The sequence below is a fragment of the Martes martes genome (genome assembly GCF_963455335.1).
Source record: "Martes martes genome assembly, chromosome: 12".
Lineage (NCBI taxonomy): Eukaryota > Metazoa > Chordata > Mammalia > Carnivora > Mustelidae > Martes > Martes martes.
In genome coordinates, this window is record NC_137900.1 from 11036380 (window position 1) to 11180558 (window position 144179).

General features: G+C 48.4%; 1 protein-coding gene across 1 annotated transcript; it reads right to left on the reverse strand.

Moving 5' to 3' along the window:
- Nucleotides 1-8571: 8571 nt before the first annotated feature.
- APBA1 (amyloid beta precursor protein binding family A member 1) lies at nt 8572-70574 on the reverse strand (the record flags this gene model as incomplete). Its single annotated transcript, XM_080820269.1, has 12 exons — nt 8572-10476; nt 11230-11370; nt 13320-13439; nt 19483-19695; nt 21665-21844; nt 25848-26033; nt 26671-26757; nt 27770-27802; nt 36289-36434; nt 39856-39895; nt 44570-44665; nt 69366-70574. The coding sequence occupies 12 exons, from the start codon at nt 70572-70574 to the stop codon at nt 10405-10407; spliced, it is 2523 nt and encodes an 840-aa protein (XP_080676395.1). The 3' UTR covers nt 8572-10404.
- Between the last annotated feature and the right edge of the window lie 73605 nt (nt 70575-144179).

Sequence of the window (144179 nt, forward strand, 5' to 3'; positions counted from 1 at the left end):
CGGCCCTATGGCCCAGCAGGTGGCTGAGGACTGTCACTGAGGCGCCAGGCATCGGGCGGGCGGGGCGGGAAGGACGGCAGAGCCGGCGCCCCACGGGGACACCGGGGCCCCCTTCAGGCGGGGCTGTTGGGAGTCCTCCCCGGGGACCACCGGACTGGGCGGTCGGTCATCGGGCCTCTCGGCGGATCAGCAGGCGAACGCGCACCGCACGCGTCCGCGGCCGGGAGCCCGTGGAACCCCCGCGCCTGCTCTCCCTTGCTCTCTCCGGCCTCGCAGGTGAGCTCGCTCAGTGGCTCCGTGGCTCAGGTGAGGCCGCGGAAGCACAACGAGGACGTTAAGTACCTTAGCAAATGCCTCGGCGCGGGTGGGATCCGCGTGGGAAGGGCCCCGGAGCCCACGCGCTGGCCTACGCTCTCCGGCCGCACCGCAGGGCAGAGCGCGGGCGGTGGCTGTGCACCCCCGGGGCGGGGTGGCGGCTCTCCCCAGCCCCGCACCTTCAGTCTCTGCCCCCGCCAAGGGCTCGCCCCGAGCTGCGCCCCCAAGCCCGAGGCCGGCGCTAAGGGAGTCCGCAGGGCAGCGAGCAGCACCGGCAGAGTGGACTGTGCAAGCCCCCGGGGTCTCCTTCCGTGAAAAGTGAAAGAAATGACATAAAAGGAAATTGGAAACGGATTTTTCTGTCTGGACTGCATGGACCCCTAAGGCAATGCTAGCCCCCCTGTACGGACAGACTGTGGGCCAACTGCACTCTCCATGGCCCCTTCCAGGTGGCCGCCCACCCCTCCACCCCCAGGCTCCCTGGGGGTGACGTCTGTGTCGAGCATCCTGCTTGGGGCCCAGGGACTTGGGTACCTGCAGGCTACCCCGTTGAGTGCGTGCTCCGGCCAGCCGGCTTTGAGTGGGAATTGCCTCTTCTGGTTCCCGGACAAGCTGCCTACCACGTGCGAGGTCAGTTTCTTTATTGACCAATGGAGGTGCCGCCTGCTTTGTGAGACTGGTGTGTGCAGAGACAGGAGACAAGCGCTTAGAGAGGCTCAAGGAATGGAAGTCTCATGAGGACACTTAGGGGGCCTGGCTGTTGTTCCTCAGACCCTGGGGAGGGGGAGTGTGTGTTTGTCAGTGAAGTTACTGGGAGAAATGGAGTACGGGAGGATTTCCAGGGAAGACGTGAGGGAGGGAGATGGGTAGGAAGGTTGGTTGAGCTGTTGACGGTGAACCGCGTCAGTGCCGCAGTCGCAGACTTCGGGGAGCCGGGAGCTGGGCAGAAGCCTGCTCCGAGCCACCGCCCCCCTGCAGTCCACCCCACCGAGGGGACCCTCAGATGTTACCCAGCATGCATCCTCCCCTCGCCGAGCCAGAGCCTCCTGGTGTCGTGACAAACACCTAAGGAGACTCATTGACATGTTGACCTACTCGCTCTCAAAGGGGCCATGAGAACAGTACTTAGTTGTTAAATAAAGATTTGCAGACAAGCTCTTCACAAGTCAGCTTGCGGACAGCCCAAGCCCACTGAAGAGCTTGGCCTCGAGCGGGAGTGCTGGGAAGGGGTTAACAGCCAGCTCCGTGGGGGAAGAACGCATGCCCCCCCAAATGTATTATAAATCACTCGCATAGAGGATGTGTAGCACACGGCCTACAGATAAATAATTTGACATCAACAATCTTTAATGTAACACCATAGCCCTGTAACTGTAGTGGTAACAGTATTTCTCGAAAACTCCACCCTCACCGGTTCTACCGTTCTAGCACCAAAAGTAGTGTTACAAACCAGACCACAGATCCATGCCTGGTTACTGCCCGAGTCTGCAAACACACCACTCACACCACTGACCTACGAGGGTAGCTCCGATGTGAATGTTAGCTGATGCTTTTGTTTATGTTGATGAGTAAGGCAAAGTGGAATGACCGAGGCGTGCATCAGAATGTCCCTGTCCATCGAAGATGCTAGGAACTTCTTGGCCAAATTGGCAAATGGTTGGTTTTCCTTCTGTTACCGTGCAAGTCACTGCTTGGTGGCCACAGACATGAAACTTTCCAGTTTAATTTATATGAGCATTTTCTCTGCCACTTTCTTAACTGTCGACAATGGACAAGAGGATAGGTCAAGAGTTTGCTTCTGTCTGGCGTGTAAATGCTAACCCGCCACGGCCAACGGCGAGCTCTCGGTGTGATGTCACTGAGATCTGTTAGGGAGGGAGGGGCCCCAGCGCAGCAGCTGGTGTTTCTGTCGTATAGGTGATGGGGAAGCAGAAGAGCATGGATTTATGGTGAAAGGCAGTAAGGAATTCGTGATTGAGTTTTGATTATTTATTGCCTTTGTTTTTCAGTGAGCTCTCATCCATTTTAATAAGGGCTGATAACAAAATTCTGAGAATTGCACGGTGGGTTCTTGAGAGTGATGGCAAGCTGGCTGCAGCACACATGGCCAGAGGCACCCCAAACCCAGGGCACACCTGCCCCCCTAGAGTGTCCGGGGCGGGGGAAGTGTGAGGGCCCCCAGGGGGGAAGTCAGCTGCATGGTGTCCTCTGCAGCCCTGTGGCATCTGGAGGTCGTTAGGGTGCTTGGAGGCCACGAGACCAAAACTTCCTTATCCTTCCCTGTTCCTGGCAAGGGAGGAGCTCCAGCCAGTCTGGAGACAAGACGAGTGAGTTTGAGGGCATAGGGGCACAGTCGCTCTGTTGTCCCGCCCTCGCAGACAAGGGTCCCCTACTTTTCTTCTGGTTTTCTCTTGTGATGTGGCTGGGGCTGTGGAGGTTCCACCTCTAACCCCCGGGATGGGGGACACCCTCTACTCGTTTGCAGTCGTGTGTCTCTGGGCCTCGCTTTCCTGACAGCCAAATGGGATGCTCTGGCTGGTTGCCATGAGGACGCAGGTGTGGCCAGGGATGGGGAGGGGGCAGTTCCCAGCCATGCCCTTCACGGACCCCAGGACTGGAACAGTTTCTCCTGCACCGCAGCTCTCCATGGGAGCAATCTCATCGCGGAACTGGAAAGGTTCTCACATCTACAGACCCCGTCTTACAAAGTTCAGGAGTGGGGGCAGCCCCCAGGGGCTGTGTATTCTCAGCTGGAAGGGGCTGGAGGGGAACAAAGTTGAAGAAGTTGAGCAGGCCTTCTAGAACATTCTGTGGTCAGTCCCAGATGGAGCCTCTCCGCTCCCGTTTCCTTCTCTGTCCGTTTGGGTTTGGTCGCTCTGAATGATGTTTGACGTTTACTGTAGGGATTAGACCTTATGGGGCTGCGGGAGCCGGGGAGGAAGTCCAGTGCAGGCTGTGCCTCTGGGTTGGCAGGGCTGGCTGTTGGAAGGAAAAGTGGATGTGCATGGGGCTGTGGGCAAGAGACTGGAAACTGGGCTCAGAGTGGTACTGGGTCGGTCACCCACCACCTCCCATCTCAGGGACATGGTGACCTGCCCGAGGAGCCAACTGGACATGCCTGATCCAGGTCCCAAGAGCTATTGGAGGGGCCGCTGAATGGTCTCTGCCCGAGCCCACGGCGGGCACTGGTGGCCCAGATGTCGCGGGAGCTGCACCAGCACCCAGCTCTGAGCTGACCTTTGGGGCATTTTGGCCGATGTTTGTGTCTGCCTTCCAAAGGTCACTCAGACTTCTCTTGTGAACAGCCCTAATTTGGAACCATACAGGAAGTGAATTCTGGAAGAACAAAGTCCCAACGTAGCTAAGTCGACATGGTGGAAGGTTACCACCCCGTGCTTCTGGAGTACCAGGTGCGGTGGGATCCCCTCGTCACATTCTTCCAGGTTCCTATGCCTCCGCATGGAACATTTCCCCCAGCCATGGCACCCAGAAAACTCCTACAGCACCTTCAAAACCCCACAGAGACATGCCCTCCTCTGAGAAGAGTTCCCTAACACGCCCCCTCCAGGCCTGGTTCTCTACCCAGCACATCACGACCGCCTCTCTAGTACATGTGAGATGCCTCAAGGGCTGACTCTCTCCTCTTAAGGGGGACAAGCTGTGCCTAGTTGACCGCTGAAGAAATAGTTGCTCAGGTTGGCTAGTTAACTTGGCCAGGATTGCACAGCGAGATGATGATTCATCTAATACAGAGCTGTACTTTGAATCCCTGTCTGTGACTCTTCTAACTATAAGCCACCGTGACTAGAAAGCTGAGAAAAATGTGGCCGTTGCCGGTCAGACTGTTTAGTGGCGGGGAAGGAGAGCCGTGATGCGGTGGGGCAGGTAGCGAGACCAGCAGGAGCAGAACGTGCAGTGGGCTCCAGGGAGGGCCGCCCAGGCGGCAGTGAGGCTGTGTCCTGCCTCGTGCAGGGCTGCCCTCCACCTCCCGCCTGGCAGAAGGCATGGGGAGCCGGCAGTTAGCTCAGCTCGCAGAGGCTCCACGGGTGGCCCCCCTGAGGTCCTAGTGCTGTGCCCCCCGGAGTGTCTCCCGGCAATCCAGGCCTGGCTAGTTTGAAGGTAAGGATGCCCCCCTCCCCCCGCCCCGGCCCCCTCCGTCAGCAGCTTCCAGGGAGTGAGGCTCTAGTGGGCTCCTCTCTGTGTGGCTTCCAGCAAATCCTACTCCTTGTCTGGAAAAGAAGGGCCTGGGATGGGTGGCTAAAATTCCTTATTCCCTCACCGCCCTGGGCTCTTGCGGGTGGTTGTCTGGGTTAGGCATGTCTCACACTCTGCCACCAGATGGCGCCAAATCCCAGCTCCTGCCCAGTTGGTTCCCTATACGCAAGGGGTGGTTTTGGGAAGGGATCTCGGAGGAGGTGGTGTGAGCTGAGTGTGTGTGTATCTGTGTGTGTGTGTGCGTCTGTGTGTTTGCATGCAGCAGCAGAGTTCTTTCAACGCCCTACATCTACCACCATCACCCTGCCCTGTGGAGTTCATCTCTAGCTCTTTGCTGCCTCCCTTCCTCCCCTCTAGACCCATCTGCCTCCTAGCGCTGCCTCCAGCACTCCTGGCAAGATCTGGCCCCAGGGCCTTTGTGTGTGCTGTCCCTTCAGCTTGGAACACTCATCCCCCAGACAGCCACAGGGACCTCCCACATTCTCTCTCAGTGCGGCCTTTCCTAGTCATCCCACGGTAAAACCTCCAAACTCACCCCACGCTTTGTTTTTAATTAGAAAAACTGTGGTAAAATAGGCACAACAAAATTTTGCCATCTTAACCGCCCTCAAGTTTGAAGTTCTGTGGCATTAACAGGTGTGGTGTGACCCTGCTCGCCGTCCATCTCCAGACCTTTTCCATCTTCCCAAACTGAAATCCGATACCCGCTGAACAACAGCCCCTATTCTGCCCTCCCCCTGCCCCAGGCAGCCACCGTTCTTCTGTCTCCTTGAATCTGACTGCTCTGTCTCATGAAAGTCTACAGTACTTGTCCTTTTGGGACTGCTTTAGGTCACTTAGTTTAACGTCTTCAGGCCCCGTCTGTGTTATAGCCCATGTCACCCTTGGCTTCCTTTATGAGGCTGTGTAGTATTTCTATACGGGCTCTAGATGTCCTGTATGGATTACTCATTCGTCTGCTGATAGACACCTGCGCTGCCCCCACTCTTGTGAAGAATGCTGGGGTGAACCTGCTCTTTTCCAGGCTTTACTTTCCTGCACAGCGCGGAGCCCCACCCAGCTGTCTCGCTCTGCCCTCAGCCAGAGGTCCTGACGATTGCTTCTTGGTCGACGAGATCCCGCGAAGCTTACAGTCCTAGTGCTGCCTTTAAGGCCGCTGGCCACTTACAGCCCACCTAGCCGTTTTATCTTCCCGTTCCTTTTAAATGTCTGTAAATGCAGGGTCCCCCAAAATGCTCTTTGGGCCAACTTTAGTGTTCTGTCACTGAGTTCCTCTTTGCTATGTGTTCATCCTGTATGTGTAGGAGAGTCAGTTTCGACTTTTAAAAAGTTACACATAGACATACCAGAGGTTTTTCTTACCAGAAACTACGCATTTGTGGGATGAAATCAACTCCATCCGTTTCTAAGGCTCTGCCAGCCAAGTTGGGGCTTTGGGACCCGGGGACCACCTGAGCTGTGCAGAGACACCGCCAGCACCCCTGGGGCCGTGCAGGGGTGGGCGAAGTGGCAGACAGCGTCTGCGGACCTGGGTCTGCGGGCGTGGGAGGGTGGGCGCGCTTGCTCTCACGCGCCGGGGCGGCCCCTCCCCAGCCCTCCCGGGAGCCGTGCACCTTGTAGGGAGCCGTGCACCTTGTAAAGGCTTTGAACGCGTCTGCTGACCCTCGCCGGGTCCCCACCGGATAGATGTTCTTCTGCAGATGGGGAAGCAAGCTTGGGGCGTCGGGGGTTGAGGAACGGAGGAGTGCGGTGTAAGGGGAAATGGACTAAAACGAAGGTTGTGTGTGACAGGACGGGTAAGTGGATTTTCCCCTCTAGTTCGGCAATTGCAGGGGAGATGGAGTGGAGTGGGGATGCTGTGAGGTGTTCCCCCTCCCCCGGGCAGGGGCAGTCGCACCCACAGGGGACAGTCCAGGGGGCTCCTCCAGGGGGCTGGCTGAGAGGTACCCATGAGTAAGCCTGCCCCCCCCCACTGCTCCCCCCTTGGTGCTGGTGACGCGAGGGGACCCCCAGGACCCCCCTCCCAGCGTGCTGGGATGGCCGCACTAGCAGGCGACACAGCCAGTGTTGAGCAGGTTTCAGAAGACACCTGGGCCCTGGGCAGAAGCAGGCCCTCCATGAGGGCCACGAGGTGGCCTGCGGTGGAGGGGGTGGGGGATGGGGAAGACCCTCTGTTTCCCCTACCTGGGGCCCCCCTCACTGTCCCTTCCCCGAAATAACAGGACGCTTGGCCAGGGCCAAGAGGTGAAGTTCATATTTATTGTTGAAGCAACCCTTACAGACATCAGCGTTCCGTTAAGTAAAGGAAGAGAACACACCGACTACATCACCGCCCCCCCGAGCGGCACAGGGGCGGGCGGGCCGGGCCCGGTGACCACGCTGGTGGAGAAGTACATTCAGTGGGTGTGCGGCGCCAACGTTCCAGGCTCACGGGCGTATATACTGTATTTATATAATTTATATTTATATATAGAGATCGAGTTTTGTGTATACAAAGAACGATATTGTTACAAATACAATACTCTACTTGTCCCAAGCTTTACAGTAAGCTCTGTTGCACCCTCTTTACAGACGGTAGTACAAGTTCACACTGCAGGGGCTGCACTGGATATGTACAAGGAGTTTCCTTCCCACGGGGTCCTCACGCACGCACTGCCTTGACCGGGGGTGGGGGTGAGGGCTGAAGGATTGGGGCGTGTGTCCCCGTTGGCCAGGACCAGGGAGGGCGCAGACAGACGCGGAACTCAAACCAGCCAGCGGCCTTGTCAGCGGGAGAGTAAACATATCTGAAAGGAGGTGGCCCTTGGTTGTAAACAGTGGTAACAGCCACACCACTGGGTCGCGGGACCCAAGTGGGGCTCGTGGGTGGGTTTCCTCAGCGTGCAGATGGGGGTGTGGAGTGTGAACGGGGGACTTGGGGGCGGCGGGAGCGATGGGGGAGGTAGTAGGTTACTCTGGGACTCTCTGAGGCCAGTGGGGTTGGGCAGCGTCCGGACAGCAGACCCGTGCGTGGAGGCTCGGCGGCCAGTGCCCCAGGGTGGGCTCGGGGCCCGCTCTGGTGACGGAGTGGATGCCGGGTCTTGGTCTCTGGGTGTTTCCTCCTCTTGCGAACCCAAGGCGGATGGTGGCTCCCTGAAATGCTCCCAGGGGAGAAGGCAGAGACAGGATGCATTCTGGGTGCATCCTGGCCGGACCGGGGTGGACAGATCTGAGAAGCTGTCCCCAAAGCTGAGTCACTGGCATGTCCCAGCCAAGCAGCAGGAGTGGCTTTTTGCCCGGGCCCTGTTGGGAAGCTGCTCTGTACACAGTCTCCCCCAGGAGATGGGGGTTCTGACATTTACACTTATAACTACACACATTGGGATGCGGGAAGGGAAAGACCACCCCTTCCCACGGGGTTCCCCAGAATGGATGTGCTGACACTTCCGATCCCGCCTCCTTGGCTAACCGAAGGTGAGTGACCCCCTCCGTCCGCTGGGAGCAGGGCAAAGAAGGGGCTCGAGCCAGGCCCGCCCGTGCCGAGCTCTAGGAACACCACTATCCGGGCGTGAGGGGCCACTCCAACAGACGGAAGGGGTGTGGTGGACAGACCACCCTCCTCTAGGGAGAGCTCACCAGATGGGCTTTTCTGGCAAATACTGCCGAACGTGCCAAGAATTCTGTGCCACAGCGACAGAACAGGTGTCCGCTCTCCCCTCGCCTTTGGGTGGAGATGCTTCTTTGTAACTAAGGGGAGACCGCCCAGGGCTGTGCTCGGGAAGTCGTCCCCCCCCCACCCCCCCCCCGCCCGCCCCGCCCGTCAGGGACTGGCCTCCGCCCAGGTGTTCGGGCAGCAGGTGGACCTGAGCCCCTCCCATGATTAGCCAAGGCTCCCGATGCCTAAAATACCGCCAAGAATGCTTTGTTCCTGTTTTACCCAGTCCTTCTGCCAGGGGAAGGACGGCCGATGGCTCCTGAGACTTCCTTACACCGACAGACACCCTACCGTGTGGCCGCCGGAGGACCTGGAGCCACGATCCGCTGCTCATGGCTGTGGTGGGCCGGCCGTGGGGCCGAGCACCCTCAGAAAGTCCAGGGGTCCTGACTGTCCGTGCCGGCGCCCCTGGAGAGGGGGCAGCCCCTCGCCAGAGAACGTTCAGGAGGCGGCAGTCCCTCTGCCTCAGCGCTTATACTCTAGTCAAATCGAGGGTCAGCCACCGACGCCTTTGGAACCTTCGGCTCTCCTGACTCCCAGAAAACAGGAGGCCCAGCAATCCCAGGGGAACCGACTGCTGGGGTTGGGGGCGGGCTTTTGTTCCTTTTTTTTAAAACCCCCTTTCCTCTCTCCATTCGACACGTGAATACACCAGCTGACGCGAGCTCGCCGAATTCCTATTTCCACAGACACAACATAAATGTCCCGGTGCAGAGAACAGGGACTATATTAATATCACAAAATATATTAGTTTCTCTTCCCCCGTCTCTGCTGAGGTCAGGAACGAAACAAAACGAAAACCGGACCGACCCACACCCACCTACATGAACACAAAATGCTCTTTGGACCCAGAATAAGGGACAACTGGCTCAGAATAATATTATGAAAACACCCGCACCGAACTGAGACCCAGCCCACGGATGAGGCACCTGAAGGGGACACTCGAAGTTCTCGGACTCACGAGGCAGATGTTTCTAGCACACGCTCGGGGATTCTTAGGTATAGGGGGGAGGTCATTCCTGTCCCCTTAGTTTTGTGGTTTATTACTGTTCTGGCCTCTGACCATCCTGTGCTGCCTCAGGGGCCCTGAGCAGAGGAGAAAGCTGGTCCTGCCTTGGGCACCCCAGCTGTCTTCCTCGGGCGGGAGCAGTGGGTCGTTCCCAGACTCCCCACACGTGGGTGGAGTGGGGGGGGGACGGGGGGAGCCCACTAATGCTCTCTGAGCCCAGGCGGTGCCGGGAACCAGACCTCAGCCCCTGAGCGGGTGTGTCTCTCAGGACAGGGCTGGGCAGCCCCGTAGGCCACCCCCAACAGGGGAAGGGGCCGCCCGGAGAGGCCATGGGGGCCTTCCAGAGGCCCTGTGTGCCTCACTGGTGGTGGGAGGTGGTGAGAGGGACTGTATACGTACGTGTGCGATAGCGAGGGGGGGAGGGAGCCCCTGCCCGGGCTTATCTGATGGTGGGTAACCTCGGACGACCCAGGGAGGCCGCCCCCCGAACCGCTGAGCTTTCTGCAACGAGATGGTGCCCCAGGCAGCTCCCCTTCGACCCTTGGGTGAGAAGGCTCACGTTAAACAACACAATGATGTTGAACCTAAAACTAGCTACAGAAGAGGCATAAGGTTGGCTCAGAAATTCTGGCCAGAGATGCGGGGCGTCCCTGGTCCACAGCTGGCAGGGCAAATCCTTAAAGACGCAGCTGGTCCCTGCTGTCCCCCCATATTCCCACACACTGCTTGAAGGAGAGCCGGGAGCGGGAGCTGGAGGGCAGGCCTGGCTGCGTCCACGCCCTCCCTGCCCTGAGGAGCACTTCCTAGGAGACCCAGGCCCACTGCTCTCTGGGAGGGAGGGAGGGCTCCCAGTAAGCAGCACCCGCCCTCCTCCAGACCCACCCCCGAGGGCCCTCCAGGATGGGGCCGCGCTGGGCCGACACCGCGTGGGCCGGGGCTGCTCTCCATCCTGCAGGGGGTGCAGAAGAAACTTCCCTGGCATTAAAAAAACAAAGAAAAAAATGTGCAGGCTGGAGAGAGACCGGGCAAAGAGGTCTGCGGATTCTTCTCTTCCTGTGCAGAACCGGTGCTGGGCGTGAGGGGGACGTCTCAGTGGGCACACAGATGCAGAACGAGAAACACACCACGAGTGAGGGCAGTCCTCCATGCAAGCCACCAGGCGGCCGCGGCCTCAGATGTACACGGGCTGCTCCTGCGCCGTCAGCAGTCGGTACATGGCCGCCGGCATCGTCTTCATGTGAATCTGGGGGTGGGAAGGCACGTCGGGGGCTGTGGAGGCGTCGACCCTTGTGGCCCCGGGTGGGGGGCCAGCACCTCTAACCACAAGACCCCCCCCGCACCCCCATCCACCAACAGGGACCTGACCCCGGTGGCCTCCTGGAAGAGAGGAATCCACGGGCTTTCTGAAATGTTTGGGGCGGCAGAGAGAGAGCAATGACAACCAGGCAAGACGTGTTTTCCCAACCAATGCCACATTCTTGCTCTCATCAAGGCTGTGTTTGGGGTTTTTTGCCCCCGAGAGTGACCGTGGTTTGTCACTGTTCCCGCCCCCTCCTTCCCTTGCAGGTCGGGTAGCCCAGGAAGGGGGCCTGGGGACAGCCATCCCGACCTCAGGAGGCCCGGACCGGGTGCGGCCCCTGGAGGGGACTCTGTTGATCAGACCCCATCGAAGACTCCCATCTCCCCTGCACGTTAACTGGAAAGACAGAACTCGGGCGGCCCCTGAGGGAAGCCGCACGGATGAATCCGCGAGTCCGAAGTGGAAGGAAAGCAAATAATGCGCGAGAGACCGGCCCCCACTGGCAGGAGCTGCTCTGGGGCCCGGCTGGTCACCGGGCTACGTCTGGGCCGACACGGACGGTTCTGGCCGGCGCGCGGTGCTGGGGACCGGAACGGACACTCCCTGGAAGGCCTGGGAGGGGCTGCATGAGTGCAAGGCCAGGGGTGCCAGGGGCAACAGGGGAACCCCCCCCCCCGCCCCCGCGCTGGCTCCTACCTCTCCCACTGCATTGGAGAGGATGTGGACGATCTTCTCGTGGGGGGTGGCCACCACGCTCTGCCCGTTGATCTCAATGATCCGGTGTCCCACGCGGACGCCGCCTCGCTCCGCGATCCCCCCTCGCATGAGGCTGCAGATCTGTTGGAGCCAAAGGCCACGTTACCCTTCAGGGCAGCACCACGTGGCGGGGCGCGGCGTGGGGATGGGCCTTTCTTGGACCCTCTGCCCTCACATCCCTAAGAACCTTCTGTGGTTACTTTGGGGGCAGGTGAATCTCTTGGTTTCTTTTCACGACACACAGGACCATGCGCCTGTGCGCTCCGCGTGTCATGGGGCATCACGGCCCGCTGAGCTCTGATCGTTTGTCATCGCAGCTGGGGCCGGGGAGACAGAGCTGTGTGGGCCTGTCGCCAGCTGCTTTGAAGCTCGCGGGCCGTGGAACACGGGGGAATGTCATGTCCCAGGTTCACCCCTGGGACTTGAACATCGAGCTGGCTCGTGTTCGAAGCCTGCTTTCCGGGGTCGCAGTTACACGAGCCCAAGCGTGGCCAGCTCCCTCGTTCAAACTCACTTCTCACGGAACGGCCACCGTGGCTGGCTTCCGCCGCCACGGGGCCAGGCCCGCAGCATGCCGGAGGTGTGCTCTCTCCAGGGCCTGGGGGGCTCTGGGCTCAGCCCTGGGGGCCAGGCCATCCCCACCTCACACAAAGCCTCAGACTTTCTCCAAAAAAAACATGTTCTGAATTTACAGAGGTGACTTTTCACTTCAGATCATGCATCTTTTCAGCCCACGTAGACAAGACCTCGGCATCCCGTGACAACACGCTGTGTCTGGGTGTGTGGGTGTGTGGCCACTGTGGGCCTCGGGGTACCCTGGAGTCAAACACTGCGAAGGTGGTTCCCACACTTCAGACAAAACCAACGGACCCACTGCTGTTGTCCAACAACCCTTTGTTCGTACCTGAACGACTCCTCAAGTTATTTGAATATGAACAAAGTGAACAAAGCCAGCAGATAAAAACAGCCATCGGCCCCAGACCATGAGGAGGACCCTGGCTCCCCAGCCCAGCACGAGGCCACTGGGGTAGGAAGAACAGAGGAGGGGGCGTGTTTCCACGCCAGCTGGGAGCCTCAAGGGGATTTCTAAACCTTGAAAACATACGCAGAATAAATTTTTAATAACCTACAACTCTTAATTGCAGCTCAAGGGGGAAGGGAATAGGGTTCTTCAGTGTGGAAATACGGAGGCGGAGGGAGGGCGCATCGAAAACCTACAAGTCAGGAGGGTCACAGACCGCGGACGGGACTGTCCTCGCAGCCCAGACCTCCTGTGAGTCCAGCATGAGGCCAACAAACCAGGACCAAGGGGAGCAGTACGGAGTATGGCGTTTCAGTCTGGGACGAAGTTGTTCTGAAAAGCTCCGTGAATGGATCTACTTCGTGCCACCGAACTGCAGGCTTGAAAACGGTTTGAACGGTCCGTTTAGCGCCGTGTGTATTTTACCACAGTAAAGAAAAAAAAGGATGTATTGTTTCAAAGCAGACATCCAAGTGATGAAAATACTCTTCAGTCCTACCGCGCTATTCCAGGTTAAAAAGGCGAGGTGGAGACCAGGCGTGGGTCAGGGGCCCGGGCGCTCCCTCCGGGGCTGTGCCTGGAGTCACCGGGGAGCCCGCTCTGCCCCAGCGCTGCACACTCCGGGCTCGGGGTGGGGGCAGCGGCTCTGCAGGGGCTCACATGAGCAGCACCCCTCCTCCCCCGGGCCCGGAGGGGGAGGAAGGGCTCGGGGGCACATCCCAGACCATGTCAAGTTGGCAGCTGGGAACAGCACCCTGCCCTGTCCCCGAGAGCTGCAGGGCCTGGCTGTGGGAAGCACCTTTCCCTTCTCCTGTGGAAGGCCCAGAATTCTCTGCCCGGAGGGGATCTGCCTGCACAGGAGGCCCCGCGGCCGCCCCTACTCAGCCCTCGCCTTGCTGCACACATTCGGGGACCTGCCCGGCTCTCCGAGAATAAACACGTAAGATCCAGCACCGAGCCAGAGCCGTGTGTGTCAGGCCTCGGCAAGGGAGCCCAGAGCCGTACTTACGATTCCGTTCTGGACGCTGAAGCCCAGCTGGTAGCGCAGGTCCGGTCTCCTGATCAACACGGTGGTCACCGGGGGACACCGCACGATGTTCAGCTTCACCCGGGGCTGGTTCTTCAGACCCTGAAACGGGAACGGGGCACGGTGGAGACGGCAGCCAGGAGCGGGCAGAGGAGATCAAAGCAGATGGCACCGAAGGCCAAAGGAGCCCCAAGTGGTCTTATTTTGGGGACCCGTAAAGCAGCCCCACACACAGGCCGACAATGCCCGGGTGGGGACAACCCACGGCCCAATGAACCAACTCAGGCTCCAGAGAGGTCACGGACCCCACACCCGCGGCCAGTGCGCTCTGAGTGGGGGAGTGTGGTCGGGTGGGAGTGACCAGCCGGCCACCACTGTGTCGGCACCATGTGTGAGCACCACACCATCGCCGTCCCTCCAAACCCTTCCCGATGACGAAACCAGCCGAACTACCTGTCACTGAGCACGGCCTCCGGCCACCCACAGGGGCCATCTCCCTCGGTCTCCTCGACAAACTGCAGCTCTATGTCCATTTTACATAAGAAAAGACTGAGGCTCAGAGACCCTTGGCAACTCACACTGGCAGCGGATCCAACCCCACGTCTGTTGCGTTTCCAAACCCAAGCATGTTCACCAACACCACGATCCCCCATACAGACAGGGGGAGGCTGTGTATTGCTCACGATGAGCCAGGTTTGCTCAACAAAGACGCCGGGGAGAACATCAGGAAGACAAATTTGTGCCACCAAATCCTTTCTTCTGGCCATGCACGGGGCCCTGTTTCCAGCTGACTTTCCCACCTGGTGAGATTCCAGGGCTCCTGCCCTCTGACCCCCGCCTGCCCCCGGTGGACGGCCGCTGGTGCTCTCAGCGTGAGTGTGGACGGGGCCCAGTTTAACGTCCCACCTCTAGCCTCTCTGCCCCTCCACTTGGCGTTCTGAACCACTCGGCTTTCTGCGGGATTGGAGGCTCCGCATGGCTGCACTTGGGCTAAGGGTGACTTGGGGTATACACGCAGGCAGCCCTCACCAGCCACTCTCTGTGGTTCCGGAAACTTCTCTAGGGAATTTCTCCGGTTCACGACGTGACGATGTCACAGTGGAGCAGCTGGTGAGCTGAAGCAGCCGCTGTCCTGGTCCACGGGGGAGCCAGGCTTCCGCACACGGGGCCCACGGTCCCCACCCACGGGGCTGGGTGGGGGGGTCACAGGGCCTGTGCTCACGCTGGATTTCTGCTTTGGCAGCCGGGGGACCTCAACTCTCTGCCCCCCGCGTCCTCCACCTCAGGCTCCTTGGGGCCCCGACAAGCGTCGGTGACACGCGGAGGTCCCTTCCGGTCCTGGCGCTGACTTCATAGCTTCCCTGCTTCTCTTTTCCCTGGCGTATCTGTCGACAGCACCGCGTCTTGACTATGATGCTTAAAAACACCCATTTCTACAACGTCAAGGAGGCTTGTTTGGGGGGGTGGTGCTGAGATATGAATGAATGTACGGCTGACCCTCGAAGACGCAGGTGTCAGAAGTGCCGACCCCCTCCCCGCCGACCAGTGCAGTAAAATCTCACGTGTATAAACCGAACAGGTAACAGCCTCACCGATAACACGAATGGTTAACCCAGACTTGGTGTGTGGCTTCTACGCTGCGTTCTCACAGTAAAGTCAGCTTGAGAGAACAGACGTTATTAGGAAGGTCACAGGGAAGAGAAAATACAGGTACGGTTCTGTGCTGTCATTTCTTGAAACACACCCACGATTCTGTGCTGTTCACGGGGACACCGCGTTTCTCCCTCGAGTGCCTCCTCTTTCTCAGTCACTGACAAGTATCGGTCACCCTCAGTGTACCCAGGCAGGTGTCAGCCACTGGGGGGTGGGGAGCAGGGGGCTGTGGACACACGGGGGGCCACCGGAGCGTTGAGCCCCTGTCCCCTGCTCCCTCCAAAGTCGCACACCCAGAGGTCAGGAATCTGCGGGAAAGCAGAGGGAAGTAACGCCTAAGAAACCAGCACAGTAGTGAAAAGCGCAGCCGTGGACAAAGCCACCCGTTTTGAATGTTTCTACCTATTAACTGCTGGGGTTACGCAGGTAGGTTTTGTGAGGCCTGCGGAAACCTTCCGGGGACCCTGAAACGCCAGAGAATGACTCGATTTTCTCGATCACCTAAAAACAGAAAAAAGTTCACATCATTCTGGTGGGTTCCGTGTGTGTGTGTGAGAATTAAGAGGCCCGATTCGTCCCTCAGTGAGTGAATTTCTAGACTGGGGACATGTGCTACAGGGCTAGGCTTCAAGAGAGGGGCCGTTTGGAACACCAGACCACGCGTCTGCTGGCCGTCCCCGAGAGATGCTTCGAGGTGCAGCCTGTTAGACGTTGGATTTCTGAGCTGCCATTTTACAGGAGGTGACCATGACACAAGCGGTCATTCTGTCCCCACAGCTGACCGTCGTGGAATGGTGTAGCCGATTAAGAAACACTGTGGGAGGGGAAGGGGAGGGTGGAAAGGACGGGAGAGGGGAGAAGCCAGAACGGTTTCTATAGAAACAGGAAAGCCAGACCACGATGAGCCCGTGGAAGGAAGGGGAAGCAGTGCTCTACTTTAGGGAAGAAAAAAAGTCAGGAGGGAAGGACCATGGAGGCAAATGAACTGGCCGACTGCTTACAGGCTTTGCCTTCGGAATTATGGCAGGAGAAGTAATGGCTAGGGAAGAAAGCAATTAAAATGATTAAAATGACTCAGTGCCTATAACTCTATTCTAGAAATGCATTCTGTTTCCACGGTTTACACCCTCGTTTCTCAAGCTGCATCAGAGGACGGGTGATGTCATCACCAGTGCGGACAAAGAAGCCTGTGATGGACCTGGGGCAGCCGCCCACGTTCAGCAACGGCCCCAGGTGTCTCACGTCCAAGTTTTCGAAGCGGTGATTTACCAGGGTGAGAGGCGCTTGCTAAATTCACGGCAAGCGGCCTCAGCGCGGCACTGAAACATGTGATGCTCCCCGGTGCCCAGAGCAAGCCCCGCACATTCCCGGCACTGGTCCCGGGGAGGGGCCGTGAGAGCCGTGGCTCGGGGTGTGGGGGGAGGCGGAAGAGACCATGTTGTCTGGGGAATTTTAAACCACCATTCCCCCCGCTGGAAGTCCTCATCTGGCATCGGCTGGATTTCTAGCTGAAATCAGTGCTCACATTCTGCCCCCAGTGGGGGTGGGCTGGCCCCACGTCGGCACCAGACACAGAAGCACATCCCCGGACACCAGGGCCGCGGGCCCCTGTGCCAGCCCCGTCCTCCTCTGCGGAGGGCGCCCACGGAGGCCCGATGTCTTGCTCTGCATTTTCTGCAGTGATCTCTCTTTTCATCACCACGTGGCCTTCTAATTCTCTGATTCCACACAGACCCTTTTACAGACCTCAGAGCATGGGTTCCCGGCAGCAAAGAACGCTTCCCCTGCAGAAATGGCTTCGATGGTGGTCCCACTGGTCACTCGTGGAGCAAACTGCGTGTCCACCCCACCGGGCAGCCCAGCGGAGAGGAGGGGAGTCCCCGTGTGGTCCCGGAGCCTGGCACTGCCTTTGTGGGCTCAGCCTCCCGCATCTGGCCTGCTTCCCTGGGCCTGGATGCAGCTGAACTCTGGGGAAACCCAGGCAGGTCCTCTGCAAGCCAGGTGCCCGGGGGAGGGGCTGGCTGCTGTGGGGCGGGGGGAGGTGACCGGGGCTGCCTGGCAGGTGATACTGGCCGTCCCCGTGCCGCCTCCCGCGAGATGCCGTAGCACCCCTCCTCCCTGGCTGTCTCGACCTCAGCTGTCTCCTGGGGAAGGGGACGCAAGATCCCTCGGCTGAGAACCACTGCCCCAGGGGCCGACCAGACACTGCCGAGCAACGTCACGGGGGCTGAGTGTCCTGGCTCCATGGTGGACCCCTGCGTGACCCTGAATGATTACATCACCTCACTGTGCCTCAGTTTGCTTGTGTGTACGGCAGGCACGACAGCAGCCCCTACCCTACCGCAGGCTGCCGGAAAGGCTCCATGAGCAAACGCGAACATTCCTGGAATGACGCCAGGGGCGCAGCGCCCAGCAGCTGGTAGCTTCTCGTCTCCCCAGCAAGACCAAGCTGGTGGGCGCAGACTGCCTCTACCACTCTGGTTCCCATGGCCCCTCAGCGCTTCTCACGCATGCACCATGCTCACGAGTGCCCTGCTCGCCAGTGTGAAAGGGCATCCGTGAACCTTTGCCCGTGTGACTTAGCTGCCAAACGTACGTGCATCCCGTATCCCCACTCCGGCCCCTGCCCCCTGGCCTTGCCACAAGACCACGGCACCAGCTCAGCCTTCCCTGGTCGGGCTCCGATTTGTCTCGGCCACCTGCAAAGCCAGCCCCCTGACCATCAGTTCAAGCAGAGACCCCCGAAGGCTGCTCTCCTTTCTGTTATACACCTGCCTATTTCCTACTCCTTCTTCCAAGTCCCCCTTCGAAATCAGAAAAAACTCCTTTCTCTGCATGCTTCTAGTTCTTCACCTCTCTGTTGCCATTAGGGTCCACTGAACCCTTTTATTTTTTTAAGACTTATTTGAAAGAGGGAGAGAAAGAGCACACACATGAGCTGGGGGGCAGGGGAGAGGGAGAGGAGGAGGAAGAGGGAGGGGCAGGCTCCCCATTGAGCAGGGAGCCAATGTGGGGCTCTATTCCAGGACCCCGAGATCACAACCTGAGCCGAAGGCAGACGCCTACCCGACTGAGCCACCCAGGCACCCCAACACGGAACCTTCCAGTTATGAATTATCCTCTACGTGCAGGCTGACATTCTGGCTTCCCCATAGCTCAGCTCAGCCTAATGGAGGCCCAGTTAAACACGTCTCAATGAATACATACATTCAAATTCACCAATCTTTCTTTCTTTCTTTTTTTAAGTAACTTCTGCACCCAAAGTGAGGCTCGAACTCACGACTGCGAGATCAGAAGTCAAACCTCCCCTGACTGAGCCAGCCGGGTGCCCCTCGGTTCTTTAATCTTTAACGTACATTGAGAAGGGGTAGAAGTTATTGAAGTGTAAGATGTAGCCCAAGAGGACCCTTTTCTCCCTCTGGGTAAGATAATCTTGTGAGGAATCGGAACACATCTGTGTCATGAAAGACAAAGAGGCACCCACCCCTGCGTCCTTTGCTCTCACTTTGACTTCCACGCGCGGACCGCCCAGCCACGGATGTTGGCTTTTGTGATTTTTCCTTAGTTTGGAACAAGATGGATTCATTTTCCCTCCGTCTTTCCTACACACGCACGCAGCGGAGCTCTAGCTCCCAGGCCTTCAGGGAACCGAGGGATGAGAGCCTGTCGTGGAATCCCGGTCTGCCTGTGGGTCTCGGGGCCTGGCGGGGCCGGGGTCGACAGACATGGTAACGAAGGCGGAATGTCCCTCCTGGCCATGCCGCTGGCAAGTCCCGGTGTGTGCGACAAACTACACACGGGTGCTTGGTTTCTAAGAAGAAAATCCAATTTCTTCCTCTTAGATAACCACATTTTAGTTTCACGTGTGTAGCTATTCTCAGCCTTAGGCAAGAGTGTCCGTTTGGGCTAAACGAGAAGTAATTAGGCTCAGGTGCGAGAGGGAGCACACAGCCTGCACCGCAAGTCCCCCCTTCTCGTGACACCGGGCGCGTGTGGATGCCGTTCTGCGCAAGCTCCGAGGCAGGACATGCTCACTCGGATCACCGCCGCGGCCACTGTGAAGGAAACCGTGCTCTCAGACTTGAAGCGTTGCCATGATTTCCAACGGGGATGGCCCACGACCTCAAGTGCATCTAGCTGACTCTAAGTGACGGGGTTCCTGAGCGGCGGGAAGTTCAGTTAAGGCTGAGTCTGGCTTAGGGAAAGGGAGTGCTGTGATTGACTCGTGATGTCTGCAAGGCGCACCGTCTAGACAGTAGTATTATGTGAGCCAAATATACTGTCTTCGATGTAGGAACGAGCTCAGGGAGGAGTCTGCATTAGGAACTTGGTGGTTCAGAGGTTGAGTGTGGGCCCAGGCTTTTATTGCCCGTGTCCCCCCTCCTCTGGGCCTGACACTGAGCGTCTGCTCAGAATATGAATGACTGAAAAGCGGTGCCACGTCCTCCATCTCAGGTGTGTTACATTTGTCCCCTTTCCCACCTCCGGGTACCTTGATGATGCTCTGGCAGGTAGACAGAGGCAAGCCCACCAGGCTGGTGCCGTTTATGGACATGATCTGGTCCCCGATGTTCAGCTTCCCCGATTTCTCGGCGGGTCCTCCGTGCATCATGTTGGCTATGATCACGGTGGGCAGGATGGACCCCCAGCCAGACTCCACGATCACCACCCCTAGGATTTCTCCTTTCTGCTTCTCTATGAAGACCTGAAAGGAAAACACAAAACCGAAAACCTAAATCGACAGCCCCTGGGGGCGGCGGCACACATCAAAGCCTCCCCCGCCACTTCCCATCGTCACTAAAGGACAACGGCATCTCCCTGCCGGTTCCGACCCAGACAAGCCCTGACCTCTCTGGATTCCGCGGCATTTGGTAAGAAACGATGCCGTCTTGCAATGCCTGTTCCAGGGGAGCAAACTTGCCGTGGCCGGATGAACACAAAGGGCTCCAGGTGCCTTCTCCTGCGGTCCCCGGGGAGTGGGAGGAGAGGCTGTGTGGCTGGGGACGTCGGTGGGGGGAGCATTTATGATTTCCAGAAATAGCTTCTGGAGCCTATGCACAGGCTGCCCTATTCCATAGCACTCACCAATGCCCCCCAGCATTTAAGATTCTTGAGGTAAAAATAAACAGACATTACAGAAACATTTCTCTGCAAGGAGCAAGCTCAAGGGAAACGAGAAAAAGAAGGGGCTAAGGTTATCACAACCAGCATGGTTGGAGACACACGTAGGAAGACCGTATTTCTAGACAGACGGAATTCTGTGTGGCCCTCCTTGGCAGGGCGGAGCAGACAGGAGTCAGGTCTGATACCTGCAGCCTGCGAAGGTTTGCAGAGACACTACAAAGGGACACGACACTTTCTGAGGCCTCCGACAAAAAGTGTATGTATGTATTGATTCCTAGTCACAGCTGGAGGCTGCTGGGGCCTGACAACACCCTCCCCCCCTGCAGGCTGGTGTCCCTTCTCTCGGCTGCTGAAGCTTGCAGCTGGCCCCTTCTCTGGAGAGCTCCCCGACAGAAGATATTCCCCGTGATGGGTCACTGAACTGTGTGCTCCCCTCGAAATTCCTACGTTGGAGGCCAAACTCCCAGGACCTCAGAATATGACCTTATTTGGATACGGAGTCTTTACAGAGGCAATCACGTTAGAACGAGGTCATTGGTGTGGGCCCTAATTCGGGATGACTGCTGTCCTCACAGGAAGGGGAGGTTTGGACGCAGACACGTACACGCAGAGGGGAGACGATGTGAAGACACAAGGAGAAGACCGTTCTCTCCAAGCCAGAGTGAGGGGCCTGGACCGCCCCCGTCCCCCTCAGTCCTCAAAAGGAACTGACCCTCTGGACACCTTGACCTTAGACTTCTAGCTTCTGGAACGGTGAGACAATACATCTTTTTGCCAGGAAGCGGCCCAGTCTGCCGTGCTCTGTTCAGACGGCCCAAGCACACTGACACCCCCCGTCTGATCTTGGTGTCTGTGACTGGCACAGGGCACAAAGGCCTGCCAAACCCTTTGGCCCAAGGTGGGACAAGCCCACCCTGAGATCTGTGACCCAGAGCCCCTCTGGATCAGAATGAAGCTCGTCTCCAGCAAGGCCACGTTCCTTCTCGGGTCCTCACCACCCTGGTGCCCACACTCGCTTTTTCCCGAGTGCACTCTCCCCAAAACCCCTTGAACAGGAATCCCTGTCTCAGGCTCTGCTTCTAGGGCACGGAGGACACCTAACTACGTCAGTGAAGAAAAGAACAGGAATCGCTTTCTCATAAAGGTGCTTCTGTCTACTGGATAAAGCCCAAGCCCCCCAGCTAGATGTTCAAGGCCCCCGGTTCTGACCTGAACCCTGTGGGGGCCCCTTCGTGTCCTCTCCCACACACACCCCGTGCGCCAGTTGTGCCGTCTCATTCATGGCTCCCCAGACAATTCCCGAGCTTTCCAACCTTCATGCTTCTGTGACTTTGGCTCAGGCCCCCAAATCCTTTATGCTTCCCCAAGAACACCCAGAAGTCCAGACCAGCTCAGGGAGCTGCGTTCTCCTCCCAAGCTGCCCGTCCCTCAGCAGCGTCCTGCCAACCCCACTCCCTACCCCACCTCCTGCCCCCACACCATTCCGCCGTCCTTCCGCCCCACACTGCTGGGACTTCTGCCTGGCTGGCCGAGCTCAGAGAAGTACCTACATCTTTGCAGTTTTCTGACTTGGAGAAGTGGATCAGGTCATCGTTGTACATGTCCTGGGTGTTGAGCAGGTCACTATACTCCTTCTGGCTGAGATCTTCAGGGTTGATCCCGTTGGCCCTGAGGAATTCCTGGTACGCCACGCTGAATGCCTGCCCGATGGACTGTGCGATGAGCTGGGCCTAGACAGTAGCCAGAGAGGGAAGACAGCGGTCAACCAGGCAGCAGGACGGGGAGCCCCAGGTGTCAGTCTGGCCAGGTGGTCTACACGGGGCACGAATCCCGGCCAGAGCCCATGCTCAGAACTAGAGATGTGTTTTATTAAGGCAGTGACCACAAGGGGGCTTGTGGCATTCAGGGGACAGGAGTCAGAGATGCCGGACTTGCTGCTGTGAGCAGGACAGGCCTGCACGATGATGAGCCATCCTACACCCCAAACGATTCTCGAGTGTCCCCCGGATGCTCGTATGCATGTAACACCGGGAACAAACCATGTGTATCTGTGTCTGGGACTCGACTTCAGTTTATATAAAACACAAAGGCATGACTTGCCCAGCTCTAATGCATGTGGAACGTTCCAAGAATACAGCTGCCGTGTCCAGTGGGAGAAGACGACGACTGGCTCTGTCTGGCACTTTCCTGGAAAGAAGCATCGTGACTCTGGAAAATCATTAGCCTCAGTGCTCGTCATGGTACCTGGAATTCGCACGGCGAGGGGGTCCCACAGGGGTGGGGTCTGCGTATCTATTTTCTTACGGGCCCTCCATTCAAGATGTCACATACAAGTGTTTATGATGGTCAGTGAAACACTGTGTTCTCACATCCAAACCTGTTACCCAAGGAGGTGAAAGCCTCTGACGGCTCCACTATTCCTTCGGGCGTGGCTGGCCCCAAGCATCTACGTACCAGAGGAAGGATCGCTTTATTTTATCTGGCTTTCCTGTTATTTTCCCTCTGTGTTGCATGTACAGCAGTACTTCAGCTCGTGAACAGATTTTCAAAAGGGCAGGTTATATTATCTGCGAATTTTATCTCAGGACAGGAACAGAGCATCACAAAACATCTGTTGTACAAAGGGGGTTCAGGGCCCCCTTGAGAGCCCTGCTCGAGTCCAGCCCCACGTTTTCCGGGTGAGGAGACGGAGGCCCAGAGACACAAAGGAACCTGCTCACGGTCACACAGCTCACAGCACAGGAAAGCTGCCTCCGTGGCTCCTTTTCTGGCACTGGGCTCTGATAGCCTCTCCCCGCACCGAGTCATCCAGGCTGTGGGTTCGGCGAGCCAGCAGCCACCGGGCACGTCTCCCATGTCCGTGCTGCATGAAACGCAATCCGAGGACGGCTGCAGCAGTCTGGACATCAAGCCCATGACTGAGGGAAGAGGACAGCGACACAGGCCCTCATCCTAAGCTCTTGAGGCCATGTTTCAGAATCTAGAAATTTTTCGATTTCAGAAAGGTAAAAGCTGCATCTATCATACAGTGTCTAAAAACCCCTTTAGAACCCGGGGAAGAACCTGCCCTATAAACAACCAGTAATTTTCCTACAGCAAAACGTGCAGGACTCACGGTGAGCGGGACAAGTCCTACACACTGTCTCCTGGCAGCTCTGGGCAGGTGTATCAGCCGGCTGACGACAAAAATCCCTTTTGCTTCTCAGAGCCCCTTTTCAGCTCCATCCCGCCAAGATTTATTATTTTAGAGGGAGAGAGAGCATAACTGGGAGGGGCAGGAGGAGAGGGAGAGAGAGAATCTTAATCAGACTCCATGCTGAGTGGGGAGCCCTACCCGGGGCTCGACCCCAGGACCCTGGGATCATGATCTGAGCCAAAATCAAGAGTCGGAGGCTTAACCGACTGAGCCACCAGGTGCCCCTCTGAGAGCTCGTTAGAGCTGGAACCGGAGGTCTCGCTTATCACCTCCACTGCACAAGCAGGGGACAGAGGTTGATAGTTAAGGTGTTTGCTCCCCCGGAAGGGGGTGACATGGGGGCTGAATCCTGGGAGACAGATGCAAGAGCCCACCCTCATACCCACCTGTGGGACTGCCTCTCCGTAGAAGAACAACGAAAATCTCGAGAGCAGTGTTTTAAACACACACACACAATCCTAAAACCCTCTTCCTTTCCTTCAGGAGTTCGGCTAAAAGCTGCTAAGGAACAGGGACGTGAGAACTGGCTCCGTGGCTATGCCGAACTTTTCTCCCTCTGTGACTCTGGGGACTCCACGAGCCACGACAAGGACCCACCACCCCGTCCTGGGTAAGAGGGGGAGGGAGCGAGGCCTCGCCCCAAGCGCGAGCGGCAGGGCGGGGACCAGGGTCGGCTCGCAGGCTGCACGTCCCGGTGGATGCACGGGCCGAGCAGGCTGGGTGGGCGGCCCAGGGAGGGGGGCGCTATCCCTTCCGACGAGCTCGGCGGCCTCCCTGCCTGTTCGAGGAGGCAGGCTCCAGAGCCAGCTCTCCCAGCTCTGGAAGCAAAGCGGTAAGATCCCCAGGCCCATTCTTGTCTGACCTCTCGCTTCCCCATCCCTCCCTTTCTTCGGGAACTCTTGAAGAAAAGCAGCCCCTCCTCGGGAGCTGCAAGCCAGGCGGAGGTGGCCGAGGGTGACAGGCACCTGCAGGCCCCAGGAGGGGCCTAACTCCACCTTTTTACCCGCCTGCAGGACACAGGAGCTGTAAGCTTTGAAATCCAGCTTTCGAAACCTTCGGAGAAACTTCTAAAACCCATCGGCTCCCAGTCTGTGTGCTTGGCCTCGGGCTCGAAAGGGGCAGCAGGGAGAACGCCCGGGAGAGGCGCGTCAGGCCGTCTGCCATCTCAGTGCTCTCGTCCCCAGGGCCTGTGTTCGAGAACTGGACCAGTAAAGGATGCTGCAAAAAGCGGGAGCATCCCCACGGCCCTGCGGCCGCAGCTGTGACGGCTCTGAGTCCCCGGGGAAGAGAGCCTCTGCCTCCTGACTTCTCGCAGGAAGGCAACTTACTGCAGCGAGATGAATGCTCTCCTGGAGAGAAATCGTCTCCTGGAAGGAGTCAAGGCGACCACAGGCAATTTTTCTGGAAGGAGCGAAGGGTTCTCTGCTCACTATGAGAAAGGGAGCTTACTCCGCTGCGGCAGGAGGAAGATCACAGTCCACAGCTAGACATGGCCCTCCGGGTGGGGGGTAAGGGGGCTCTGTGGTTCCAGACCTTCCAGGCTGTGGTCCTGGACCTCGAGGGAGCGTCTAAGGCCTGCCAAGCTTGCAGAGAAGCTGGGTCCTAATGTGGTTTGATGCCTGGACGCCTCTCCAGCAGTTCCAGGGACGATGGGGCAAGAAGCCAAAAAGAAGAGGCCCTGCCTCTGTCATAAATGACTTTTCTCTGTTGACCATGTCACCTGCAGACATAGCCTTCCAGTGTGCGTGGGAGCCGGCGGCGAGGACAGTTGCGCTAGGGACATGGGCACAGACTCTGAGCTGCTCCGTGGGGCTGGGCACGTCCCCCCCGGGACAGGCCGGCCGGCCGTCTCGTACCTGTGTCAGCATTCAGCACTTTGATTCTCTGGAAAGATGGGGGCTAGGGATCCCTGGGTTTGTGACGGGAGCAGCAGCTGGTCTTCGTAAGGACTGGGAGCGGGCAGGTGGTGCTCCTGCCACTGCGGGGGGTGGGGGAGGAGGTAGGAGCAGGAATCCCAACTTTCCTGCGGTCTAGAGGGCAATCCTACACAACCAAGAACTGCCCTCATGCCCAGGTGAGATGTGCTTGGGCTCCTCACAGGACCGACCACCTGACCACATTCCTTTCTACTCTTCTTCTCTCATTCTAAGCTGTCCTCAAACTACACGAGCAGGTCCTGGCCTCAGGGCCTTTGCACTGCTCGTCTTTCTCTAGTTGATACAGGTCTCTCCTTAAATGTCACCTCCCCAGAGACGACTTTGTTGAGTACCCCATCAGACACAGCTTTTGTCCCAGCGTTATTTTTGTTTATAAAACTCCTCACCGTTAAGTTCTGTATTAAGTATATTTACCTAATTTATTTTCTGTCTCCCTATAAGCCTCATGATGATCACCTTGCCTGTTAATTCAGCCTTGTCTCCCATGTACCTGTTTTGTGCACAATTAAGGAGACCGATTCAGGTTCTGAGAAAGAGCATCTGGCCCCGGCCAGGGGCTGCCCAGGTCACCCAGAGGGACATCAGGGGAAGCAGACTTACATCCTCAGACTCGAAGACGTGGCAGACCATCTTGTACTGCCGTTTTCCGTCCTGGGACGGGTGGGAGGCCTCCACGTTCTCCTGGGAGTTGGAGCGGGGCAGCCGGCGGCGGGCCATCAGCACCACGATGTTCCCAATGTCGGCGATATAGGAGATGGTCCTCAGGGGGTGGTCCATCATCGTCTCCTGGGGGTGCAAGGGAGAGGATGCTAAGTCCAGGAGGCAACTAACGGCCCGCGTGAGAGAGTCTGCTACCCCGCAGCCTGGCCACATGTGGTCCATATTCGGGGGCCCGGGGGGCGCCCTGCAGAGACGGCGGGCAGCCTCACACGCCCCCACCCAGGCCCAGGGACAAGTCCCTCGATTAATAATACAGCCAGAGCAGGAAGTGTCTGGGGCCCGTGGGAAAAAACTTCAGTCATTTTATAACCAGTAGAATCTCTGGTGGAGAAGTTAAAAAAAAGAGGGTAGAACGATGCATGGGTGATGGCTGTAGTGTGTGTGTGTGTGTGTGTGTGATTTTAAACACAATTTCTTAAAAGGCTGATCTGTTCAAGTTCATGAATCTCCTCATCAAAACATATGAGATTATTAGCAAACAACATCCACGGTATACGTGTCCCTTTGATCTTCAAGGGACCAGTCCCAAGAGCAACACGGCGCCCCCGCACCCCCCGGCAGTGGGCACTGCAGACATAGCCTTCCAGTGTGCATGGGAGCCGGCGGCGAGGACAGTTGCGCTGGGGACACGGGCACAGACTCTGAGCTGCCCTGCGGGGCTGGGCACGTCCCCCCCGGGACAGGCAGGCCGGCCAGCTCGTACCTGTGTGTCGGCATTCAGCACTTTAATTCTCTGGGTAGAAATGAAGAGATCCACCTCGGTCATCGGCTGAGACTCACCTTCGGGAGCCTGAGAAGAGAAACGCACACCAAGGGAGAGCTTAACCCCTTCCCCGACCCCAGTGCACGGCAGCAAGGTCAGCTCACACACAAAGGCACTGAGACACTGTCACCAGAACGGCAGTGCTGACTCCAGATTTAGACCACCAAGGCTGAAGGGACCACAGAGGAGGGACTCACGGACGAGTGTTCGCATCGCCAAGTCATAGCGAAAGATGCCAAATTCCCTCTGCGTCTCCCCCTACGGAAGCAGTAACTCTCTGCCGATTTGACATTACGATCGAGAATGCCCTTTCAGCAGGGCTCGTGGGGCCCAACAAGCTGAAGAAAAAGGGCAAGTGACCCATACCCCAAGACCCTGGAGAAGTCACTTAGAGTCTGCCCCTGGCCAAGAGTTGGGGGACGACATTTGTAGCAGGTGCAAAAGGAAGTCATTTGGATGCAGTTCTGGTAAGAGGGTCTTTATGTTCATACACCACCTTAGCAACATAGAAGCAGTCCCCGCTCCTGAAGCCACCCCCTTAGGAAGGAGCCCCAAATGCCTCAACACCCCACGGGCAGCCCGTAAGCACCTAGAAGCTCCATAACCCAAAAAGCACATCTGCCTGGTTCGTTTAGGGTTTAACTCCGCACAGTGTGGTTATTAGCGAGTTTTCTTTTTTGCATCCAGCAATCTGACAAAATCCACAAGTCAAACATGACTGTAATTGAACAGACCCAAGTCCCTGCCGCATTAGTGCTCCTGAACGGTGGGAACTTCCGTGCTACCGCAGACTTCGTTTAGCATCTCCAATCTGCTCCTGTTGTTTCTCGGATATGAAATGACTAATGAGCAACAGAAAACAGCCACTTTAGGCAACTAAGTTTTGAGAAACGTTGGCTAATGGGGCGGTTCAAAAAGAAATCTGAACGAAAACTTGCTGGATGCAGAAAACAAAAACACAAAATAATAAAAAGGCAGAACATAAACAAACGAAAAGAACAGGCATAACACCAAGCTGATGAGGTTGTTTGTACTGCACCTTCTTTCTGCTTTTGGCTAATTTCTGGGCCATCTGCTTAGCATGGAACAAACAGAGACAGGAGAACAGTTAGCAAAGAATTTGCAGAGACTCAAAGTCGAAAAGGGAATCGACACACTGGGATCGAGAGGAGCATAAAGCATTTCTGTGTGAGGAGGACGGACTTTTAAAAAATCCTACTCTGCAGACGATCAGTTTCCTAACTCAAAATTAAGTAGGTGGCAGGGGCCAAAGGAAGAAGGAAATGGCATTTGATGCTTTCAAAGAACCGACTTAGTTCTGTTACTTTTCTTGTTGGCGTGTTTGGTATTTCATTGGTTTCAATCTGCATCTTAATTTCCTTCTACTTTCTTTGCATTAAGTTTGCTGATTTTCTTTTCTTGCTTCCTGAGATGAAAATTTAAATTACAGATTTTTAACCTTTTCCCCCGATATTATTTACTTAAAACTGTGACTCTCCCTCCAAGTACTGCCTTAGCTGTAACCCACAAATTTTGATATGTTGCAATTATCACTTCAAAACATCTAATTTCCAGGGACTTCTCCTTTGGACTCTGGATTATTTAGAATTGTTATTAATTTTATTACATTGGGGGATTTTCCAGTTATCTTTCTGTTATGGATTTCTGAAGTAATTCCACTGTGGTTCGAGAGCATACCCTTTAGGTATGGTTCCAAACCTTTTGAACTGTGCTGAGTCTTAGCCCTGTGGCTCAGAACACGACTGACTATGGTGAATGTCAGGCGGAATTCAAAAGATGCATTCTTGCGCCGTTGGGAACAGTGTTCTATCAACTGTCAATGAGGTCAATGATGTTGGTTCAGGGTATGACTCAAATCTAGGTATGTGGTTTTTTGTCTGCTTGTTCTAAAATTTATTGAGAGGGGTGTTAAAATCTCCAGCTAGTTCCTGTGGATTTGCCTGTGTCTCCTTTGGCTCTGCCAATCTTTGCTTTATCTATTGATTTTTTTTCTTTTTCTTCATCTTTAGTAATTCTTGCTTTAAATTTGTGTCATGTTAATATGGCCTGAGTTCCTAACTAGAATTAGGTGTAATATTCCCCTCTTTGTTCATAAGTAAAAGCTAGTATGGTTGATTAAAAAGAGAGGGAAAAAGAGAGAGAGAGAGAGAGAGAGAGAGAGAGAGGCGCTGCAGCCTGATTGTCTCAAACTGAATCCTGGCTCCGCCACCCGCTAGTTGTGTGACTTGGAGTAAGCCACTTACTGTCTCTGTGCCTCAGTTTCCTCATCTATAAAATAAGGATAAACACGGGGCTATTGTGAGCACAAAATACATATATGCAGAGCTCTTAGAACAGTGCCTGGTGCATTATGAACACTACGTTTGTGTTTGTTAAAGGATTATAATTTACCCATGTCAGAATGCAGTTTCTTGGCTGTGGTAGGGCTTGCTGGACACACACAGATCTTGTACAAATAATGGTGAGTCAATGGCCAAACCCAAAAGACTGCTGTGGCGGTGGGGGCAGGTGGACGATCGTCTGCTCTCTCACGTTCCCTGGTACTCACCTACGGAAAAGCCCTTTTGCTCCCAGCAGCACACCTCTATTTCATGAATGAGTAAATGTGTTGTCTGTTCTACCTCACTGTGGAGAGACTGGAGGAGTCAGGGATCCAAACCCACATACTCTCTGGGACAGTCAGGAAACTGGAGCAGCCCTGCTCCCACACAGGCCCCCCAGAGCTCTTACTGTGGTCATGAATCCATGGGGAAGAGTCAGCCAGGTCAGAAGGCAGCAAGTGCCAGGGGCATCCTGACTGCATGTGATGGTGGAAATGTGTCTGTGGGGCGGCCCTGGGCCGAGGCTACGCCACACCACGCGGGTTCCTGTGTGGAATCTGCGAGTCCTGCCGGGGGATGTTCTCGTCTGTATCAGCTCTACTCCTCATGATCAGTGACAGCTGTGGGGTCCTACTGTGTGTGTGTGTGTGTGTGTGTGTGTGTGTGTGTGTGTGTGTTTTCTACCACCTCCCCTGAAATCACTAGCCAGGAATATAAGAATCTCTAATATTTTTGATACCAGAACCTAACAGCTGTTGATCAAAATTCTTCACTCTAAGCAGCAGAGATCGGAAAGGTCTTCTCAAAGGAAACTAAGTCCGCTACAACGGAATGACGAAATTCTGTGCGCGTGTGTGTGAGTGTTTACTGGAATGGGTGACGAGGCAAGAATCAAAAGGGCAGACTGAGTTTCATGAGGGCATTCTAAAGTAACTTTTAGGGAGTTAAAGGTATTTATGCACTTAAAGTAATACCATCTTTCCACCACGGGGTATTCAGGTGCCCTGAAACAAATCCTAATGTTTTCAAATTAACACGTGACCTTGGGAGGGGGTCGGATCCGGAATGAGAAGTTGCAGGAGCAGAGAAGCCCAGGAGAAACGTAGGGCCAGCACGGGCCATAAGGCAAGGAACGGCACCATCCATTTAATACCCTCGTGTTTTCACGAGACTGAGTACGGCTTGCCCCCCAAGGACGCTGCGGTGCAAAGGACACAGACTGTGGCATGGTGGTTGTCTATCCACTCACTCTGCAATGCGTCCTCAGGGTTTTCGGTTAATCCTCTCTAGGTTAGTCACGCTAGGGAACCTCCTGATGATTCTAGCTTTCCTTTCCCCAGCTGACATTCACCGGGCCCTTGCTCTGAGCCAGGATCCTTCTAAGTCATTCACGTGTATGGCAATGAAAAAGCTTACGGTAACGCTGTGAGGTAGGCACTGCAGTATTCTCCTCTTGCAGAAGTGGAAACTGAGGCACAGAGAGACTAATTAACTTGCTCAAGGTCACACAGCTGTTAAGAGGCAGAATAGAGATTCAAACCCTAGAAGTCTCACTCCAAACCACTAGTTGTCCAACTGAGGCAAGTTTCACATCTATGAACTTCTCACTTTGTAAACAGGGTTAATAATACCTACCTCCCAGGATCCCCCACTCCCTCCATTTTGAGGAGTAAACGAGCTCGTGGAGTTCACGTGAGTTCACGGGAAGAACCTGCTGTAAGTGTTAATAGCCTCTACACTAATCACAGACTTCTTCGAGTCAGCTGGGAAATCGTGTGGCTTACACAGAGCTTCAATGATAGAAATTTTAATTCTACAATTAAGTCCTGATTTTTGGCATTTCAAGAAAGCCTTCCCATAAAAGAAGAGAAAAATCTGATCTTTTGGGAAAAGCTAGTAACGACAAATATGAGCATGTCTGATAATGAATGCTCCTTACACAAATGCATAGACCGAAAAACATCCAACGCCATTTGTGAGCTAATCACACGAGCTTCACAAATGTGGGAAGAATGGAGACACAGACGCCACACTCCGGCGTGGACACGAAGCAGTTTCCGGGGCTCAGGTAGGGCTCGGCAGGAGAGCCCGTCTTCCGGCCGAAGAGCAGAAAATGCAGCAGGCATGAGGGTGGGATGGAGCATGGGGACGTAGCGGAGAGAAAGGAAGACAAGGGACCTAGCCTCCCTGGCCTCGGGTCTGGTTCTCTGGGGAGGGTCACGGCATGGTTCCCACGCTGTAGGTGGCGGGGGCGGGGGAGGGGTGGGGGGCGTCTCTACCCATAGTGCCATAGATGCTGCCACCAGGCAGGGCAGAGGTTTCTCCCAAAACATGTTCCGGAGAATCTGACCACAAGAGTCTAGTGGGTATCACACAGTGATAGTGCATTCCATTTTCAAATAACGATGCGGCTTTCCGGTTACACCAAGTGAATTAGCTCTTAGTACAGGACTTCTCAAAATCTTTAATAGGAAAACACAGATGGCAAATATTGAAAAAAGAGATAAATTTTGCAGTGTCTCCTGAGCTAATGTGCCAACAGAACCTTATGGGTGGGGAGCGCTCAGCTTGACTGGGATGCCTCAGGGCAGTGGGAGAAAAGATACCCCGTCAGGCTGGGGTGGTCTACCCTTCCCCAAATTGTAGGGCACGGGAGAACCTCCTGGAGGGCTTATGAGAACACAGATTCCTGGGCCCTTCTCCCACCGTGAGTGTCTGACTGGGGTGGGCCTGAGAACCCGCATTTCCAGCGAGTTGCCTGGCGGCGCTGATGCCGTCCGGGAAGGGCTCCCATTTTGAGATCTACCGCTTGAATGCACTCCTTGTTGGATGGGGGTTTCCCAAAAGGATATTATTTCTTCTCAAAAATAGCGAACAACAAAGGCAGAAAGAGTACATTAGGGAGGGTCCAGAGATGAAAAAAAAAAAAAAACTTAAGAAAAATGGTAGATGTCTTCTGATGCTGCTGTTGAATTTAGATCCACCTTACTTATTATATCTTGGTAGATGGAAAAAACCTTTAATTTCAGCCTCAGCCTGCCTCTGTTATTGCTACTTAAACACTCCTCTTGGTTCCCTTCTGGACTGCACCTTTCTCAAGGTCAAGGACTGGGTCTTGGGTGGTTTTTCTCTCTTGAGATGCCTATCACGAGCGTCTGTAGAGGAACACTTTGCTTCCTGAGCCAAATTCCTTTATTTTCTTCTCAAATAGAAAATTTCTGGCCAAACCACAACTCCAGATCCTCTCCCTAGCTGGCAAATAAATCCATACATCTTTTAAACTAAGAAAATATTCATTCTTCAAACTCCCAAGTGTAAATCCAAGAAGCACCCCAACCGAACAACGGAAGAGAAATTTAAAGACGGTTCTGAAAGCCAAGCTTCAGGTTTGGTGTTTGCTGAGACACAAAGCAGCACAAACAGCCCTGTCCACGCAGGACCCGGGGCGAGGACGGGCTCGGCCGTCAGCCGCATCCACCGGGTCAAACCAACCACGTGGGCAGAGGTAACAAAGGGGTAATCAGGGGAGGAGGAGGAGTCGGAACCAGGAGGAGGACACCCTCTGTCTTGTTCAGATGACACAGCACCAAGGCGGAAGTTACTAATCGGTTTAGGTCCAGGATATGGCCAAAGGGATTTCCGAGTAAATCCATAAAGCTTTTCTTCTTTCCTTCCTTCCTGGACAGACACTGTCAAATCTGTAGTTCCCTTCCTCTCGGTATCTTTAGAGAGGTGGCCTAGAATAACTCCTTTCTGAAAGGTCAACCTCTTTGGGGAAAAGCGTGGCACCAACTCCCTTAGAGAAAAGGGTCTCCCTGGCAGGTGCGGGAACCACGGCGCATGCGCCTGGGAGGGAGCCCAGCCCGCCTGATCTGGATAGACGTTCCGCCCCCACCCCCCGGCGCCCTCTGCCGGACGTGAAATGCCGGTGCACATCCCGACAGCAACTTTCTAGGGTAACCGTGGGTCTGAGCACAGACTCCGCCTAGAACTCGAAAAAGCATCAGGCTGGGTGTGAAGCCAAGCAATCTGACGGGCACTTCAATGGATGGAAAAGGAACCGGAGGCAGGAGATGTTTGAGGGCAGGCAGCGGTTCCTTCAGAAGCATGGGAGCATGTTGTGAAATGATACTTATCAATGAAATGCAACCACTGAACTTTACCACTCTATAATGAACTCCTCACACTACCCTAATGTGCTGTAAAAATAAATCTATGTTCTCCAGATGCCTACTGTGCTCGTGGCAGGTCTACAATGCATTTACCATCAGACAGCCTCATCCTGCTTGTTCTGATCACCACCACCATCTAATTCTTTGCGACAGACCCGCTGTGGAACTTCCAGATACCCATTCCCTGAAGCTTCCCAGTGAACGTTCTGGGGTTTCTCGTCAGGGGAGCTGGGCTTCAGGAAGGGACCTCACTGCGGAATGCAGAAGCTGTAATTCACAGCACGCTTGGGCCGGGGTGGGTCCTGCACTCCCGCTGGTCCTGGGGACGCGAGCAGAACCACGGGCCTGTGTTCGGGGGTGAAGCTGCTTCATGGTGTTGCTCCGCATCCGTTTTGTTTGGTCAAGCAGCCTGCAGTGACCTTGCATGCACACTAGCCCCTCACGCAAGTCCATACCCTGGATAACAGCCCCGAGTCTCAGGCAAATGTAAGCTCTTGATATAAATTCCCGACGGCCCTTGTAATAAATAGTCTCCCTCACCTCCAGGGCCTCCCGCATGTGCATCCCTTAGACAAGACCCCCATGGAACTTACCAAACCCTGCTCTTCTAGGTAGGAACTGGCCAAGTCAAACCCAGGAACCGCAAAGTATTCCACTCACAGACTCTCATAAAGGCATGTGCCCCCAGCTCGGTCTCACCCTCTGCCTGCACTCACTTGGCGTGGCCCCCCAGCCTGCGGTCCCCTTGAGGCATGCTGGCTCCTCCCTTGAGGACCTGTGAGTAATAAATGTCTCCATTTCCATTTCCCTTGTGCTCTTTGGTTCAACCATCTGGCATGTCAGGGCTCTGCTGAACAAATATTAACTTCACAAAATCCTAACGGGCTCTGTTTGGGAACTGAACTGTGGGATATTAGGAGTCAGAATGACGTCCCAACAGACTTTGGCTTTAAAAGTTCTCGCCTGAAAAGTATAGTTCCTGAAAAGTCACTGGCTCTCTCGTACGATCTGGGTGTTCCTGTTTTGAATGCTGTGCCTGGGACATCCTTGATTCCGGAACACTTTGGGGAGACCTAGAGGTATTCCTGTCACTCTTCAGGATAAGGGGAGACAGAAGGAATTAGGCCAAGCCTGGATGGGCAGCTCAACGGGAACCTGATGCTCCTTCCACCAGTAACACTGATGAGTCCAAAAGATCCAGAAGGTACAAAGGTCATATGATACGCTGGCATGGGGTCACCCTGCTGGGGGCCACACCTCTCTGTGGGCAGGGATGGGACTTCCCTCGAGAGAAGTGGACCTTCCCACTGTCAATCATGCCGGCAGAAGCTAATTCTGGGAGAAGACATGGCCACCTCAGCCGCGTGCCCTGGGGCGGCAGGGTCTCTGAGGCATAGGTGAGGTTCAGAGACCCTGGATAAAGTGGTAGAGTGGGTCTCAGACACCTGGAAGAAGTGGGCGGGCCCCTGTGGGCAGTCGTGACATTGGCTGGCGTGGCCTGTCACTGTGGCACAGCTGGGAGCTGCTCTCTGGTTTAGACATCCTAATTCCTGAAACGCCAGCCGCAGCAGCATCGGGTGTAGACGCGTGGGCTTGCTATACTATGGCGAGCTCGGGGAGAACCGGTGCTGAGCTCAGGAGAGACGCGCCTCTTCCAAGTTGGCCAAGGGAGTAAGAGAAGCCAGCGACTCGTGCCCTCGAAGCCGTGGACGGCAGTTCGATGAGGACACAGGGACAGGGGACCTGCATCTCGACCGGGCAGCAGGGGCCTGGGTCATCGCAGTGAGGGCCTCTCGCCTACATTCCCAGTCCGTGAATAACACAGGAGTCAGCCTGGGCAGACAGGCCAGAAACCCCGCCTTGAGCCCTACACGACCTCTGTGCTTCCTCGCCCCTGGTCCCGCCAGTGAGCCCACGGGGGCCCCGGCTCTCCTGGACACCAACCCCCTCACCCCCTTCCCTCCTGCTGGAGTCCATCCTGCACAGTCGCTGGCTTGGCTCACTTCTGCTGGTGCCGCAGAGCCGAGGGGAAGGAGCTCACCTTCTAACTGGCCATTTCCCCTCCTTCCCAAGACCGTGGACAGCCTTGCACACTTAAGTGCTCAAGAAATACTTCCCCCGGATGAAGGACCCTAAGTTCCTGTCTTGCCCTCGTGCTTCTTCCTCTCTCCGCAAGGCCACACAAACACCAGGAGGCGACAGGGAGTGTGTGCACAAGACCATACGGAAAAGGGACTGGCTCTCTGAGGACCAATGGGATTTTGACCAGCTGAAGCCGGAAACGACCAAATCTGGTGAGTCCTAATCCGTTCCAAGTCGCCTGAAATACCTGGTTCTGGGTTTTTCAGGGCTGCTATCCCTGGGGCTCCGGTGGCATTTTAAGGGCGCAGGATGCGTCCCCAGAGCCCTGCGTCTATCCAGGATTCCAGGTGGTCCCGGCATCGTGCTGATTCTAGAGCCCTGCGCGTCCACGTGGGGATGCCAGTCCTGGCGGCTCAGCCTAGCAGGGAATGGTTTAGACCAGACAGAAGGAGTTCCCCGATCAAACAGGCCTGCTCCTCAGATTCCAACAGGTGATGACCGGCTCAAACTAGTTTCAACTGGGGTAGCCCGGCACGGACTCATTCTGGTTACATTTGATCCAGTGGTTCGTGGTGCCAGAAGCAAACCAGTTCAGTCCGGCTTGAGCAGGATCAGCAGGAGACCCCATTGGAGCCACGGGCTCCTGCGACGGTTCAAGTCACTGATCACCAGGTCTGCGGAAATCTGGGAATAAGTTCTCACCCGGGAGATGAAATGCTCAAAACGACAACCTTCCTCACCACACCAGCTTTCCGAAGGTTATGTTCCTAGGTGCGTTTTAAGCCTGGCCGCTAGGATCGCCCCAAATATCCAGCATTGATACCTAAGGGCTCCAGCACACGTGTTTTCTGTTTAGCGCGTTAGCAGGTGCACCGTCCCCACCCACACACTGGCTGCACGAGGTGTGGGGAGACCCGTGGGCACGGCTCAGGCCCCAGCGCCCGAGCCTCGCAGCCCCTCACCTTGATCCTGCTCACGGCTTCCTGGGCCTGCATCATGCGGACGTTCTTGGAGGGCGTCTTGTCCGACAGCAGCTGGGTGGAGCCAAGGTAATTGGCAGCAAAAATGATCCCATCGATCAAGTCCTCCGGGTCACAGGGTCCGGGAACTGGAACACACAGAGCCATGGTGGTGAGCGAGGCCGCCCTGGGTCCGTGCCCCTACCAGAGCCCCCCCCCAACCGCGCGGCACCCCCTCACCCCACTGCGCGGTGGCAGCCCCGGCGGCCCCACACCAGACGCCCTGCGGAGTCCGTGGCGTCCCCCTGCATCTGCCTTCGCTCACCCCTCGTTCTCAAAGGGAAAGAGCAATTTCCTCTTAATCCACGTCGCCCCGGCCACTGACTGTGAGAAGGGATGCGTTTATTTAAATATGAAACGTAAAGTCAGTGAGAAAGGGTGTTGTTTCTCCCGTTAGACTGTGAACCCTTTGGGGACAAAGACCACGTCATGTTCCTCTTTGGTTCTCGTGTCTCATCCGTGTCTGTCACCCAGTGGGTATCAAATAAATGGGTGCCAGACACGTGGCTAGGGGAGCAAGGGGGGCTGCTTTGTTAGAAAACCTCCTTTAATAACAGTTCCTTCAGCTGCCACCGTCCCCCTCTCTCTCTTCCCACTGTAGCCATAAGGGGGAAAACAAACTGTATAAATCAGGAAAACGGGTATTTGCTTCAGAATGTCCAGATTCCTAAATGACCTCTGACCCCGATTCTGGGAGACAGAGGACAATTACCCCAGAGCCAGAGTCTCCTGCTGCCGACCTTGCTGACTCAAAGGCTCTCGCGGTCCCAGCTTGCCTCCATGTACAGACCAATTCCAAGGAAAGTTAGATTTTCTGTTCTCAACTGACGGGCCTTTGAAGTTAAACCTTAGTTTAAAAATATTTAAAATGGGGGCATCTGATCCTAACTGTAGCCATCTGTAAACATTACTTGAAATTAAAACATGTCTGGGACTAATACATAACTTTATAACAGATGCACCAAGAAAGGTTTTTAATTCTACAATGGAAACATATTTATTTACTTTGGCTTGAATGCTGTATTTGGGGAGATTAAAAATATACGTTTTAACCTACTGTTCAAACTTCAGGCTCTTAAATTAGATAACTGGAAATGGAAACAATTTGCTTTTTCCTTTCGGAAAGCTAATCTGAAATGATTTTTATTTTTATCCCCCAACATCGAGCTCATCTGGAGCTTACCCAGCTGCTTCCCGTGATAAGCTACGATTATCAGGGTACAATCTTAAAATAATCTGATCATTTCTCTAAAGCCAAGGCAGTGGTTGAAACAAAGAAATTGACGGTGTTTTAGGAAAGGTCTTCACAAAGTATCTGTGTAGTAAATAAGTAAGGAAACTTGTTATTTGTCTTTTTCTAGATCTTTCTGAGAAAGGCTTCTGGACAGAGAGCCAACCTGCCTCCACCGTGGGCCAGTAATTCCCCTTCTCAACAGTCACACGCTTCCTGCCCTGAAACTTCCCTAGATGTCAGAAGGATTCAGGGTGTTTCCAACAGACGGTTTTAGTTGTAGAGCAGGGAAGCGTTTCTAGCCAAAATAACACACGGACAGGTTCGCACCCACATTTCAGTTCGTAAAAAGTAAAAGATCATCTGTCAGTCTCCTACCATAAATTCCCGTGATGGGTTTAAGTGTGATTTAAACATAATCATTTTTGCCTAACCAGGCATTGAGAAAAAAGATCTCATCTGGGATGGTAACTTCTAAAAACCTTCCATTTATTTTGTGGAAATAATGAGTGTTCAAAGAAAAAGAAGAATTAATGACATACTTCTCTATGGGACTTCCAGTATTGTCTATTCGTCTCTGAGCTGGCTCTATTCCCTGAAATGGTCCCTCTTCGACTATATTAAGTGTGGATCTGCAGATAGGTATAAGAGCAATCCCAGGAATATTTAAAGGACTGTATAAATGTCAACCAGCCAAGAGACAGAAATATTGGACCTAAATGCACTGTAATCTGAGATACGATCTTAGGACATTTATCTTCCAGAGAAACTGATCATAATCAAACATCACTGCCACCAGATCACATCTGGGGGGTAAAAAGCCCTAAGTCCATAACTTCATATTGGGGTATTCTTTAAAAAGTCAAAAAATTTAACATTATAATGGCCCTAAGTCGAAGAACTGCAGGTTTCATTTTGGCCTCTTAGAATGTGTGTTTCCTCTCAGGGGGCCTCTGTGTTACTTTGTGGGTGAACAAGCATACACATGTCATCGTCACACTCACGGGAATGCTGAGCCTGGCGGAACGACTACGAAGAATGGAGTTTCCAAACTCCCAGAAACTCCCCAAGGAGTACTTGTGGAATTCTGGAGCCTTGCAAAAATGGCACAGATAACGTACAGGTCACTCAAGAAAGAGACCTGAGTAACTGAACGAAAGCCATGAGCCTGACCTAAGCTTCAGGAGTGCGGGGTCAGGAAGGTGTGTGAATCCTGGTGACCCACTCTCAGGAGGTAGGGCACATGGACGGTTCACACCCAGGATCCAAGGGCCAGACAGAACCTCGTAGTGGTTTCTGCACATTCGCTCATCTCCAGAAAATCCTCTTTCAAGGAAATGACTATCTACCCTACTGGAAAAACCATTTGCCATTGTCCCTGGCAGACGATCAGTAGTACCTCTAGCTAAAGGGGGCCTTTCTGTGGGTGAGGAATACGTACCCCATTTGTGTGGTCCAATCTCAACCTGGGGTACCTTGCTTGGGTCAAGTTCTGGCCCAACTAGGGAGAATTTTATTTCCCTTGAGGTCTTTGCTTCCTGACTGGGTGCCCTTGAGCAGTGAATAACCTGCACAACCATACATGGCCATCCTGCACATTTTTGTTTACCAGGAGAGTCTGATGTTGTGGTATCAGACTGCCAGCTCACAGCCTGGCTCTGATCCTTCATAACTGTGCCATCTTGGGAAAGTTACCCACCTAGCACCTGGAGTAAGAATGCTTCAGCTCTCTCCTGCATAACACAGGGGTAGTAAGCCCACTTCATGAGACAGATGTGAAGAGTCAATCAGTTATTATGTGGAAAGTGTGTATCTTGCACAGAGTGAAAGCTTGATAAACACTGTGCTTAACTCATCCAAGCAAGAGATAGGAATGACTGGGAAGGTCTTTTTTTTTCCCCTCTAAATTCAGAGGACCAAAATGTCTCCCTTAAAGTTCATTCCTACTCGAATGGTCCTAGGTGGATATTAAGAGGTATCCTGGAATGGAGATAAAGAGTCTTGGGTTCAGATGTCATATGACTGTCTCTAAGCTGGGAACAGCCCTCAGCCTCCCCGCAAATTCATGGACACAGTCAGCAAAGTTGGGGGAGGATCTTTGACAGGCTCGAGGCTACTATTCTTTCAGTCTAAGATCCTAAGACTGTGAAGACTATGAGTGAATGACTTTGTGGCCTTTCTTCCCCACTAGGGTCTCACAGCCCAGTGCTTCAAATATCCAAAATGTTAGGAGATTCATGCATGATTCAATATTCAATTACCTCCTTTTCAGCTCTTACCTTCAACGTAGGTGGGGAATGAAGCCAAGCTTTTTCTTGACTGTAATCAAGACAAAGAGGTTTCAAAAAGGGCAAACCGTGATGAAAAATGCATTAACACAACTTTATCCATGCAACATGAAAAATAAATAAATCACCAATGATAGATGTTAGCCAGATGTCAACCATATCTGGGTACAGGAAGAAAAGTGCGAATAATCATATACATTTCTTACTAAAAGTTACCCAAAGCCCAGAACATCTATTCCTAATTTAGGTAATCTGAAAACCTTACATTCCACAATCAGAGAGATGTCCAACAGCTTAAAAAAAATATCCCACAGACCAAAACCCACAATCAATACAAAATAATACAAAGGGCTCAGTTTTTATTAAGAATCTGGGTTTCTAAGTGAAAACCTGCTGGATTCATAAAAGCACCAACGTGATTATATGTTGAAATCAAGGATTCCCCTGGAGAATTTTATTTCCCCTGAGGTCTTTGCTTCAGCAATCTCTCATTGTGCTAAAAATGTTTGCTAGAGCTTTCCACTCCTCCTTTCACCGCTTACTGGTTTAAAAATTCCATTATGTGGGTAATTATTATGTGTTACCTTCAAATAAGAACACAATAAACACAGGAGTGAACTGGAAAACCCGAAATTTCTTATACAAAGTAAGACCTCACAGCAAGGGTCAGTCTTCCAACAGCACCATCGGAAGCGGTTGTGATCAGCTGAGGCCTTCTAGAACCTGACCGGATGGTGGTTTAAAGGCTCTCAGAGGAGCAACACTTACCATTTGGTTCCTTCCATAAGTGAACGGCCTAAAGGTAACTATGAGAGGCCCAAGAGTAGGAAATTCATTCCTCTTTATCCAGTCACAGACTCTGTGGTGGATACGTCTGGGGCAGGGTGATGTGAGCATTGCAGGGGGGTGGAGAGCTAATGACAAAGACAAGAGTCCTGCACATGAGCAAGAAGGAAGGTTTGCACGGCCAAGGGTTACCCTCAGGAAGCCCAAAGATTTCCATTGCTAAGAATCTAGCAGGTACTGGGCATCTAGGTGACTCAGTCAGCTAAGCGGCTGCCTTCAGCTCGGGTCACAATCCCAGGGTCCTGAGATCGAGCCCTGTATCAGGCTCCCTGCTCTGCGGGGAGCCTGCTTCCCCTTCTCCCTCTGCCTGCCGCTCCCCTAACCCCACGTGTGCGCTCTCTCTCTAATCAATGAATAAATAAATCTTAAAAAGAATCTAGCAGGCACTAAGTCATCACTTAGATATGTCCCTTCTAGGAAAAGGGGATCTAGTACAGCACAGCCGCTCAACACGTTGACCTGGGTTGATGGTGAACTCGGGGATGCCTGGTGGCTGGAAGGGTTAGGGCCCAACAGAGGGCTGGGACACCACGGGAACGGCTCCATCTCGTAGTACGGTGTACAGTGTCTTCACGTGGGAGATGGGACAGCAAAGGGAGACCAACCACTTACTACTCGCACAACATTCTAAACACAGTAGCGTTAACCATTACTTGTGGAAAAAAAAAAAAAAACCACCAAAAAACCAAAACAAAAAACCAGAGGCAAAGACACCCAGGTTTAAGAATCTCACTGAATTCAGGACAATGACAAGAATTTGACACTCATCCCACAAGATACCAGGATGTGCCTGCCTGGGTCCGTCGCACCAAGGATGGTGGGTTTCTTAATCCAGAAGGGATTACCTTTAAGGAAACCAAAGAGACAAGTCCACTGGGAAGGAAAGACCATTGCCTGCTAATGCGTTTATGGAAAAATGCACACCCAGCTAAGCTCTGTGCACAGGAGGAAAGACAACTCCCATTTCCATAGCGCTTTCCATTCGTTTTACTTTCCAAATGAGAAGACAGGCCCAGGTGAGTGCCAGTAGCAGGACTAATTCTGGTTAAACACAAACAAACAAAAATCCCTAAGTTCATGGTATGCAGGTGGAAGTTAGTTTCCTCATAAAGGCCGAAGACTTTAAAATTATTATTCCCTACACACGCACTGGCCTTGCCCTCAGCGGCGAGGGGTCTGGGGGTAGTGAGGGTTTCCTTTATTTTGTCAAAATGGGTTAGCCTCCGGGTACATCCAAGAAACTAATTCAGATTTTCTTGGGCTAGTAGGGCACTTTTCTGAATGCTAATCACAAGGACAGTCCCCAGATTTTAGCTGAAGCTACAAAATCATTACTTCAGTCTATAGTTCTAAAAGCTGCTGTTTTGGGCACCTGAGTGGCTCAGTTGGTTAAGCGAGTGCCTTCGGCTCAGATCATGGTCCCGGAGTCCCGGGACTGAGTCCCCTATCAGGCTTCCCCTGCTCTGTGGGGAGCCTGCTTCTCCCTCTCCCTCTGCCTGCCTCTCCCCCTGCTTGTGCTCTCTGTCAAATAAACAAACAAAATCTTTTAAAAAAAAATCTGCAGTTTTATTTAGAGCCACAATGGAGGGCATTTGGTACATTTACTTATTCTCTATTCATAAGCTCATGACTGGCTTTCTTTAGTCTCTGCGGTAGTAAGTTTTTTAAAAAAAAGAGTTTTGAGAAATGAAAGAATCTCTAATTATTGCACACAAAGAGGATTCTCATCATAATTTCTAAGGATATGCAGAAACGTGTGCCAAGTCCTGTAGGAATGGAGAAACTAACAAATTTGCCCGGCTTATTATATCTGATGAATAATCAAATGCTGAATATTCGGGTGTCTGATTAGCCCTTTGTTTTCTCACACGTGGACAGAGACGAACATCCGTTGATCCTTAATGTTCAAGAATTAATAAAGCCACATTCAAGAGGATGAAAAGCCAGAATCTTTGGGATTTTCCGGGAGGTCACACTGATCTGTGTGCAGAGCCTGGAGGTCTGACTGTTGGAATAAAGACGTACAAGTTAGCTTGTCTAACTTGTGGCCTGGGGCGCTTTTCACCTGGGGTCAAGAGCCTGGCCCCATAGGAGATCTGGTTTCGAATCCTGGCCTGACCACCTGTGGGCCCTGGACCTCAGGTAAGTTCCTGAAGCTCTAGGCTTTCTCAACGAACAATGAGGACGGTGATTCCCACTTTACAGAATTATTGTAAGGATTAAATGAGATACTACCTGTGATTTGCTTGGACAGATGCCTGAATGCTATAAATGCTCAAGAAATGGTAACTCTCACTGCTGTTATTATCACTGTGGCCGTGACCCCTTTCTTCTTGCTTTTGGTCCTCACCGATCCCTGTACTATGAATAAAAGCGTACGGCAAAGCTGTGGGATCTGGGATCAGCAGAAACAGTGACCCTGCTCCTGTTCCCGTGACCTGGGGTCTGAGGACAAGACCAGAGGAGGACAAAGTATTTAAATTCTAATGTTGGTGTCATTTCAGAGAAGGTCTCCCTTATGTTTGTTTGCTTTAAAAGGAACAGATTATTAAAAATTATACTTCTCCCTGCATGAATAGTTAATGGCAAATGGATGTATATTCAGTGATAGTTTAAGGGTATATTTTAATGGAGACTCCCTTTAGAAGTGATCTGCCACTCAGGGTTAAATGGAGATGGCTTTCTTCTGTTGCATTTAGCACAATATTATTCACAAAAGGAAGGAAAATGAGGCAATCATTCGTTTTATGGCGCACCTCTTTCGTGTCTACTCTCAGCAATGATTAGGCCGTGTCTGTATTTAGGGTGCGCTGAACCCACGTGTGGACTCTGGCGCAGGCCGCGATTTGCCTGACCCTGGTTCGTAACTAGGTAGGGGTGGCATTTGGCTGGGGGTAAAGGGACAACAGTGTGGAAAAGGCAGGGGTTCCCTTGTGGGAAGAGCACCTGTCCTTTCATAGCCCCAGGAACCTCTGTGGGAACAGTAGCATTTTCTCACTTCGGCATTCTCCGCAGGGGCTCCGGCTGGCCTCCATTGGCAGGGTGACCGTATGACTCACTGTCCAACAGGGGGACGCTTTAGAGCTGGACGGTCTAGTCATCTTTAGCCACATGTGACTATTTGATTAAAATGGAATAAAATGCAAAATTCAGTTCCACAGTCCCACGAGCCACACCTCAAGAGCTTGCTAGGCACCTGGGGCTGGTGACGGCCATACAGGACAGCGCAGAAGCAGATGGTTTCCGTCACTGGAGCATGTTCTCTGGGACAGCGCTGCTTTAGAAATGCATGTTTCCTGGGTTCAATGCTTGCACAACAGGTGTGAATGGGAACCACCCCAGGTAAACCAGGACAAGCCGTCATCCTGGTGTCATGAAACTTATTCCACGTGTGCCTGAAGTAAATGGGTATTTAAGAAACCAGCCCACACGGCAACCTCGTTTCAGAGGCTCGTGATGCCATGAGGAAGGGTGCTGCTCTGGAGTTCTTAATATTCCATTTCCAGCATGGTCCAGGAGAACGTTCCAGAAAGACTGGAAATGTTCTGTCATCTCCCCTGTCCGATACAACAGCCACTCATTACGTGTGGCTACTGAGCCCCTGAACAGTGGCTACTGTGCCTGAGGAGGTGACTTTCACTTATTAGTCAAAGCAGACAGCTGTGGCCAGTGGCTATCAGACTGGACGGTGCGGCTTCCGTCACTAAGAGGAGAGGTAAGGATTTCTCTCCCTGGTGGTGGTGGTGGTGGCGGCGGGGATGGCGTTTGGGGGATTTGTGTGGGAAGTGAAGAAAACTGACACCAGAAGAAGAAGAAAACAACACAGGCTGGCGGCTTCTGAAACAAAATGGCTCCCTACCTCTTTATTCGAGGAGGCCTCCGCGGGGTCGCTGGGGTGGAGGGGTGTGCTCGAGGACTCTGCACCCAGCGGGGAGGAACTGCCAGGAGACGGAGACTGGAACACAGCAAGGAAAGGACACAGTGAGTGTCTGGGGACTCGTGTACACCCGCGGGGGCAGGGTCGAGAGGAGAAAGCCCAATGCAAGGGCACAAACACTTCTACGGGGAGAAAACTTCCTTGCCAGAGGAGCCACCTACAGTACCTAAAAGGCCTGGGTTTTCAGCGCTTTCTCTTAAATTCCTGCCATGTTTTCAAAGGAATCCTTGAAAGCTCAGCCATTACTTTTCCTCCTCAGGCCAAGTGTTTAAACAGAGCAAACGCTGCCTACGGAACTTCAAGCCCTGAATGAATACAGCTAATGGGGAGACACAAAGGTCTAAGGTTTTTAAAATTCCTTTCACAGACAAAGACTGCGGGTACTCGTTGTCGTAATAAAATCACCTGCCCAAGATTACCTGGAAATGGCAACGTAAAAACGAAAACAGGGATTTTCGGAGGCGGCTGGGACTGGTGACCAGAAACCATACCACCTGTATTTCTCTCGTCCTGATTGCAAGCATTTTTTTCTCATTTAATCCACAGGTCATGGAAAATTCAGAGAAACGTCAGCACCCAAACAATGGCTTGACCTTGGCTGCTCTTGAAACCGGTCAAAAAGTCCTTCATTAAATGCTCTGTTTGGAAATAGGGGTTAGAAGAACAGATGCGGAGCATATGGTCCCCACTGGGCGTGTCACTGCCTCGGGTGGTGGCCCAGGCAGGCCTTGCTGGAAGGGAAAAGGAAGCCCCAGGCCGGGGCCCGACACACTCACGGAATGAGTGGCCAAAGCAAGCAAACGGGCACAAGAATGGGCCTGAGACGGGCACTGGAAACCCTCCCCAGCCGAGACCCAGACATTTTTGCATGCCCCTGCAATCCTGAGAGATGAAGGGCGTCTTCAGGAGAGCCACAGGGATGCTTCAGGATTCTGTAGCGATGGTCCTCTGAGAGCAAGCATGCACGGCTTGTGAGATCTGACGGAAAGGCCTAAAACAGAACCTGCGTAAGCTTCTGTTCTCTGAGCAAGTGTGGCGATGTGGGGGGAGCTCCGTCCTGGACAAAGGAAGTCGGGCTACACCCGGGGCGGCTGAATCTGTTTCTCATGTCTTGCAACTGGTCCCCGTGGGGAGGCTGAGGTAGAAACTTCAGCCGAGTACCTCCACGTGCAAAGGTAGAATGTTCCATGAAATCAGTCGTGCTGAGTTGGAGCGAGGGCATGCTCACAGACAATGGGGCCTCAATGAGCATTATGGGAAATTCTAAAAAAAATACATCTTTTTCAGAAAAGTCTGAATTATGGGAAAATGCAGGGGGCACCAAAGGAACTGAACGATGGGGATGTGGTCAAAGGCCACTTTCTCCACACTGAGACGCTGCTATCCCTGTCAGGCCTGGGTTTGTTTTCCATGAGCCCCTCTACCTGATTCTGGGCAGGGAGGTGAGGACCAATGGGTCTCTTAATTGCTCGTGTGTGGACATCGGCCCCTCCAGCGTCAAGCCAAGAGGATGGGGGCGGGTAAGAGTGGACATAAGGACCCCAAGCCCCACAGCTCCTGGATGGAAAACAGCTCTGCATGCCTTTAAAAAAAAAAAAAAATCACACACAGAATTTTTCATTTGGCCCCCGAGAGAGTGGAAGGGTACTGGCTGTGTTAGCTCTGTTTGTTCTACTCAAACACAGGCAAGAGAAGTCCCATGACATTTCAGCGCCTTTACATTTCCCCAGTTTTTCAAATTTGAAGAGCTTCCTTAGATAGTGACATCCCTCCGTTTTCCCCCAAGTCATTTTCTCTGTTGCAAAGATGTTAAGGGTTTGGTCCCTGGGAAGCTAGGACGGCTGGTTTTTCTTTAACTGCTTAGTTTCGGGGCACCTGCTTAGTTTCGGGGCAATCCACCTGGCTCAGTGGATTAAACCTCTGTCTTCCGCTCAGGTCATGATCTCAGGGTCCTGGGATTGAGCCCCGCATCTCGCTCTCTGCTCAGTGGGGAGCCTGCTCCCCCACCCCCCGCCCCGTCTCTGCCTGCCTCTCTGCCTACTTGTGATCTCTGTCTGTCAAATAAATAAATAAAATCTTTTTAAAAACCACAAAACAAATTTAAAAAAATTAAAAAATTAATTGCCTGGTTTGAGGACTGTGTAACACCTTCATTAAAAAAAAGGGAGGGGGGAAACTTTCTTAAGTTCCCAGCATTTCCTATTTCCTTATCTAACCGTTTGCTGTTGCAAATCTAAATTCTAAAAATGGATTCTCTGCAACACTGCAAACATCGGGTCGTCTCAGGATGATGCGGACGGCAGGTTATCCAGACGGCAGGCTGTGACGTGGAAGGGGCAGGTCAGACTTCACAGTGAGGCTAAGTGACAAGTGCCCGGTGCCTGCCAGGGAGCCCCGGAGAGGAGGGACCCACAGTGCCCTGCACCAGGGACCACGTCCCCTCAATGCTCCATGCTCTAGCCTTCTGCATGCAAATGAGCTCATTCACTTTCCCTTTCACTTGCACGTGCAGTTAACGACCTCCTTCTAGAGAGTTCTCCCATACTCTTGCCCACCTTCAGTGCTGAATCTGAAATCACGAGTCTTGCTGAAGTATTCTCGGACTCTATTCACTGCCCTATTCTCCCCGATGGCTTGTGTCAGGTTTTGTAATTATCTGCTTATGTGTGGGTCTCCCATGCCCCTGAACTCTTTGGCAGGGATCTTGTCTTAATCATTTTGGAATCCAAGTGCCTAACCGTAGGTCTCATAAACAGCGGGTCCTCAGCAAACCTTTGTTGAGGAAATGATTTCAGAGTCATTTCCAGCTTTACCGTATTTTCCAACCTGCAGAAAGCCGGTCAACCATGGATCGGTTTCATTCTTGTTTAGTGGTCAATGGTAAGCCCTTTTCTGATAGCCTTCTCGTGCTCTTACGTGTGGAATGCTAAATCTGCATTCTGAATGAGAAAAAAGGGGTATTTGCCTGCGAAGATCTGACCTGGGTTCCAGCAAAGCTCTTCGGAAGCTCAAAGCTGTACCCATATGAGATAGGACCCTGGCTGTGGGAGCCCAGCCCTCCCCACAAAGTCGAGGTGGGCAAACAGTCCCCAAGGTCTCTAACCAAAGGTATTAGCATCGATTCATCTACAATGTCTGCTTTAAAAGCCCTTTGCCCCCTCCTCCACCTTCTGCACTGCCATATGCCACTCAAAAAGAGGAGGGAAAACCAGAAATCCGAGAATACCTCCTCCTTTCAGAGAATGTACTAGAGGCAAAGTTTAACTAAAAAAATATGATACACAAAGGAAGTCATTACCACGTATTTCTCCAGCTGAAGTCTCACACCTGCTGGGTCACTGGCTGCGTATTCAATTTCAAGGAAATGAGACTAAGGATAGGAAGCAAGTGTGGGCTTGGGCATTCACTCCGTGCCACACGGGGCATCTAGTGGGGACAGCTACAATGTCCAAAGACAACTCAGCAACTCCCTGTCCTGGTTAATCACAGGACAGCTTCTTGAGTTGCTTGTCCTCTGCAGACTGTGTTCTAGCACATTCTCCACCAGCACGGTCTCGGTTTTACTGCCCGAGCTCCGGGGCTCCACAGAGCAGGGCTCTCAGCTGTAAGACTTCAGTCCATCAACGCCAGGACGGGAGAAGACAGTCCCATTGTTGGGCCGGAGATGGCCTCGGGAGGCAAAGCATCCAGAGGGAAAGCCAATCTCTCATTTTATTTCTGATCGAACCTGCTCTAGGGGCCAACGCTGTACTAAGGGTGGTAGAGGTGAAACAAATAGCTCAAGGAACTTTTCGGCCATCCTTGCAGGGAAGAGGATAAATAGCTATCATCCATTTACTCCTTCAACGGACATGTCCGTGCCTACCTCTGCTCTGCATATTGGCCCAAGATACAAGGAGGAATGAGATGGGGTCCTGTCCTACATGCCTTTCCAGGTGATGGGCGTAGGCAGGGCTGGGATGGAGGGCTGTGGCAGGTGGCAGGATCAGTCACCCATATGTAGGATGTAGGATGCAAAGCTGGGAGGGAGCAATTTGGCTGGAGGGGAGAAAGGGGCGTATCAGCTTTATGGGCAGATGAGTCAATATGTTACGGTGAATCCCCAGTGCTTTCTGGGGAAGGTGATACTTCCGCTGAATCCTGAAAACTGCAGTATTCGTGGCACAGGACGGGATGAGGAGAGGGAGGAAGGTTCTGGAAACAGAGAGCTGCGGCAGCAGAGCTCTGCAGGAAAGCAGGGGTTGAGCTGAAGGGCAGGGACAGGTCATCTGATGACAAGCAGCCACGTCTACTCTCTGCCCAGCAGCTGGGGTTTTCCTGGTGGGTCACCGGCCTGTTGTCCCCAGTGCAGAAGCTCAGTCTGGACACTTAGTGACTATTTCCTCAGCTGAACTAAAGATCTAAAGGATGGAGAGAATGAGTTGTCACTTTCCTCTCCTCCCGTCCCTCCATCTGCCCTGCCACCTGCATGAAGGGATGACATCCTGGGAAAGTCGATGGGACGACAACGAGAACACCCCGCATCAAAGGCAAAGGGGTCACTGGCTCTTTCCAAATGGGTGGTGCTCTCTTCGTAAAGGCCTAAGGACGGAGTGCAAAGCAGTGACTGGGAGAGACATAGAGAGATCTTGAAAGACTTCTGGAGACATTTGAGTCAAAAGACAGAAAAATATGAGTTCCACCAAGACTGTCATTCGTTCATTTCACATGGAAATTCTGACAGCATCCAAGGAGGCCCAGACCCCTGCCTGTGCCCAAGGAGCCCCTGGCTTAGCAGGGTGGACAGACAAATACACACAAGGTGGCGTCTGGAAGCAGGGGCCACCGAGTCCTTGAGAACAGAAGTCACAATGACACAAAAGCAGTCACTACTGAGCAGACTACTCACAATGCTGGTGTCCACCTAACAGTCCCCCACCTCCAACCTGAGCATCTCCCCAGCCCACGTCACTGTCAGCTGTTCTCTGTTGACGGTTGGGACCGTCTGGGGTCGCAAGGCCCAGAGCAAAACAAAACAGAAAACCAGAAACTTGCAAACGCACTGCAGAGTACAAGTGCAAATATTGCAGAAATAAAGAGAAAGCAGGATTTTAGAAAGTCGAAGTTGGCCCAGTTGGAGGACTGCTCACACCCGCCACGGGTACCTGAAGAGTTGGTTACACCAGTTCACAGATGAAGCAGACGACAAAACAAAGAATGACGACACTAGAGGTGCTTCAAAGGAGCGTGGCTGGAATATCAAATCATTAAGAGAGGCCCTTGCGAAAACCCCATCAGCCCTCGTGTGTTTTTGCAGAAACTGTCCTCTTTCTGATTGGAAGGGGCCCCTCTGGTCATGCTGCAGAAGCCACAGTGTGACCTGAAGAAGGCTATGCTAGTGTATGACTCGAGTGTTCTTTCTCAAAAAACTTACAAGTTCTCAAATCAATACTCCTTTTTTGTTTTAAGAATTCACATACAGGGCGCCTGGGTGGCTCAGTGGATTAAGCCTCTGCCTTCGGCTCAAGTCATGATCCCAGGGTCCTGGGATCGAGCCCCGTGTCGGGCTCCCTGCTCTGTGAGGAGCCTACTTCTCCCTCTGCCTGTTGCTCCCGTTGCTTGTGCGCTCTCTCTCTCAAATAAATAAATAACTTTTTTTTTAAAGAATTCACATGTAAGTGAAATTATAACCTGCATGTTATTAGTCAATAAACAAAACTACTAAGCTTATGTTTGTAATTTTTAATACTGTTTTGCAAGATAAGGTTCTAACCAAATCCCCTCCTTCCTCCCCTTTCTGGTCCTCATCTTAAGTGGATTAATTTATTTATTTTTTTTAAAAAAGATTTTATTTATTTATTTGTCAGAGAGACAGAGAATACAGGCAGGCAGAGTGGCAGGCAGAGGCAGAGGACGCAGGGATCATGACCCGAGCTGAAGGCAGCCGCCCAACCGACTGAGCCACCCAGGCATCCCAGTGGATTAATTTTAGAAGGTTTACTTCTGCAGGATTCCTTCGAACAACCCTGCCTGCATGATTACAGTGGGACACAACAGGTGCCCTGAGAGGCATGAGCAGGATCCTAGGAACAGCAGGGAGGAGAGGCGACCTGCGGAGGCTGGGCGGGGAGGCCTCCAGGCTAGTGAACACAGATGCCATTCCTGCCCCAGTACTGGGGACTCGGGAGACCCTGGAGAAAAGCTTGTTGGTTGGCGGACATAAAAACTCACTCAGCTCCTAAGATACAGGATCTGGTCTTCAAATCCACCATGATCTGGCTTTCTAGTACTAGGGTCCATTTCCAAAAGTGCCATGTGGTTTCAGGGAATACAAGCTCCATTGCTCCTTTGAAAAGGGCTGGGGTATTTTAAGTTTAGAGTGTGGCCGGACAAGTAAAGCTCTCAAGGTGACAGTGAGCTGCTGCAGCCCTCCAGCCCCGGCATCTGGACGACCAGCGTCTCAGTTCTGCTCTCCCGCTCCCAGCTCTGACTCTGGCCAGTTACTCATCATCTCGGATCCTCCCGAGAATTGAGGACAACAGTCACCACCCACCACCGGGGCTGGCGTGGGGACCGATTGGGGACGACGCACATGGGGCGTCAACTCAGCGCCTGGGTACGCACAAAGCCTCCCACCAGCATTTCACGAGAGTCTTTGAAGATTCCAACAGCAACAACGATTTCAGGCCACTGGGGAGAGTTCACAAGGACAACACGTACCCACGGGGATGGCTTCCTCATCTCATCTTCCTGCTTCTTTCCTTACTAAAATTTTACTCAGGGATACAATTAAAAAGCACACAGAAGACTCTCTAAAACCTTGCTATAAAGACTCTAAATTAATTTATAAGCCCCAAGACTCTTAGTGGTGTATTGGTAAGAAGAGCTCATTCCTGGCCACGGCCGGGGCTATGTACGACGACCGTGCGCGTTTCTGGCATGCCCGCTGTCTCCCATCCGAGAATGGGAGAGTATTTTGAAATATGAGGACTGAGAGTGATGCTACTCTGGTGATGAGGTTACAAAACAGAATCAGGTGCATAGGCAAGCGTGAATTTGCAACACAGCCTGTGCACAACCACCACACACCAAGATCCTCTACTGTGACGACCTCGATGAAAGGCTCTGGCCGGCTCTGGCTATGACCTTGACAAGTCCCAGCACGTGCTGATCCTTTCCTCCAAGGAAACTCAGTGACAAAAGTTTCACAATGAAGGGTAGGAGAAAATAATCCTTTAAGAATGACACGGTTTTACCACATCTATCTGGGACTGAATTATTTAGTAATTAACCGTGTCCCCCTCAAATTCACACATCAAACTCTAGTCTCCAGGAGGACAGTATGAGGAGATGGGGCCTGTGGGAGGTAATTACGTCGGAGGGTAGAGCTCTCCTGACGTGATTAGTGCCCTTTCAAGAAGAGACACAAGAGAGCCTGCTGCTTCTCTCTGTTCTCCACCGTGTGAGAATGAGGCAAGAAGAGTGCCATCTGCAAACCGGGAGGGGGTTGGGTCTACACCAGGAGCTGGCGGTGCTGGCACCCCGCTTTCAGACTTCCCAGGTTCCAGAACTGTGAGGAGTACATTTCTGTTGTGTAAGCCCCCCACCCTATGGTATCCTTCTTATGCTGCAACCCAAACTAAGATAATCAGACACTTTTTCACTAAGTACCTACTGACTCTCATTTTTTTTTGTATTGAAATGACTCTCATTTTTTAAAAAGATTTTATTTATTTATTAGAGAGAGAGAGAGTGCAAGAGAGCATAAGCAGGGGGAGCTACAGAGGGAGAGGGAGAAGCAGGTTCCCTGCTGAGCAGAGAACCCGATATGGGGCTCGATCTGCGGACCTTGGGATCATGACCCGAGCCGAAGGCAGACGCTTAAATGACTGAGCCACCCAGGCCCATGACTCTCATTTTAAAATACATTGTAACAAGCTCTGAGCAAGTTACTCCTCAATTAAAAAACTGTAGTGGTTCCTGCTTACGTTTAAAATAAATCCTAGGGACGCCCGGGTGGCTCAGCATGTTAAATGTCCAATTCTTGATTTCAGTTCAGGTCACGATCTCAGGATCATGGGATTGAGCCCTACATCAGCCCCTGCGCCCAGTGTGGAGTCTGCTTGAGATTCTCTCTCTCTCCTCTCCTTCTGCCCCTTTCCTGTTCATGAGTGCTCTTTTCCTCTCTCTATATAAACAAGCAAAATCTTTAAAAAAAAAAAAAAAAGAGAGAGAGAGAGGTAGTGAGAGAGAGCATGAGCAGGGAGGAGAGGAAGAAGCAGGCTCCCCACTGAGCAGGGAGCCTGATGCAGGGCTCGATCCCAGGACCCTGGGATCATGACCTGAGCCGAAGACAGAGGCTTAACCGACTGAGCCACCCAGGCGCTCCAAGCAAGTAAAATTAGAAGAAGAAGAAGAAGAAGACAACGACGACGACGATGATGACGATGACGACGGAAGAAGGAAGACAGAAGATGGAAGAGAAGACAGAGAAGACGACGACGAAAAAGAAGAAGAAATAATTCTAGACTCTGTACCTAAGCGCTCCAAGGTTTGGCCTAACTTCTTAGCTATTTTCCCCTCCCAGTTCTCCTCTACCATCAAGCCAAACTGAGCTGTTTTCTGCCTCTTGTATCTAACCTGAGCATTTCTGGGCAAAACCTTTGTTCATGCCCTCGTCTGAAGCCCACATGTCCACCAGTCTCCAAAGGCTCATTTCCAGTGTTACTTCTTTCGTGGAATCTTTCCTAGTCTCTGGGGTGAGCGGAAGCCCTCTCCCATGAGACTTGCTTGGGTTCTATTGGTGCCGTTCTTCTGTACATCATTTCCTCCTTTAGGTTTTATTAAAATATAAATACTATAGGATAGTTTGATTGCAATTCTTTGTTTTTTAAAAGATTTTGGGACAGAGAGAGAGAACATGCATGGGTCTACATGATCTGGGGATCTGGGAGGAGGGGCAGACTTTCCGCTGAGCAGAGAGCCTGATGTGGGACTCGATCCCAGAACCCCAAGATCATGACCTGAGCCGAAGGCAACCGCTTAACCCACTGAGCCATCAGGTGCCCCTACCATACTCCAATAAGCACTATGAAGGCAGGATGTGTGATTCATGAACTTTTTCTTCTTCAAGTGCTTAATACAGGTTCTCCATAAAATATACAACAGGGGTTTAATAAATGTGTTGAGCATATGGAAGGATACATGGACATCATCAGTCTTTTGTACCCAAAGAGAAAGGGAAAAAAAGTATGTTTATACACAGAGTCAGTTCTAAACCCCTGGAGCATTGCCCAGACGTGCTCACGTGGATTTCGGTCCCCACGTGCAGATCACGGACTCCTGGTCATGGTCTGACTCCCTCCCGGTCAGACATCACTTGCTCATCATGCATCCTCATGCGATCAGAACAGTAATGTGGACCCAGCGAGAACAAGGGATCTCAGAGGTGGCATTTCATACAGACTGTCACCAAACACTTGGTCATTCAATGCCTTATGAGCCCGAACATTCTGGTTCTATACCGAATTTCAAAGGTGTGGTTACCTGCGATGGGCTACGGTACCTACTCTGTTCCTTCTGGCAAAACTTCTGTTTCGGGACCCGTGTGGGACCCGTGTGGGACTTCTCTCGTTCCAGCATCCCTGAAGAGCTTTTCCACTATGCATCTTGGGTTTATCCAGCTTTAGCCCCTTTTCTCAAATAAATGCACACTGTTTTCCTTACTAAGTCGTTTTAAATTAACCCTATTCCATGTTAGAGTGATAAAAAAAGAGACAAATATGTGATTAAGTTTTTCTTGCTGCAAGATATATTTGTGCTTCTGAAAATTGAAACGGGTTAAGAAATCCGTAATTACTCACTCTCAATTCAAACTATATTATCAATGCACATTTCTGTTTCCTTAATGTGGTGAAGTAGGAAAGTTAGTATAGACATTGTAGGAACATAATTATGTCATTAAAATGATAATAGCCTGGGCCTAATGAAGTGTTTTATATACACATTTATAATGGATTCAATGAATACCAACCGAACATTTTGAGATAACTGTTGGTTCAAATATTCTAACCATTTTCCCTCTCTGTCTTCCCCCTGAGGAAGGGGGGGTCCTCCCAACCCCGAGTCCCCATGTTGCCACCGCAGTGATGGCACGACCTGGACCAGCTCGAGCCCCAGACAGCCTTGCACTGGGGCAGTCTCTTCACACAGAGGGGCTCTCACTGTCCACAAATAATTCACTTTCGGACCATCCAAAGGGCCCTAAGCTCTGAAGCCACGAGCTCAGATGATTAGGAAAAAAGCTAAGTTAACTATTAACCAGTCATTGTTGTCAGCGGAGCTCACTTACCAGCTGATAAAGCTGATCTGGAAACACAGGTTATCTCTTAACCCTTGAAAGGGCCTCCCTGTGTTTGAAAGGCAGGACACTGTGTAATGGAGAAATGCAGGAGTCTGTGTCTCATCTCCCCACCGGGGGTCCTGCACTACCTCTCCCAGATGTCCAGACCTGAGTTCCATAAGAGGAAAAAACCACAGTCCCTTTTAGTTTCTGTAAGAGATGCAGCTAAGAGCACACGGTCTGCTCTAACGATTCATTACCTACTAAGAATGATCCCAGTGCCACTCACAGAAGGCCTACTGTGTGCCGGCCCCGGACAGGGTGCGCGGTGCCCATTCCCTCACCTAGCAAAGCCATTCCTGATGTGCAAGGCACCAAGCTCACTCATTGTCATCAGCATGTTGGAAGCAAGAGACACAACACGGAGAACGGAACTGGAAACTAAGGAGCCCCGACACCACGACGCTGATGGAGAGAAAGCGAAGAGCCCAGCGTCCTTCTACCTGATTGAGTGGCCTCCTCTCTCTTGAGCTTCCAAGCAACAGGCAATCCCGGCTACGTTTGCTCCCACCCTGGGTAATGCCCACTCTCCCCACATCCCTCCTGCTCCATTCCCACATTCCTAGGAGGGAGGAATGTGCCGAAGATTTACAGGCTGACAGCCCCGGGAGAGGAAGACCGGGAGCGAAGGGGCAGAGGCCATTCTGAAGCCCTCGGAGCCACCTACCTCTTCTTCGTGACACTCAAACTGGTACATCCAAAAATTCTCCATCTTTCCGGGGGCTGCTTGGGGAGCAGGACCAGCCCTGGTGCATCCACCTGTGAGCTGAGGCTAACTGCTGACCTCAGGGCCAGGCTGGTGGATTGTTTCCAGTGGCATCCGATGCCCTGAGTCAATAATGCAACTTGTAACAGGAGAGAGGACCACCTCCCGGGGTGTTCGAGTCATCTGCGTTAACCCCTTGGTGTCTGAAGGGCCCCGGCAGTCGTGCGTCACTGGTCGAGTCCCATCACCTGACGTTTGGGAGAAGGGGCCGGCCTACCCCTTCTGGCAGCGACGCCTACTATTTCTGGGGAACATAAACTCGGTTCTGAAGTGCAACCAGAAACTTTCACACGCTCTAAACTCTGCTGCGTTTATAGAACCTGTGAAAAAGCATCCAGCTCATGTGCAAAGAAGGGGTGGAGGCTGGGGAAAGGGGGTGTCTCCCAGCCTGTGTCAGAACGCCCCTGGGCCCGGGCTGCGAGTTTAGGGAACACGGTGGCCACGCAGAGCCCGTGCTTCTGGGGGTCGGGACCCTGGGAGCGGACCCTCGCCACTCTTTGGGGTTGCCGAGTGCCTCCAATGTCCTTGCACTGCGCTCTGAGTAATGGGGAGATGGCAGGTGAGTCATACAAACACAAAAATGAAATCTGTCCCCAGAGCCATCGTGGTTTGACCCAAACCAACACGTGATCCCAAACTGGGCTCAGGGGCTGGAACATAACCATGGGCCCTCGGCAGAGGAGAGGAAGGTCGGCCTGCCCCTCCTATCATCTGGGTCAGTGTGATGCACTTCCTGTCGCTGTGGGTCCCCCTTCAAGGGAGCCCCCTGCAAAACGGTGAGCGGGGGAGCAGACGGTCTGGCTGGCTCTCCAATAATTCCTTCTTCCTATTAAGTATTTAGAAGATAGAAATTCTCTACATATTGAGTCTCAAGTCCAGACTGAACTCTCCCTACCTTCGGACTCTCCCCAACTTATGGGAGAAGCCATTTTTCCCACTGTCACTCTTTTTCTTTTAATTTTTTAATTTTTTTATTAACATATAATGTATTATTAGCCCCAGGGGTCCCACCGTCACTCTTAAAAATGGCTTTGGTTTGGAGTCATGAACCCCGAGGTCAGGCGGCAGCCCTCAGAGTCTTCCCTGCTGCTGTGGGACGCTTAGAATACGTTCGGTTATTAACCAGAGAACCACACATGAGACTTAACATCAGATAAACCACGGAGGCATCCGCTAGGCCTTCTGGAAAGTTACAGAAGGCGTCTACACCTAGTGTCCTGTTGGCACAACAGAATTCAGAATTCTTCCCTTCCCTTCCGTGTTCAATCAGCACCGGAGACCTGCTTAATTATTCACCACTGCCTTCTCCATTCCTCGTCAATAATGGATGACACCTGCCATGGAGACCAGCCACAGCACAGTGGGGGCTGAGATGGGCGCACAAAGCATCGGATCCACACTCCACCCCTGAGCGAGAAGTCCAGGCGCCCGATGACAGCCGGCCTCCGGGGCCGTTCTCTCCCGCGTGGGTCTCTTAGCCAGCGAGACCTTTCAGTTCTGTGCCTCTCAGCCTCCCCTGCGTCGCGGCCTATAGAAAAATGATAGATCCGTACGACACACTGGGTCAGCTGGAGAGGACCCAGAGCCCCGCATGATGCTGCTGGGCGGGAAGGCAACATGCCCGATGGCCCTGGGTCACCCCCAACCCAAAATCCACGGGGAGCATCAGGACCCTGGATGAAAGCTCTGCCCTGACTTATGAAGGAGTCTTTATAACAAGCTCTTCTGACCCTGGCAGACCCTCGGGACCACAGTGACAGTCCTCTGCTTATGAAGAACCCACTTGGGCATGCTCGTTCCTTCCGGACGATCCGTCCCGCACACCCAGGCCTCTTCACACCACGTCGGCTTCACACTCGGCCAGTCCCTTCAGGATCGCTCGATCTGCCTATTCTCAGCCAGACAACAAAACAGAGATGGCCGAGGAGGTGGGAAGGGCTGACCAGGTCAGTTGGGGACAGACCAGCCAGCAACTGCTGCGTCTTCAGGCTTGAAGCTCACCAGCCCTTCGCTGGCCCAGGACGGACCCACAATGTGGTGGGCTGGCTTCTCCGAGAGACCCGGGAGCCCTGCCTTCTGGTGTTCAGACCCTGTGTAATCCCCTCCCTGGACAGGGAGCACTGGCTAGGGCCTTAGTCCAAGCGATAAAATGCAGCAAAGGTGACAGGCTGTCCCTCTGTGACTGTCTTACAAAAGCCTGTGACAAACACCTTTGCCGTCAGCCTCAGTGGCCTTCTGACCTTGCCCGCTTCATCACACAAGCAGCCCGTAGCAGAGCACCCACGCGGCAGAGATCCCGGACGCCTCGGGCCAGCGGTCAGCTGGGAACGGGGCCTTGGTCCCCCAGCCCACGAGGACCTGAAGCCTGCCAACAAGCGAATGACCTTGGGAACAGCTCTCTCCCCAGTACAGGCTGGAGGTTACCACAGGCCACTAACCGTTGACTGCAGCGTCTGAGAGACCCCACGGCCAAGGCCCAGCCAAGCCACGCCAGCGTCCTGACCACAGACACTGGAGATCATCACCGTGGCTCGTTTTCTGCCACTGCTTTGGGGCAGTTTGTCCGTCAGCAGTGGATGGCTGAGACACTCCACGGGCCTTCAGAGGAAAGCCCCAGGAGCAGAGGAGGCTTGGAGGCCCGGCTGAGGGCTCAGCAGAGGACGAGCCCCGAGTAGATCCCACACTCCACACGGACAGGGTCTGTCTGTTCCAGGCAGAGCGTGTGTTTCAGTTGCTGCTAGGCCCCTGGCGTCTTGTTCAGCACCTGACCCCTAGGAGGAACTTAAAAATATTTACTAAACGAGCAGATGAGAAATCATGAGTCAGAGTGTCAGTCTGCGACGGGGGCCAGCGCCCGCAGCTCATTCTGGTTTGCTAACAAAATGCAGAATAGCGTCGGTTTGCGGCCAGGCCCGATTTCTTATTCACAGACGATGTCCTGTATGTAGCTGGTGCTTAATGAAACCCGGAATTGTGAGCAAGGGAACAGCTGTAACAACTCAACCCAATCATTTTGTGGCCCGGTGCGTGGAAGACGATTGGGAACACGTTTATTCCTTTGACGTCACCCACTGAAAGTTTCCTCTTGCTCTCTGAGGCCTGCTCGGGGAACCATGCTGGGGCCCCTTTTTGCTCTCACGTCAGCAGATCCTGCATTCGAAGGTTATATTTCTGGATGAGTCTCTGGGATGTGGACCTGGAAGGTCTGCCAGCCCCCCTTTTTTTGAACACATAAAAGAACAAAGTTGGCTTTAGCGGCCAACACTGGGATGAATCCTTTCCACGGCAGGCCAGGAGGACGCTCTGAGATAAGGAGGCTTCGAGTCTAGTGCTTTCTAGGACACAAATGGGGACAGAATTGAGGGAACTCGTCAGCACAATGTTCCCCCATCCCTCCCCATCACTTCTCCCTTCCCCGCACACCAAGACGACACTGCTTCCAGCCAGGGATTTATCTGCTTGGGGGAGACCAGGCCCCCACAGAACATATGTTCATCCTAAAGTCTGTCCACCTGACTTGAGATCCCATTTCAACTCCACCCCTTGTTATTTAGATCCGGAAAAATTACTGCTGGCCAGAACTCCCCGAGAAGGTGAGGACAGGCAGAAGGAAACCTTAGTTCCAAATACACCTTACAAGGAACCCTTCAGGAATACAGACTCCTTCAGCAACGGACCAGTTCTTTCGCTTGCCCTTGTTAAGCTTGACAAGACAACCACAAGGTCAACAGGATAAGAAGCCGCTAACAAGTCTTAATGAATTAGCATGTGCACTTGACCTTGGTCAATAGTTTCTTAGCAACAGTTAAAGAAAAAAAAAAATCCATGAAGGCTGATGCTGATTTCAAGGCGGGGGGGGGGTGGGGGGGAGTGAGAGAGAGAGGACAGGGAGGATGTGAGGCCAGAGCGTCTCTCCACCCTCACTACAGCATCTTTCTGAGAATTAAAGAAAAAAAAGGCACAAAAGTGCACATGATCAGGACAGCTGTTAACGTCGAGACTCCACATCCCAGGATTTGGGCATTATTTCCTTCTTGGCAGGAGAGTGGCTGGTTTCTAAGGAGTGTTAGTGCTCAACTGTCTTCCCGTCTCAAAATGCTTTCTCTGATCCGTCTCTGGAATGGGGGTCGCCAGTAAAAGGCAAATGTTATCCGAAGGGGGTGGCGGATGTTGCCATTATTGTTAAGCAGCAGTCCAGTGAACTGGAGAAACAAGGGGGACAGCACTGCACCGTGGGGGGAAGCGGAGACCTTGGATCACCGGGAGGGCTCTTGTAGGGATTAGCATGGCAGGAAAGCAAAGGGGTGGGCCATCCCAGACATGGTGAAGGAGAAGGGCTGCTGCGGCCGGCTCCCTCCAGCTCACAGTCTGCCAAAGGCCAGTCCTAAATGCTTAGTGAGCTCTGATCTAGGACGGCAGCAAAGGCACCGTACTTGGGACCTCACTTCACATTTCTGCAGAGGACTCCATGTCTGCAAAACCACGTTCTCTCGAGGTCCCTCTGCAGAATCAATTGAGTTCACTGTGCTGATGAGGAGGAAAGCAAATGACCAACTCAAGGTCGCCGCAGCAGGTCAAAGATTTACACATAACAAACACTTCCAGGGGATTCCGCATGTGTGTGACGTGCTCCGATACCAGAGGGTATGACACGGTGCCTTCAGTGGCTGATGGTGATTGAGAGAGGCAACAGGCCAACGCCAGCAAGACAAGGGGGAAATAAGACAGTAAAGAATTCCATGTTAAAATGTACTCTGCACTCTGTCTGGTTACCAGTTTCGACCGGGCCTCCTAAGTACTGATGCCAAGACCCAACCTCCAGAGATTTTCATCAGAATCTTGGGACTCATCTGTGTAGAGAGTGGGGCCTCGGTTCTACTGAACGGGACTGTGATCTGGGCAGAAGCGAGAGCCTGTGTGGTAAGGGATGTGGCATGGGGACAAGCTTGGGTAAAGAGAAGTAGATCTGGAATTTGTAAATGCAAGGCCAGCGGGTAAAGTGAGCCCGGGCGATGGGGGATGGGAATCCTTACTCGCCAAAGGAGTCATCTGTCTCAGTCCAGCGGGGTCTGTCTGGTCAGGCCTGGAATTTACACTAAGGAATTACTTCATGGGGGGAACCTCTCTGTCTTTGCCCAAGATGAAGAGAATTAGATGTCTAGGCTGGTTTGCCCCCTAAAGCTCTGTGACATTTGTCAATGACTGTGAAAGGCGGGCTGAGGCTCCTGGGTCACATGACCCAGACATATTCACCTATTTTGTCTGGGAAACTGAGGCCCAAATGTCCAGCCCGGCTCCGAGTCTCTTTGGATCCATTTCTAGCCTTGTTTGGTTTTTGGTGTCCCACTGGCAGGGTCTGATCAGCTCAAGTCGTCAACAAGGCACGCCCAGCAGGCAGCCAAGTGCCTGTTTTTCTGACATCCTCTCGATGGCTACGATCAAGAAAGCGGCCAGTGAAAATTGTGTTCCACAGAAAGTGGGTTGAGAGACTCCATTCCGTATTAAGAACATGTAGCCAGTTACCCCTGTAATGGGAGCAGGTCTCATTTCAAAGACGATCACGTCTATAGATAAACCACATTTCATAATTCCCCACGACTACATGAGCCCGGGGTTTAATTGGGTTACAACAGAATTCAATTATCTACGATGTATCTGTTCCTCTCCTGCACCTTTCCGTCCTCCCCTCTGCAGCCCCAACCTGCTTATCAGAAAATATCGAGAGTGCTCAGCTGGGGGAGCCGACAATTTTTCTAAAGACTCCTGGGAAGTTTCCTGAGCCTCAATTTATTAAGCGATCATGTCGGACACATGGACCGCAGCCCTGTGTGCTGCATTTCTATCTGGGAAGTGACAACCAATTTCCCTCTGGCTAAGTCATTCTTTTCCTTCCTCGGTGCTTTTCCCTATTTTAGCGGCAGCTTCACATATGCCCGGACGAGTAAGACAATCCATTAAGAAGTTGAGGAAGATTCCTCCCGGGAGTGGTGTCAGGTGAAGAGAAAAAGATTGGAGCCTGGGGGTTAAGAAAAAAAAAAATCAATCCTCCCATCACTTACTTTCATTCCACGGAGCACAAGGTCCAATCGGAGACCTTGCCTTCTGCTGTGCGGATCACGGGACAAGTTTGCCTCTGTGATTCCAACACAGCTCTGGTCGGAGGTCAGTGGGAGACACCCCCTCAGCCCTGCAAACAAGGCCTCCCTGGGTCCACTCTAAAAGGGAGTTAAATAATCAAAGATAATGCTTCAAATCCAGGGGGAGAGAGCAAAAGCACACACTCTTCTATCTCCTTTTTTTTTTCACAATTGAAATGAATTATTTGCTCTCCAAAAGGGATTTCAAGGTCAACGCAATGTTGTAATAGTAAGATCATTATTACACCTTCCCAAAAAATTACCCTGATCAGATCCGGACCCTCCCTGGTCATGGAAAAATGACTCCCCTTTTTGTTACTGACAACTAAGTACTAGTATTTAGAGCATCACTCCCCATTGGCCGGGAAAGGATAAATTGCGGCTGACCCTACGTTTCAGGATGGGCCATGGGACGCACTCTGGGAAAGGAAGGCATCTTGAACACATTTCATTTTTAAGATAGAAACCATTACCCGTGGGGCGCCTGGGTGACTCAGTCGGTTAAGCAACCAACTCTTGATTTCAGCTCAGGTCATGATCTTGGGGTCCTGAGTTCAAGCCCCGCGTCCAGGTCTGTGCTCAGTGTCCAGCGTCCACTCAGGATTCCCTCTCTCCCTCACCTCCTGCTCCTGCCCCACTCCAATAAATAAGTTAATAAAATCTTAAAAAAAAAAAAAACCCAAACCCATTAACCTCTCTAAGCATACAAACCCGAGGAGTCAGCCCGGCCAGCGAGCATCCTTCCCCCTGTGGGTTAGTACGCCTGCTGCCCTCCTTTCCATACACCTTCGGTGGCTTCCAGACCCTAAGCCCAGTGCCAAGACCACAGATCGGGAGCTCTTCAAGTTTTTCATCGTCGGATGCAAATCCACATACCAATTAGAGTTCTTCAACCTTAAATCAGACAGCCTCCGCCTTGACCTACTTTTTCCTTCTTTACTCTTCTGTGTGTGACGTAAGCCAAACAGAAGTGTGCATGCTTAGTACACACACGAGCACAGCACAGAGGTACAATGAGAACCTCACAACACACATCTTCCCATGCGAGCCGGTCATTTTCTATAGATCATGCACATAATACCCAGAGGTGTTACCTTCTCTTTCTTAAAGAAAACAGACAGTAAGAATGAGTGGATGATCTCTGAGCGATACCAATCTCTTCTAGTTTTAAGTTAAGGCAAAGAAACACATGAATACTGTCAGAAAAGTCAAGCTTTTGGCAAAAACTCAAGTTCGTCTCCCTCCTCCTCCCTCCATGGTCTCGTGGCCAAGTCTTTTAGCGTCCCTTCTGGTATTTACTTCCACATTCATAAGCCGTGTGTTCCCGCGGCCTCACCTTGGCTTTTCAAGTTTAGCTATTATTTCTTAGCGTCTCTAAAAGACCAGGGTTCAGGGGCGCCTGGGTGGCACACTCGGTGAAGCGGCCGACTCTTGGTTTTGGCTCAGATCGTGACCTCAGGTCCGTGAGATCAAGCCCTGCGCGAGGCTCCTTGTGAGATCAGCTTGGGGCCAGCTTGAGATTATCTCCCCCTCCCCCTCCCCTTCGCACACTTCCTCTCTCTCTAAATCTTTTAAAATTCTAAGAAAATTAAATAAAATAAAGACTAGGATTTACCTCTTTTATATTATACCTTCCCTTATCCTTTCAATACCGTATTTTTTGGTTCATCGGTGTTCAGGTGTTTGCATTCTGAGGACGGCGCCTGTGCTCCTCCCTGCTGAGTCGCAGGCCTCGTATGACCGCATTTCCTGCCCAGGCAACGATTGTTTGAGTGAGGCAAATAACTGTACTGTTTCTCTATTTGCTTAGTTTTCTGTGCCCTGATCAATAATTTATGCCGAACTCTGCTAAAACAATCGAAGATTCCTCTCGGTACAAATATACGAGGAAATCTCTCACTTCCAACCTGTCTGGAAACCGTCCAGGCTCTGGTCCACACTGGACGGGCGGATGCCCTGTCCCTCCACACTGCTGTCACCTGGGATCGCCTTCCCCACCACTCTCGGGGTGTCTCTCTCTCCTGTGGGGGATCCCCTATTTCCCAGAGGAAATCTTCTTTCCCGATTTATGCTCCCATTTTGGGGGAGCAATCCTCTAGCAGCTCCCTGAGAAAAGGTGCACGGGAGGGACGTTCCTGGGACCCCGTGTATCTGAAAACATCTTGATTCCACCTTCGCCCTCAACTGGAAACCAGACGTCCCAGTTTCCACTGCAGTTCTTGACAAGACCAACACCGCCGGGATTCCTGATCATGTGTGACCCGTTTCTACCTCTCGGCAAGCCTGCAGGCTCCTCTCTTCCTCCCGTCTGTACTAAAATTTCTGGGGGCCTTTTTTACTTCATGGTTCCAGGCACCCAGGGGAATTCTGCACCAGGTAATTCTCCTGTCTTTTGGTGCCAGGAAACAGTCTTTCACAATTTTTCCATTTTATCTGCGTTCCTACTTCCTTTTCATCCTTTTGCCTTCGCTGTTCTCCTTTCTTAAAGATTCCCTCAACTCATTTCCTTCCTGCTGAAAGATTAAAAACACTTTCAAGTTGTGCTGTCACATTTTCTAGTTAAAAAATTGGGGGGGGGGAGATGTGTGGCCAATTTGATGGCTCCCTTGTCTTCTCCTCTCTGAGGATACGAAGTGTTTCACTGCTTCCTCGTGCTCGGAGCACTGCCTTTGTTTCCTCAGGTTCCTCTTTCCCTCGTTCTGTGTCTTCGCTGTTCATGTTAGGGAGGTTCTTCAGGTGTGTGGGGATCCTTGGGGGTCCACTCATACCGGACAGGGGGGTCCCCAAAAAGCCCCGTGGAAGCTTCACGGGAGGCAGGAACCTTCACTGCGGAGGGATCAGGGGGAGCCCCAGCTTGGGTCTGGAAGCCCCTAGACGTGAGCAACTGTACGTATCTGCTCTTGGGTCTGTTTCCTCGGAGAGGACTCCCCCGACCTCCCACATGGAGCCCGGGGGAAGGGAGCAGGTTTCCCAAGCTTGACAGTTAAGAATTCTGTGGTATTCTCGGAGCCTCACTGGGGTGTGGGACCCTGTTCCATAAGGTGTCTCACTCCCGTTTTCAGCTGTGGCTAGTGTCCCCTCCCTTACAGCCAATCTCCTACCTTCTGTGGGGCTGAGGGGAAGAGGTAACGCAGGGCCCGGGCTGGTGAAGGAATCCAGTGTCTCTGGTGACAGACTTTCAAACCACCTTCTGTTTTTTTGCAGCCAGACTCCCTCTGGCTGAGGTATGTGGTATCTCAGGTTCCTGAGCCTTTCTCCGGGAGTCCATGGCGCACCACCCCACAGACACGCGGCACACCAACACAAACCTCATCAGCGTTATTAGTCAGAATCGACCAGGCCGGACTGTGGTAACAACCACTCCAAATCCCCACGGCTGAAAACAACAGAAGTAGATCCCCCTCTCATGCTTCATGTCCCCATCAGAGAGCCCTGCTCATCAAGGTCCCTTGGGACCTGTGCGGATAGAGGCTCGGCGGTCTCATGACGCCGCCATCTTAGCACGGGTCTTCAGGGGGAGAAGCCTGCTCTGAGGTGTCCCCGCCCAGCAGCAGCATCACATGTCGTCACTCCCATTTCAGGGGCCATGCCTAGCTTCCAGGGGATGGGGGAGGGCAATCCCGTCCTCCCCATGCTTGAAGGAAGAGGCCAACTGGCCATGCTGGGAAGCACCCCTCTCTGCGGCAGCCAGTCCCCACACTGGTGTTCCAAACTGTGCTGTTCTCTTCAGCTGTTCTCTCCTGCTGTCTCTCAGTGCTGTGGCTTCACACGCTTTTATTATTTTATTGTTATTTCAGGGTAGTTTTAAGGGAGAACAGAGACAAACACCATTTCAAGGTGCACAACACAGTGCTCAAAAAAGCCAAAACCCTCCAACCGCCACCGTGAACTTGCTCCTGCCTCCCTTCTGGGATCCCACCAGGCCCCTGTTCTCCACTCAGAAAGGCTCTCTGTTGCCTAAAGAGAGTGTGGTAGGCTATGAAACTTTTCAGAACTAGTCACTCCTTAATGGTATTTTTCCAGGAGGGGGTTGGGAGGTAGTTTTCAGATACGTTCGGAATAGAGAAATGTTGAGAAGGAGCAAAGCCTTGACAGGTTGTTACCGTTTTCAAAAACCAGTCATTTTCGATCGGTGCTGAGCCTCTAGCGTATGCCCGAGTTCTGGCTAACGAGCAGTCCTCCCTTCACATTCGCCCAGAAACAAATGCCAGTTTTCTCCCAGGGAAGAGCAAAATGCTGGAGTTCTGAGGAAATGAGGAGGGGCCTTAAAAGCAGGTGTAGCAATCAGCAGTTATCACTGGCTAGTGGTAGCGCAGGTGTTCTTTAATCTCCTTCTACACGCTCACTGTAGCTTCTCACTGTGCCATTTTTGTTGTTGTTCTTGAGTGGGTTTTTCTTTTCTTTTTTTTTTTTTTCCTTTTGAGAAGGAGAGAGAAAACTTGAGCGGGGCAGGGAGGGGCGGAGGGATAGGATCTTAAGCAGACCCCATGCTAAGCTTGGAGCCTGATGTGGGGCTCGAACTCACCACCCTGAGGTCGACACCTGAGCTGAAATCAAGAGGTGAATGCTTAACCAACTGAGCCATCATGTGCTCACACCATCTGAAAATGCATTCCAAGGCTACTCGTCCAGGACCATGACCAAGGAAAGACAGTCCACCTTGCTAAACCCAGACCTGTGCTAATAAAAGATGTAGTCAAGTCTCAAATCCAAACTGTCCTGATGATATAATTTTTTCCCCCTGTGAATCGGTGGCTCTTAGCTTTTATATGCTGAAGACTCACAGGGAGAATTGACAAAACAAACAAAAAAGGATCCCTGGGCCCCACCTTGGGCATTCTAATTTGGAAAGGAGAGGCAGTCATTTGTATTTTTAACAGGAACCTTCCAGGCAAACTTCGGACCACACATCAGCCCCGCTTTTTCATTTTCTACACCATCACACACAGAAAGAGCGCTCGAGGAAATATTTTTTGATGCGGAGATGGAAATCAGCGAACGTACAGACGCCCACTTCCCCCTCACAATACCATCCAGGAGGTAGCAAATGAAGGTCTTTACTATTGAACACGGCAGGACCGAAGAAATATAACTCACAAACTCAAACAGCTTCCAAAGGACGGGTGGGATTTTTTAAAGCACAGGTTTTGGGTTTTGCTTTGTAGTAACTCTTCATAACCGAGGAAGCCCTCCTCAGTCATCTCTCAGCATCAAGCTGAACTTCCGCCAGCAGGAATTCCTGAAGCATCCCCCGATGTCCTGTCCTCAATTCTACCTTTCGAGTGAAACATCGCACAAGAGGCTTAAGTTGGTCCCCTCGTTCAAATGAATCAAAGCAGCCCCCAGCCCTAAGACAGGTTGTGCCAGGGGCTCGTCACGAGGCTGCAGGAACAGGGTGAAGTCCGTCATGACAACGAGCTGGAGCACGGAAGAAAGCTGGGGGTGGGGTGAGAGGAAGCCAGCATCTGGACCTATGGCTCCTGCAACTTTTTCTCTGACGGCTTTCCAGGTTTCTAAAAGGCTGTGGAACCCGGCCTCTTGCCAGCTCCTTACTTTTGAAAATCTGCTCAATTTCCACTACATTTGCAAAATGCTGCAATATTTCCCTCCTTGCCAGGAGGAACCTGGAGGCAGCTGGAGGTCAGGAAGGAGTGGACACGTGAGCGCACCTGTCTTTACCTGTTCATATATGAATCCTGGACACGAGAGGAGAGACACAGAGCGTCGCTGCCCTCCCTGTCCCAGTGCTGCCTCCTTGCTGGGGACAGAGCCTTTCTCCACTTTCTCCACTGGTTTTCCACCTCTCCTTAAGGGAGCCAGCGATTTAATTAGCTACTGGCAAATGTTGACTGTTACTTAAAGTGGAGGTGAATGATACCTCCGACCTGCATGGCCTTTCACGGATAAGCAGGATGAACAAAGAACTTCCAATAATGGCTTCTCCCTCCAAAAGACATACTGAGACATAATCTGGTGCATTCACAGAAAGCAGAATTAAATGACATCGAACGGACCCTCCTAACCCTTCTTTTAGTCCAAACTCCCATTATAAATGAAAGTGCTTAAAAATTATTCAAGAGAATGGAGAAGCGAGAATGCGGAAAGAGAGTCCTGAGTGCCAGGTAGTGGGGGTGAAGGGGAGTCATCTTGATTTATTCCGAATGGACGGTGACACCCCAGCTTGCCATGTTATCACATTTCTTTAGGTATTCCAAAAATGGAAAATCAACTGTTGGCAGAGGCAGCGATAGCTCTCTGTACCTTTTCTCAAGGAAGCACAAGGCAGTTGTAAACCCCACGTGGGTATTTTGGGGAGAAATGTGCCGCGGGCCCACCAGATGTGAACCCTGAGCGCGTACTGAAAGCCACGGTGAGACCCAGGGTGGGTAAAAACCTCAGCACCCCTGGCAGGGAAAAGCTCAGAAGGATTTCCTTGATATCCTCCAAGGATACCACATGGAGGCTCCAGTCCATCAAAGGGCTGCTTTAAGGCAGGGGTTCCCAAACTGTGGTCCTGTGGCCAGCAGCATCAGCACCACCTGGGAACCTGTTAGCTGACGGTGTTGAACTTCACCTGAGCCCTGTGATTCCATTAACCCTCGAAGGTTAAGGAAACCTCCCCCTACCCTTCTGTGTTCCGGCAATGGCTTCCTGCCAAGACCATCCCCTCCCCAGAGGTCTGACGGAAGACTCACAGGTGTCGCCTTGTTTACTTACGACAAGTCCAGACACAGACCCTCCAAATTCACCTTCTTTGCCTGATGATGATTAACCGAAATGCGCAGGAGTCAGAACAAAGTGTCTGCTAACGCATCTTCACCAGAACTTTTCTCCCTCCTCCAGGTCCTTGAACTTTCAGCCAGCCTACACCCCCTCCCGGACCGGCCTCTGGAGAACCGGCTGGCCTCAGGTTAAAACACACCTTCTTCTGCAAGGCATTCCAGCCATCACTTGCCCACACCTCCCTCTTTCTAGTCCTGTTTACTCCTCCCTAGAAGAGAGACCTTTTTTGTCCAGCCTCAGACTCTATAATCAGAGGTTCTCCTATTGCCAAAGGGCCCAACCCCTGTTACAAGAGTACCTTTCCCCCCTTTGCAAAAAGTTCCCGAGGAAGTCTCTCCATGCACAATTCCGACTTGGTTTTTCTTTGACGTTATGAATTACCAATTCTCAGGCCCCACCCCAGACCTTCTAAGTAGGAAACCGCTCTGGGCACAGTTTGAGACGCAGTGAATTACGGCCAACCCTCTAAGGGGCTGATAAACGCATTCCACCCCTGAACTCCATCCCACCCGTGTTCCACTCAGGAGCTGTCTCCGAGGCTCGCGGTGGACACGTTCTTAGCGTCCCCACAGACCATGATCTCATGGAGTCATTTCGCAGTGGCGAGCAAGGCCACACGTGGAGCTAGAGCCCGAACCCGCGCCTACTTACGTCTCCATCCACCGGCCTCTGGTCGTCACAGTCCCTCGTGGGGCTAATGTCCTGGCGCATGACCCAGATGGGCTCTTTGGGCTCGTCGGGGGTGTAAGGCGAACGGATGGTCCTGGTTTTCACCTCCTCGATGGCCTCTTTGATGTCCTTGATGGCCAGCGAGATGGCATCCCTTTTCTCCTTGCTGTACCGCTGCCCCGCCTCGCCTGGCGCGGGGCCCACCGCCCGCTGCTGCCCCGCCGGCGCCTGCTGCCCGGGGCTGTCGGGGCGGCCGCCGCCGGGGGTGGGGGCGCGCTCCAGGTCCTGCTCGGCCTCGGGCATGTCCTCGGCCGCCTTGTCGAGGCTCTGCGAGCTCATGCTCTGCTTGACCTCGGCCACGATCTGGTCGATGTCCTCCTCCTGCTCGTAGCTGTCCATGCGCGGGTAGGGCGCGAACTCGGCCTCCTTCTCCGGGCTGTCGGACTCGCCGTCCGAGCGCTCGTCGTAGTGGTGCAGCCGCGCGCCCAGGGCCTCCTGGCGGTACGCGGCGGCCTCGTCGCGCTCCTGCTCGTACAGCCGCAGCCCGTCGCGCGCCTCCAGCTCGGGCGCGTCCCCGATCTCCTCGTACACGTGCTCCTGCAGGCCCCCGTAGTCGGCGTAGGGCTCGGCGTACGGCTCGTCCTCGCCGCGGTGGAACAGCCGGTGCGTGTACACGTAGCCCGAGTACGCCGCGTTCATCGCCTCCTCGTGCTCCAGCGAGTGGAAGTGCAGGTGGTTGGGCAGGGCGCGGCGGTGCGTGGCCTCGGCGTGCTCGGCCTCCGCCTGCTCCGTGTACTCCTCGGCCTCGGGCCGGTACTGCACGGCGTAGGCGCTCTCGTCCTCGGGGTCCTGCGCGCGCTCCGCGTCGTAGCCGTCGCGGGCCGCGGCGATCACGTCGCCCTCGGCCGTGTCCGTGTGGTTGTGGAAGCCGCTCTCCGTGCTGGCCGAGCGCGCCAGGCTCTCCCCGCGCTCCTCCTCCTCCGGCTGCCCGGGCTGGGCGCGGAGGTCCTCGACGGGGCGCCCGCGCCCGGGACGCCCCGCATAGCGCTGCTGCTGCGGCGGGGGCGGCGGCTGCTGCTGCTCCTCCTCCACCTCGGGGTGCTCCAGGTCAGCCTCCACCGACTCGTTCACCTCCCCGCCTGCCGCCTCGTCGGTCACCTCCGCCTCGGCGGAGCCCTCCAAGTGGTTCATGGTGGGCGTCGGGCCGGCTGGGAGCGAGGCTGGGCCGGCTCAGTGCGCTCTCATTTTGCTCCACCCGTCTGGGAAGACAAGAAGGGGAGGGGCTGTTAATGGGCTTCAGACGGTCGTTCTCGCTGAGCACCCGGAGAACCCATAGAAAACAGCTGCTATCGATCCCTCCTGAATCCGGGTCACTTAAACCAGGATTGCGAATTTAAACGCAGTCTGACAGCACGTCGTGCATTTTCTTCGCTGCATGTATCGTAATTTGTAATTACATATCTACTTGTCTAATTGCTTACTGGCTTTCTCCAAACCCACCCCTCAGACGGAGAGCCTCGCCAGCGTTTTGTTCTCTCCTCACCACGCTTACGATTCAGGTTCCGTTTCTGATGCTCATGAATAAAGAGTACTACTAAATTGAATGGGCTAATTGACACATTTTCCATCTGCTAAGGGATAAATCTCTCCAAATTAAACTAGGAGCCTCGATACTTTAGAAACCGTTCTCTAAATAAATTTCAAGGGGGAAAAAAAAAACAACCTCGCCATGTTTTGAGCTCCTGCTGTCAATATAAACACGCAGCCGTTGGGAGGCCGGCTACCCACCATCAGAGGGTTCTTGGCTTTCGTGACTGGCTCTGTCACCTTGGACAAGTGGCTTAATTTTCTGGACCTCCACGATGAGATCAGACTCACTGACTAAGGGTTGTTACCCAGGGAAAAAGACTCTATGCGAAATGCTGACTTTTCATGGTGACTGTTCAAGAGGAAAGACATGAGAGGTGGCGTTTCCCAGACTTGTGTGAGGAGGAAACCCTTTCCCAGAGGCCAGTGTTTTGACAAACCCACTTAAAGAACCACTGACTAGTGTACTTCCCCATACACCCTGGACCTAAAATTCTCTGATTCTATGAATTATCATTTATAGCTGGTACTAGATATATGGAAATCATGGCTACTTTCTTAAAAATATGGGTATGTCTCTTGACCCACTTCCAGAGAAACTTGTAGCTAGAGATGGACTTGGTTTCAACCTCTCTCAGTGGTTATCACAAAATAGCTTTATAGCGTAATGTGTCTGGTGTATGGGAATAAATACAGAGGAGGTAGAGAACAACAAAAATGGGCAGGATTCCCATGATTTCGAGAAACCTGTGGGAAATGGATTCAACTACAAGTGTAGGCTTTTCTCAGTGTTCTTCTGGAGAGCCCACATTACAACTGAACAAAATGGATGGGAAGTGAACTCTTTACTAGCAGAAAATTCCAAGAAGATCAGGGACATGTGATTGACTCTCTACTATTGCAATGGACTAGACTATACTCAGCTCCCCACAGCAGAGCAATTTCCTTCAAGCACTAGGACAATCCCAGAAGTAAAGGAGGGCATTTTGGAGCTCCAAATTCACCTTCGAGCAGAAATATCATCTTTCTCCCATTCTTTGGTGGACCCACCTTCCTCCCCCCCACTGCTGGCTGGCACACACTGGAAGAAAGTTATGGCTTACTAGAGTTGAACAATCCTAATTGCTCTCCTCCTTGTCAAGAGTTCCATTTCATACAAGTGAGACCCAGTCTCCTTTGCAAAATTGTGGCCTCCCCTCATTAACCCTTGAGAACAGTGACTCGGAGGAGGCATAAGGAAGTTTTCCAAAAGCAAGTGTGAGGTCCCATTCAGACTTTGACGGATGGTTAATGCTTTGAACAGAAGAGGCAAGTATTGGTGCTGAGGTCCCCCTGGCTAAGTGGCCTCCAGGGGACCATGGAAACTACAGAACAAATATTCAATTCAATACAGCACATGGACAAGCACAGTCTACCCACATTTCATTTATGAGGCCTCTTTGGAAAAGAAAACAAATTAAAAACAACAAACTAAATGTATACATCTCAGTCAAATCAAGTGGTCACAGAGAGGGATACTGAACAGTTAGCCATATAATAATAAGCATCCAAAGCCCATGTGGATGGCCAACAATTCATGGTAACCATGTCCAGAATTGACCAAAACCCTGTGTACAATGAAAATAGATTTTTATTGATGAAAGTCTACTGATACACATATTAAAAAGAAGTTTTAGTTTAGGGGCACCTGGGTGGCTCAGTCAGTTGAGCAACTGACTCCTAAAGTTTCAGTTCAGATCATGATCTCAGGGTTGTGAGATCGAGTCCTGGGTCAGGCTCAGGGTCAGACTTAAGAGTCTCTCTCTGCTCCTCCCCCCAACTCCCATGCACATGGGCACACACACTCTCTCTCTCTCAAAAAAGTTTTAGTTTATTCTGGGTTAAAATTGCTGTTTGACCAGCAAACAGAGCCCTCTTCTAGGGCACTTACTGATTCAAAGGAAATGGGATATCCGTGCATGTCCATACACTAGATCATGGTAAAGAAAGTTACAAGAAGCCCATTTTTTAAAAAGATTTTATTTATTTATTTGACACAGAGAGGTCACAAGTAGGCAGAGAGGCAGGCAGAGAGAGAAGGAAGCAGGCTCCCTGCTGAGCAGAGAGCCTGATGTGGGGCTCGATCCCAGGACCCTGGGATCATGACCTGAGCCGAAGGCAGAGGCTCAACCCACTGAGCCACCCAGGCTCCCCAAGAAGCCCATTCTTTGGGGGGAAAGTAATGTTGCTCAGTATTATGGAGATTTCTGTTCACTAATTGCATCCTCCTCATACCCCCCCATCCCCAAGTCTCAGGGGAATATTTATTCATGGATTATTTCTATTTCACTCACTATCAGGGTTTCAAGACTATAGTTTGGGTCATGGTATTGGCAACATGCTAGTTAATAACATGTTGATTTGAGGGATTTCCGTAAGAACAAGGCAACTGGCAGCTTCTGAGGACTGAGCTAATGGTGCGGATCAGGTCCACTGGTAGTCCACGAGATGAATGTTCCCCAGACCCTGGCAACTTTGGGAGTAGTATTTATTAAAAAAAAAAATTACAAAGCTAGGTTATTGTGGAAATCGTAGGTTACTGTGCAAAAAAAAAAGTATGTACAACTTATTTGAAAAGTGATTGGCAAGATGAATTAAAATCTTTAAAAGGTAACATATTTACCTCAGTAGTTCTGCTTATAGAAATCTAAAGGGAAGAACTCAAATGTGGACAAAGACAATTCTCAAGGTGTTTGCTTAAAAGGCAAAGATTATAAACATGAAATGCTAAGCGCTGACATTAAGTCCCAGTATGTACAACGTGCTAAGCATCTTAGCATCATCTTCCAAGCCAGAAAGACGTGGGGGTTTTCTTGCTGGGTCGCTCCACCCGGAATTCGGGGTTCGCACAACACGGAAACTCAACCCGCCACAGTCAAACGGCCATGCCTCCTCCCTCACTCCCACTCCAGCTCCCAAACCTGGCCCCCTCCTGTATCCCTATGTGGGTGAAGGGCGCCCCCAGTCGCCCCAGCTCAGATCTAGGAATCATTACTGACTCATCTCTTTTCCTCACCTCCTTGCCCAAATTGACAACCGAATCCATTGTCTTAATACCTCCTGTGTCCCCCTCGCCGCCACTGCCTTGTCTCGGTCTCTGTCTTGCCTACACAACTGCTTCCCTGACTCATGTCTCAGCCCCTCCAGTCCGTTCTTCCCACTGCTAGCTGGATGATCTTTCCAAAATACAAATCCGAAGCCCAGACCTGATTTCTCCAACTCTTCCAGGGTTCCCCTGTCATGCTGAGCTAACTATACCAGGCAGGGCCAAGCATCTTCTACAAGAAGACAAGTTAAATCCCCATGCTGGCCTATGAAGACAGTACTCTTCTACTGTCTTCCTAGAGAGAATTATCAGCTCCTTGAAAGCTGAGGAAATGGGGGCACGGTGGGGCTGGGTGACTGCCCTGAGTCTCATGAGCAATGGAACGGGTGAAACTGGCACCTGACTCCCGTGGTCCAGCTCTAGCTCTGGGTTCTTGAATCCTACTCCCTGCAAACCAAGCCCAAGAGCCGATCACTCTGCCAGCCCCTCTGCCACACCTCACCTACCCCCCATGTTCTAACACCCCCAGCGCTGACCCGAGCTGCCTTACCTGTTCTCAGCCCATTTTTCACCTACATTTGGTGACTCTTGTCTTCCCCAGGGCAAGTTCACACTTGAAGACTCTCTATTATGTGCCGGTCTCCAGGCAATGTTCTAGGCACTGGGGCGGAGGGGTGACCAAGGAAGATGGGCTTCTCTGATTCATGAACCCTCCATTCTGGTGCATGAGGTGGGGGGGCAGAGGAGGGAGGTGAAGAGATAGGAGAGGGGACCAGACAGTGACTACGTAAATTAACAAATGGGAGAGCCCCACATAGTGAAATGTCTTAGGAAGAAAATAGGACGGTCAAGGTAGAGCAAAGTGACCACGGAGAGAGGGTTATGCACACAGTGGCCAGAGAAGGTGATGTGTGAGCTGGGGCCTGAATGATAAGGAAAGGGGCAGCTGCCTAAAAATCCGAGGGCAGGGCCATGAGGGAAGAAGGCACTTGCTGGGTTCAAGGGCAGAAGCAATGTTTGTGAGCGAGACAGGCACGGTGTGGAGGAAGATGAGGATGGGGAGATGGAAAGCATTGGCAAGGCCGGGCCTGGTACATCATGGTAAAGAGTTTGGATTTTATCTCAAGGGCACTGGCATGCTACCGAGTGGTTTTAATCAGGGGAGTTACAAGGCTTAATTAACTCCTCACTTTGTCCCCATTACATCTTGTCTATCATATCTATCTATCTATCTATCTAATTTATATATATTATATATGGATAATTTATATTATAGCACCTGTCACACAAAGCAACGGTTCTTTATAAATGTGGAATCCTCAGGAAAAGAGAACTTGTCATTTATCTTTGATTCCCCAGTGCCAAGGACAGAGGTTGCAGAGTTGGTTGTCAATGAATTTTTAGTAATTAAAGAGAAAAAAAAATCTACCCCCTTCCCAAATATTTAGGGCCTCGTGGCCGTTGGCATGCTCAGGCTTTAGAGAACTCCTTTCTTCTTTCCATCACTGCCCTTATCCGTCTATGCACTTGCTCCACCTTCTTCTAATGAGTCAAGTGTCCAAAGAACTCTAATGATTCAATCTTTTACGATGTTGGCGTTTATTGATCCATTTGGCATTTATTAGACATGTACCAGATACTGTGCAAAGGGAAAGGGCATGCAGAAGTATCAAAAGCATAGTCCCAGCCTTCAAGGGCAGACAGCTCTAATAATTACAACACCTGCTGCTACACGCAAAGCAGAAATAGGTTGAAGCCGCGGAAGGAGCCTAGAGTTAAAACAACCACTGCAACCGCATCCCCTCTGTGGGTCACGCGAGTGCTGCTGTTCTTCAAGGGTCTAGATTTCATGAGCCTCTAAGCGTCCTGGGAACTATGGGAAGAACTTGGGAGAAGAGTCCCTCCAGCCAATCAATGGTCTTGATTAGGACCCATGTGTCTCCGGAGGCCGGGGCAAAAGGATGAGGAGTGGCTGGTTGAAGAAAATCCTTCCCCTCCTGCAAAAGCGTCCTGTGATCTGGAAGACAGGCAGGACAGTCTCCCCGCCCCCCCGCCCTTGCAGGAGTTCCTATACACCACCAAGAGGGGGGGCGGTGTGGTGTCCGGGCTGCAGGAGTGAGGGAACCAGCTGGAAAAGGTTAACAAAGGGAAGGAACTCGGCGGCAGTGCCCCATTTATAAAGAGAGCATCTCACAATTCAGCAGCAGAACAGTTCAGTACTCATAATGACAGCTGAGGCTCCTGTTGGTTTGGGATTAATGGAAGGGGAAGCTGTAAATTACTTTGGCGGATCTGTCCTTAAGTAGTCAGATAAATTCCAACAGACTGTCCCTTTTAACACTTGCAGGAGTAGTTTTAGAAAACAGGTCTGATGAAGACGACATGCAAGTGAAAAAGAACAAAAGGGAGTCCTATCAGGTTGTTAACGTGGACGGTTTTGGGGGGAGTGAGGCTGGTATAGGGAAAATAGGAAGGCGGAGGGCGCAGAAGTGAGAACAGAGTACGACTGACTGCGCTGGCCATCCGCTCCCCTGAATAAACTAGAAAGAACGATAGAATTCCATATATATGTTTTTATATATTTTTTAAATGTAAAGATTTTATTTATTTATTTGGCTGACAAGGGATCACAAGTAGGCAGAGAGGCAGGCGGGGGGGGGCGGGTAGCAGGCTCCCCGCTGAGCAGAGAGCCCGATGCGGGGCTCGATCCCAGGACCCCGAGATCATGACCTGAGCCGAAGGCAGAGGCTTAACCCACCGAGCCACCCAGGCGCCCCCATGTTTTTATATTTTTTGTGTATATTTAAGAAGTCCATTTACCTCCCATGGACTGAAGGAGTGTTGTTCCTTGTCTCCTGCCAGAATTGCAAAGAAAATCCTATTTCTTTGGACTGTGCCGTCCTAGTTCACCCGGACACATACATTTCCAGTCCACATGACGTCTGCCGCCAAGTTACCGGAGGGGCCGCCAGTGACCCTGAGGTTGTGGTGATGTATTAATTTCCAAAGCAGCAAACAGTTCTGGTTGCCAAACAGGATTGTGCGCTCAATGCTGCATACACATTCGTCTCACACACACACACACACACACACACACACACACACCCCGTCCACACAGCCTGCAAGATGAGTGGTTCTCGTTAAAGAAAAAAACGGAAAAATGGTCACAGAGTACAAATACGCAGGTGTTCTTGCCCATCATCTCTACTCTCTCTGTTTTCTTTCTGTGAGTGAGATCAACTGTGGAACATCAACTAGGGAGACCAAAAGACATCAAGAGCCCCAGGTAAATCATCAGCTTTCTAAACTCAATGCATCTATTTACAGGGGTAACAGAAGACAGAAATTAAAAAAAAAAAAATAGAGTCCATTAAAGCTTATTCTCCTATGAGTCATTTGAAAATTAAATTTAATGATACTGGGCACGAAGATGGATACAGAACATATATTTTTCCTTCCAAAAATCATTTCCAGTTTAAATAGGCTCGCAAAGTCAGGAAAAGCCTCCTTACACACAGAACATCTTACTTCAGTGAAAGATTATTTTGTTTTCTTTGTTATCCTTGTGCGAAGCTTGGCTTGACAGATAGCGCTGGTAATGATTTCAGAATGATTGAGTCCTTGAACCCCAGGAGTGTTGCTGAATGGCCAGATGTCAACCAGAGGTCTGTGTCCTTGACCCTGTCCTACTTCGAGGAGGACATGTGGGCTGGACATCTGCAGTTTCCCTTGCAGGTGACCCCTCCAAATGACTTCCCAGGATGGCCCCCTTCCTTCCCTTCCCTTCAGGCTTATGCATTGTAGGGGTGGTGGGGTCCCTCTTCTCAGCTCTCTGCCTCTCTGCATATTATCTAATTTGAGTGCCTATCTATTTCCTGTTGGGACCCTAATTGGTACCAAAAGTGTGATAACCATGTTGGCAGATGATAAGAAATAATCATTTAAAGATAGATGTAAAATGATAAATAGTACAGCTATAGTAAACATCATGAAGGTGGCACCCTAATGAGAAATTCTATCCTAGGCTCTGCTGTGTCTTCTCAGCCCCACAGCCCTCCTTCTCCAAAGGCCGCGTGGGCTCAGGATATTGACATGGTAAATCCACACAGGAAGCATAATGGGCACAAAAGCAGGCCCATCTGGGTCTCAGACTCGACATCTCTCCTCTCCCAAGGACAGAGGCCACTTGACCTTCTCCTACTGCCCCAGTCTGCCACTTGCAGGCTCGGCTTGCTCCTAGTCTCTAGTCAATCCTAATTTTAGATCTAGCTTTGCCTCTCACTCAAGAATTAAGATCTGGCCGCGGATCTTCCATCCAGTGATTGGATTTCTTCCCCTATACACAGACTGCCCTAATGTTGGCAGTGGATACCCCATTTTCTGGGTCAAGAATGCCAATGGCTTTTTGGGATAGCCCCTCGTGGATTGTGGCCTTATGCCCTAGAGATGATGGAATGCTTGCCGGACTCAACTTTCATCACACAGGGAGCTGAACTTGCCTTCCAGCACCTGCCCAACACATGTGGTCCCGGTCCTTGGGAGGCTGTGCACTTACAAGTTTCAAGGCCACTGCCTTTGCTCAAAATATTTTGGTGACTCCGTTATTGGAACAGCTTTCAAAGTTAATTTCTGGGATTTGAAACTACCAGCAAATTGTCCCCAATATTCTAGTCTAATATTAAGTCATATTTGATTTTTGCCAACGACGGGTTACCCCTCACCTTATTTACAAGAGTTGGCTAGGAATGGTGCCTGATATTCTTCCAATATTTAAGTTATCTCTAAAGGATCATCTCATCAACTATCCACTTAATGAGCTATTACAGTGTTAAGGGGACAGGCGTGGGGGGACGGTCTGCCTCAATGCCTCACAGTTGCATCACTTACTAGGGATGCATCACGACTTTCTTTGACTTCGGATAACTTACAGGAAATGCCTCAGTTTGATCATTTCTAAAAAGGGGGTAGTAACAGTGCCTACATCACGTCACGGGGTTATTGGATGATACAAGTTAATATATATATAAAACACAATAGTGTCTGTCTGATACATTGTAAGTACTACTTGATATACATCAGTGCATTTTCTGCACACACCATAATATTAAAAATATTTTAATATAATTATTATATAACATATAATAATTATAATATAATAATAATACCACGGTATTTAACAGATCAATACATAGTTTTTAAAAAGCAAAAAAAAAAAAAGATGAGAACAACTAATGTTACTATAAACACCTTGAGCACATGGTACATTTCTTATTACTCTTTCCCAAGTAAGTCCATGTAGGGATGGGAAAGAAGCATTTGGGCTACTTTTAATAATCTTGAAATAAAACTGAGCACAAATAAATCCACCAAATAGTCATCATAAACCCTATACTATGAGTGTAGGCCAATATACGTGGTGCCTTGCGTACTATGGCCCTAACCCTCCTAGCAGTCCCAGTGGGAATTACTATCTCCAGGTGCTAATTTTGAGACAGAAGCTTAGACATCCTAAGCAACTTGTCCAAGGTCAGTCAGAGCTGAAAGGTTGCAGGTAGATTTGTCTGGATTTCACCGTCCATGTTTTTCTTACTACATTTCACTGAGCCTATAAAGTGATGTGATTGATTTTTTTTTAAACAAACATCTAAATTGGTATAATCCCTTTTAGAATAGTCACCTTGGCAGACTCCATACTTACGTGTTCCAAGGGCACTCGCTGCCTTTGCTCAAAACACTTCGGCCAGTCCTATATTGGAATTGATTTCAAAGTTGATTCACGGGTTTTGAAGCTACCAGCAAATCGTTTTCAATATTCTACAGTCGTATTTAGTTATATTTGATTTACGACCTCAAGGGTATCCTCCAGATTTATCATCCACCTTATTTACAAGATTTGGCTGTGGATGCTGTTTGATGTTCTCCAAGTATCAAATCTATCCCTAAAGGCTGAATATGTGCAACAGCCAAGATTCTTAAAAAAGACTCTGGTTCAAGCTCCGAAGTCAATTCCAAAAGAGGGCTTTAAAAATTGTTTGGCCAATGGCCACATCTTTCTCATAAGCTTTTACCTTTGCAGATAAGCAGAGGGACAGAGGCCATTTGAATGAAAACATTCTTGTGTGATTATTGCAAAATCAGATTCATTACTTTCATCTACCTTGAAATCTGTATAATTGTAGCTAACACTAACTGGGCAGGAAAATTAATTCATCTACTTGGATTAATTCAGTCATGCCAACCCCAAAGCTCTGATCATAACCCAGCTTTCGATTAAAGAGAAAATTCAGACTTTGTGCAGACTTCTTCATTGTCTAGCTCTTCATCTAGCATTTTAACAATCGAATTATACATTTATCATTCTTACTTCAATAAAACACATGAAATAAGCTTAAGGCAATCATGGAAACTCAGAGTGGAAGTTAGCAAGTTTTGTAGAAAACTCAAGAAACATTCTCTGGAAATCAAAGCCGATTAAAAGTCTATTGGAATTTTCGTGAAATGCACCTGATGCAAAACTCAAAAATACCTGCACAATCCATGTGTTTTTTTTTTTCTCTTACATTCTCCTTTTTAATGTCCCTTTACAACTTCCTTTCTTTACTCCCCACTACATTTATTACTTCTGTTGCTACATTACGCTTAGTTCAGGGGTATTAAATCACCAGTTACAACGCAATCCGGATCATTGTGCTGGTCTTTCTGTTATCATACAAAAAGCCATGCGCACTCAGCACGATGGTGTTAAAGATAGTGAATCTCTAAAATCAGTTCAGCTATGTTAGTCTTCAGAGGCTCATTACTTCGTACTGCAAAAGGACATGGAAACAAGGGAATATCAGACTGAGGCTGAACTGAACGGTAATTCATTAAAATGGAGTCTTTCCTTTGAGACCACATCACCTCAAATTTACTGCTACTGTTACTTTTACAATTATTTGGCTCATTAGAAAGTCAGTTAACTTGCTACTCTCTATTCCCTCAAGTTTTCTGTGGTTTCCTCTAGCATTTTCCTTCCCCAAATTCACGCCAGAACATCAGCCAAGACCCAAATTCTGAAGCTTCGGATTCAATTGTTGTTTCAAGCTTCTTTTTTAATTCGCAGGTTACAAAAGCAGCCAGGGCTGCGCTGACAATCATCTTCAAACTTTTTTTTTCCAGCTATACTTTAAATCTGATATGCCAGGGTTATCCTAGATGATTAAAAAACAGTGAATCCAGAAAAAGGTTTGCTCTCTGACACTGGAGCTTCACAATTCCCAAAACACAAAATCCATTAAGCAACTATTAGGTCGCAACACTGGTAATGACTTGAATTTGGATTTGATGAGCCAGAAATTCCACATTGGTTCAAAGCCTCCCGTGACGACCAACTCTCTCAATCAGTCATGTTAGCAAAAAGTGAACAGGGAAAGAGCCATAACATGGGAAAAGAAGAAAGCTACTTTCTCTTCAGAATGATTCATGGATCGCCTGGAGACTCTACTGAGTTCGCTGGACATATTGACTAGAATGTGACAAGTAGGGCGCTGGCATGCTATACTCTTCTTCTCATCAACTGATTTCATTTAGGCCCCAAGGACAGACCGATGAAATTCAAATATGGTTTCCCTGCACCCAGAGCCTTCTGGTTACCTTGAGGGAAGATATGAGCTTCTCCAAAGGAAATTATTTTAAATTTGCTTTATTAAAATATGGTGTTGGGGTACCTGGACAGCTCAGTCGGTTAAGCATCTGCCTCTTGATCTCATGGTCATGAGATCAAGTCCTGAGGTCAGGTTCCGTGCTGAGCATGAAGCCTGCTTAAGATTCTCTCTCTCCCTCTGCCCATTTCCCGCCCGCCCCCCCACCATGGGCACACGCTCTTTCTAAAACAAAAATATTTTTAAATGGTGTTGATTTTACTGAAGATTTCATAAAGAAGATGGACGTGAAGGGTTATATCTCATACCACACCCCTTACCGTCCCCTCAAAAGCTAACTGGTGACTTTTCCCAAAACCTCCTTTTCAGTCATCAGCCTCAGGGGTTCCCTCTCTCATGAACCTTCCCCTGTAGTCCTGAGACTTCATGATTCTTGTCCCTTCCTTCTGGATCATCACAGTCCAGTAGAAATATAATGTCAACCGCACATGTAATTTAAAAACATCTACAGTCACATTGAAAAAGGTAAAGAAAGTAAAATTAACTTTAATAATATATTTTACTTTACCTATCATACCAGAAATATTATCATTTCAACATATGATCAATATATACAATTATTACCAAGACAATCTACTTTTTTTTTCCTACTAAGTCATCAAATCCAATGTGAATTTTTTTTTTAAGATTTTATTTATTTATTTGACAGACAGAGATCACAAGTAGGCAGAGAGGCAGGCAGAGAGAGAGGAGGAAGCAGGCTCCCTGCTGAGCAGAGAGCCCGATGTGGGGCTCGATCCCAGGACCCTGGGATCATGACCTGAGCCAAAGGCAGAGGCTTTAACCCACTGAGCCACCCAGGCGCCCCCCCAATGTGAATTTTACACTCACAGCAATCTCAATTAGGAGTAGCCACATTTCAATAACCACATGTGGCTGGTGGCTACCATCTTGGATAGTATAATTCTACATCGAACTTCTGGGCTTCCCAAACTCTCTCCTCTTCTTTTGCAGAACAATTTAGCCATGTTCAAGCTCTTCCCAAAGTACATAGAGTCACCCTCCTCCATCACCAAGGCCAACAAACAAAGACCCTCCTGCTATCAGAGTTTTCCCTCCAAACAATAGGAGTGTGAATAACAAATAAATGAATGTGTGGAAAGCTTGGTTGTTGCTGTGACCCAGAACCAAGTTCTATACTGCCTGGTCATTGATGTTGCAAGGATACTGGTCCCATTTTCCTCTCTTCCAATCTTCACTGCTGTCCTTTAATCTGACATCTCCGTGGCCCCACATCCAGTGTGGCTGTACCTGCTCCTCTCCCCTCTCTATACCTCTCACCCTTGCCCTCCCTCTCCCCTCTGTCCCCCTAACAGAGAGCTCTCAGGCTCATGGCCACACTAACCCACATCTCCTGCTGTTCAGCATGTGGGACCCCTGCTTGCAGAGAACCGAAGTTGCTCAAAGATTCCTCAAACAGGGGGTGCCTGGGTGGCTCAGTGGGTTAAAGCCTCTGCCTTCAGCTCAGGTCATGATCCCAGGGTCCTGGGATTGAGCCCCACATCGGGCTCTCTGCTCAGCAGGGAGCCTACTTCCTCCTCTCTCTCTGCCTGCCTCTCTGCCTACTTGTGATCTCTGTCTGTCAAATAAATCAATAAAATCTTCCAAAAAAAAAAAAAAAGATTCCTCAAACAGGCAATGAAGTTCTGGAGAAGGCAGGCAAAGTAAGAACAAAGAGAACCCTTTTCTCTCACCAGGAGGGGGCCGGGTGGAAAAGGGAAAGAGAGCCCCAGGGACTGGGGAATTGAGTCTGAGGCAGCAGAGCCCACTGGTGAGGAACACACATTGAATGAGATGGCCTAGGTTCAAATTCAGTTCCAGCACTCGCCAGCTATATGACCTTCGACAAGTCACTTACCCTTACTCTGCCTCAGCTTCCCCTTCTCTACACAGGGATAACAGTAGCACCTACCTCATAAGGTCACTGGAGAATTATATGAGTTAAGGTAGCGCAAACAACAGAGTAAAATACGTACTTGTCAATTCACAGGATGTTCAACACCAGGAATGAACCGTAATGGCAACTACGGACTTTGGATGGCAATGTGTGTTGATGGAGTTTCACTGGTTGTAATAACTGAACCCCTCTGGGGCGGAGTATGGACCACTGGGGAGATGATGTAATGGGGCAGAAGAAATCTCTGTTCTTTTCACTAAATTTTGCCATGAACCTAAAACTGCTCTAAAATATACCTGAAGGGGCGCCTGGGTGGTTCAGTGGGTTAAAGCCTCTGCCTTTGGCTTGGGTCGTGATCTCAGGGTTCTGGGATCGAGCCCCACATCGGGCTCTCTGCTCAGCGGGTAGCCTGCCCCGCCCCCCCCTGCCTGTCTGCCTACTTGTGATCTCTATCTGTCAAATAAATAAATAAAATCTTTAAACAAAAAATAAAGTATACCTGAAAAATATATTCCATTGTTTATAAATACATATATATGCTTTATATGTTATATGTAATATGTATCACACAAGTAAAAAGCATAGATATATAAATATATATAAAATAAACATATATAACATATAAATAATGAAAATACATATAAATAATCTATTATATATGAATATATATATAAATATATATATATTTCATGACTTAAAGTCAACTAACCCATGACCCCTCCTCACAGAAGCTTAAGGGACATGTGGGTTGGCCACATCTCTGCCATTGTCCCATCACTGTCCTGATTCTGAGACCTGATGAGTGCGGACGTGAGTGGCAGGCCCCTGACGGGCACGGGGAGTCTCCTCCTGGCCAACTGGCTCCAAGGTCACCCTGCCATGTGTGTGTCCAGAGTATTCCTGGAGCCTCCATCCAAGCCGGGAGTGCACCCCGCTCTGGCTCACCAAGGGCTTGCCCAGACTGGGGAACGCTGGGCTCACCCCTGCTGCGGACACTTCCCAGCACTCTGCCCTCTGCCGCTCAGCCCCGCTCCTGCCACTTGTGCCGCAGTGAGCGGAGCCCTGGAGCGGTTCTGCTTGGCATCACAGCAGCCTGCTTCAGCTCACAACACGGAATCTCTGACCCCGTGCTCCTCCCAGGCGCTCAGCAACCACTCCGGGGAGCACACCCGCAGGCAGGCCGGCTGTTTACGGCCCTTGACTGGCGATCATCAATTCCCCCCACTCTTCCTCATCTATAAAGTGGGTCAACGAAGGGTGATTCGAAAGCATCTCTCAAAATTACCCCTCTGGGGACTTTGCCTATCACACGCGTGCACAAGGGTGTGGAATGACTTAATCACAATTCTCCCGAAACTGCTAAAGCACAGTTTGTGTTCGTAAAAGACCGGAAACAACTAAAACGCCCATCATGAGAAAGCTGGTAAAAGAAATTATAGAGAGCATTCTATCGAACACAAAGAGGACGATCTTTAGGCACAGATGGTGGAAAGAACTTCCTGATGTAGGAAAGCCAGGTCTGAACAGCGTACGATGAATGTCATCATGTCATCATATATGTAGAGGAGGAGGGGAAAGAATGCATATGTATAAAAATCTCTGAAATGACAAAAATGACAAAAACTAAAAATGACAAAAAACTAATAACAAAACTAATATATATTTTTCTGCTTTTTTTTTGTCTGCATTTTTTTAAAGGTTTATTTATTTATTTGGGAGAGAGAGAGAGAGAACAGAGGGAGAGGGAGAAGCAGACTCCCTGCTGAGCAGAGAGCCCAACATGGGGCTCGTTCCCAGAACCTCAAGATCATGACTTGAACTGAAGGCAGATGCTTAACGGGGACTGAGCCACCCAGGCATCCTGCCTCTTTGTACTTTTTGATGTTTGGACCACGAATCTATTTTTAAAAGACCCTACCTAGGTGATGGAAATAACATTCTTTCTACCTTACAGGGATGGTGACAGCTTTCTGAATGTAAGGACTGGGAAATCTGATCACCCTTCCTCGTTGGGGAGCAGTTCGAGGTAGGGCTGATGTGCTGACTTCCTGCAAAAGCGTTCTCTTCTGTTACTGACGTAAACTTCTCACCGTGCACCAGGTTTCTTGCTGCCATGCTAGGACTCGGCCTCTATTTTATCTTGAGCCTCACTGTGGTGAGTGATGTCTTTGTGGGTAGATCACAGGGGTGGGCATGGTAAAGGGACCATTCAGCGTTGTTCTACTTACATGGGGACTTCTAGAGCAGGTCCTTGACATCTGCATTCTAGAAACTCCACATTACTAGCTCATGGATGAACAGAATTACAGAGTAGCCGAAGTTAGAACTGACAGAGTTGGCAAAGCCCAAGTCCCTTATTTTACAGATCAGGAGACCAAGGAGTAGAGAGGCCATGTGGCTCCTTCAGGGTCACGTGTGTTAGCTAGCACTGGAGAAAAGCACATTGCCCAGTTTTTCTTCCCAGGTTATCCAGTTATAAAAGACAGATCGACTAAATGAAAGAAAATAATTTCAAAAAGATGCTTGGCTAAATGTTGTCAGAGAAAGGGAAAAGAATTAAAAATATTCCAACAACCCAAAGATCTGTTCAACACACCATCCTTTCTACCTACAGGACACTTGACTTTCAGTGTCCAGAATCCCCCTGTCCTTTCTGAGAAAGCAAGGGGGGGTACATGCCATTTCTACATGCCCTTTTGAATATACAGTGTGGCAGAAATGGTTTGTTGCCCATCAAAAATTCAAGCTCACTCTCCATTGTGTAGAACTGTCACCAAGAACTACATTTATAAGCCTTCCGTACATCTGGTTGGGGCCATGACTAGTTCTCTCTCCAAGAGAAGGAAGGTGGAAGTGAGGAGCACCTTTCTGGGACACCTCATTGGAGAAGTGAGCTTGCCTTTTTCATGCACTCCTTCTTCATCCACTGGTTAAAAGCAGAAGAGTCTGAGACCTGTGGGATATCAGAATCTCAAGAAGGGAGTGGCCTGGAGTCCTGAATCGAGCACATGCAGGAAAACTGCCCATTGCCCAGAAATAACCTGCCTTGGACTGCCACTGTTAGTAAAATAACTTTCAATGTGTTGCTACAATAAAATTTTGGAATTTGCTTATGTTATTCTCATCAATCAGTGCACAAGGCTATTTCAGTGGGGCCTCAAAACAAGTCACTAAATCTCAACTTTAAAAAAGAATCACTGAGTGAATGCCTCGGTGGCTCAGTCCTTTAAGCGTCTGTCTTTGGTTCAGGTCATGATCTCAAGGTCCTGGGATCGAGCCCCACATTGGGCTCCCTGCTCAGCAGCGAGTCTGCTTCTCCCTCTCCTTCTGTGATCTCTCTCGCTCTCCCTCTCTCTCAAATAAATAAAAATCTGGAAAAAAAAAAAAGGGAATTACTGAGTAATGGGAGAAAAAGATACTATTTCTGTTTTTAGTTCTGTGGGTTACCTCTAGAACTCTCCCTAATATGTCACAATTTACTGACTTAATTTAGGTGATATCTATTGATGTTCTATCAAGAAAGATGATGAAAGGGGACAATTTGGTTTACTTAATCTTTTTCCTTCCATTTCCAACATTTAATAGTTGTATTTTTATTGATCATATTTGTAATTTTAAATATTAGCCTCTTTAAAGAAGATCTTTTAAGAGTAGTTTTAGCTCTACAATAAAATTAAGAAGGAGGTACTGAGATTTCCCCAAAACTCCCTGCAACCCCCCGCCCCCCCCCCCACACACATGAGAGCCTCCCTCCTCATCTGTATCACTCACCAGAATGGTAAAGATTTTGTATTTTGCCTTGAAGTGCTTTAACCTGGCTCTTATACTCCACTGATCACTGGGCATAGAATTCTACACTCATAATATATTTTTTTTCTCATATTATGAAGTCATCATGCTTTGCATTCTAGTCTGTTCACGGGATCTTGTTAAAATGCAGATTCTGGGGGCACCTGGGTGGCACCGTTGGTTCAGTATCTGACTCTTGGTTTCAGCTCGGTTTGATCTCAGGGTCTTGAAATGGAGCCCTGCATTAGGCTCCTGGCTCAGTGGGGATTTGGCTGGGATTCTTTTTCTCCCTCTCCTTCTGCACCCCCCCTTAAATAAATCTTTAAAAAATGCAGATTCTGATTCATGGGTCTCAGCGGGGTTTGAGATTCTGCATTTCTAATAAACCCTCAGCTGCTGCTGGTCTGAGGACCCTGCTGGGTAGTGAGTTCCCAGCATTCAGTGGGGCTGATGAGCAGTCTGGTTAGCCTAACTGATACCCTTTGTCCCTTTTTCCTCTCCGGCATCTTTCAACATATTGTTCTTATTCTTAGTGTTTAGAAGTTTTTGGAAGATGAGGTTTTACGTTTTCTCTTAATCACTGTCCTCTGCACTTAATATGCCATTTTAATCAGAAGATCTGTGTCTCTCCGAAGCTTTGGGGAATGGTCTATTATTTTCTTGATAATGTCTTCCCTCGTCCCCTGCCATTTTCTCTGGTTTTACTTTCTGAGACTCCTATTGGTCAGATGTTGGAGTTTTTTGTTTTTCCAGCTTTACTGAGATATAATTGACATATAACAATGTGTAAGCTTAAGGTACATGATGTGTTGACTTGTTACACTTACATATTGTAAAATTATTCGGACCATAGTACCTCCATCACATCACATAATTACCATTTCTTTTTTGTGGTGAGAACATTTCAGATCCACTCCGTTGGTAACTTCCAAGCATATAATGTAGCATTATGAACTACAATTGCTGTATTATACATTAGATTCTCAGAACCTACTTATTAACTGGAAGTTTATTCCCTCTGAACAACACCTCCCCTGACCTCCTACTCCCTAGCATCTGGTAACCACCATCTTATTCTGTTTCTGAGTTCACGTTTTTTTGGATTTGATTTTTAGATTCCACCTCTAAGTGATATCACACAGTGTTTGTCTTTCTCTGACTTATTTTACTTATCATAAAGCTCCCACGGTCCAGCCACGTTGCCACAAATGGCAGGATTTCCTTCTTTCTCATGGCCCAGTGATATTCCCCCGTGTGTGTGTGTGTGTGTGTGTGTGTGTGTGTGTGTGTCACTGTTTTGATCCATTCATCCCCTGACAGACATGAGGTTGGCTACTGTGAATGACGCTGCATTGAACATGGAGGTGTGGGGCTTTCTCTCAGAGAGCCTGTTTTCATGTCCTTTGGATAAATACCCAGAAGAGGAATTTTTGAATCATATAGTATTTCTATTTTTAATTTTTGGAGGAAGCTCCGTATTATTGTGGCTCTGCTAGGACTCTTGGGTTGGTCCTCTACTTCTCATCTTCCCTCTGTTTCCATTTCTTTCTCTTTTCCCCCTTCGTTCTATTAATCATCCTCACCTTATTTTTCCCCAGGTCCTTCCACTGACTTTTTGGACAGCCTGTCTTTAATCTCTAAGAGCTCTTTCCTTTCATATTATCTGATTTTTTATCTGATTTTCTTTATATTATCTGCTTTAATATTTTAAAATGGATATTAAGAGCCCTTGGGTCTCTCTGAGTATACTAATGAGAGCTGCTGTGCATTTGTTTGTTTGAAGTTTCTTGGATTATCTTTGCTTCCTCTGTGGTCAGTTCTGTTTCTTTTGGCTCTTCTCCTTCATGCGGCTCCTCTCGCCCTTCCCCCCGACCTTCCCCAACCTTTGGTCATTCCTATGTTTTCATATACAAGAATAAAGGATTAGGAGGATGGTGTGAGTTTTTCTTGATGTCACTGAAGATTGTTTCCCCTGATCCACTCTGCTTAATAACGTCAACATATACAGGGGCGCCTGGGTGGCTCAGTCGGTTAAGCGTCTGCCTTCAGCTCAGATCATGATCTCATGGTCCTGGGATCGAGCCCTGAATCTGGCTCCCTGCAAACAGGGAGTCTGCTTCTCTCTCTGTCCCTCCCCCTGCTCATGCTCTCTCTCAAATAAATAAATAAATAAAATCTAAGAAAAATGATTTCAACTTCTACACAGTCTGTATAACTCTTTTCTTACTGATGATCATTAGGTTATTTCCATATTTTTTCTACACAGTATTTTAATAAACATCCTCATAGATATGTGTCCATATGGACTGATAGTTACTTCTATGAAATAAATTCCCAAAAGTAGACTGCTGGTTGAAAATAATACACATTATAAAACATCTTTATATTATGCAAAATTTTAAACACATGGAAAGCTAGAGAGAATAGCATAATTATTCTCTTAATTTGATTCAGAGGCTGTAAAAATTTGCAGACATGATAAACGCCAGTCTTGATGCACCCATACCCTACCCACTTGTACCTTCTTGGATTATGTTAAAGCCAATGCCAGACACCCAATCATCCAAACTAATACTTGCTCAAATTTTAATAGATATAGTCAGGTATCTTCCCTATTCTTAGTAATTCCCTTTCAACTCCAAGGAATTTCTATTTTTCCACAGGCAGCCATGGACTGATTCCTTCCTTCCTTCCTTCCTCTCTCTCTCTCTCTCTCTTTCTTTTTCAGGTAAAGAGGGCAGGCAGGAAACAATGAACATGTCCCCCTTCCCTTCCCAACTTTTGAAGCAACAGAGATACGTACAGAAGTCACACAAATGGAGATTTTAAAATATCATCTGACAAGCTGGACTAGATGATCTGCCTCTATATTTTTAGCCAAATTGTCCAATGCTTTACCTCTGCCTTAGATATACGGACCCCTCCTAGTCACTAGAACACTGTAAACCACAGGCGTCCCTCACAGTGTCAAACCTAGCTGGGGAAACCCACCATATGGCTAGGAGCACAGCGGGATGAATTCTCACTGCAGGCAGGCAGAGCGGGAAAAGAGGACCAGGACGGCACAAATCCAACACACTCAGGTTCCTTCCCCAAGTTCATGCAACAGTTCTTTCAGATCGGAGGCAATCAAGGGCAAGGAGAGGGTCCACAAGGAGTTATTCCACGAAGAATCATGACACAGGGAAATGGAACTCCCCCAAAAGATGGTACTAAAATATTTACTAACATATTTCGTTTTTGCCAGTCTCATAGGTGATGTTTTAATTGGAGTCTCTCTGACAACTAATGAGGTGGCCTCTTTTTCATAAGCTTATCGGCCGCGCATTTTCTTTTCGGTGAACTCCCTGTTTTTCTATCAAATCTTTTTCTTACACGTAGGAGGTTTTTTAAAATAATATTTTGACTGTCACACTGTTGCAAATATTTTCTCCCAGTGTATCATTTGTCTTTTGATTGGATTTATCGTTTCTCTTTGCATACAGAAACTTCAGGATGTTATTTAGGGGTGCCACCTAGCAAAGCTTGAGGACAGCTTTGCGCTGGTGAAATGCAACAGAATCTTGGGCATTCTCGGTTTATTGCAAATACTGTAAAAGCCCATCGAGAAGGGATGAAGCCTTTTGTTATTATTATTAACGCAGTGAAAAGGTGTGCTATGGTAGCTTTTGCCTTTTTTCCTTGGTTGACAACGGTAATTTCATTAAAATCTACTAGCAGTCCCCCCAGCTATGCGTATGTCATCTGTCCACTTACAGGGGCAGAAAATGGAAAAATCAATTTAAACAGTTTGGGGAGCAAATGAGGTCACTTCAGAATGATTCTAATCTACTGCACTAATTGCACCTGAAGTGCCCGCACACACTTCTCCCAATTTAAAATTCCAATTAGGGGCTGACATCTTTAAAATACCTTGGTGATACACCCCGGAGGAGGTGGGAAATCAGTGCTGATTTTCCCCGTCTCAGTAGGTGAAAGGATTTGCTCATATCCCAGTCTGTGAGTTTAAGGGTAAGGAAGGTGCTTAGGGCCTCCCTGATTCAACCCCCCAACTGTTTAAGAGAGGAGACAAACCCATATAGCCGCTGCACCCTCTCTGGAGGCCACCCCCAACTTCCGGTGCCACCTGCTGGTCTGGGTCAGGACTCTCTGTTATTCATTTCTGGAGTCCTCCCACCGAGCACTGTGCCTGCCACCTAGTAGGACCTCAGGGCTGTGTGTTACATGATGAGTTTCTCCAGGCGACAGAGCTGACGTTTAGATATAAAAACCTGTATATAAGTTTAGGACTCTTTCTCTTGCTGATTTCTCTGGACTTCAGCGTAAGAAAGCTCCCACCGAATTAGAACCCTGGCTCTGCAGCTCGCACACAAGACGTGCTCCCATGAACGAGGTGGTTAACCCTTCGGAGCCTGCCCCCTTGGCTTGTCCTTTCTCTTCTTCCATTCTGTCTTAAGCCCAGTCCAGCTGGGCTCTCATCCCTAACCCTCCACTCAATCAGCTTTTGTCTGGGTCACCAGCAAAATTCAGCAGTCATTTGGTATAGCTCATCCAACCCTCCTTTTTCAGTGCTTTTCTCTCCCGCCTTCAAGACACCACGTTCTTCTGGTCCCTCCTCAGCTACTCCTTCCACATCTCCTTGGATGGCTCCCCTGGCTGGTACCCCCAGGCTCCCCCCGGCCCCCGCCCCCGTTCCCGGGGGAGCTCAGTCCCCGGACCCTTCTTGTCACTGTCCACACTATCCCCTCAGGATCTCTGACTCACAGCTTTAAAACCATCCACATTAGGACAGTTCTCAAATTTGTATTTCCATCTCAGACCACTCCCCTGGGCCCCTCCCGACACTCCGCCTCCTGGACCCCTCCCCATGGATAGCTGACAGGCATCTTGAAATTATGTCTAAAAACAGATTTCTGATTTCTCCTTCTAAACCTGTTCCTTCCAGTCTTCCTGACTGCCTTTCTTTCAGCTACTGAGGCAAATCCTTGGTGTCATGCCTGAATCCTTTTCTCCCAGCTGGTATCACATCTGTGAGGAACCCTTGTCCCTTCTACCTTCAGAACAAATCAGGAACCAAACACGTACTTTTCACTCTCTGCACTCCAGCTGGCGTCTTTCGTTTACTAATCTGCATCGAAGGCTCCTCTGTCACTTGTCAGGGCTCGATAGCCCTTTATTTCTTTTTTAGTGCTGAATCATACTGCGTGGTCTGGATGGACCGGTGTATTTATTCATTTACCTACTGAAGGATGTCTTGGTTGCTTCCAAGCTTTGGCAATTATGAATAAAGCTGCTGTAAACATCCATGCTCCTGTTTTTGTGTCGACCTAAGCTCTTAACTCCTTTTGGTAAATAACAAAAAGATCACAGTTGCTGGGTCATATGTATGGGAAGAATATGCTTAGTTTTGTTAAGAAATGGCTAAGCTGCCTTCCAAGAACGTTTACGTAATTTCAATTTTGCTTAGTGCTTCCTTTTATTCTCAGGAGTGTCTAAGTTTGGGTGCTGAACTGAATGGTCACTCTACTGAAGACAGCTAATCTCTCCTGAATTACAGAAAAACCATTTCACTCCAGCATTTCTGTAGTCCCCTTTCTTTGAACCAAACCGAAAGCAATCACAAATAGCAATAGATCTCCTGGGGACTACCGGGGAGGAGAGAGAAGGGGCAAGCGGAGGGGCTCTCATCTTCCCTGCGGGGGAAATCAGCCCAGCGAGGTGAAGAAGCTTCCCCAGGCCCCCTCCAGCCAGCTGCGGTACCTGCCACACCCTCTCTAGACCAAACTCTTCTTTTATTGTCCAATCAGCCAGGGTCCCTTAGTTTCTAAGAACGGCACTCGGGGGCATCTACAATGGAAATGTGTCACTCCTGGGAAGGGCAGTGGCCGGTAACCGGAGGGAGGTCCCTGACAGCTCTCCCAGCCCGGGCAGCTGGTGGTGCTGGAATTCTCCTCCCTTGGTCTGTCCTCCAGGGCCTGCACCATGCCCGGGGGCCCGACTGCTGTGTGGGTTCTCCACTTATGGGCAGAGCCAAGAGGTCCAGAAACCATAAGAAAGAGAATTATGGGGCCGAAGAAGTCATACCCTGCTGCCGGTCCAGACCGCCCCACTGATTCGGCCATTAGGCTTCTGGAAATAGCACTGGCCAGACCCCGCAGCTGGGCCAACACAGACAGGCTGCAATCAAAAGCATCCCGATGCCATTTCTGTGCGGGGGACTCTCCTAGGCACGTCCATGTTACCGCGTCCTCATCCCAACTCTACAAATTAGTTGTTACTCGTCTTCAGGACGAGTAGGTGGGCACTAACGAATAGACAGGTCGAGTTAACTACCCCAGGGTCACGAAGCAGGTGAGTGGAAGGGCTGGGATTGAAATTTGCAGAGTCTGGTTTGTTCCAGGGTCTGGCCTTAATGACGAAGACATGGCATGTCTTCGGTGAGCCCGCCAGGCCTGAATTTCCCTCGGTTACCATAACGGGTTAATGGAATTTCTCTGTCACCATCTCTTCCACTGGAGGGAGTATTTTTACAAACTGTAAAAGCGCACTAACTTGGATCCAAATAATTTGACATAAATTGCAGGCCTCTCCAACTCAATTTCCTTCTCTACAAAACAGAGGTGGATACAATACTGATATTTGTTGCAAGAATAATACCAGAAGATGTTTCTAAAGTGTAGAGTCCTTGTATCAGGGAACTGCCGCGGAGATACGAGCTTCCACTACTATTATTTTATTGTTACTGTTCTTTTAAGGCTAAAATGGAACATTCTCCTTGCAATATCTTTGAAGAGAATTTGTAAAATGGTACAAACAGTAGTTTTAGTATTTAAGGTACCTTTAAGGGATATTTTAAAACGCCGTAAAAGCATTTGCTCACATGTCAGCAATCACCATGCAAATTACAAGTCATGCTTAAATATTCCTTATGGCACATTTACAAAGGATCTTTTCACATCAAGCCTTTGTTGGCCAAGCTCCTGTGACCGCACAGAATTGAAAGTAATGCAGTCAGTTAATTGAAATATTCTCTATCATTCAGAAAAGGATTTTTTAACCGATTTATTATATTTATGTCTATAACATTCTTCTATGCAGTAAGGTTAAAGTAAATTTGTGTGTAGACAAATCAAAAAAAAAAAAGAGGAGACTAATAAAATCAAATGCATGTGTAGAGTTTCCTGTTGAACATTCCAGCCAACACTCCCAACTACTGGCCAACATTCCCAGCCCCAGCCTCCACTATAATTAGCAACCCTCAGGGCACCTTTTATAATGTACATGGATAGGGAGTTCTCTGTAAATTTGCATTCATAAGGACATTTTTCAGTGTCCTGAATCTTACCATTTTGACTCAGATGTGAAATTATTTTCAGGGCTAACAGAAACAGAATTTGAAAACAGGATATTTAAATCAATTAATGTACCAATGAATGACCTTCAATAGAGGAGCTGTTAAATGACAGAGAAGAGCTCCATCAAAGTCATTACCTCTTCAGGGAAAAGGAAGGTGTTCCAAAAGCTACCTCTTGGCTCTGGCCGGTGGGTTCTTTATTCCTCTTCAGTTAATGACATTTCCTAAGTATTATCATCTTTGAAATGATACAAGGTAAGTTTCCTCCTAAAAGTTCATGATTTGGATGGAGAACTCTCCAGTCCTTCAGACGGAGGAAGCAAAGGTGGTGTTTGTCTTTGGGGCTCTCATTTGTCCTTTATGGCCTAGGTTCCATTCATTATCATGAAAATCAGCATTTTGCCTTTCAGGTTAACCCGGGAGACTTAGAAAATCTGAACTGCCCCTGACGGAAAGCTCACTCCAGCAGCAGAGCAGGATCTTGCTCAAGGGTCAGTCTCCTTGAGGGCCGTGAAATCATTACCAAGCGCAGGTTGTGGGTTGTCTTTGCTTTCAACAGTTCTGTTCCTCTAGGAATTGTTCCCACCCAGGGACTCTGGAGAAGGGAGACGCAGGCTGCCGTGTTTAATTTGAGGAGACCAGGAGGGCTGGAGGGAGTCAGAGAACCCAGAGAATGATGCCCCCCCAGTGGACTCCAAGGTCATAGTCCCATTCCCAGGACCTGGCTGTCCTCATCCTGAGAGGTCTCACAGTGGGTATGACCAACTCCTCCCTAATCAGAATGTGCTTAGGTGGGTTGCCCATTCCTGGGGGGAGGAAAGCCTTGTGAAGCATAATCTTTTAGTGTTTCCATGTTAAAAACACATCAGAGGCAAAGAAAAACATTTTGGACTTATATCATAAATCAGTGGTTCTTTAAATATGACACGAGGGCATAAACCATAAGGAGCAGGAAAGAGCAAATGGCTTCAAGTCCAAAACTAAAAATCAGGACTCAGGATCTGTAAGGAGGCGCCTTGCTTTCCTGAACCGCAAACAAAAGCCATGCAGTGTCCAAACCACCTGCCTCACTGCGTTATTCTGGTAATAAAAAGAGGTAATGTTTGTGAAATAGCTATTGTGTTAATAAAAGTGTTAGACATATACTTACAACCACGTCTGTTTTGAATTCATTTGATAGCTAACTTTCTCATTTAAAGAAGTTATTTTTCATAGTTCATCTCCCATTGGTAGAAGACACTCTTGTGATAGTTTCTAGGCTAAGAATCAATTGTTAGAGCACAGAAATTAAAGGAATTAAATTCAGCCACCCCTACCAGAAGAGCCCCCTACTGGCTCCCCTCTCCCAACTCCACTACTGGCATACTTTTCTCTCATATAAAAGAAACCCACAAGTGGTCAGTCCAGGGCCGGTATAAGGGTCATACACGAACTACATTGTTTGGGACTTGGCTCTTTCCAGCTTCTCAGGCTGCCATCTTTATGCCTTGATTCTCATCCTCATACTTTCAAGATGCTAGTCAGAGGGTCTGCCACCATGTCTGTAATTTGGGCAGGCAGATGGGGGAGGGCATGGGCAAGGTGGGGTATGTACCAGCTGAGTCAGTTCCTTTTAGAGAGTTTTCCTGAAATTCCTATCCAGTAATTTCTATTGATTTTTTGGGGGGGGGGGCTGGGCACCAAGTAAAATAAGGGTTCTCTTAGTAATTAAGATGGGAAGAATATTGAATTGGTCTCTGTTATGCCAGGAATCGCAAATTGGGAACACTAGAATGTTAATCAATTTTATTCATTCTCAATTTCTAAGATAATTTTAAGCTGGACATCTTAGCAACATCCTAAGGGAAACAGAGCTCCAGAGTCTTGGCCAGGGTCACAGTTGCGGGGCTGGAGCAGATCCAAGCTTTCCCCATCCCTGGTTTAGTGCTTTCCTCGGCAGGTTGCCCCGTGGCTTGGTGTCAAATGCAACCACCGTGTGAGGTTCCCACCAGCCGAGAGCTGCAATCAGGGATGTGGTTGGCAGAATAATGGTCCCCAAAGATGTCCATGCCCTAATCTCCGGAACTCTTGCAGATGCTACCTTCTGTGATGAAGGGACTTTACAGATGTGATCAAGGGGATGGAACCTGAGATGAGAAGCTTATCTTGGATTATGGAGGTGGGCTCGATCTAATCACACGAGTTCTTAAAAGCAGAGCACCTTTCCCAGCTGGGTCACAGAGATGAGACCGAAGAAGGAGGAGACGTGGAGCACGAGAAGGACTTGACCCTCCTCCCTGTTGCTGACTTTGAAGTTGGTGAAGAGGGGTGGATACAAGCCGAGGGACGCAAGTGGCCTCTAGAAGCCAGAATGGCCAGCCTGGAAAGTGGGACCTCAGCCTGACAACCCCAATAACGGCAGATTTCGGCCACAACCTGAATAAGCAAAGACACAGATCCTCCCGGGAGGGAGCGGAGCCCTGTGGACACCTGGATCTCAGCTTCAAGGCACCCGCATCTGCCTCTGATTTACTGAACTGTAAGATAATACAATTTATTGTTTTAAGTCACTAAATCTGTGATAATGTTACAGCAGCAATAGGAAATAAACACAAGTGGGTGGACAGAGGCTGCAAGCTCTTTTGTACTATTTTTTGTATTTTTTAAGAGAGACTTTATTTTTTTGACAGAGAGAGCAAGAGAGCACAAAGAGGGGAGCAGGAGAGGGTGAAGAAGGCTCCCCGCTGAGCAGAGAGCCCGACACGGGGCTCGATCCCAGCACCCTGGGATCATGACCTGAGCCGAAGGCAGAGGCTTAACCGACTGAGCCACCCAGGTGCCCCTATTTTTCGTATTTTTAAGTAAGCTCAAAAAATGAAATGTCTCCTTACCTGCACAGGAACAATGTCTGACAAATCAGCAGGTGGAAACTCTTAAAAGGTGAACGGTGGTTGGGATGCCTGAGATCCCAGGCATTGGAAAAGCCATGTCATAACAGTAACATGGACATATGACTCAATGTTTCCTTAACCTCTGAAGTTCATGGGTGGGATGGGGGCTGCGCGTTGGCTGGCAAATTAAATGTGGGTATGAGATGGAGTGGTGGGGACCGTGGCACGAATGGGGTCACCCACGCCAGGTCCAAAGATCTTCAGATGCTACTGGAGTTAGAACACAGCGCAAGGAGCAAGATTTCCGTTTAAGGGGCCCCATTCAGTCCCTGCCTCGCCCTCAGTTTCTGCTAAGGCTACCGGAGGGAGCAGAAAGCAGTAAGAACACAAGGGAAGAAAGGAGTAAAATGAGTGAGTCGATGGAATGAGGGAAGAAAAAGGGAGAAGGAAGGGATGGCGTTAGAAAGAAAACCTGAAGACAAAGCACAAGGTCATACGCCACCAGGTGCCACCAGCCTTTGGCCATCGGTGCCCTCAGAGCCAGCCATGCCCACGATGCTCCAGGTAGAGCATTGGCAGCTCCCCTCCTCCCCAAAGCCATCTGGTTCTTCTCTTTGAGGCAAACAAGGTCATTTGCCTTCAGATCTCATCCAGAGTAGAAGGAGCTGACATCTCCTTTTTTTTTTTTTTTTTTTTTTTTTTTTTTTACAGCAGCTGCTGAAGCAGCAGGACGGCTGGAGGCCTGGAATGCCCGGGGAGCTGGTAAGCAGACCTCTCCCTGGGTGAGCCCAGAGGCGGACAGGGCTTGTCCTCACAGTGGGCAAGGGGAAGGAGCACACAGAGAAGTCACAGGGACAAAACTTGATGTCGGCAGAAGCCAGGTGGGTCACGCGCGTGAAGCCAGGCGGGTGGGCGGAGAAGCAAACTCCAACAGTCCCAGAGCAGAGTGGGGACCAAGGCTGAGCACACTCACGGGCGGGCCCCGGAGCCTTGCAACCTCACCTTTACAGCAAAGTGCAGGTAAGATTAGCGGGAGTGCACGGTCGGGTTCGAGGGAAGCAAGGCCCATGTCCTTGCTGTCACTGTCCAAACACCCAGTGCGGCGCCTGGGACACAGCAGGTGCTTAGGATAGGGTTTGCGCAAAGAAATACTACGTCAAGGGTAGTCGGGACCCATAATGGGTCTGCGTGAGACTTTTGTCCTCCCGTATCCTGTCATTCCCTCATCTAAGAGTGTCTGCAACCCGTAACTATTTCATTTTCTGCCACCTTGATCCAGTGAGTCATCAGCTTCATGACGTGTCAGCAGTCATGACACAGCCTACAGATTTTTAATTCCTGGGTTCTCTCACAACTTCTCATCCATCCTTCAGTGCTCTGGGCCTCACTGGCCCCAAAGTGACCTCTCGTGGTAAAAGAGGGTAACTGCACAGCTAAGTCCCTTTTAAATCAAGACCGTTCAATTCACACCAATTCCTTCCGTAGTCATAAAGTAAGGAAGGAGAGAAAGTCAGACTAGAGGACTTTTGAAATAAAGCTGTAATTAAAAAAAAAAAAAAGAAGAATTCTATGGAAGTCTTCCAGATGTCAACATGGAGAAGAAGCTTATATTAGGACACAGAGGATACAATTTTCTAATTTTTTTTTATAACTTGCTTCCCAGGATTGCAGCAAAAATTGGAACTGAGTTTTCCATCATATATGAGGTTTCAGAGTCGAAATATCTGGCATCAGTTTGGGAATCTGCCACTCATAAGGTCTATGAACTTAAGGCCTATCACTTATAAGTCTCTGAGACTCAGTCTCCATGTCTGAAAAATGGGAATATTCATAGTTATGCCTGCCGAGCTGACTTGGTGGTTATGAGGCCCTAATGAGTGAGGCATGCACAGTGTTTTCTCTCTTGTAATATGCAGTTCATGATATGCTCTCATCATCCATCTTTAAATGGCCTGAGGATTTATTTAGCCACTTACTTATTTTTAAATGTCATAAGCTGTACCTGTAACCATAAAGTGTTACACTGATATTAATTTCTCAGGGATTAAGGAAAAAAAAATAAACTCTGTGACCAATGATGGCGCTTTTGTCCACCAGCCACCTGTCAATAACATTCCAAAATGGGTCAGACTGATTTCCGCTTCTTCCTTTCCTTTTGAGCAGTCTCTGAAATTTTGCTCTTCCTCTTCATCTGCTTTATTTTACTTTTATCTTTCTGTAACCAGCCTGTTCCCATATTGTCTTATAAATGGCCTTCAATTACTGTATGACTGTAGGTTCTTATTGGGAATTCACGTGCATGGTAGAGGGTCAGTCAGACGACCTTTAAGTCATTTGCCGTGCAAATTATGTAATGAGGTCCTGTTATATATGTGGCATTGTGCTAAGCACCAGGAATATTAAGTGAATAAGACAGACAAGATCCTTGCCCTTGTGGAACTTATGCTGGAGATTCATCGAATGTATGCTGTGAATTCTGAGAAGCGTTGTAAAGGGAACAACCAAGGATGAAGATACAGGGGATGGGAGGGTAAGCATGCAGTTAGTAACCTGAAGGAAAAGCATCCCAGGGACGCCTGGGTGGCTCAGTTGGTTAAGCAGCTGCCTTCGGCTCGGGTCATGATCCCAGTGTCCTGGGATCGAGTCCCACATCGGGCTCCTTGCTTGGCAGGGAGCCTGCTTCTCCCTCTGCCTCCGTCTGCCAGTGCTAACTCTCTCTCTCTCTGACAAATAAATAAATAATAATCTTTAAAAAAAAAAAAAGCATCCCAGAGTGAGCAGCATGTTCAAAGGTCCTGAGGTAGGAGCAAGGGCGTGCATTATACTGCACTTCACCATGGATAAATAATGTATTGGCCATCCCACAGATGTGTAGGTATACTCCATCGCTGTGTGTACATATTCATGCATAAATATATACAACATGGATATTACAGATACATATATAAATATAATATGTACACGAATATCTTAAAACTTCATTAAGAGTAATGTTAAATCCTTAGCTATGAGAGGAACTACTGTCAACACATAACATTCAGATAATGTTCATCAAACATGTGTTTTCGTGAAAAGAAAAACGTATAGAAAAATAAAAGATATCTTATGGATCTGAAACCAGCTATTAGGCCTTGGTGACAGATTTCAGGGGCCGAGGTCACACCTCCTCATAGTGTTGTTACGCACTGTGACTCCCAGCAGACTGTGGGGCTTTTAAATTTAACATTAATATTTTTTCCCTGCACCTGTTAAACTATTCGGCTACATGAAGGTCTAGGTGAGCTTTTTTTAGTCCTGGAACAAATATCTTAATACTCTGTATTATGAGGTTTTGAAGGCAGGAAGAAACCTTCTGAAAGGTTCTGTGAAATCTTTATTAGTGCAAAACCTATGTGCCATGAAATGGAAAATCATTTTTTTCCTTTTAATCTTGACTGTTCAGACAGATGCAGTCTTGCTCTTTTTCCACTCCCTTTCCTTCTGTAAACTTTCCATGTCTACTCTGTGTGAGGTACGGTGTTTGTGGTTAAGGCAGAGAGACACGGGGGAGCGCGTGGCAGGGGAGACGGGAATCGGGCTGAGAAGCTGACGTGGCATCCCTCGCGGAGTCTTTAAGGAATCACATCTTTGACTGCAGATACGGAGCTGGGGGTGGGGATTCCTGCGGGAAACGTGGGAACGTGTCTAGAGGGATGAGCAAAAAACATCTCGAAAGATTTTGAATACTATAAGAGAAGAGGCTGTTTACAAATTTTTCAACCATCATGAAGGCTTTGAAAGAAAAAACAGCGAATAGTAGAGTCAGTATGCACCTTCTAGTCGATCTTCATGAGCTGGGCGTTTGTTATATTAAGGCTATGCCTACCTAGGTTCCCCCCACTTGCTTGATTTATTATTTAAGACCCCTGCAGGTGCAGGTGCTGGGGACTAGGGGAAGCTTTGCGGGCCAATTCTCTTTTTATTTTTATTTTTTTTTTAAAGTAATCTCTACAACCAACGTGGGGCTCAAACTCACAACCCCAAGATCAGGAATCTCATGCTCTACTGACGGAGCCGGTCAGGTGCACTGGTCAGCTCAGGGCTAATCATAGAAAAAGCATACCACAGAGCAAGCGAAGAGTAATCAACTAATGGCTCATTCTTTATGCAGAAAATGAAGATGTCCTGCGTGCAAATCAATTTACATTGAGTCAAAAGACACACTCACATTTAACTCTGAGTAATTTACCTTCCTGATGCTCTTACAGAGGAGTTGAACAAACCCGAGACGGGAGATGAATTTACAACATAAAATTTCTTTTTCTCTGGACTGAAATAGCGATGCATTCCAAGAGGCAGTTAAAGTCAATGGCGCTTCTTAATTCTGAGTTTCAGAGCTACAACTTTACTTCAAAAAGTTGGGATCCCATTTATTTGACTACTGGGAGCTACTCTGACAAGTTTTTTTTTTTTTTTAATTTATTTATTTGACGGACAGAGATCACAAGTAGGCAGAGAGGCAGACAGAGAGAGAGGGGGAAGCAGGCTCCCCGCCGAGCAGAGAGCCCGATGTGGGGCTCGATCCCAGGACCCTAGGATCATGACCCGAGCCGAAGGCAGAGGTCTTAACCCACTGAGCCACCCAGGTGCCCCTGACAAGTTTTATTTTGTTTAAAAATCAGAGTTCAAAGGTAAATTCATTTTTATAGAAATAGAACCTATAAAAGTGGAAACCCTAGAAAGACTGAAATTTTAAGAGTTAATCTCTTTATGCCCTTACCTTCCTCACTTCCCTCAAACAAAATGGTGCCCTATCTTGGACACGCGTTTGGAAATGGAGGTATAACTTACCTACTGTATGTGCACGGATCTTAAGGGTACAGCTTGATGAGTGAATGAGTGTATGAGTGTGTGTGTGTGCGTGCACACGTGCATACCTTGTATCTATAGGATTTGGACAATTATCATGCTAGAAAATTCCTTTTTGCCCCTTCCCAGTCAGTAGCCCCAGGGATAACTGCTATTCTGACTTCTATCATCATAGCTTAGATTTGCCTCTTCTTGAACTTCTCCAAAGTGAAGTCATCTAATATATACTCTCTTGTCTCTGGCTTCTTTGGCTCGACATAATGTTTTTGAAATCTACCTATGTTGTTGCATCTGTCAATAATTCGGATTTTTTTCTTTTATAACTTGGAATTTTTAACTGTTGAGTAGTAGTCCGTGACACGAACATACTACAGAGTGTTCCTCTTTTCCTTGCTGATGGAACTTTGGGTGGTTTCTGGTGTGGACACTGTTTTCGACAGATCTTGATGCAGTTTAAGACTGGGCCAGAGGGGCCCAAGAGATGAACTGAGAATTCTGAGTTATGAGACCAGAATTTTTTTTTTTTCAGATTGTTCTGGTACTTTACATTACAAGTTCCTGGCAGAAATAGAATCTATCTTTCTCACACCCTATAAAGTGTCTGAATCAGAATTATTAAGCATCCAGTTAAAACTATCTGGTTCAGCATGGTGCTAATGAATACAAAAGTGTGGACTGAACCTTCTGTGAGCTTGTGGGTTTTTCTGGCAACAAGAGTTCTATTCCTAGGTCTCAGAAAAGTGCTTGCCCGTGCGTGCTATGGGGCACACACAAGTTAGTGGAAAGGGTCTGTGTGCACCACCTTGAAAAACGTGACCCAAAGTGTACTATGGTCAATTTGGGTCAATCAGAGTAAACAACAAGTATTGGAGAGGATGTGGAGAAAGAGGAACCCTCTTATGCTGTTGGTGGGAATGCAAGTTGGTGCAGCCACTTTGGAAAACAGTGTGGAGGTTCCTTAACAAATTAAAAATAGAGCTACTTTATGACCCTGCAATTGCACTACTGGGTATTTACCCCCAAAGATATAGATGTAGTGAAAAGAAGGGCCATCTGTACCCCAATGTTCATAGCAGCAATGGCCATGGTCGCCAAACTGTGGAAAGAACTAAGATGCCCTTCAACAGATGAATGGATAAGGAAGATGTGGTCCATATACACTATGGAGTATTATGCCTCCACCAGAAAGGATGAATACCCAACTTTTGTTTCAACATGGACAGGATTGGATAAGATCATGCTGAGTGAAATAAGTCAAGCAGAGAGAGTCAATTACCATATGGTTTCACTTACTTGTGGAGCATAAGGAATAACACGGAGGACAGGGGGAGATGGAGAGGAGAAGGGTGTTGGGGGAAATCAGAGAGGGAGACAAACCATGAGAGACTGTGGACTCTGAGAAACAAACTGAGGGTTTTAGAGGGGAGGGAGGTAGGGGGATGGGTAAGCCCGGTGGTGGGTATTAAGGAGGGCACGTATTGCATGGAGCACTGGGTGTGGTCCATAAACAATGAATTTTGGAACACTGAAAAGAAATAAAATAAAATAAAATAAAATGAAAAAAAATTAGGGTCAATCAATAAGTCATTTGAAAAGCAACTTACTTAAATACCTACTTAGACAAAGTTAATAGGATTTTAAGGAAGTATTAACACTAATTAAGACATAGTGATTCTTATATATCGTATACACTATCTTTAATTATTACAGCTCTACTGAGTGAGTGTTGTTATGCCCACATTTTGAGTGAAGAAACAAACTCAGGGGCATTAAGTAAATTAAGGTCATGGGCTTAGTATTCAGCAGAGCCAGAACTTGACCGCACAGTGTCCCATTCCAAAGGCCACTTATCCTCCTTCCCCGAAGACATTTTTATACAATTAGTAGGCACCATACATTGCATACTTAACAAAGGTAGATAGAGGTACAACTGGCTCACTTGTGATCCAGCCATGGTTCTGACAAGGAGGAATTTAATCTTCTGATATCTTTGTGCCAAAATATCAGCCCCTGGTGCACCTGGCTGGCTCTGTCAGTAAAGCCCAAGACTCCGGATCTTGGGGTTGTGAGTTCGAGCCCCACGTCTGTTGTGGAGATTATGTAAAAAAAATAAAATAAAAATAAAATAAAATAAAAAAAAGAGAGAATTGGCCCCCAAAACTTTCCCCAGCCCCCAGAACTTGCAGGGGCCTTAAATAATATACAACAAAGACTTATATCTGCTGTGCTTATAAGAAGAGATTTCATCAGTCCTTTGGTGGCACACCAGTCCAAACATTTCATTGTTTCTAATTTTCTTCTACCTTGAAAATAAAATTATTTTGATTGTGAGATTTTGCTACCGCCTCTCAAATAAGGCACACCATTTAAAAATAGCAAAGAATGGCAGATATTTTTAGGTTAAAACACACACACACGGAGACATGTCACATTCCAAAGAGGAGATTTCCTGTGAGCGCTTGCTCTATTCATTTTGATTCAGTCGTAAGACCACCAGTGGAAAGAGCGACTCTCCTCGCAAGGCAGTTTCTCAAGAGTCCGCCGCAGACATCAACAGGCGAGAGGACAGAGAATTCAGACAAGAGGGCTGAGAACGATGGCCATCTTGCGTGTGTCCCGAGAAGACGCCATCCCCATAACGGAACAGCCAAGACAAAGGGAGATGAGGCCCCACGGACAAGAACATTTCAACCTCAGAGGTTCATTTTGCCTGGAGACAACCCAGGTTTCTTAAAAAGAGTTAGAGGATGATTTAAGCACAGCAAAAAGTTTTGATATTTGCACACCCATTTTCCAGTGCACCGAAGGAACAGCGCTACCCTATAAGGTGTTTATCTGGATTTTAAACACTCCTTAGATTGTGTGGAGTGAGAGGCAGGGAGGGGACAGCCACCCTGGTGCAGAGACGGGGCTGGATACCGCACACCCTTCAACCTCCCTCACGCCCTGTTCGTGTGACGTGTGGAGGCTAGAGTTTCTCCACGTGTCACTTGAGCTTGCCATAATCATCTCTTCTGGGTTCTATAAAATCTTCAAAAATATACCTTTAATTCATGAAAGTATTATATCTTATAGTCAAACAGTAATTCATTCACTCAGCAGCATTTTAAAAATGGATCATCTCCATGGATATGGGAGAGCAGAGAGACAGGAATCTTTCCCCAGTATTGGCCTACTTGGGAGTAGAGTTGGATCAACAATGTGGCAAACATCTTGGGCCTATATCTCGAAATTCATCAATTCAACAAGATAACGTCAAAGTCTTCCAGGCCTTTTTATAAGAAAAATGCTTAGAAATAACAGAAGTAACTTACTCAAGTAGAATCTCAAAGATGAGAAATGAGGCTTCATGGTTGTTTTGACATTTCTATGATTACTACTGAGCTGAACAGTTTTTTTTAAAGGCCTACTGGCCATCTGGATTTTTTTTCTTTAGTGAATTGTTCGTGTGCTCACTTATCGACTGTGGCCTTTGTGTCATAAAAATTATATATAATATATATTGTATATATATATATGTTTATAATGGAATGGGGATAGTATCCATTTAACTATCAAATCTGATGACTCAGGTGCCTGTTGGTTTTAACCTAATCCTAAAGGAGGAATCCAAAATGAGGAAGCAGTTAAGTAGGAGAGCAAAAAAAGAGAAAAAACCAAACCAAACTGCTTTCATATTTATAGCTCAATATGAATGGCTACTTGAGCCTCAATCAGAAAAGCAATTAGATAATTCTCCAACTAGAAACTCACATGCAGTGAATGGAGTCTTTCACAGGAACCTTTAAAGCACAGCCACGACACAGAGAGAATTCGGAGAACTCTGTCGCTATCACATTGACGCCTCCCGCCACTTCATACCGAGTAGAAAATATTGAACCCGTTTAAACATATCTGGATCTGCACGAAACCAGGTTTCCTTTGTTCAGCAAGAAGAAGCCAAAGCATTTTACACCTTTGTTCAGTTCACATGCGAAAGGCTGAAATCTTTGGGGTCAATATGGGAAACCAGAGACATGCCGGACGTGGACCCCAAGACGGGAAGCTTGTGGGCACAGCTACGCTGGACAGCCTGTCACACTTCACGCAAACGCGGCCAATGACAACTTCCACTGTGGCAGGAATTCTGACCCCCAGGGTGAGTGTGTGGCCAGGTACAGCTGTAGATCACTCTTTGCAAAGGGACTCAGAGTTAGCACTTTCAGAAAAATACAAATCTGAGCGATATTTTAGTCCTTAGAGATAGGGAAGATTCCTGCCCTCCACAGTGCTTTAGCTTTTCAATTACACTGTAAAATTAACCGTGGTGGGTTGTTTTCTTCCTCTTTTATCAACCAAAAACACTCATGAGATACAGAATTTAGTGATCAGCTCTTAACTTAAAAAAAAAAAGTTAAGAAAGATTTTAGGAGACAGACTGATAGCCAGTGTGCAAAGGCAGAGCTCGGAGGGAAATTAGCAAACATTCAGCCACGATGATCTCAAGGGCAGGGATTCATGATAAAAAATGGAATCATTTCAAGCTTGAAGGAGGTCTCCTGTGGGACACTGCACAGATAGCTTCAGGGATCACTGCATTTCATCAGCCTGAAAATGGAGCTGTCTGTAGAATTTCCAGGTCAGCAAAAAATACGGGGGAGCTACTAAAATCCAACGAAATGAGAGGCTGCCACGAATCATTTATTGAGGGTTAAGAATGCTGTAGATTAACAAATTAGGAGGACACACACCAAATCTGGAATATTATCACCACGATGCTAAAAAATGTTACTTTTAGACCATGGAAAAGAAGGTGATGTCTGAGTGGAGTCCTGTAGGGTTCCTGGTAAATCCTGTGTTTGCCGAATTGACAAAGAGAATCTATGTCCAAGTATCCTCAGGTTCACATAGTTCTTCCCATCATGAAAAGACGCACTTACTGAATGTGCTCAATACATAAAGGCTTATGTACTGCATCCAAGAAGAAAGTTATTTGATCAATTCCTTAACATCTTCAGAGAAAGACTTCATACAAGAGTTTCACCTCGCCTAGGGGTGAAACCTGGGGGACCAGGGACAATGAATAACCCCTGATTCATCACAGAATCCTTAAACCTAATTTAAGACAATGGCCTTTCCTCTTCTCCCTCTACCTTGCAATGCCCTGATGCCTCCTATCAGAAGTGTCTACAACTCCAAAGATAACTGATTGGGTTGGGGGCGCAGGGGTTCCTATCCACTGACAACACCTTTCCTATCTTTGAAAACAGCTGAGCTGTCCTAGGATCAGAGGGCAAGCAACGAGACAGAAAGATAGCAGGAGATGCTGGATGGGCTTGGGTCATTTCATAACAGTGCAATCACTTAGAAAGGCGTTTCAAACTGGAGGCTATAGGCTGCAGAGTATTTTTCTTTTATTTTATCGGCTTTTCCTTCAGGAGGCATATTCCCTCCTGTTTGCTATAAGCCTAGATGTTCCCAGTTGTCTTAGACTTTGTCTGGTTTATTCCTTACTGATTCTACTGATTTCTTTCTTTTCTTTTCTTTTTTTTTAGATTTTATTTATTTATTTGAGAGAGAGAGCATGAGAGTGGGAAGGGTCAGCGGGAGAAGCAGACTCCCTGCTGAGTGGGGAGCCTGATGGGGGATTCGATCCTGGGACTCCAGGATCATGGCCTGAGCCGAAGGCAGTTGCTTGACCAACTGAGCCACCCAGGTGCCCCTTTACTGATCCTTCTTTCGTGGCCTGATGCATGTTCAATTTTGTAAACCATGTATGTTGTGCTTGGAGTGTATATTGCCTAACCTTTGATCAGGGGTCTCTCTATAGTCAAGGGATTGAGTTCATTAATAATGCTTTTCAACATTTCCACATCTTTGGTTCTTTTTTGCCTGTTGAAGGTATCATTTTCTGAGGAATGTGTGTTAAACCCCCCATTGTAAGTACGAATTTGTCTGTTTTCTCCTTGTCATTCTGTCAGATTTTGCTTTATTTGCCTGGAGGGTCCAGGCTCAGCATTTTTATATCTTTCTGATGAATAATTGCAAAAAAAACTTTGTGCCTTGAAGTCTGCTTTGCATGGCATTTATGTAGTTATATAGGCTCTTATTTTTATAAAATATCTTTCTAGTTTCTCATTTTCTATCCTTTTGGCTTTGTGTCATTTGGTTTAGGAGTCGATCACGTAAATAGTAAGGTAAAATCTCTGTCTTCCAACATGTCAAAAGTTACATCTGTTAATAAATTACATTTATATTATAATTGCTAATAAACCTATACCTATTGCTTCCATTATTTTTTTTTTCCTATTTACCAAATCTTGTTCTTTGCTTCTGGTTTTCTCCTTTCCCTATATTAGAGTAAATAACATCTTAATTCTTACTTTCCAATCAATCAAAATGACAGATATTCTGTTGCTATTGTTTTTGTGACTACCTTAAATTTTTAACATTGATTCAGAGTTAATCAACATTCCTACCCTCCTCCAGAAAAACAAGGAAGGATCTTTTTTTTTTTTTAGGATTTTATTTGTTTATTTGACAGACAGAGATCACGGGTAGGCAGAGAGGTAGGCAGAGAGAGAGAGAGAGAGAGAGAGAGAGGAGGAAGCAGGCTCCCTGCTGAGCAGAGAGCCCGAGGGGGTCTCGATCCCAGGACCCTGAGATCATGACTTGAGCCGAAGGCAGAGGCTTTAACCCACTGAGCCACCCAGAGGCCCCAGGAAGGATCTTTGAATACTTTCGTTCCACTTACCATCTACCACACACACTGGTTGTTACCTAGTGTTTTAATTCCATCTTGGGTTTAAACCCCACACCCCAAAGACCTTATTATTGTTGTTAGTCAATGTTGTTTAAATGAAACCTCTTATTTACCACTTTCTTTTGTCACTGTTCATTATTCCAACCCACTCTGATCCTCCGGGTGCCATCTCATTCTTACAGAAATAAATCTTCAGCCATTCTTTAGGGAGTGTTTATAAAAAGCAAACGTAAAAAGTCTTTATTATGTCTTCCCACTTTCAAAAAATATGCTCTTTTTTGGGCAGTGGGTGGAGTCAAAATATACGCAGGGAGGTGTGTGGCGTGCATGTAAAGGGCTTAGCTCAGTGAATTTTTGTATCTATACCCAAGCGAATACCACCCAGATCAAAGATGTGGGATGTTTTCATCATACGGGAGGGCTCTGTCCGTCCCTTCTCTGTCAGTAGTCACCACTGCCATTCAGACATTTCTCCCTACTGATTAAGTCAGCCTCGTTCTTGAATTTCCCATCAGTGGAGTCATAGAGCAGTCACTCTTTGTGCCCGGCTTCTTTCACTCAACGTAATATTTGGGCGATTACTGCTCTATACGGGGCAGCTTTTCCTGTCCTGTGGATTCCATGTCATTATCACTCTTAAATGATGGTTTGCAGGTACAGAATTCCAGGTTGATAGTTATTTTCCCAGCTTTGTGAAGATGTTATTTCAATGTTTTTTCCGTCTTTACTGTTGCCAAAAAACCAAGTATACCGCCTGCTGAACTGTTTTTCCTTTGATGGCAACTGGTCCTTTTTCTCAGTTATTTACTTACCCCTCCCCCCCACCTTCTGGTTATGTTTAAAATGCTCCTTTCATCTTTGGTGTTCTAAAATGTCCATATGTTATGTCAAGAGGAGAATGTGGTTTTGGTCATGCTGCAAGAACGTACAGAGGTCAGAGGGCTTCGTCAGGGTCACGGCTGAGTGCAATCCAGGTACAAGCCATCTCGCCAGACTTTGGCCTCGCTGGGGTAGATCCAGACCCCACATGGGACATGGAATGCATTTGGCAGGTGGGATTTTTCAAGTCCCCTTCTTGAAAAAAGGGCAACCCTTGAAGAGCTCAGTCTGGTTCAGGGCTGAAGTTTTTGCTCCCGGCGAGCACCAGGTTGGTTCCATCTGCTGACCTTGCCTGCGTGGGAGTTAACATGAGGGTCTGTTTGTAGACCCTGATCCCAGGCGCCTTATCTGGCTTCTTTGAGCTTCTGCTTCCTTTCTTGAACCTGGTGAGTCCCTTTCTTCCTTTCTTTTGATATTAATGGTTATGTTTAAAAAGTGTATTTTAACCAACTTTCCTACTTACTTGTGGCTAAAGGAGACTATCTGAACTCTGTCTATGATGATCCCGGAATACGAATCTCACTCACCAATTTGTCAGTTATCTGGTTGGCCTTTGCGGGCTTGAGAGGAGCAAAGTGCAAGGATGCTGAAGCGAAGCCAGCCTGCTTTTGAATCATTGCTGTAACTAGTGATGAGCTGTTTGGTACTGGGTAGGTTAATAACATTTCCTAAGCCTCAGTTTCCTTAACTCCAAAAAAGATGATAAAAATTCTTACCACAGGGGTGCCTGAGCAGCTCAGTCGGTTAAGCGTCTGTCTTTGGCTCAGGTCATGATCTCAGGGGTCCTGGGATCGAGCCCTGCGTGGGGGCTCCCTGCTCAGTGGGGAGTCTGCTTCTCCCCCTCCCTCTGCCCCTTCCCCCACTCATGCTCTTTCTCTCTCTCTCAAATAAATAAATGAAATCTTTATAAAAATTAAAAAAAAAATTCTTACCACAGAGGGCTGTAGGGAGGACAAGATATGCTAACGTATGTAAAGCACGTGGCCCAGGACCTTAGGACACACTTCATCAATAACTATTTACATTATGAAACACTGCATAATATTATTACCTTTATTAATTTGCATCCCTAGGAATCAAGTTTATGCACAAGTTGATGCAACGAAGAATCAGAAAGGCATCTTTCATGAAAAAGAAGTAAACGGAATCAGAACCACGTTACTGTAAGCTCCGTATACGTGCCGTCGGTCGTGCTGCTCCTTGTAAACAGTGCCCTACAAAACCCTGCGTGCTCATATTTTATACATTCTGAGCTGAACTTTCCAAAGTGTTGAGAAAATCCCTGCGAGCCAGAAAGAGAACATTGAGACAGAGGACACTGGCAGGCACTTTGCTTCCCCCAGAATGTAAATCAATGTGCTTGCTTTCCTCATTGAGGAAGGTGTTACGATCGAGAGACGGACCAAACCGGATTCTTAGCCCTGTGGTTGGTTTAGACCGCAGTGCCAAAGCCTTTAGCTCATGGTGGACCTGTAATAAATGGTTCATTGACAGGGTCAGAGGATCACTCTTTGAATAGCATGGCTCTGGGGACACCTTAGCACAACGATGAAAGTGATGTTGCTATTATACAGGAAAGATAGTACCCTTTCCTCAGGAAATGATGCTCAGGGCTTAAGGAAGTAGAAAGCTTAGATGGAACTAATTATGCTACCTCATCAAGGAAAGATCATTGCTGGTTTATAATGAATGAGTCATCGTCTGTTACAGAGTCTAGAGGTTTGCTGGAGTCTGGACTAGAGCTGCTTTTGGGTTCTAGTTGGATCTGTCAACTTACCATTTGGGGGTCCAGGGATCTTTTAAGGTTAATTATGATTAGCACAATATTCATTTCTATTATTTCCCCTCTAACATTTTTTTTTGGTAGGAGGTGATAGTTCTTTCTCAATTAGTGTTTTCATTATTAAAAATTTAAAAAAGCAGCAGTTGGACTGACCTGAACTTCCAAAGTAGATCTAATAATACTTTCCATGTATATTCAGAAGGAATTGGATTGCTACGGTAAGGTCAAATCAAACATTAATTTCAATTCAGAAGAAATTTTTTCAATCCCTGCAGTGGGACAGCAAGAAAATTAAACCTTACTGTGTAAATATTACTGACACTTTCAAAATATCCCAGATTTTGTGGATTCTCTTTTGAATTTCAGCCAACTAAATGTTAGTCAAAACTTTTCAAGATTGAGTTAAGGACTACATAAACCAAACCAAACCAAAAGACCCAAACAAAACATTGGGTGTCCTTGGTCTACTGCAAAGAGAATACCCTAGACCTGCCTAAATAGAAAATTTTAATTCTGGGCTTAAAACTATGATGATTTTTTAAAACACTGAATTAAAAAGAATGAAGTTAAAAATGATCTGATAAAACAGTGTTGGTAGACTTGAACACCACACAAAACAATTACTATAAAATTCACTATCTACGTCACTTCCCAAAAGGTGTGGTTTACAGAATTTACACGGCTATTTTGGAAATAACAGTTTTCTAAATCTTGCACAGAATTTAAAGTCACCTCACTGTCCTTAAAAGCCTCCAGTGAATGTTTGCTCTGGGCGTCAGCAGGGCCCATGGTCTGGGCCGATCTGCTTGTAAAGAACAATTTCCACACACAAGTCTCCAGTCTATCTTATTCTAGAAACGTAAAGTCACCCAAATTTGGCAGGATTCTTAAAATCTGAATTACATTCTCTGCATTTGTGGTTACATGGCAGTCCTAATAAATTTATCCAGCTTGTCATTTTTTTCAGTTAAATATGACTTGTTTCCCCCATCCACTCAAAATGGACTTGGAAATGAAAAAGATTTTGTTATTAAATTTCTCCTCCGCAATCACCAGCAGAGGAGATACCATCAAAAACACCTCTTGTGAAATGATTACAAGTGAAAAGCTATTGCAGTATTAACAGAATTTTCATTAAGATCCAATTTAAGGTCTATGCTCTATTTTCTGAAATATAAAGCATTCTTAAATTCAAAAGCAGAAAAGGGTATCTGAGTTACAGGAGCTGTGTGGCTACAAAATGAGGCACCCAAACAACCCACCTTATCAACCCATCTTAATAGAGAATGTATTGGCTCATATCATTTCAAGTTTACTGTTTACTTGGTTTTGATTGAGAAAAATTATTAGACTTGTCTGTCCACCCATCCATCAAGATACAGATCACTCTGCAGACACCAAATGCTTCTAGATGAACTGAGTTGGATCCTGTGGTTCTAGACCCTCAGATGGACAGCTTTCTCCAAGAAATACAAACTACCCACTTGGAAAACAGACACCATAGCCTCTCCTCAAGGCCAGTTCTCAGGAAGGTGTGTAGGGTAGCATTCACGTGACAGCAAGCCACTGCTTTCCCGTGGTGGGGTTCCATTCCCCGTGACATTTTCCTCATCGAGTGCGCATAAAAGGCACTGCCCCAAACTCTGAATTCCAGACCCTCCTTCCAAGCATCCTTCCCTGATGTCTGTACTTCTGATCTCCACCTCTTGGTGTCAGGGGCACAGGTCTCCAAACAAACAATACAACTCATACCCAAATGCAGCTCATCCCAGAGGCAATTTGTCTCTGTGGCAACACTCTGAAACCCGTGACAACTGTAATGGCTTTAATACCTAATGACAATTTCCTTTCAAGAGCTTTATGAATATTAATACCCTGATCAAAGAGCAATATTTAAAAACAAGGAGGGTGTCTTCAGTTTCGACCGACTGCAGCGTCTCTGGGCTGCAAAAGGCCCATCATTTTTACAGGTTACAGGTGTGCCTGTCAATGAGGCGGGCTTGACCTGGCTTCCGCTGCTGGGGTCAGAGATCACAAAATGATTGTTACTATTTTTACGCTCCTCTTCAACTGACAAACATGAAACTCGTGGTTTTAGTCTGTCAGCTTTTAAATAAATACAAGCAGGTAACTACCATGTGCTCAGAACTGGGCTAGTGTTTTTGGAAGTCAAGAAGTAGGAGACATCATCATACCTGTCTTTAAGGAGCTCATACTCCAAGTGGGAAAAGATTACTGACGTAATCAACTAATTAGAAGTCAATATAAAATACTTTATTTCTACCCCGTGTCAAGGACTCTGCTAGTCCCAAGGGTATAAAAAGATCAAGATCCTTACCTCAGTCCCCGTCTGGAAGCCATGCGCCAGCACGCAAGTACAACAAAGTAATAGTAACAAAACAACAATGGTGAATACGATTCCACGAGGACTTACTGCATGGCAGTGTGCGTGGCGTCGGGTGGACTGTCACATGAGTCCACACAGACGTCAGCAGGATTAGAAAGGGCCCGTGAAGTCAATTCTCATTCTGAGTAATCAGAATAAATGCTACTACCACAATCCCATGTTACCAAGAACGATCAATTCTGCTTTTGCCAAGTATGATTGATTCGATGTTTGTTTCCTCCTGGCCACGCCTCTGGTTTAAGGAAATGTCAGTGCTCTATAACATTTAGTAACCTTTCTGAAGCCACATGAAGTAGTTCCTTTCCGCCCAGCTTCACTGAGATATAACTGACATATGATACTGTATAAGTTTAAAGTGTACAAAGCACTGATTTAGTATGTGTGTGTTTTGTGAAATGATTTCCACCATAAGGTTAACACATCCTCACCTCCCAAAGTTACAACTTGTGTGTCTATGTGTGTATGGGGGGGGGGCGGTGAGAACTTTAAAGATCAACTCTCTTGACCACTTCCAAATATTGTTAGCTGTCGTCACGCCTTCACAACTTACTCATCTTATAACTGAAAATTTGTACCTTTGACTACCTTCCCCCATTCCTCTCACGGCCCCCTCCTCCCTGAAACACAGTTGGTGTGACTTCAGTGGAAAGGCCACGGGTCAAGTCTGAAAGAAAAAAAGGCGCATCTTCTTTCATTGCTCCTCATGGCACAGCCATAAAGCCAAGAGAAGAAAACATTCTAAAATATTCCTTCTAATCCTCAAGTAAGAAACAGAAAACAAGATCAATTATTCACCCACAAAAGCCAATTGAAATGTGAAGGTGATTGGAAACCCTTTGTCAGGCAGAGACCTGGGCTCATTTATCACCAGGGAGGCCCCCATTACGAGGACAACTCCCCCCGCCCCCAGTTAGCAGGGGTGCCTCGAATGCACACTGGTACTCAGTGTCCCAGTGCCCGCAGCTGATGCCACTGTGAGGCCGAGAAGGGTCTGAGGTTTCAGTGGGAGTTTCTGGTGGGAGTCCTTAGCTGGTCCTGATTAGGGGTGTTCCTCCGTTACCGCTCTCTGCTCACCGTCCCCCAGCAACCCATCCATTCCCATGACCTCAATTATCCGCACATTAATTCTCCGAAGGACGGATCCCTTCTTCACACTTCCCCGTCGGGCTTCGTGTCAGAAGGTTTACTTTCTCCTGGATATCTCCCCGCAGCTGTCTGCCCTGCCTGAAGACCACCCGAGGGTCGTCCTTTCCCATCACCGTGCTTCCTCCCTAGTTCATCGGTCACTCAGCACACGGTTCCCGCACATTTCCAAAGCGGTTCATCTTTCCCCGAAGGCTCCTGCTCCCGTCTCCTACACTATTCAGACCCACCACTCTACCCCAAACCCACAACATCTGTTCTCATCTACACTACAGGTGACCTCCTGCCCCTCTTTGCTTCCTTCCAGAACAGTCTCCACCACGCAGCCGGACTGCCTTCCTAAAATGCAACTCTACTCGTGGCCCTCCTTCCTTTGAAAGGCTTGTTTTCCCCATAGCTCTCTGGGGAACGACCCAAGCCCTGACTGTGGCCTCAAGGCCCGCAGGCTCAGACCCCACTGACCCATCCAGCTTCATCTCTCCCCATCATGCTCCCGTCCCCATGCTGGGCACTTATCAGGACTCTCCCTCACCCTCCCGCCTGACCAGCTGCTTACTGCCCATCTCTCAGAACCGAGTCTAAAATCCTTTCTGCCAAGGTTGCTCCCGTACCTCCCCCACACCGGGCTAGGTCTTCTGTTACATATCCCACAGCAACATAGACGCTCACTTTTACAGCACACGCTAGGAGGGTCATTAACAACGTCCTCATCTGGAAACTCTCCTCGTCTGCCCTCGTCCTGGGTCTGCAGCCCTCCACCACGCGGACCACGATGCCAGTCCAGTGTGCTGTCACTGGCCAGTGGCACAGTGGTCTCCACACCACGCTTCATGCTTCTTAAAGGCATGTACTTTGTCTTTTATCCGCCACTCGCCAGAATCTAGGGCAGTGCTAAATGCTGGAGATAAATGCTGGAGATAAATGCCGAATGAACAAAGGGGGAGGAAAACGCTCTGAAAGCGACTCCACGGTACAGAAACCAGATCCGGACGCATCCCTGCTCGGAGCTTCCCATCTCACTTAGAATAAAACTCAAAGTTCTTTTTACCACCAGCGAAGTTTTGCATGATTTTGCCCCTGCGACCTACCTGAGTTCGTGTCCCACACTGTTGATTTTGCTTCTGAAACTCGCCGCACTCATTTTCACATCAGGGCCTTTGCACCTGCTGTTCACTCCACCTGAACATCTTCCCGACATCCCTGCTGCTGGCTCCCCAGCTCCTTACACACCCCTGCTCAGCCGTCCGGTCACAGAGAGACAGGCTCGCCTCACCCATCAGCCTGCAACCCTCCTGCCGTGCTTTTTATTTCTTCTCGGTGCGTTATCAACTGATGTTAGGTATTTGCTGTTTGTTTACTGTCTGCCTTGCCCCATGTGAGTGTCAGGTTGGAGAAACCTAAAACTTTATCCATGTTGTTCTACCTGTATTTCCAGATGTCGGAACGATGCCTGGCACTCAGTAGGTGTGCAAGAAATATTTGCTGAATGAATGACGAACGACGAAATGCTCAAAATTAAGTGGCTTAGGTACTTCAGGATTGTTTCTCTTGTTTTACAATGATTATTTATAATACTACTAAAAAGCATAGATTCTAGTGTGGACTTATTCATTCATTTGGCAAGTATGTCCTGGATTCTGCATATAGCAGGAGAGCACAGAGGAGGAAACTATCGCAGTGGGCTCCTGGAAGACGGACAGACACCTGCCAGATGCAGAAGGGTGTTCCCCACAGAGAAAATCACACCTGCAGAGGGGAAGACCAGGGATAGGAAACCTTCTTCCAACACCAAGGAAATTCCCGCCAGTCCCACGGGCACCCAACACGTAGTCATTCACTTATTTCAAACTGTTAATCTTTGAGTTTTCAATATTTCTCATTAACCCTGAACCTCGGGTTTGGTCCACAGCCTCCGGCGTCTGTCTGACGAACACAGAGATTCCTAACAGGTAGGCCTGTCAGAATGAGCTGTGGGGCTTTTTCAAATGACACCAAGGTCCCGGACATCCTGGGTGGGGACTCCCCCACTGCTGACGCTCCACCTTCAGCTTCTCCTCCATCCCATGATCCCGTGTTCTGGAGAAAGTGCTGCCTCCCTCAGCTGGGAGGAGGCAGGAGAAGTAATAGAGAAACATTGGGCTTGTATGGAGAATCCTGGGAAGGGCTGGCCTGTCCCAGCTGTGCCTCCCTCTCCTTTTCAGACTTCATCTTCATCAGAAAACCCATCCCCCATCCCCCGAAAGATTTAGACCTTCTGCCAAAAATGCTTACCCACCACACTAAGTAAGAGAACGACATGCCAGGACTGCCCCACTCTCCCCGTGGGGTGGGCGACCCAGCTGTCCAGGTGGGAGGTGACGGGGAAATGTTTTCTACTTACAGGAGAGCAGTGGGAGTCACTGGGATTCCCTGGGAATGTTGCACATGCCCTAAGTGAAAGTTCTCATTTCTCAAAGCCTCTGATCGGAGTCAGCCTGTGATAACACTTCCACAAAAGGAGAAAACAGGAAAAAAGCTCATGGAAGGTCCTAGGTATGGGGAGAATCACTCCCTCATTTAAAAACTTAAATTTGGGGACAAATAATCTAGGCACGTTGCATTTTGGAGCTTTAATGGGTTATTCAGAGTTGAAAAAACAATTATATCTTCCTTTGAATTAATATAAAAACACAATCAGAATACATGCATTAGATCACATGTAGCTAGGAGACAAAGGACCGGCCTTCCCCAACCATGTTTCTGATCACATCTACAAGAATTTTAAGTATATTCTCCTTTCCTCCAGCCGCTCTCATTTTCCACCCACTGTGGAAGAGATCATAGCAAACATGTACAAGTCACTTATCTCAATGGTTCATGATGCAGTCCTAGGGGTTCCTGGTAAGCCGATTCACCAATCCCTCAGAAGGTAAGAAAGTACAGCGGTCAGGAGTGAGCTCCCCCACCCTAGAGCTGCGTGTGTGCAATGTCGTACACCTGTTCCCTCCCAGACGCCTACATGATCAAATTATCGTAAAGGCTAAAAGAAACACCATGGGTACGGGGTTTAGGAAAGAGTCTGGCATGTAGTAAGGGATGCAAAACCTACCTCTGTCACTTCTAGCTAAGCAAGGGGCGGGTAGTCATGAGGCAGGGTCTGAGGACCAGACTTTGCAGGAAGGTTCTATCTCTAATCTGACATAGCCCCAAAAGCTAGGTATGGAAGAAGCTGCTGAAAGCCAAAAGAGGGAAACAGGGAGGAGCAGATATTGAACCACTGTCTTCCAAAAGTAGCACTTAGCTACGTCCTGCGGTGCTTTTCCCCAGAAAGGGAAAGCTAACTTGGTCAACTTTCCTTGGAGCCTCGGTTTTTCATTCAGGTGTGGCGCCTGTGTCCATGCACGTGTGTGCACGTGCGCGCGCGCGCGCGCACGCGCACACACACACACACACACACACACCCCACGACCACCACTATACCACAGCACACCTCTAAACTGGAGAAATATCTCTAAAAGAAGTGATTTTCATATAAGAAATAAAAGCCAAGCAGAATAGGCCAGGCATAAAGGCTATATGAAGGAGATTATAGGAAAGTGTTACCTCTGTATGTTTCTATGTATTATAGTGTGTGTGTGTGTGTGTGTGTCTGTGTGTGTGTGTGTGTCTGTGTGTGTGCAAGCGTGTGTGTCTGGCTCCTAACTGGGAATGATTTTGTCCTCCTCCCTCTCCCGATTCTGTGTGTCAGTATCTGGGGACATTGTTGATGATCACAAGTGTGTGTTGGGCTCTTACTGGCCTCTGGGGGGTAGAGTTCATGGGTGTCACTGAATATCCCATAATGCCCAGGACAGCCTTCCACACACAGAGTGATGATCCAGCCCAAACTGCCAACAGTGCCGAGGCAGAGAAACCCTGGAAAAACATTTGTCTTTACATAGATTCCTATGATTCCTGAGGTTGATTGAAGCAATACTAAAAATTTCTACGAACATGAAGAAACAGAGAGCTTTCTCTGTAAGACTTAAAATAAAAATAAAACCCTGCTGTAGAGGTGAATGCTAGGCTTAAAAGGGAGAAAAACAACAATTATACTGTTTTCTTCTGGGATAATATGGAATCAAAGTGGCCAAGACACCTACCAGAGCCTTTTTCTTTTTTTCTTTCCAGGCAGGTAAGAGCAGCCTGAACCAAGCTTCAGAAATGATTAAATCAAATTGCCAGACAAGCAATCTTCACGTGCGTGAGTCTCCCTCACTGAATTCCTGTTCCCTCGGAGGGTTGGTCAGACTTGAGGGAGAGGTTCCAGGGTATTCTAAGCTGGGGATTCAGAAAATATTAATAAGCATTCTGAGAAGCTTGAGAAGGCCCCGAGGTCATCGCCTCTCCTTCTAGCAAGAAGGGGGCGGGGCAGGCGTCCCTTGGACCCAGTGGGAGCCTGCCCAGGCTTTAGGACATAAGGCTCCTAAGTGCACTTTAATAAGAGAACCTCGTGCTATGAAATGGAAGCACGCACGCTAGTATGAATGTACTGCGAGCCTACCATGTGCCAGGCGGTAAGGAAACAGTGAGACCCAGCCCCTGATGGCTTGGGATGGAGAGATGCACAATGAATGAACGACAGGTCATGCCACAACGGCCCAGAGAAAATGAAGAGGAGTCATTATTTAGGGCAGTTAGAGGAAGGTATCCTGGGAAAAGGGCCTATTTTCTCGGGCTCTGAAGGAGGAATGTCCCCCAGATGTAGTGTTGGGGTGGGAGGAAGCGTGTGGCCATGCAAAGACCCTGCGGGCATCCAATGGCATTCAGGGGGCTCAGCACACTGTCATTCTGGAGCCGAGTGCACGGCTGTGAGGGGAGGAGACCAGCTGGGGACTGCTGCGGGGAGCAGGGGCTAGGATCTGGCAAATAATAAGGGTTTGATGGTATCACGTGAAGCTTCCTCAGGGTCATATAGGATTATATTTAAGACAGTGTATAATTTCATAATCTATCCTATCTAGGATTCAAAGTGACTTCCTGAAGATATTATAGTTCCTCTAAGCAGCTCTGTTTTCCTGACATCTAGGGCTTTTCAAACATATATGACAGAAGGGTTCCCTAAAAGGGGGCTAAGTAAATTCTTTTGGAGTAGGAAAAAAAAAAAATCTGCTTTGTGCCAGTTTTGTAGCTCTTTCAAGGAACTTTTGGATCTGTTTTGCTAGAGCAACCCTCCCCCAACCTTTCTCCATCACCCCTTACCCAACGAACGAATTACGTCCTAGCCGGCACAAGCAGGCTTTCATATTTCTCTCCCCACATCATGATGGAGATGCCACAGACAAACCTTTAGCAGACTATAAGTTAAATGACACTCTACTCTCAGAGCCATGAATCACCAAAGCCTCTCTGATTAGAATCTCAATTTTCTCTCTTGGCTTGTTTGCGACTGTTCTAAAGAAAAAAGCATCACTTAATAAATCAACACAAAACAATATCAGCCTCATAAAACAAGTCCCTCCTGGTTTTTATGACTTTTTACAATGACAAAACAATTCTCCAGCTCTCCAGCAGGATGGTGGGCGCTATGAGATGGCATCGCTGATGGCTAGATTTCCCTCTTTCTCGGTCACTGCATTTTCTCCAAACTCAAACTCATGATTGGATGTCAAACAGGAGCACAACTGGGTCGTCACTGGTAATTCTGTCAGTTGTAAAATGATGAAACAATTTTCATCATTGAATGAATTAACGCCAACGGTTGAAAATTTTTAAAGAGCAAAGTCATGGAAATCACCACATTAGAGAAAACCTGTCCCTAACCCTGGCATTATTAATGTGTTTCTTATGCCAATTTTATAAAGCTGTAACCACAAAGTCTGTACAATTTTGTGTTGTCTTTTATTCATTTAAATGCTTGTCTATAAAATGGATTATACTGGCATTACAATGTACGTTTTCTGAGAAGAAGTAATGGCATGCAAGGGAAAATGCGTTTAGTATAATGTCAAGTAATAAATAGAAGATAAAAAACTATATAATTTACAAGCCTAATTTTTGTGTGTATACATACACATACACATGGAAAGAACTATACCAAAATATTAATGCTAGTTATTTGTGGATGGTAGGATTACTTTAATCATCTTTCTGAAATTGTCCAAATTTCTACAATGAACCTTTTTCATTTTACATTGGAAAAAAGTTCTATTACATTACAAATTTCCCATGCTTCTAGTTTCCATAACTATCATCTTAATGCTTGCACAATATGCCATTTAATGGACATAACTTTTTTTATTGAATTCTCTTTTGGGGGTAGGTGGAGACCTTTTCCCATTTTTGGCTATTATAACTCATGCATGGCTCCACGTCCAAACTGCTTTACGTGGAAAATGAGGAAAATGATCATACCTCTGTCCCCTGCTCCAGGTCAGGGCAAAGCTGGGAGCAGAGGCATTGGAGCTGGACATTTCTGGTCAGAAGGCTGCCCAGTCTCTTTCTAGCATGGTCACAGGATGACACAAAATGGGATGATGGATACTGAGCTCCTGGACACCGGACACGAGGAGACATACTGATGTTTGACCATCTCTCCCCTCCCACTCCTTCTCCAGCCACCTGAGCTCCAGCTGGAATGCATCCTTCCCAGCTCCCAACTACCAGCCCCCAGCATCCACTGTCATTCTAGAAAGCCCCTTCACTAGGTCTTCACTAGGGCCAACTCCCGTCCACCGGTTCAAGTGTCTATGTTCTTGTGATCTTTCAGGACCCCTTGTCTGGGTTAGTTTCCCCTCTTTGGGAAGGAGGCCCAGAGCCCATAGGAAGTGCCCCATTCTGAGCATTTGCTGCATTGTGTTTGCCTGTTTACTCCTCTCTTTCTTCCACTGGACCAAAAGCTCATCAAGGTCAGAGCTGTCATATCCATCCTAAGCATTCAGCACAGGGTTTGACACATAGTAGACACTCAAGAAGGTGGTTGCCTGAATGTTTTTTTGCCACGTCATTCATCTTCAAAAATGCGATTTTATAAACCAGATGATTCACAGACCTGTACCCCTGGGGATAAAAATACATTATATGTTTATTAAAATAAAAAATTAAAAAAAAATGCGATTTTAGCAGTAACCCAGTATTTTGTTATGTTAAATGTTCTATGTATAATCTATTGATTCTTTATTATAGTCCCCTTTTGGTTAGGGAGAGGGAGAGGTACTATAAATAATTTATAGGGAACATCCTAGTACATCAATCTTATTTTTTTAAAGAAAATAAAATTTAAAGCGTAGAACTGTTTACTTTGAACATCTTAAGACTTTGATCGCCAAAGTGAAGGGCTTTGCGTCTTGAAATCCCACGCTCCACTCTACATGTTGATGGGTGTCGTCTCCACAAATCAGCTCAATTGCTCAGATTAATGTCTGCCCTGAAAAATGCATTCTTGCTGAAGAATTTTGGTGTTTCTGGTGATTTCCAAGATGCCGAGCTGGGGCTCTGATGCCACACACATTACACCTGGAGAGCCACCTCTGCCACGAGGTCAGGGGAAAGGGAAGAACCCCTCAGTGTTCTATAGCTTTGGCCCAGAGAGGCCAGACAGGTGACTGTGAATCTGGAGTCCCCACAACTCCATGCAATGGCTCGGAAACACCACCGAGTGTTGCGTTTATGTCCAGTGACATTTCCTTTCCCCCGATCCCACTTACGACTCTTTCAAAACTTATTAGGTAATATGAAATTGGTGACATTCAAACTTTTTCTCCTACAAAAAATCAGCAATGTCTGTTTTGCTTATATACTTCTGTATGTGCTTATATACTTATTTGTGTATTCCCAAGTAAATGTATTATTGATAAAACAAAAATCTCCCCCCACCAAATGTCTTTAAAAAGGGACTTTTCCATGCAGATGGAGAACTTCAAAATGTGGTTCATTCCCTGGACCTGTCTGAGGGTCATCTGGGGCCACTGCTACTTATTGAACGGGCACAGGGATCTGGAGTTTAAAAGCTCCCAGAAAAATTCCCCACCCGCCTTTACTGAGATAGAATTGATATATAACGTTGTTTTAGTTAAAAGGCGTACAATGGGATGAATTGATACATGCACCTAGTGGGAAATGTTTACCACAATAAGGTTAGTTAACACACCCATCACCTAATTACAATTTCTGCTTGCTGTTATTATGAGGAGAACATTGGAACTCCATTCTCACAACAACTTTCAAGCAGACAACACAGTAGTGTAAACTATCGTCACCATGTTATACATTAGATCCTCGGAACTTACTCACAACTGGACATTTATACCCTTTGACCTACATTTCCCCATTTCCCCCAGTCCTCAGCCTTGAGCAACCACCATTCTACTCTCTATTTATATGGGTTCAACTTTTTTTATGATCTCACATATAAGGGAGATTATACAGTATTTTTCTTTTTTGATCTGAAAAATCAAAATTTTTTTTACTTTGCTTAGCATAATGTCTTCAAGGTCCACCCATGTCACAAATGGCAGGATTTCCCTCTTTTTAATGGTTGAATAATATTCCAATGTCTATATGTGTGTGTGTGTGTGTGTGTGTGTGTGTGTGTGTGCACTATATATATACGTTGTATATAGACATGTAGTTTTTTTTTGATCCATTCATCCATCAATGGACATTTAGGTTGTTTCCATGTCTTGGTTATTGTGACTAATTCTGGAATGAACATGAGGGTGTGGATATCTTTTCAAGACAGCGACTTCCTTTCCTTCAGATATATATCCAGAAGTGGGAATGCTGGACAATACAGTAGTTATACTTCCAATTTTTTGAGGAATATCCATACTGTTTCCACAATGGCTTCACCAATATACACTCACCAACAGTGCACAAGGGTTCTCTCTTTTCCACAACCCTGCCAGCCCTTAATTTCTCTTTCTTTCTCTCTCTCTTTTACATAATAGCCCTTCTAACAAGGGTAAGGTGAAATCTCATTGTGATTTTGATTTGCACTTCCCTGATGATCAGTCACTCAAAATGGTGTTGGACACCATTTCATATACCTGTTGGCCAATGTGTATGTCTTTCTTAAAAAATGTTTATTCAAGTCCTTTGCCCATTTTTAAATTGGTATTTTTTGTTTTCTGCTACTGAGTTGTAGAAAAATTCCAAGCTGGTTAATGTTTGTAAATCATTACAAAGCTGTAATATAGAGATTGTCTCCCCAACTTAAATTTTTCCTTTCTTTCAATTTGGTCAGGAGACTAGAACCAGAATAAGAAAAAAAATTTTTTTTAAAGCCTTTAACTATGTAGATAATCTGTCACAAAACAAATCAATGTAATGATCTCTTATTGAAACTCTGGCAAAAGAAATCCTATGAAGTCCTAGGGAACTGAAGTTTAAACAGTGTAAAGGTCATGATTAATTCTCAATATTTGATGTACTGGTTTTACTCCTATTTTAGGTAACTGTGAAAAATATTTTTAAGAACTTCACAAATAATTTTACTTGAGTGAGAAATAAACCCAGTCAGTCTGAAGAAAATATCAAATGATTATTAGTAGACTATGGCACACAGACATGGCGGCAGCTACGAAGGCAGCTTGGGACTGAGTGATGGTTGGGAAGCCCTGGGCTGGACCAACTCCACATTAAAACACCCAAGTGGTTTTCCAGTGAGGGCCCACTCCAGCACAGCCCACACACAATATGAAGAGGTTCCCTCAAGACTGTCATGAAATGAAAGACCAAGGGAAAAGGCTTTGGAAAGGAGATTGTAGGGTTTACAATTCAGGACCACAAGGACGAGGCGGCTAAGGAGTCATGCTCAGCTTATGAGTGAAGAAACCATACCAGGAAAATGTCACTCAAATAAAATGAAAGAAACAATGATCATTGTTGTGAAAACCTAGTATCACTTCCCATAAATGGAATCGACCATGAAAATACCTGACTAGTAACTAAAGAATGCTCATCTTTTAGTCACTTACAATGATCTAGCTAACCACAGTAGAGGAAACTTTGATTTAAGCTCTTTATATTTCAGATGAGAAAAATAAGGTCCTAGAGGGGAGAAGAGAGCTGCCTGAGATCACACAGTTGGAATCCACGTCTCTGGACTTCTCCACCATGACACCCCCAGTAAGGCAGCAACCTAGGCATTCAGCAGAACTGGCCTGGTGCGAGGAATCCTTCTGTCCCATGTGACTCTGCAAGCACTCTCTTCTGTACCTTGCAGCTGATCTAAAGTGAAGTGCCTCAGGTTTGCAGTCTGAAGGTAACTGTTAAAGGAGTCTAGAGGCAAATTAGAAAACACTGATTGCATTCTGTTCCTCTAGAGTGAGAAATTAAATCAACCAAGCAAAATCAGAGCATCCCAGCTGCAGCGTCAGGGGAGCCCCTGGCAAAGCCCAACACAGCATGAGAAGCAAGGAGCCAGGCCCATACACCAGGAACACAGAATCCAACCACCACAGCTTTTCCTAGATCTTTGCAGACCCTACGGCTTCAAACCCAAGGACACCTGGCCGCATGGTGGTTTTCTTTGTGGGAATGTGCTGATTATGTGTGGAAGCCTGGGGTATCTAGTGTCAAGATTTTTTAATCATCTTTTGAGGCTTGATTCGCAGACCATCCCTTGCCTGAGGTTCTTGGAGTCTTCTCACTTTTATTGATTTCTCCTTTCTTTAAATTTCACGCAGAAGTTCTGGATAGAAGGGGCCATGAGGTGTTGAGAGTAAGCCCATTGATTGTACTTAGTTTATATGTTTTAAATTTTTAAAAGTCACAAAGTTACTAAAAATGATTTTATTAAAAATTTTTTCATTTAAGTTTATTAAAATGATAAAAATCATTTTACTATTCACACTTTACAAAGATTGAGAAATCAATTGTCTGCAACTGGGAATATTATTATGCAGAAGAGAGACCAACCAAGGAAACATGGCAGATTTTATGAGAGCAGGGAGCCCCCCACCCCCCTGGCCATGACTGGGACCTCCTCTGTTCTTTCCCTGCCCAGGCTTCAGAGCCCAGCTCAGCAATGCACTCTGTCCACTGTCAGAGGATGTCTGTATGTTAACAAATGCAGTTTTATCAGAACGTCACAAGAATAATACTGCTCCATGAGCACAGAGTCTGTGTCTTTGTGTCTATCAGTATACGCAGCACCTGCCACCATGTTAACACATATTAGGCACTAAATGGTTGTTCAATGGATGGGTGGAAGGAAGGAAAGAAAGAAGGAGGGATGGATGAACTGAGGCATCAATGAATCAATGAGAAAACTGGGGGTGTCAAAAACTGTTTTATAGAAAGCCATTCTTTCAATGGGCAAAAGAGGATTAGGGAACAGAGTTCCAGAAATAGCTGAGTTCTAGTTCCTACAGACATTTCAATGAGATTTTTGTAGATAAAAAGGTACAGCTAGGGGCACCTGGGTGGCTCAGTTGGTTAAGTATCTGACTCTGGATTTTTGGCTCAGGTCATGATCTCAGGGTCATGGGACTGAGCACCTCATCAGGCTCTGTGCTCAGCAGGGAGTCTACTTAAGATTCTCTCTCTCTCTCTCTGTCTGCCCCTACCCCTGCTCATGGTCTCTTTCTCTCAAGTAAATAAATCTTAAAAAGAGAGAGAGAGAGAGAGAGAGAGAGAGAGACAGTAAAAAAAAAAAAAAAAGAAAGAATCCCAAACATCGCCAAGAAAATTCAGTGTTTGTTAATGCGAAGCTTGATATGGTGCCCCCCGCCCTCCCATCTATCATGCAGGGACCAGTGTGAGCAGAGCACAAGCTATGTAGTACGGAGAGCACCACCGGGTTGCACCCAGAGCAGTAGTGTTGTAGGGATGGTACTAATTCCTGGGCAGGTCTGGATCGTCACTGACAGAGGACACGTGAGGGACACCATGTTCCCCAGATTACAGGCTCCCGTGTAAGCAGTTTGCTTCGTGGTGCCTCCAACCACAGAGGAATATCTACCTTTTTGTTTCATTCCCATTTTGCCAATGTAATTCCTCAATCAGAGTATAAACAGGGGCTGTATTTTATATTCATCTACCTAATGGTGAAATCACTTTTCGTCCTCACAATATAGTGATGCTGGTGTTAGCTCTGTGTTGCTGCTGCCATTGTACTGTTTTGAGAAATCAATTTGGCCAAGGTTACACAGCTAGTCAGGGAAGAGAGGGAGGCCAAAGCTGGCAGTCCGACTTTGAAACCGATGTTCCTCAATGTCCTATCAAACCTATCACGGTATTCAAAGAAAAGTTGTTGATCTCAATTAAATATATCATCACTGTGAGAAGATGCAAAGGGAGAGGTAGCTGAGGGGGTGGGGGAGGAGGAAGGGAAGGAGAGAAAACAGAGAAAAGCCAGTTTGGTAGTAGATCTAGTTTGATTCTTCCTGGTTCTATCCCATTTCTCAAAAGCTAATTAGCCACAGTGTGGTTTTTACTGTGTGCATCCCGGACTGTATCAGGCAGCCTCTGACCCAGAGCTGGGGCGATCTGCAGCCCCAGACGGACTTTTCCCCCACTTCCTTAAAAAAAAAACATAACCACATCTGCTTGTGGGTGTCATTCTCAAAACGCAAGCCCTAATTTAACAGAGGATCTTTACTCTTTACTGGGCAGTGAACACAGCTAAGCATCCGTGAGGAGGCGGGAAGTCATGGTCTCTGTCTTTGAAGAAATCATTTGAAAATACCTGGATGGCACATGCATGTGAGACAAACCCCACTGATCAACTATAGCTGCCAAGTGCCCTTTCCTGAGGATTTTCTTTAGTAATTTAAAAAAATATTTTATTTATTTATTTGAGAGAGAGAGAGCGAGCAAGCATGTGCACGCATAAGCAAGAGGATAGGCAGGCAGAGGGAGAAGGTGAAGCAGGCTCTCTGTCAGCAGGGAGCCTGACGCCGGGCTCGATCCCAGGACCCTGGGATCATGACCTGAGCTGAAGGCAGAGGCTTCACCGACTGAGCCACCCTGACGCCCTTTACGGAGCATCTGAGCCTGAATCCAGGCTGAATGGATGAATGTTCTTGTCAATTAGAAATGTCTGCCAAGGGCATATACTGGGGAAGTTTCTAGCACAATGCCTAGCACTGAGTGTATGCGCAACAAATATTATTTTGCTTTGAGTGAAGTCCTAGAAACCTTCATTCTAACCAGAGCACCAGAGGACAACCTTTTCTTCCCTGGGCCCGACCTCAGGACAGAGAACGGGTATGGAGGAAAGAAGACAGACTTTGCATGAAGTGCAAAGGAGGCTCCACTCAACCCTACTGGTCTGCAGTGACGAGTCCTACTGGTAGTGATTTGTATCCTATTATGCTAGCAAAGCCCTGGATTCCTCTCCGCAGCGGGATGACATTGGATAGGGCCCTTGGTGAAGTTTGACTACGGCACAAGGTATTTTTTTGCCCTAGAAAACCTGCTGGCAGGCCTCTTCTGAAAAACCAAGAGCAGAAATGCTTTTCACTCCACCGAATGGTATTGCACGTGACGCACAGTAGTGGCGATGACAGAATCCTGAGGCTACATGAGGTACCTCCAGTTCCCACTACATCCACTCCACGGATCCCTGGCTGTGTCGCCTGGGCAGCCTTATGGGTCTTATTCCCAAACAGTTAAGTAAAACGAAGACCCATTAGGAGCTGACGAGTTGTCCCTCCGTTGAATAGCTCAATTGCTTGTCAAGATGCCGGATGGATATCCTGACCTGGATCCCTCTCCGACATGCTTCTCTGAGCCTCTGAGAGCTTATATAACTGATAGTCACCCGCGTCCCGAGCAGCAGGTGACGGGGATCAAAGATGGCCCCAGTCAACGGCGCCACTGAATGCCCCCCGCACGGCATCATTTCCGGGCACCTTTTTTCTGACATTGTAATTTCCTGGGACATCTGACCTGAATCAAATTCCGGCTCGCCAGAGGCCACATAAATGGTATCAGTCAAAGGAAGAGTGTCAAAATGCATTTTTCCCGTCGCCCTGCTCTGCAATTTCCTCACCTCAGGATTATACGTGTGCATGGCCAGAGCTATTATTTCTGCTGCGAGTAAAAATAAGACCAGCCAGTAAGATTCACTGAGAAAACATCCTTGACATTTACCTTAGTGCGTCCAGAAGCTTGGCTCACCACACGTCTCTGGGAAGGAAAGAAACAGAGTCCTGACTCCTTCCAAGAGGTTACACGATGCAAGGGGCCAAGTTATTCTGTTGGGCCAAGAGACTGTCTTCAGGTGTGTGTGGTGGGGAGGGACCCGCCCACATGAAACTCCCACACTTCAAGGACTGTCTTGTTTTTGCCTTGTGAAATCTGGTTTTAGGACAAAAGGTAGACTAGTTCCTGACACAGGGTAGGCACCCGGTAAATATTTAATGAACAGAGGAAGGCGACTCCTCCTTGCGGGCCATCCCCTAGGGAATAAGTAGTCCCCAGAGAGAGGACCCTGGGGGGCAGCAGACATGAAGGCAAACCCCACTTCTTCCTTCCTGGTTGCACGATCTGATCCCATCACCTCAACCACTGAGCCTCAGTTTCCTTGAGGGTAATCTGAAGGTGAAGGCAAGGGCCTGGCTTCTCTCTCAGAAATGTTGTGAGGGCGTTGAATGTGACCTGCACAACTGGGGTCTGCAGCCCAGTACGGGCCAGGCAGTTGGTAACAGGAGTCTCGGCTTGAGGACCAATGTATTAAGTGTCTTCATGAGGACACAGTAGCTTTTTGCAAACAGATAAAATGTGCCGTGGCTCTATGTGACTCTTAGGAAAGGCCGAGGGCCCTTCCGTTAGTGATGTTCAAGTCATTCACTTAAGAGGGAGAGGAGAGGCTACATTTTTCACCAACAGATACACCTAAGTGCCCACGGGCATCTAAGCCTAGCACCCAACAGATCAAGGAGAGCCACAATTTGTCTTCTGATGTAAAGGGTCAGATACAAAGAAAGATAAACCATCCATGGAAGGCCCTTTAATAGCTAAGCTCCCCCTTTTAGATACTGCAGAGGTCCAAACAAAAAAGTCTTTTTGTTGGGTGGGGGATTAGTTTTGGTAAGAACATTTAACATGACATTTACCCTCAATCAATGTTCCCGTGTACAACACAGAAGTGAAAACAGGCACTTTCCAACCTGCTTGCAGGACATTCACACAGCTCTACCACTGGTAGGACCCATCCCTCTCCACGCTTGCCAATCACGCAACAGGACGGTGATGGATCCGCCCGTCGAACTGAACTGCAGACTTAGAGATAAAGGAATATGTAAACTGGGTATTTCTGCAGATTTTAGGCAGGCTGCCTGTCACTCTCTTCTCTGGCTTATGTTGCTTCTCTCTCTCTCTCTCTCTCTCTCTCTATATATATATATATATATATATATATATATAGTGAATGAATGAGTGAAGCAAACGAATGAACACACATACAATCAGCCCCTATAGAAATCTTGGGTGTTAATGGTTTTGACAACTCAAATTTATTTTAAATCTATTACTGTGCTACAAAATTACCCTTCATCAATCAGACACCGTTCTTAAGAATTCTATCTTAAGCTCCTATATCTCAAGTAATTATACTAAAATGGTGTTATTAGAGTTAGCTCGAGAAAATTATCCAGCAAATGAATGAGATTTAAAAGAAAAAAAATCATCTTAAAAGAGATTTCTAATTACATAGTTTAAAAAAATTACCAGGGTTTCCATCCTGACTATGCCCTGCATTTCATAAAAACTTTAGATAGCGGTAGATCCCCCCCTCCTCTCACCCAGTGAGCGCTGGGATGTGCAGTGTTGTAGAATCATTGGGAGCACGGGCTCTGGGGGTGGCTAGCCAGCTGGGGGACCCTAGGCAAGCTCATGCCTCTCCAGGTTTCCACGTCTTCATCTTCCCAATGTGGATAATACTACATAATTGGAAGGGATGTGGGGAGGATTCAGGGCGTCATCTACTCACAGTGCCCAGCACACGGTGAACGCTGAGTAAATGTCAGCCATTTCCTTCCCACTTGTAAAATGCTTTTCTGTCAGGTCAGTGGAAGAATGGCAAAGATTTGCTTTCTCTCCAGGAGTGAGTCATACTCCCTTCCCATGTATTTGCTAATTAAATTTCATTTAATGTCACTGGCCTTTCTCTCCCAACTTCTGCCAGTGAAAGAAAATATTGGCCAACCCCAGATAAAAACGAAGGTATATAGAAAGCATATATCTCCATGCTTGTCATCTCTACGATATCATGAGCTCCTCGAGGGTGGTGGTGGATGAAAATGGCTCACATCTGGTGAGAGCTTGCCACGTGGAAGATACTGTTTTAAGTACTTAGCATGTATTAATTCATTTGATCCTCACAAGAAGCCTAGGAGGCAGTCAGCATGTCTTATTTACCCTCTGTTCACTCAATAAATGAAGACTTGTGTCATGTTTACTGATGAGCCCTTCCAGGTATCTTATAGGCTATACAGTCTAGTGGTTAAGAACACTCCTGGCTCCTCTGCTGATGGGCAGTGTGACTTTAGGCTAGTCACTAACCTCTGTGTAGCCCAATTTCTCCATATATAAGATGGAGGTAGTAATCAACAACTTCATCACCATCATCACCATCACCATCATCGTCATCATCATCATCATCATCATCATTATCATCACTACAACACATGCAACTATTACAAAAATGAGCTGATACACGTAAATGGTTTAGAATAGTGCCAGGCACACAGGACATATTTAGTGAATTTTAGCAAATGGGATCCATGATCCATGGGTCCATTTTAAAGAGGAAATAATATCCTTCCTATGAAGTCATTGGTTAGAGAAACAAACAAGCGAAGCTCATTTTCTTTGTCTCTTGTAGGAAAGCAAGAAGAAAGGATCAAAGTTTCAATTGACATAAAAACCTGAATTACTCTTGGGGTATCCAGGAAAACAAGGGAATGGTCATTTATTGTCCAGGATGAACTGGTCATCATTTGCCTATGATACTGAATCCTCTGATAACTCGTTTAAATCTGTGCATTATCTTATTTGGATATAACGTGTCTATAGACAGAATTGAACTATCCAAGCCCATTAGAATGGAATGTTCTCTTGCTTATTCACTTATTGACATTTGTTCACTCATTGAACCTCTACCCTGGGTTCACATGTTGAGCCTCTACCCTGTGACTGACACTGATCTAGTCACTGGGGATCCAGTAGAAAACAAAGTCCCTGTCCTCGGGCACTTTTGTATGGTGTCAGCAAATAGATAAGTACATAATAACATGTGAGCTAGTAATAACACCATTTCTAACTGGTATGTTTGCATTTGCAAAAGTATCTGCTCCTTAAAATACTAAAAAAAGAAGGAAAGATTTAAAGACTAAAATAGTTGTTGGACCATAATCATCTGGTAGGTCAGCTAACTCAGCTACTTGAGCCCAAACCTGTCAGGGCCCTGTGACTGAACACAGAGGGGTTGGAGAGAAGAGCCTGGGACACAAGGGAAGGGGTGTGTACCCTTCCTCCATCCCTACCAGGGCAACAGGCTGCCCTAGGCTGAAGTACCCTGGAGAGAAGAGGAACACTTCTAGTCCTGGCTGTGGTTCCAAGGCTGATGCCACCTCCATGGGTCCCAATGATGTCATCTGACCCCAGCCGTAGGCTCAGCCTAGCCAGGTCCCCAAAACAGTTCTGACTGGTGGGTGGTAGGATTTCTGGAGCACTAGTCTGACATCTGACATCTGTTCAGTGTCCAGATACCCTTGACTATTTCTGACCTGTACTCAATGCTCTGACAAGCAGGCTTCCTCCCTATTCACCAGACGTGGCTCCCAACCAATGGCCCACCTCTGGTGACAGGATTCCCAGTTTAATCCCTGTCCTGAGGCCCGTTCTGGTCACCTGCTGAGCACTCGAATACTACTCGGACTGGGGACTATGTGCCTTCCTCCTGCTCATCTCATATGGTCTTAAGCAGCTCTGCAGTTTGCCATGCTACCTGCAGGAAACCTCTTCCAGCATTTCCAAATTGGGCCTGTTTCTGGATTTGTCCACCCATGTATATGACTCTCTTGTAGCTTCAAAATGGAACCCTACCACAATGGCTGACTGTCTGGCTCGTGAAATTTGCTCTATTGTCATGGGGTTTTTGAACCTTTTTTGTGGTTGCTCAACAGGAGTTCTGCTGGGGCAAGCATTTGGAACCATCACTCAACACCCCACCCACATATAGCCACTAAAAAGAGAGAGAGAACTATACTTCTAGGGTTTGGTCATTACTATAGTTAATACTGAGTACTGAACAGTTGCACCCAGATAGACACCGAGTGTGTTCTTACCCCTACCTACGGAGAATCAGCCCAGAATCAGATCAGATCAGAAACTTATCAAAGTTTCTACTTATATTCAGATATTTATCTGATTATTTAATGTCTATCTCCTCCACTTGACTGCAAACCCCCGGAGGACAGGGTTTGTGTCTGCTTTGCTCACACAGTATCTGCTGAACTTAATGGAGGGCTGGCACATCAACAGAACTTGGTCTCTGGTTGACTGACACAAGGGTCTTCCTTGATCCAGCCCATACCTGAGCTACTATCATGGTACACTGGGCAGAAGATCTTAAAGTCAATCTCTTGGCTAAACATTCTTCTTTATCTTCTTCTTCTAGCCACAACTTGATGATCTCATGAGTGCATTGCTTCCTCTTTAAGGTGTTTGAAATGGTGGCTGTCCCTTTTTACCACAGCAAGACCAGGAGGAGCAGTTGGCATCTTCCTTACTTGACGCTGCCTCCACACATTGTCTCCTTGTTCCCTAAAACCCCTTCAGCTTTGAATCTCACCTGATCACGCTATAAATCACCCACTATTGTTTCATTGATTCAACAATCTCTGTGACCCTCGGCTTCATTTCTTGGGTTCTGGGTCCCTCTCTGGCATCATAATCCTAGATGATTTCAGTGCACGCCATGACATCCTAGTAACAGCATGACTACAAGTTCCTCCTCTCTGATGGTCTTGTTCCTACCTTAGTTCAGCTCCTCAGTCTTCTTTCAAACTTACCATGAGTATAACTGCAATTTCTGTGACCTCAACAGAGATGGGGTGATTTAAGGTGAGTCCCTGTTGCCCATTACAACTCACATCTAAAAATACTTATTTCTTAACTGGAATGAAGCCACTCAGGTTTATACTTCATCAACAAAAAATGTAGGCTAAAGTAAGACAAATCAAAGCATCAAGAACTTCTGTGTACTTTTCGCAAATAATTGTGGCTGTACAATATGCTTCTGATATAGGCCATTGCTGCCGGAGGTATCTAGAAAGAAAAACCTTTTTTCAAAAAAGATTTTTGGCCCACTGATCCTTAGATTAACTAATTTGGGGAATCTTTAGAATTGTACTGTGTTGATTAATAAATTCTATAAGCTGTTGTAGTGGATATGTGCCATTTTTCCACTGGCATCCTTTCATCCCACATCTCATAAGAGTTCTCTCGGTATCTTACCTCACCCCCAATCTTGATCCCCTATGGGTCAGCTGCCCCTCTCCCCATCCCCTAAATCCTGGGATGGAGAACACACATTGCTCTAAGGTCACATTCCCTCAGTCAAAACAATTAGTTATTAGTTATGGGAAGTTATTAGTTATTAGTTAGTTATTAGTTATTAGTTATGGGAAGGTGACCCAATGAGACTTCTGAGGCTTCCAGGAAAAACTCTCACTATTTACTACTGTAGGTGGCAAGATGTGGAGCTTCTGCGTCCATCTTACTTCAGTGAGAGAGCGCCTCTCTGAGCATGTGGCCAAACTGGAAGGGAATCCAGAGATGGAGAATCCAGAGATGGAGAAGGTCAAAAAGACAACAGTGTCATTGAGTATCTAGATGAAACTGCACACTTGGATTCTCAGCTATGTAAGCTGTGGCAATGAATGACGTGTCCCCATGTTGCTTCCTTTTCCTGGGCACACCAGAAAAGTACACTTCTCAGCCTCCCCTTATAGGCAGGTTGGTCTATTAGATTGAACTCTGGCTAAAGGAATATGCAAGGAAGTGATGTAAGCCACTTTCAAGCTCTTGCCTAAAAACATCCTATGAGATACTCTGCTGCTTTTTTCCTCTTCTATAGCACCCATGAGATGTTCCAGAAGATACAAAATAGAGTGCTGTGGGGAGTACTGGGTGGGGACTTAGGCAGCAGACAATGTCAGGGAAGACTCTGAGGGAAAGACATTTGAGCAGAGACCTATTTTGCCAAGCAAGCAAGCAAGCAATGAAGCTACCAAAGAGAGAAGAGGGAGAAAGAACATCCTAGCAGATCAAATACCTAGTGCTCAAGCTCTGAGGGGAAAAAAGGGTGTGGCACATTGGAGGACTAGAAAGGTCACAGTAGGAGAATGAAAGGCTCCAGCAGTCTAAGTGTAATAGGCAGGGGCCAGTAGTTGAGGTAAGAGATGATGGTGCCTTGGACCAGAGTGGAGGCAATGAAGATGGAAAAGAAGTAGGTAAACTCTGTATTTTTTAGAAGTGGTATAGACAGAAGTTGCCAGGTGGTCAGAAAGTAAGGAAGAAAAAAAGGGAGCAAATCAATGTCTCGTAAGTCTTCGGTTTGAGCAACTGGTTAGATGGTGATGCTATTTAATTGGATGATGAGACAAGAAAAGTAACCATTTTTGGACATGTTAGGTTAGATGTTCCTGTTGAAGATCTATGCATAGATACCCGTGTGGACATCAGATCTTAGACTCCTCTACACCACAATGATAATGATACACCACTACTATTTACTGAGTATGTACTATTTTTTTTTGAAGATTTTATTTATTTATTTATTTGACAGAGAGAGAGAGAGACAGAGACAGTGAGAGAGGGAAAACAAGCAGGGGGAGGGGAAGAGGGTGAAGTAGGCTTCCTGCTGAGTAGGGAGCCCGATGTGGGGCTTGATCCTGGGATCCTGGGATCATGACCTGAGCGGAAGGCAGACACTTAACGACGGAGCCAACCAGGCGCCCCCTGAGTATGTATTATATAGCAGGCATCATGTGACATACTTCACATCGATTATCCCATGTAATCTCACCACATCCCTCCCTGTAAGCTAGCACCCCCATTTTGCAGAGAAGGAAATGGAAAGCCAGATTTGGTAAGGCAACTTGCCAATAATAATAATAAACAAAAAAATAGTAGAGTTCTACATTACATGGCACGAGACCATCAGAGAGTGTTTTGTGTCTCCTGAACTAAAATATAAGGTGCTTGAGAGGAGAAGTGCATCTTGTTCTTATGTCCTCAAAACACACAGCACAGTGCTTTGTACCTAGAAGATGCTGAGTCAATGCTTGTTGCTTGATTTCATCACTCATGAGAAAAGACAAAATGGTGGGAAGCGAGACCCAAACATAGAAGGCTTTCTACCATACTCTTTGCTCTTCTCTTTCACCTCCTTATTCCATAGTTCCATTTAACAAGGAGTTGCTGACGCCCTAGTTCACCTTTCTCTTTCACAAGGATGAAGAACACTCTTCAGAGGGGTATGTACAGTACGTCATGAACAGAGTAGGAGCACAGAGTCACCAGAAACAAGGGGTGGGTGGTCTTGGCACACAGCTTTCTGTCAGTAGCTCATTTACCTCATGCGCTTCAGTCAGGCCTTCCAGGTCTGGGGGGCAGTCTTTAGTATGTTAAGCCACAAACTCATCCTGTGGTCCATCAAAAACTCAAGTCGCTTCCAAACAAGAGCTGAAATCATGAGTAGAAAGACTTGAGATCCTGACGGAATCAGATTCAAGCAGTTCACACTGGGATTGGCTTTCCTATTTTTCTCTGGCCAAACATTTTAGGTCAATCTTCCACTAGATGAAATAGGAAAAGAATAATTCAAAGTATCTGCCACAACCTCCCCCCTGAATTTTAAGAGAAATGAGGTTACTAGATTCAAGGAGACCATACCACTTCTCAACGGAGGGTCATGAGGAAGTGGTTTGGCAGGATACCAGTGGCAAGACTCACGTTGCTCCCTGATGGGCCTCTCCCCTTTCTTCCTAGGACTCACCCCTGCTAGTCCTTGAAGCCTCCACTCCAATCGCACCCCCTCCAGGGCTCCTGGGAGGGTGCCATGATCTTTGCTAGGTTTCTATGCCTGAGCTCATTCCTGCCTTACTTTAAAAAAAAAAAAAAATGATGAGCCGTGCTACCAATCTCTCTCTCCTCCAACCCAGACGATGAGTTCCTCATGGAAGGGAACCCCATCTTACCCATTTTAGAAATTTTTAGAAATGCTGAGCTGAGTGGGGGATGGACTGGTGTTGTGTGGCCGGAGGAACAGGAAGCCATGACACAGGAGACTTTGGTGCTGCTCCTGACTCCCTGCGAGCCAGAGAGTAAGCTCCTCACTCTCTCTGGGTCTGTTTGTTCATCATCCAAAATAATGGGGCTGGACCAGCTCGGCTCTGAGGGCCTTACAGCTCTGGCCCCGAGCGATCTGAGCTCACAGATGGGAAAGCAACTGAGGATAATGCATTCACGCAGACTGGCTCCGCAAGGCCTCCCTCATTAATCCCAATTCTCCAGTCTGACAAAATCCCTCCCCAAACGATCTCAAAAGGATGCTGCGCACAATGAAGGAGAAATAATCACCCTCAATTTCCAGACAGAGAATCATGTTCTAATGTCTATTAATTGTGTCAGTCTTTTTCCAGCCAAGTGCATGTGCCCTGCTTCTCCTGGCTTCTCCCCACCCCACCCCCCACCGCCTCACCTCTCCAAGGTGGAGGTGGGCAGGGGACACACCTAGATACCTGATGAAAGTGAGGTCCTTCAGCCGGCTATGCCCTACAGACAGCTAAACAGCACAGGGAATATTCGGCGTATTGTAATCTCCGGATCGGGCTCCAAACTCAACATTCAGACCAAAGTCCTAAGCACTGGGAACTTGCGGCAGGAAGTGTTGTGCTGAGAGCAAACCTAGACCCATGAAGACGCTCTCCCATCACTGCCGCGACTTCAGGAGGCCCTGCATGAAGGTCCCAGACTGTGAGACGAGCTAACAACTGCATGTGATCCAAGGCAGGGTCCAGAAGGACGGAAGGCACTGCCTGGTAGGCTCCCTCTTTCTAAATGCTTTCAAAATAGAGCTTCGGAGTTCAATCTCAATGTTTCCCGTAACTGTACTTCCCCCCTCCCTCCACAAGCCTTTCTTCTTTCCTCCTCTTTGTTCTAGGTCTTTTTTGTACTTTGCTCCTGTGGATTCCTGAATCCAGAGTTCATATAAAAATCTTCCAGCGGAAGAACATTTTATGCTTTCAGAAGTAGATGTCCCCCCAATATTCTTAAGTATCTTAATATATCAGATGTCCGATCTCTTCAATTAAGTGCACACCTCAAAACAGAGGACCACGCCTGCCACTTCTTTTGAACACCCAATACGCAAGCCATCAACCAGACGCGCCAGGACCAACAAGCCAGGTCCTCCATCCATGCTCATGTTCCCTAACCGTCCTTGATGGGATAGGTGTCCTCACCTTACTTGATCGGTGCTGAAATCAATTTTACAGAATGCATTATGACTGGGTTGTATTTTCTTGCTTGTATTGTATAATTCCCTCCTTCCTGTCTTCCTCCCTCCCTCCCTCTCCCTCTCTCCCTCCCTAGATATGTTCATCATTTTCAATAATTAGCAATTTACCTAAATTACCTCCATTAGCATGCTGAACAGGAAATTGAAGTCACTCCACATCCTACTGTTACAGTATTTTATGATGTCTTCCTTCATTCTTATGGACCCACAAAGCTTACGTTCTGTGGGTCCAAAGAAAAGTGGTTTCTTAGATAAGCTTTTCTTCATACTGTTAAGACTAAAATAGTCAAACCTGAAAACCAAACCATAAATATGAGTGCACTCCAGTCCTGGAGGCTGAGGCTTTTTACACACATAGGGATGGTATGTCCTTTTACTCTATTAAATGAGGTAAAGTGAGAAAGGCATTTGCAACCAAGAAGTGTGATAATATGCCACATAAGAAATGCAGTCACTCAAATACTGCAGAGTACTTATCACTGTCAGAAGACCTTAGCCTTTGGCACAGCAGTGTCCATTCCTCATGATATCATAGTATTTTCCAAAGGTAAAGTATTTAAAATACAAAGCCAAGAGTCTGCATTTCCATTATTTCCATTAAAAAGTTACCCACTGAGAGTCAAGTAACAGACTGTATTTCTTTCTTCTTATTGTAATATTTGGAAGCTGATATAAATACACTTGATCTTATCTTTGTCTAGTCATTTGTAATCACTGGGAGGCATGACATTTTTTCTTTTAGAACCAGTTTTTAAGACAGCAACCGCACTCCCATGCACGTAAGATACGAGGTTGCTTTGGGAGGAAAAAAAAAATTCAGCGTGTGATATCTCGCTTGCACAGATCCCGCCCAATTTAACTGAAAAAATAGTCATGGAATTATAACCGTATGAATGATCTGACAACCAACCACAAGGGGCCAGGAGAACCATGAAGGAGACCCAGAGAGAGTGAGCAGCCGAGGTTCATGTGCAAGCGGAGAACAGATGTACTACGCACGTCAGGAGATTACAGGAGGTTAACGGCACAAGCACAGGCCTGAAGCACAAGCATTATTTTCATGCACCGGTTTAGAGAACAATGGAGCAGAAAACAAAGGTCTGACCATTTGCTGAAAGGAAATTACAAATGAGGTCAATTCTTTCACACTCCTATTGGCTCCAATGAAAGCCACAGTAGATAAGAGGGTTAGGCTTTTTAAAAAAAATCACAACGAAACCAAAAAACATATTAAGCAAATAAACAAAATACAGAATTACTTTTCTAAAAGGAAGGCTTTTGTTTCGTCAGCTCTTTTCCTCCCCCAAGGACTCATGACTTAGGAAAAGAAATTTGTTCGGTGAAGCTCTCTTAAATGACTCTCTTGACCTTGATTACCCCACTCTTATTTAACTGTCTGTAATAATTTCCAAGTTGGACCGAATGTGGTTTTATTGCATTTGCACAGTAATAGAGGTGTTGGACCCCCCAGGTGTCAGAGTCTGCAGATTCCAAAGCGGAGATGATTCTTATTTCCGTTGAGAAAGCCTTGCCTTCTCCTCTCACTGACGTATCACAGCCTTGAGTTGGGCCACAGGATCTGGGTCTTCTCCTCGAAGCTTCTGCCCACCCTTGCCCCTTGACAACAGCCTCTGGGATGATCTATGCCATAGCGTGGCTGCAGCTATGGACAATGGTATTGCTTCTCGATCTTTAATGCGCCTAAAACTATCTGTGCAGGCACTGGGGGTGGGGTTGTCTTTAAAATGCGGGATCTGACCCAGCAGGTTTGGGTGGGGTCCCAGAGTCTACATGTCTCCCCAGCTCTGGGTGCTGCTGCTACTGACCCACATACCACACTTGGAGTCACGAGGAACCGGGGGTATAATCAAGGTCTCAGGCTCCCATCTCTGGTGAGCCAATAGGTCTAACTGGCCCTTGGGCCATCAGCCCTCCTTATCTATCCAAATTACTATTTCCCCTGAGAGAGAAGACCAGGAGAAGGGTGAACGAAGGGCTTCGAGAAGAATCAGAGTGGGTGAAGGGAAGAGGAATGACCTAGAACTATTTAGATTAGGTCCTAGAGGAGGGTGGTTGTGGTGACTATAGGGCAGTTGTGCATAATATGATATGATTATACGATTATGCTATGATTAGGAATGATAATGATCTATAATAATAACATGTCTAGGGATTCCTGGTGAACACAAAAAACACTAATGGAGAGGTTCATCCAACTGATGGCCCAAGGAGTTCTGAAATGCTTTCCACCTACCATTTTCAGAATTTTTCTGATGACCAGGTATTGCCCCCAACAACTGTGGAGTACCTCCTGGTGTGGAAAAAGTGGTTAGGAGTGCTGTGTTGGAGTCTGGTAAGAGGCCAGAAGCACGCTTTGCTGTCCCTAGTAAGGCAAGTCACCTCTCTGGACATAAATTTCCTCACCTGTCAAATGGGATATTAACAACTACAATGTAATTGTAAGACTTAATTGAGAAATGTGGTATGAAGTACTTAATACTCAATTCATGAAAATAATGAGAAGTATTATTAATGGCAAAATATATGTTCTCCAACCACAGATTGTTACAGTTCACTCTTGAGGTGATGGTCTGAACAACAAGGAGATGGAAAATGGAGACTCAAATCACCTTTGTACTAAAGCTCCCCGTGAGCGCCCAGGTCCTGTCTATCATGTTGCCTTTCTGCCTGAGGTCTAACACGAAACACCAAACAGGCAGTAAGTCAAAGGAATACTTCTTTAATATTTAATTTTTTTAAGGATTTCATTTATTTATTTATGAGAGTCAAAGAGAGAGAGAGAGAGGTAGAGGCAGAGAGAGAAGCAGGCTCCCCGCTGAGCAGAGCCTGATGCAGGACTCGATCCCAGAACTCTGGGATCATGACCTGAACCGAAGGCAGAGGCTTAACCACCCAGGCACCCCTAATATTTAATACTTGTAACACATATTTAAATAAACATTTGCAGGAAGTATTTAAATAATTAAATATTGACTATTTTAAATCTCCTTTTTCTCTTCTACTTTGGTTTCCATGGGAATCTGTACTCATGGGGAACTTCAAAGCCTGCTAAAGAAAATCTACCTAGTTCCCAACTTCTGCCTTCCTGCTTATTAATAGAATGACAGTTTGTTATAGAATGGCAAAGACCTCTGAAACTGCCTAGTTCAACCTGTTCTTCGGAGCTTGGGGCTATGTATGTCACTCTTTCAAGAAGTGGAGCTCTAATTCGTATGCCATTTTATGTCCACTGGCAGCAGTCTGAGAGTAACCCTCTGTTTGCCATGTAATAAAGGGTATGGGTTGGATACTAACTGTGTTCCTTCATATTCACAAGTATTTTTTGCTTAGTCATGGGTTCCCAGATTATTTCCAAATGATTGAAGTTGCTAAAAGCTCCCCAGCCTATAGCTAAATCTGGTCATATCCACAGGGACATCAGATACCCCGGATCCAATGGGCTGGTGGTAAATGATTATGTAAGATGTTTAAGGAGGCATCCCAAGGTGAACCCAACAGTCAGGGTTGTCTGAAGGACGGCTCTGCTTACCTCCCAGAATCTGAGCTTTGGAAAAGACCTTAAGGTCACACACACCACTTTCCAAAAACTATGTTCTTTAGCAATTCATAGTAAGAATTGTCCCAGAGTCCTGATAGAGGGGAAGGGCAGCTGAGCCAGGGGGCTCTGCATACCTCCACCCAATCAGAACCACTTCCTTTTAATCTATTTTTGTTTATTTGTTTGTTTTTGAAGATTTTATTTATTTGACAGAGACACACAGCAAGAGAGGGAACACAAGCAGGGGGAGTAGGAGAGGGAGAAGCAGGCTTCCTGCTGTGCAAGGAGCCCGATGTGGGACTTGATCCCTGGTCCCTGGGATCATGACCCGAGCCGAAGGCAGCTGCTTAACAACTGAGCCACCCAGGCACCCCCCTTTTTATCTATTTATATGTTGGAGTTGTGCTGACAATTTTTTTTTTCCAGTGGACCTCCATGCCCAGCATGGAGCCCAATGTAGGGCTTGAACTCATGACCCTGAGATCGAGACCTGACCTGGGATCAAGAGTCAGACGCTCAACCAACCGAGCCACCCCTGCTGACAAATTTTTTTAACCACTGATGTGGAAGATACTTATTTTCCAGGCATCTAAATCCTTTCATCAGATTTATCTACGTATTAGTTACAACGAGGTTTAGCTTCAAGTAATGAAGACACAAACTAAGAGTGAACGAACAAGGTACACCTTCATTTCTATTTTCCATAAAAATCCAGATCCTGGGTGGTATGAGAGTACCAGTTATGTGAGACTAGACAGCTTCAAGATTTCTGTCCCGCCATCCCAGATGTGCTTTCTTTATCCTCACAGTTCAAGGTGGAGTTCTAGCTTCCACATCCATGTATCAAGCATGTGAGAAGGAAGGACACACCGCACTCCCTAAGAACACCTCCCTGAAGATGCATTCTATTCCCATCTTATTAGCGAGCGCTTAGTCATGCGGCTATGCACAGCTCCAAGTGAGGCTGGGAAACGTGGTCCTCTCTGTTCTCGAGGCCACAGGCCCAACCAAACAATCGGAATTCTAAATATCTAGAAGTAGAGAGACATATGAAAGGGCCTCCGTCTCTCTTCTGTCACCATCCGTCTTCAACCCAGTCAGCTGGCTTTCAAAGGTTAGGCTAACTGATTCTCTCCTTAGATCTTCCTTGAGCTAGCAGATGAAAAGGGGACACGAAGCCACCTTAAAAGCTGAGAGCTGAAGAAGCAGAGCCCGCGGAATGACATGCTTCTGCTCAGAGCCATTTAGTGGGAGAGCAAATCAATATTTACAGTGCAACACAGACCTAGGTCATAGAGGGAAGGTTAAACTGTGTTTGCCACATTGTGCTTAAGGCACGGAAGGACTGAGGCTCCGTGGAAAGATTCCCATCAACACGGTTAAGAGTCGTCCTCTGGAAAATCGACCCAACACAGCGTATCTCACTGAGTTTCCAGGTTTCCAGGGGAAGCTCCGGGCTAAGAGGCAGTAGGGGAGGGTAAGGACTCCGGCTTCCCCTCTAGATCCCTGCACCTTGAACAGGACGTGGCACCTAGGGTGTGCTGAATGAATCAATGAACAGATGAGGTTGGGGCTGGAGACCCAGCTCTGCCTTGGTGCCGTCAAGATGACAGGGTTCTTGGAAGTGCTAGGAGCAAGATTCACCTGGCAGGAGAG